This window comes from Phocoena sinus, chromosome 2 (assembly GCF_008692025.1).
Source record: "Phocoena sinus isolate mPhoSin1 chromosome 2, mPhoSin1.pri, whole genome shotgun sequence".
Classification (NCBI taxonomy): Eukaryota; Metazoa; Chordata; class Mammalia; order Artiodactyla; family Phocoenidae; genus Phocoena; species Phocoena sinus.
The window spans coordinates 55410559-55554737 of record NC_045764.1 but is presented as its reverse complement, the minus strand read 5'-3'; the positions used below and the strand labels follow the sequence as shown (position 1 = coordinate 55554737).

The 144179-nt window shown below is 37.0% G+C and overlaps 2 protein-coding genes, 1 long non-coding RNA gene, 1 other non-coding gene and 1 pseudogene across 7 annotated transcripts; 4 read left to right on the top strand and 1 right to left on the bottom strand.

Moving 5' to 3' along the window:
• Positions 1 to 84105: 84105 nt before the first annotated feature.
• On the bottom strand, positions 84106 to 94526 carry LOC116748552 (annotated as a pseudogene).
• An 8531-nt stretch (positions 94527 to 103057) lies between these two features.
• Positions 103058 to 116710, top strand: SNURF (SNRPN upstream reading frame). Of its 4 annotated transcripts, none has more exons than XR_004348586.1 (4): positions 103058 to 103181; positions 107660 to 107755; positions 110881 to 111045; positions 116642 to 116710. XR_004348586.1 is itself a non-coding variant. In XM_032623652.1 (4 exons), exons 1-3 carry the CDS (start codon positions 103168 to 103170, stop codon positions 110987 to 110989), a joined length of 219 nt encoding a protein of 72 aa, XP_032479543.1. In that variant the 5' UTR covers positions 103058 to 103167; the 3' UTR covers positions 110990 to 111009; positions 116565 to 116705. The 4 variants fall into 4 exon arrangements, 2 of the variants coding, with proteins under 2 accessions (XP_032479543.1, XP_032479542.1); XR_004348584.1 differs by having other exon boundaries at positions 116565 to 116692; XM_032623652.1 differs by having other exon boundaries at positions 110881 to 111009; positions 116565 to 116705.
• Positions 116572 to 122456, top strand: SNRPN (small nuclear ribonucleoprotein polypeptide N). Its single transcript, XM_032623650.1, has 7 exons — positions 116572 to 116710; positions 117995 to 118146; positions 120397 to 120508; positions 120961 to 121113; positions 121554 to 121692; positions 122046 to 122171; positions 122277 to 122456. The coding sequence occupies exons 1-7, from the start codon at positions 116708 to 116710 to the stop codon at positions 122312 to 122314; spliced, it is 723 nt and encodes a 240-aa protein (XP_032479541.1). The 5' UTR covers positions 116572 to 116707; the 3' UTR covers positions 122315 to 122456.
• Positions 122457 to 125647: 3191 nt separating this feature from the next.
• LOC116749105 lies at positions 125648 to 140897 on the top strand. The gene is made up of 5 exons (XR_004348506.1): positions 125648 to 126334; positions 128953 to 136604; positions 137210 to 137324; positions 137881 to 138032; positions 139744 to 140897. It is a non-coding gene; the product is annotated as an uncharacterized LOC116749105 (long non-coding RNA).
• On the top strand, positions 125844 to 125917 carry LOC116750273. The gene has a single exon (XR_004348969.1). It is a non-coding gene; the product is annotated as a small nucleolar RNA SNORD107 (small nucleolar RNA).
• Positions 140898 to 144179: the final 3282 nt, after the last annotated feature.

Here is a 144179-nt window from a genome sequence, read left to right as displayed (position 1 = left end):
CTGAAAACTTGCCAAACAAAAAGAAGGAAACTTACATCCAGGTACAAAAAGAACAGTGGGTGCCAAACAAGAAAAGTCCAAACAAACACACACCAAGACATATTATGATTAAGACAGTAAAAGTTAAAGACAAAGAGAGGATTCTAAAGGCAGCACGAGTAAAACAAAGTGTTAATTACAAGGGAACCCACATAAGGCTATCGGATGATTTCTCTGAAGAAACTTTGCAGGCCAGAAGGCAGTGACATAATGTATTCTAAGTCCAGAAAGGGAAAAACTTGGAACCTAAGATAATCTACCCAGGAAGATTGTCATTTAGAATAGAAGGAGAGATAATTTCTCAGACAAGCAAAAACTAAAAATAAATAGCAATACTAAACCTACCGTAAAATAAATATTGAAAGTTTTCTCTGCATGGAAAACAAGCAAGAATCTATCGAAAAGAAACAGTTACAATAAGAAATGCAAATATATAAAAGGATTGAAGTTCACTTAAATAAGCTAGTATATAGGGTAAAAATAATCCAAAAGATTTTTTTGTAAAAAAAAATAAAACTACAATTAATGACAAAAAGATAAACATGAAGAAGTGAACAAGCAACTACAAAATCAATGGAAAACAAGGTTTAAAATGGCAATAAATACATATCTATCAATAATTACATGTCAATGGAATAAATGCTCCAGTCAAAGACTGGATTAAAAAACAAGAGCCTAAAATATGCTGCCTACAAAAGACCTACTTTAAGGTAAATTACACACATAGATTGAAAGTGAGGGGATGGAAAAAGATATTTCATGCAAACAGAAATGACAAGAAAGCAGGGGTAGCAATACTTATATGAGACAAAATAGATTTTAAAACAAAGGCCATAAAGAAAGATAAAGAAGGACACTATATATAATAGAAGGATCAATACAAGGAGAGGATACTACACTTGTTAATATTTATGCACCCAATATAGGAGCACCTTAATATATAAAACAAATACTAACAGAAAGAGAGATATTGACAATAATACAATAATAGTAGGAGAATTTAACACCCCACTGACATTTATGAACAGATCATCTAGACAGAAATTCAATACTGTAATGCAATAGAGGTCCAAAATGATGCAATAGACCAGTTGGACTTAATTTCTGTTTACATGACATTACATCCAGAAAAACAGATACACATTATTTTCAAGCATGCAGGAAACATTCTCTAGGATAGATCACATACTAGGTCGGAAACAAGCCTCAACGAATTTAAGAAATATAAATCATTTCAAGTATTCTTTCTGACCTCAAATGGTATACAGAAATCAACCAAGAAAGAAAAGAAGGGAAAAGAATGAACACGTTGACACTAAACAAAATGTTACTAAAAAAAACAGTGGATCAACAATGAAATCAAAGAAGAAATTTTAAAATACCTTGACACAAACAGCAATGAAAACACAACCTTGTGAAATCTATGAGATGCAGCTAAAGCAGTCCTTAGAGGAAGTTCATATTGGTACAGGCCTTCTTCAGAAAATATGAAAAATCTAAAATAAATACCCTAACCTACCACTTAAAAGAATTAGAAAAATAAGAACAAACAAAACCCACAGTCAGCAGAAGGAAAGAAATAATAAAAATCAGAAAGGAAATAAATAAAATAGAGATAAAAAACAGAAAATATCAACAAAACCAAGAGTTGTTTTGTTGCAAATATTTAAAAAATTGACAAACCAATAGCAAGTTTAATCAAGAAGAAAAGAGAGAGGATCCAAATAAGGAAAATAGGAAAGAGGTGAAATAACAACCGATTCTGCAGAAATACAAAATAAAGAGAATACTGTGAAAAATTATATGCCCACAAATCAGACAACCCAGAAGCAATGGTCATTTCTAAAAACATTCATCCAACCAAAATTGAATCAAGAAGAAATGGATAATTTAAACAGACAAATCAGTAGAAGTGAAATACACTCTGCAAGAAAAAAGTTCTGCAAACAAAAGTCCAGGAGCAGATGATTTCACCAGGGAATTAATTCTACCAAACATACAAAGAACTTATACCTATCCTTCTCAAAATCTTCCAGAAAAGTGAAAAGGAAGGAACACTCCAAAAGTCACTCTTTGATGCCAACATCACCCTGATACCAAAAACCAGACAAAGACTACAAAAAATAAAGGGAAAAAGAAATTACATGCCAATATCTTTGATGAATATAGATACAAAAATTTCAACAAAATATTAGCAAACTGAATTCAACAACACATAAAAACGGTGCTACACCACAATCAAGTTGGATTCACCCCAGGTTCATAAGGATGGTTCAACATATGCATATCAATCAATATGATACACCACATCAAAAAAGAAAAGACAAATTTACATGATAATCTCAATAAATGCAGAAAAAGTATTTGATAAAATTCAACATCCATTCATAATAAAAACTCTTACCAACGTGTGTATAGAGGGAGCATATCTCAACATCATAAAAGCTATTTATGATATATCCCAGCCAACATAATAAATGGTGAAAAATTAAAAGCCTTCCCACTAAATTCAGGGACAGGACAAGAATGATCACTCTCACCATTTCCATTCAGCATAGTACTGGAAGTCCTAGCCATGTCAATCACACAAGAAAAAGAAATAAAATCTATCCAAATTGGAAAGAAGAGGTAAAATTGTCATCATATGCAGATGACATGATACTCTATACAGAAAACCCTAAAGACTCCACACAAAAACTATTAGAACTGATAAAGGAATTCAGCAAGGTAGTAGGACACAAGATTAATATATAGTAATAAGTGGCATTTCTTTACAATAACAATGAAATATTAGAAAGAGAAAGTAAAAAAAAATCCTGTTTAAAATTGCATAAAACAAATAGAATATATAGAAATAATCCTAACCAAGGAGACAAAAGACTTATACACTGAGAACTATAAAACATTCATAAAGGAAATCAAAGATCATTCAAGGAAATGGAAAGATATCCCATGCTCTTGGATTGGAAAAATTAATATAATTGAAATGGCAATTCTGCCCAAAGCAATCAACAGATTTAATGTGATCCTTATCAAATTACCTATGACATTTTTCACAGAACTAGAACAAATAATACTAAAATTTATATAAAACCATAAAAAACCCAGATTTGCCAAAGCAATCCTGAGGAAAAAGAACAAAGCAGGAGGAAAAACCTTCCTGGACTTCAGATAATACTACAAAGCTACAGTAATCAAAACAACATGGTATTGGAAGAAAAACAGACATATTGATCAATGGAACAGAATAGAGTCCAAAAACAAACCCAGATACCTGTGGACAGCTAATCTTCAATAAAGGAGGCAAGAATAAACAATAGAGAGAAGAATCTTTTCACCAAGTGGTGTTGGGAAAGCTAGACAGCCCCATGTAAATCAATGAAATTAGAACACTCCTTCACACCATCTACACAAATAAACTCAAAATGGCTTAAAAACTTAAATATAAGACCTGAGGCCCATAAAAGTCCTGGAAAAGAACAAAAGCAAACCATTCTCTAACATAAATTGTACCAATGGTTTCTTAGGTCAGTCTTTCAAGGCAATAGAAATAAAAGCAAAATTAACAAATGGGACCTAATCAAACTTATAAGCTTTTGCACAGCAAAGGACACCATAAACAAAATGAAAAGGCAACCTAAGGAATGGAAGAAAATATTGAAAACAATGTGACCAACAAGGGTTTACTTCCCAAAATATGCAAAAAACCCATACAACTCAATAACTAAAAATCAAACCAATTGAAAAAATGGGCAGAAGACCTAAATAGACATTTCTCCAAAAAAAGACATACAGAGAGCCACTAATCACATGAAAAGACACTCAACATCACTAATTATTAGAGAAATACAAATCAATACTACAGTGAGGTATCACTTCACACCTGTCAGAATGGCCGTCATTAAAAAGTCTACAAATAACAAATGCTGGAGGGGGTGTGGAGAAAAGGGAACCCTCCTACACTTTGGTGAGATTGTAAATTGATGCAGCCACTATGAAAAACAGTATAGAGGTTTCTTAAAAAAATTAAAATAGGGTTACCAAATGATCCACCAATCTCACTCCTAGGCATATATCCAGAGAAAACTCTAATGTGAAAAGATACATGCAGCCCAATGTTCATAGCAGCACTATTTACAATATGCAAGACATGAAAGCAACCTAAATGTCCATTGACAGATGAATGGAGAAAGAAGATTTATATTTGTATATATACATATAAAGTGGAATACTACTCAGCCATAAAAGAGAATAAAATAATGCCATTTGCAGCAATATAGATGGACCTAGAGATTATCATACTAAGTGAAGTAGGTCAGAAAGAGAAAAATAAATATCATGTAATATCACTTATATGTAGAATCTAAAATATGATACAAATGAACATATTTACAAAACAGAAACAGTCTCACAGATGTAGAAAACAAACTTATGGTTACCAAAGGGGAAAGTGGGTTGGGGAAGAATAAATTAGAAGATAGGGATTAGCAGATATAAATTACTATATATAAAATAGATAGGGACTTCCCCAGTGGCTAAGAATCCACCTGCCAATGCAGGAGACACGGGTTCAAGCCCTGGTCCCAGAAGATCCTGCATGCTGTGGAGCAACTAAACCTGTGTGCCACAACTATGAAGCCTGCATGCCACAACTACTAAAGCCCACACTCCTAGAACCCATGCTCCACAACAAGTCACCACAATGAGAAGCCCATGCACCACAATGAAGAGTAGCTCCTGCTTGCCACACCTAGAGAAAGCCCATGCACAGCGACAAAGACCCAGCACAGCCAAAAATAAAATATAAAATAAAATAAAATAGATAAGCAACAAGGTCTCACTATATTGCACAGAGAACTATATTCAATATCCTGTAATAAAACATAATAAGAAAGAATATGAAAAAGATTATATATATTCAGTCACATATATACATATATGTAACTGAATCACTTTGCTGTTCACCAGAAACTAACATCACATTGTAAATCAACTATACTCCAAAAAAAAAAAAAAAAGGATCCACAATGCAATGTGTTGGGAGGCAGACTTAGGATATATTCAAGTCCCATACTCCCAGGTGAGTGACCCACAAACAGGAGAATAAGTACAATTGCAGAGGTTCTCCCAAAGGAGTGAGAGGCCAAATCCCCACTTCAGGCTCCCCAGATAAAAGGTCCTGCACTGAGAAGATGAGCCCTCAGAGCTCTGAAGGCCAACAGGGCTTATTTTTGGGGAGGTCAGAGGGCTGGGGGAAATAGAGACTTCACTATTAAAGGGTACACACAAAATCTCACATGCTCCAGAACCCAGGGCAGAAGCAGTAATTTGATAAAAGCCTGTGTCAGACCTATCTGTTAATCTTGGAGAGTGTTCCAGAGTAGCAGGAGGAAACTGCAGTTCATCTTGGGGACATAGACAAAAGTGGTAGCACTTTGGGGGAGCTCCTTCTACCATGTGGACACTGGTTCTGGCAAGTGCCATTTTGGATTCCTACCCCTAGTTAATTAGCCTCAGGACCCAGCCCCACCCTAGCCCAATGGTCTGCAGGCTCCAGTGGGGGCCTGGGATGCCTCAGGCCAAGCAACTAACTGGGTGTGGACACAGTCCCTCCCACTAGCAGACAGCCTTCCTTAAAAGCCCCTGGGGCCATAGTTGCCTCTGGAAATGACCTTACCTGCCAGAATGCCAATGACATGACCCCACACACAGTGCTGACTTCTAGACCCAAGACCCTGTGAGACACAGTTCCACCCCCAGTAGGCCCTGGGACCAGCTGGGCCTCATCCCACTCACCAGTGTCCTTTCTCTAGCCTCAGGCCAGGTCCATCACCCAGCATGGAGAAATCAGCTGCCAGAAAACCCCAGCTTCAAGTATGTAGACATGGCCCACTCACCAATAAGTCAGGCCCTGCCCTGGAAAGAGCAGGACCATGACCTCACCCACTATCAGGCCAAAACAAACTTCAAGACACCCTGGGCACCATACCCAACTGTGTCGAGAACTGACACCAACCACCAGTGAACTGATACTAGCTCTGGGACCCCTGAGCAGAGCAACCAGATCCCAGGATATAACTCTGCCTATCAGTAGGCTGTACTAGCCCTATTGCCTGACTTCAGCCACCAGTGGGTAGGCAATAACCCCAGTGTCTCCTGGATGCTGACTTTGCCCACCAGCAACCCAGCACTAGCCCAGGGGCTCCCTGGGATTCTGCAGTTGTCTGCCTACTGACTCAGTGCTGACAGCCAGTAGCCAGCATCCTCTGCACAAGGCAGAGACTAGCAACCAACTGGACTGGGGACCAATAAACCTATCAGACTGCCTACATAGTCAGCCCACCACAACAGAAAGACCCATGCAGCACTTATAGGGAAAATCCCTAGAGTATATAGCTCAGATGATGATAGGGAACATGCTGCTGGGACAAACTGAACATCTCCTACTAAAGACCACTTCTCCAAAGTTAGGAAATGTAACGAACCCACCAGATAAATAAAAGTAAAAACATCAGCTTAGGCAAAATAAGGTGACAGAGAACATGTTCCAAATGAAGGAACAAGATAAAACCCCAGAAAAAGAACAAAGTTAAGTGGAGATAGGCTATCTAACTGAGAAAAAGTTCAGGGTAATAATCATAAAGATGATCAAAGAACTTGGGGGAAGAATTGATAGACAGAGTGAGAGGTTAGAAGTTTTAACAAAGAGTTAGAAAACAAAGAACAACTAAAGATGAAGAATACAATAACTGAAATGAAAAATACTCTAGAAGGAATCAATAACAGACTAAATGATACAGAGGAACAGATCAGCAAGCTGGAAGACAGAGTAGTGGAAATCACTGCTGCTGAACAGAAAAAAGAAAAAAGAATGAAAGGAAATGACTGTTTAAGGGACGTCTGGACAAAATTAAGTAGTCATATTCGCATTTTTTTGTACTGAGCTTTTTATTGTTTTCTTCCTCCCTTTTAATTATTCAAGCAATGCAAGAATAGATTCTTTATGTAAAAAGTTAAAAGAAATTCCAACAATAGGAAAAAAAGCAAAGGTCCTGAATTCTTTTATCTTTTTAATTCCTTCTCCAGAACTGCCACTGCAGTTGTTTTGTTGTATATTTCTCTAGACCTTTTCCTTTATTTTACAAAAACAAAACAAACACATAAATGCACATACAATCTTAAATATACTGATAGCTTATTTCCTTCTGGCCTGCAGAGTCTCTGCTGAAACTCTCACTGCTGTGGCCTCTCCTGTTGCAGAGCACAGGCTCTGGATGTGCAGGCTCAGTGGCCATGGCTCACGGGCCCAGCCGCTCCGTGGCATGTGGGATCTTCCCAGACCGGGGCATGAACCCATACCCCCTGCATCAGCAGGCGAACTCTAAATCACTGTGCCACCAGGGAAGCCCGCCCTTTCTGCTTTTGATATCCTCTCATTATCCTTGATTTTTGCTATTTTAATTACAATGTGTCTTGGTGTGTTTCTGTTTAGCTTAATCCTGTAAGGGACTCTGCATTTCCTGGACTTGGGTGACTATTTTCTTTCCTAAGTTAGGGAAGTTTTCAGTAATCATACTTACATTTTAAAAGTCTCAGAAAGAGAAGCAAGAAAGGATGAGAACATATTTGAAGACACAAATAACTGAAAACTCCCCTAACTTAAGAACAGAAATAGTCACCCAAGTCCAGGAAATGCAGAGACCCCCTTACGGGATTAAACTAAAGAGAAACACACAAACACATTGTAATTAAAATGGCAAAACTTAAGGATAATGAGAGGATATCAAAAGCAGAAAAGGAAAAGCAACAAATAACACACAAGGGAACTTCCATAAGCCTATCAGCTGACTTTTCAACAGAGACTCTGCAAGCCAGAAGGGAGTAACACAATATATTCAGAGTGATGAAAGGGAAAAGCCTACAACCAATAATACTCTACACAGCAAGGCACTCATTCAGATCTGATGGAGAGATCAAAGCTTTACAGATAAGCCAAACTAAAATAGTTCAGCATCAACAAACCAGATTTACAAGAAATGATGAAGGAACTTCTCTAAGTGAAAAAGAAAAGGCTACAATTAGAAACATAAACATCATGAAATTAAAGGTAAACATAGAGTAAAGGTAGGAAATCATCCAAGCAAAAAGCTAGTAGGAAGGTTAAAAGACAGAAGTAGTAAAATCATCTATATCCACAATAAGCAGTTAAGGAATACACAAATTAATTAGATGTAAAGTATGATATTAAAAAGAGTAATCATGAGGGGAGGGGAATACAAATGCAGGGTTGTTAAAATGCACTTGAAATTAAGAGATCAGCAAGTTAAAACATCATATAGGTAGATAAATAGATATAGATAGATGATAGATAGATAGGTGCTATATAGATAGATAGATATTAGATAGATAGGTGATAGGTAGATAGATAGATGATAGATAGATTGCTATATATAAGCATCATAGTAACTATATATCAAAAATCTTTAATAGGAACACACACAAAAATGAGAAAGAAATCCAAACATAAGACTAAAGATATTCATTAAATCACAAGAGAGGAGAACAAAAGAAGAATAAAGGGAAAAAAGACCTACAAAAACAACCCCCAACTAATTAACAAAATGGCAATAAGAACATACACATCAATAATTAACTGTAAATGGACTAAAGGTTCCAATAAAAAGACATAGAGTTGTTGAATGGATACAAAAACAAGACGTGTATGTATGCTGCCTGCAAGAGACTCACTTCAGAGTTAAAAAAAAAGAGAGACTAAAATTGAGAGGATAGAAAAACTTTTCCATGAAAATGAAAATCAAAAACAGCCAGTGGAGCAATACTTATATGAGACAAAATCAACTGTAAAATAAAGAGTATTACAAGAGACAAGGAATGACATTACATAATAATCAAGGGATAAAAGGAAACCATAAACAAGATGAAAAGACAACCCTCAGAGTGGGAGAAAATATTTGCAAATGAAGCAACTGACAAAGCATTAACCTCCAAAATTTACAAGCAGCTCAATATCAAAAAAACAAACAACACAATTCAAAAATGGACAGAAGACCTAAATAGACACTTCTCCAAAGAAGATATACAGATTGCCAACAAACACATGAAAGAATGTTCAACATCATTAATCATTAGAGAAAAGCAAATCAAAACTACAATGAGATATCATCTCACACTGGTCAGAATGGCCATTGTCAAAAACTCTATAAACAATAAATGTTAGAGAGGCTGTGGAGAAAATGGTACACTCTTGCACTGTTGGTGGGAATGTAATTTGATACAGCCACTATGGAGAATAGCATGGAGGTTCCTTAAAAAACTAAAAATAGAACTATGACCCAGCAATCCCACTACTGGGCATATACCCTGAGAAAACTATAACTCAAAAAGAGTCATGTACCATAATGTTCATTGCAGCTCTATTTACAATAGCAAGAACATGGAAGCAACCTAAGTATCTATCGACAGATGAATGGATAAAGAAGACATGGCACATATATACAATGGAATATTACTCAGCCATAAAAAAAATGGAATTGAGTTATTTGTAGTGAGGTGGATGGACTTGGAGTCTGTCATACAGAGTGAAGTAAGTCAGAAAGAGAACAAATACTGTTTGCTAACATATATATATGGAATCTAAAGACAAAACAAAACAAAAAGGTCATGAAGAACCTAGGGGCAAGATGGGAATAAAGACGCAGACCTACTAGAGAATGGACTTGAGGACATGGAGAGGGGGAAGGGTAAGCTGGGACAAAGTGAGAGAGTGGCATGGACATATACACACTATGAAATGTAAAATAGATAGCTTTTGGGAAGCAGCTGCATAACACAGGGAGATCAGCTTGGTGCTTTGTGACCACCTAGAGGGGTGGGATAGGGAGGGTGGGAGGGAGGGAAATACAAGAGGGAAGAGATATAGGGATATATGTATATGTATAACTGATTCACTTTGTTATAAAGTAGAAAGTAACACACCACTGTAAAGTAACTATACTCCAATAAAGATGTTAAAAAAATAATCAAGGGGTCAATCCAAGAAGATATAAGAATCATAAATCCATATGCATCCAACATAGAAGTACTAACTACATAAAGAAAATATTAACAAACATAAAGGGAGAAATTGAAAGTACCACAATAATAATAGGGGATTTTAACACCCCATTTATATAACTGGACAGATCATTCAGACAGAAAATCAATAAGCGAGCACTAGCCTTAAATGGCACATTAGACCAGAGGATTTAATAAATACATATATAGAACATCCCATCTGAAAGTAGATTACACATTCTATTTAAGTGCACATGGAGCATTCTGCAGGGTAGACCACATGCTAGGCCACAAAACAGGCCTCAATAAATTTGAGATAATTGAAATCATGCCAAACATCTTTTCCAACCACAAGACTATGAGACTATAAATCAACTATTAGGAAGAAAACTGCAAAATAAAAAACCAACAAACAGGTGGAGACTAAACTATATGCTACTAACAACCAATGGATCACTGAATAAATCAAAAAAATACCTGGACAGGGCTTCTCTGGTGGCGCAGTGGTTGAGAGTCTGCCTGCCGATGCAGGGGACATGGGTTCGTGCCCCGGTCCGGGAAGATCCCACATGCCGCGAAGCGGCTGGGCTCGTGAGCCATGGCCGCTGAGCCTGCGCGTCCGGAGCCTGTGCTCCTGAACGGGATAGGCCACAAGAGTGAGAGGCCTGCGTACCGCAAAAAAAAATAAAATAAAAAAAATTTTTAAAAATACCTGGACAATAACACAAACACAATGATCCAAAATCTTTGGGAGGTAGCAAGAACAGTTCTAAAAGGGAAGTTTATGGTGAAACAGAATTACCTCAGGAAACAAGAAAAATATCAAGTAAACAACCTAATCTTAAACCTAAAAGAGCTAGAAAAAGAACAAACAAAGCCAAAAGTTAATGGACGAAAATAAGTAATAATCAGAACAGAAATAAATGAAATAGACACTTAAAAAAAAAGTAGAAAATATCAATTAACCTAAAAGATGGTTCTTTGAAAAGGTAAATAAAACTGATAAACTTTTAGCCAGACTCATCAAGAAAAAAGGGGAGAGGGCCCAAATTAATAAAATCAGAAAAGAAAAAGGAGAAATTACAACCAACATCACAAAAATCCAAAGGACAATAAAGACTACTACAAACAATTATATTCCCATAAAATGGACAAATTCCTGAAAACTTACAGTGTCCTAAGACTAAACCAGGAAGAAATAGAAAATAAGAACACACCAACTACATTAATGGAATTGAATCAGTAATTAAAAAAAAAAAAAACTCCCAACAAACAATATTCCAGAACCAGGTAACTTCACAGGTGAATTCTACCAAACATTTAGAGAAGAGTTAATACCTGTCCTTCTCAAACTATTCCAAAAATTTGCAGAGGAAGAAACACTTATGAACTCATTCTATGAGGCTGTCATCACCCTGATACCAAACCAGAAAAAAAAGATATCAAACAAAAAAAGAAATTACAGACCAGTATTACTAATGAATATAGACGCAAAAATCCTCAGCAAAATACTAGCAAACTGAATCCAACAACACATCAAAAGGATCATACACCATGATCTAATGGGATTTATTCCAGGGATATAAGGACTTTTCAATATCCACACATCAATCAATGTGATACACTACATTAACAAATTGAATAAAAACCATATGATTGTCTCAATAGATGCAGGAAAACTTTTGACAAAATTCAACACTCATTTATGACAAAAACTCTCCAGAAAGTGGGCATAGATGGAACATACTTCAACATAATAAAGGCCATATGTGACAAATCCACAGCTAACATACTTAATGATGAAAAAGTGAAAGCATTTCCTCTAAGATCAGGAACAAGACAAGGTTGCCCATTCCTGCCAATTTTATTTAAGATAGTATTGGAAGTCCTAGGCACAGTAATCAGACAGGAAAAGTAAATAAAAGGAATCCGAGTTGGAAAGGAAGAAGTTGAAATGTCACCATTTGCCAATATCATGACACTCTACATAGAAAATCCTGAAGATGACACCAAAAATTAATAGAGCTCATGAAGGAATTCAGTAAAGTTGCAGGATACAAAATCAATACACATTGTTAGTTCTATACACTAACAATGAACTATCAGAAAGATCAATCAAGGAAACTACCCCACTTAAAATTGCATCAAAATGAATAAAATACCTAGGAATAAAATACCAAGGAAGCAAAAGACTTATATTCAGAAAACTATAAGACACTGTTGAAAGAAATTGAAGATAACACAAATGGAAAGGTATGCCATGTTCATGGATTGGAAGAATTAATATTGTTAAAATGACCATATTACTCAAGGCAATCTATAAATTCAATGCAACCTCTATCAATATATCAAGGGCATTTTTTTCACAGAACTTGAACTGGTAATCCTAAAATTATATGAAAACACAAACATGCCAAATAGCAAAAACAATCTTGAGAGAGAACAGAGTTAGAAGAATCACACTCCCTAACTTCGGACTATATTACAAAGTTACAGTAATAAAAACAGTATGGTATTTAACAAAATATTGTAAACAAACTACACTTAAAACAAATAAAATAAAATAACTGGGCTTCCCTGGTGGCTCAGTGGTTGAGAGTCCACCTGCCGATGCAGGGGACACGGGTCCGGGCCCCGGTCCAGGAAGATCCCACATGCCATGGAGTGGCTAGGTCCATGAGCCATGGCCACTGAGCCTGCATGTCTGGAGCCTGTGCTCTGCAACAGGAGAGGCCACAACAGTGAGAGGCCCGCATACCACACACCCACAAAAAAAGTATGGTACTGGCACAAAAATAACATGTAGATCACTGGAACAGAATAGAGGGCCCAGAAATAAACCCACACACCTATGATCAATTAATCTATGTCAAGGATGCAAGAATATACAGTGGGGGAAAGACAGCCTCTTCAATAAGGGGTGCTGGGAATTGGACAGCTACATGTAAAAGAATGAAATCAGAAGATTCTCTAACTTCATATATAAAAATTAACTCAAGATGTATTAAAGACATAAACGTAAGATCAGAAACCCTAAAATTCCAAGAAGAAAACATACACACAATACCTTTTAACATAAGTCATAGCATTATTAGCACTGTTTTTAGACCTGTCTCCTAAAACAAAGGAAATAAAAGCAAAACCAAATAAATGGAACATAATTAAACTTAAAAGTTTTTGCACAGCAAAGGAAACCATCAACAAAATGAAAAGTTAACCTACTTAATTGGAGAAAACTTTTACAAATGATATGACCAATAAAGAGTTAATATCCAAAATATATAAACAGTACACACAAATCAACATTTTTTAAAAACTCAGTTAAAACTTAAGCAGGGGCTTCCCTGGTGGTGCAGTGGTTGAGAGTCCACCTGCCGATGCAGGGGACATAGGTTCATGCCCCGGTCCAGGAAGATCCCATGTGCCATGGAGCAACTGGGTCCGTGAGCCATGGTCGCAGAGCCTGCGTGTCCAGAGCCTGTGCTCCACAATAGGAGAGGTCACAAGAGTGAGAGACCACGTACTGCAAAAAAAAACAAAACAAAACAAAAAAAAACTTAGGCAGAAGATGTAAATAGACATTTTTCCAAAGACATTCAGATTGCCAACAGGAAGATAAAAACATGCTGAACATTACTAATTATCAGAGAAATGCAAATCAAAAACACCATGAGTTATCACCTCACTCCAGTCAGAATGTCTATCTTAAAAATGTCGACAGATCATAAATACTAGAGAGGTTGTGGATAAAAGAGAATGCTCTTACACTGTTGGTAGGAATGCAGATTGGTGCTGCCACTGTCCAAAACAATATAGAGGCTTCTCACAAAACTAAAAATAGAACTATATGACACAGCAATTCCACTCCTTACTATATATCTGAAAAACATACCAATCCATAAAGAGACATGAACCCCAATGCTCATAGCAGCATTATTTACAATAGCCAAGATAAGGAAGCAACCTAAGTGTCTAGCAAGAGATGACTGGATAAAGGAGATGAGATATGTTTATACACACACACACACACACACACACACACAGTGGAATACTACTCAGCCATAACATAGAATGAAATTTTGTGACTTGCAACAACATTGATGGATTGCAGGGTATTATGCTAAGTGAAATAAGTCAGACAGAGAAAGTCAAATACTGTGTAATATCACTTACATGTGGAATCAAAAAAGTACAACAAACAAGTGAATGTTACAAAAAAGAAACAGACTCATAGATATAGACAATAGATAGTGGTTACCATTGGGGAGAAGGAAGAGGGGAGGGTCAAGATAGGCATAGGGGATTAAGTGTTACAAAATACTATGTATAAAATTAATAAGCTACAAGGATATATTTACAGCACAGTGAAATACAGCCAATATTTTATTATACTGTAAATGGAATAAAATCTTTAAAAATTGTGAACCACTATGTTGTACACCCAAAATTTGAATAATATTGTACATCAATTATACCTCAATTTAAAAATATTTTCTAAAAAAATACTAAACAAATTCCTCACAAAATATTCAAAAAAATAGAGGATGAAATATTGCCAAATTCAGTCTATGAGGCCACCTACCATGATACCAAAATCAGACAAAGATACTACAAAAAAAGAAATTACAGGCCAATACATCTGATGAATATTGATGCAAAAATACTCAACAAAATATTAGGAAACCAAATTTAACAGTTTATAAAAGGAATATACATCATGATTAAGTGGGATGGTCCAATATTTGCAAATCGATCAATATGATACTTTAACAAATGAAAGGATAAAAATTAAATGATCATCTTAATAGATATAGAAAAAGCTTTTGATAAAATTAAATATCCATTAATGGTTTAAAAAAAAAAAAACTCTTCAAGTTGGTATAGAGGGAACACATCCCAACATTATAAAGGCCATTTACAACAAACCAACAGCCAACATCATATTCAGTGGTAAAAAGCTGAAATTCTTCCCACTAAAATTGAGAACAGATGAGAGTGACCACACTCACCACTTCAATTTAACATAGTGTTTGAAATCTAGCCACAGCCATCAGACTAGAAAAAGAAATAAAAGGCATGCAAATAGTTAGGGAAGAAATAAAATAGTCATTATTTGCTGATGAAATGTTATGATATATAGAAAACTCTAAATTCTCCACCAAAAAACAAAATCTATTAGACCTAGAAAATGAATTCAGTATTGGTGCAGGATATAAGATTACAAGCATATAAAAATCTGTTGCTTTTCTATATGATAATGAAATATCAGAAAGAGAAAGAAAACAATCCTGCTTAATACTGCATCAAAAAATAAAATACCTAGGAATAAATTTGAAGAGGTGAAAGACCTATACTCTGAAAATGACAAAACACTGATGAAGAAAATTGATGATGATACAAAGAAATGGAAAGATATCCTGCACTCTTGGATTGGAAGAATATTGTTAAAAGGACCATACTACCCAAAATAATCTCTAGATTTAATGCAAACCCTATAAAATATCTATGACATTTTTCAAAGAACGTGAACAAATAATCCTAAAATTTATATGAAAGCACAAAAGATCCTAAATTGCCAGAGCATCTTAGAGAAAAAGAAAAAAGAATGAAGCTGGAGGTATCAAGCTCTCTAACTTCAGACTATATTGTACTACAAAGCTACAGTAATCAAAACAGCATGGTACCAGCGGAAAAACAGACTTACAGAACAATGAAAAAGAATAGACTCCAGAAATAAATCTACACACTTATGGTCAATTAATCTACAACAAAGTGGTTAAGAATATACAAAGGAAAAGTTATTCTCTTCAATAAGTGGTGTTGGGAAAACTGGACAGCTACATGTAAAAAAATGAGATTAGAACATTTCTTCTCTTCACACCATATATAAAAATAAACTCAAAATGGAGTAAGGACATAAATATAAGACCTGAAACAATAAAACTCTGAGAAGACAACATAGGCAGGATAATCTTTGAAATAAATCATAGCAATAGTTTTTGGATAAGTCTCCTAAGGCAAAAGAAATTAAAGCAAAAATATTTCAATGGAACCTAATTAAACTTAAAAGCTTTTGTACACCGAAGGAAACCACCCACGAAATGAAAACACAACCTATTGAAAGGGAGAAAATATATGCAAATGATGTGACCAATAAAGGGTTAATATCCAAAATATATATATAGTACATACAACTCAATATCAAAACAACAGACAACAGGATATTTAAATGGCAGAAGACCTGAATAGACATTTTTCCAAAGAAGACAAACAGCCAACAGGTACATGAAGAAATGGTACATTACTAGTCATCAGAGAAATGCAAACCAAACCTCACACCTGTAAAATGGCTACTATCAAAATGTCTACAAATAACAAATGTTGATGAGGATGTGGAGAAAAAGGAACCCTAGTACACTGTTGGTGGGAATATAAATTAGTGTAGCCACTGTAGAAAACAGTATGGAGTTTAAAAAGTACTAAAAATAGATCTACTATATTATCCAGCAATTCCACTTCTGGTTATATGATAAAGAAAACTAAAACATTAATTTGAAAAGATACATACACCCCAATGTTTATAGCAGCATTATGGACAATAGATAAGATATGGAAGCAAACTAAGTGGCCATCGACAGATGAATGGATAAAGAAGATGTGATATATATATATATACACACACACAAAGGAATATTATTCAGCCCTTAAAAAAGAATGAGGATCTTGGGAGATGCAGGCACCTAGCACAGGAGACCTGGGATGAGAAATGGGATGAAATGGCACGTGGACAAGGATGGTGCTGAGTGGCATTGAGGTGACTGCAGTGGTGCAACAGTGAGAAGTGGTTGAGGTGAGCAGGTTTTTTGAAGTTCCAGCTAGCAAGGCTTCTGACATTTTTGCCTGGTTTTGGTGCTCTGGCCTGATGTCAGTCTTGAGCCTGAGGTGGGAGAGCCAATTTCAGGACATTGGACCACCAGAGACCTCCAGGCCCCATGTAATATCAGTCAGTGAGAGATCTCCCAGAGATCTCTGTCTCAATGATAAGACCCAGCTCTACCCAACTGCCAGCAAGCTCCAGTGCTGGACACCCCATACCAAACAACTAGCAAGAAAGGAACACAACCCCACCCATTAGCAGAGAGGCTGCCTAAAATCATAATAAGTTCACACCCCTAAACACACCACCAGACGCAACCCTGTCCACTGAAAAGACAAAATCCAGCATCACGCACCACAATACAGGCATCAGTCCACAACACCAGGAAGCCTAAACAACCCACTGAACCAACCTTAGCCACTGGGGGCAGACAACAGTAATAAGAGGAACTACAAACATACAGCCTGTGAAAAGGAGACCCCAACACAGTAAGTTAAACAAAATGAGAAGACAAAGAAATATGCAGCAGATGAAGGAGTAAGGTAAAAACCCACCAGACCAAACATATGTAGAGGAAATGGGCAGACTACCTGAAAAAGAATTCAGAGTAATAATAGTGAAGAAGATGGAATATCTCGGAAAGGTAATGGAGAAAATAGAGGAAACGTTTAACAAGAACCTAGAAGAACTAAAGAGCAAACACACAATGATGAACAACACAATAAATGAAATTAAAATTTCTCTAGAAGGAATCAATAGAAGAATAACTGAGGGAGAAGAATGCACAAGTGACCTGGAAGATAAAAGAGTGGAAATAACTACTGCAGATCATAATAAAGAAAAAAGAATGAAACGAGTTGAGGACAGTCTCAGAGACACCTGGGGTAACATTAAACACACCAACATTCAAACTATAGGGGTCCCAGAAGAAAAGGAGAATAAAAAGGGTCTAAGAAAATATTTGAAGAGCTTATAGTTGAAAACTCCCCTAACATGGGAAAGAAATAGTCAATCAAGTCCAGGAAGTGCAGAGAGCCCCATACAAGGAAAATCCAAGGAGAAACACACCAAGACACATATTAATCAAACTATCAAAAATTATATATAAAGAAGCAATATTAAAAGCAGCAAGGGAAAAGCAAAACAATAAAATACAAGGGAAATTCCCAAAAGCTTAACAGCTGATCTTTCAGAAGAAACTCTGCAAGCCAGAAGGGAGTGGCAAGACATATTTAAAGTGATGAAAGGGAAAAACCTACAACCAAGATTCCTCTACACAACAAGGATCTCATTCAGATTTGATGGAGAAATTAAAATCTTTACAGACAAGCAAAAGATAAGAGAATTCAGCATCACAAAACCAGCTTTAAAACAAGGAACTTCTCTAGGCAGGAAATACAAGAGAAGGAAAAGACCCACAAAAACATACCCCAAACAATTAAGAAAATGGTAATAGGAACATGCATATCAATAATTACCTTAAATGTAAATGGATTAAATGCCCCAACCAAAAGACATAGACTGGCTGAATGAATACAAAAACAAGAACTGTATATATACTGTCTACAAGAGACCCATTACAGACCAGACTGAAAGTGAGAGGATGGAAAAAGTATTTCATGCAAATGCAAGTCAAAAGAAAGCTGGAGTAGCAATTCTCATATCAGACAAAATAGACTTTAAAATAAAGACTATTACAAGAGACAAAGAAGGACACTACATAATGATCAAGGGATGAATCCAAGAAGAAGATATAACACTTGTAAATATGTATGCACCCCACATAGAAGCACCTCAATACATAAGGCAAACACTAACAGCCATAACAGGGGAAATCGACAGTAACATAATAATAGTAGGGGACTTTAACACCTCACTTTCACCAATGGACAGATCAACCAAAATGAAAATAAATAAGGAAACACTAGCTTTAAATGATGCATTAAACAAGATGGATTTAATTGATATTTAAAGGACATTCCATCCAAAAACAACAGAATACACTTTCTTCTCAACTGCTAATGGAACATTCTCCAAGACAGATCATATTCTGGGTCACATATCCATTCTTGGTAAATTTAAGAAAATTGAAATTGTATCAAGTATCTTTTCCAACCACAACGCTATGAGACCAGATATCAATTACATGAAATAAAACTGTAAAAAATACAAACACATGGAGGCTAAACAATACTAAATAACCAAGAGATCACTGAAGAAATCAAAGAGGAAAGCAAAAAGTACCTAGAAACAAATGACAATGAAAACACGATGACCCAAACCTATGGGATACAGTAAAAGCAGCTCCAAGATGGAATTTTAAAGAAATACAATCCTATCTCAAGAAACAAGAAATATCTTGAATAAACCACCTAACCTTACACCTAAAGAAATAAAAGAAATAAGAGCAAAAAACACCAAAGTTAGCAGAATGAAAGAAATCATAAAGATCAGATCAGAAGTAAATGAAAAAGAAATGAAGGAAATAATAGCAAAGATCAATAAAACTAAAAGCTGGCTGTTTGAGAAGATAAACAAAATTGATAAACCATTAGCCAGACTCATCAAGAAAAAAAAGGGAGAAGATGCAAATCAACAAAATTAGAAATGAAAAAGAAGTGAAAACTGACCCGCCAGAAATACAAAGGATCATGAAAGAGTACTACAAGAAACTATATGCCAGGGCTTCCCTGGTGGTGCAGTGGTTGAGAGTCCACCTGCCGATGCAGGGGACACGGGTTCGTGCCCCAGTCCAGGAAGATCCCACATGCCGTGGAGCAGCTGGGCCCGTGAGCCATGGCTGCTGAGCCTGTGCATCTGGAGCCTGTGCTCTGCAATGGGAGAGGCCACAACAGTGAGAGGCCCGCTTACCACAAAAAAAAATTAAAAAAAAAAAAAAATTAAAAAAGAAACTATATGCCAATAGAATGGACAACATGGAAGAAATGGACAAATTCTTCAAAAAGCACAACATTCCAAGACAGAAATAGAAAGAAATACAAAATGTAAACAGACCAATCACAAGCACCGAAATTGAAACTGTGATTAAAAATCTTCCAATAAACAAAAGCCCAGGACCAGATGGCTTTAGGGACGAATTGCATCAAATATTTAGAGAAGAGCTAACAACTATCCTCAAAGTCTTCCAAAATATAGTGGATGGAGGAATACTGCCAAACTCATTCTATAAGACCATCATCACACTGATACCAAAACCAGATAAAGATGTCACAAAGAGGGGCTTCCCTGGTGGTACAGTGGTTGAGAGTCTGCCTGCCGATGCAGGGGACACGGTTCGTGCCCCGGTCTGGGAAGATCCCACATGCCGCGGAGCAGCTGGGCCGCTGAGCCTGTGCGTCCGGAGCCTGTGCTCCACAGTGGGAGAGGCCCCAGCAGTGAGAGGCCCGCGTACCGCAAAAAAAAAAAAAAAAAAAAAAAAAAAGATGTCACAAAGAAAGAAAACTACAGGCCAATATCACTGATGAACATAGATGTAAAATTCTCAACAAAATACCAGCAAACAGAATCCAACAGCACACTAAAAGGATCATACAACATGATCAAGTGTGATTTATACCAGGAATGCAAGGATTCTTCAATATATGCAAGTCAATCAATGTGATACACCATATTAACAAATTGAAGGATAAAAACAATATGATCATCTCAATAGATGCAGAAAAATCTGTTGACAAATTACAACACGGATTTATGATAAAATACTCCAGACAGTAGGCATAGAGGGAACCTACCTCAACACAATAAAGGCTATATATGACAAACCCACAGCCAACATCATTGTCGAGGGTGAAAAACTGAAACCATTTCCTCTAAGATTTGGAACAAGACAAGGTTGCTCACTCTCACCACTATTATTCAACATTGTTTTGGAAGTTTTAGCTGCAGCAATCACAGAAGAAAAAGAAATAAAAGGAATCCAAATTGGAACGAGAAGTAAAGTGTCAATGTTTTCAGATGACATGATACTATACATAGCGAATCCTAGAGATGCTAACAGAAAACTACTAGAGCTAATAAATGAATTTGGTAAAGTAGCAGGATACAAAATTAATACACAGAAATCTCTTACATTCCTATACACTAATTATGAAAACCTGAAGAGAAATTAAGGAAACACTCCCATTTAACATTGCAAGAAAAAGAAAAAATATCTAGGAATAAACCTACCTAAGGAGACAAAAGACCTGTATGCAGAAAACTATAAGACACTGATGAAAGAAATTAAAGATGATACAAACAGATGGAGAGATATACCATGTTCTTGGATTGGAAGAATCAACAGTGTGAAAATGACTATACTACCCAAAGCACTACTAATGGCATTTGTCACAGACCTAGAACAAAAAATACACAATTTGTATGGAAAACTCAAAAGACCCTGAATAGCCAAAGCAATCTTGAGAAAGCAAAACGGAGCTGGAGGAATCAGGCTCTCTGACTTCGGACTATACTACAAAGCTACAGTAATCAAGACAGTATGGCACTGGCCCCAAAACAGAAATATACATCAATGGAAGAGGATAGAAAGCCCAGAGATAAACCAATGCACATATGGTCACCTTATCTTTCATAAAGGAAGCAAGAATATAAGATGGTGAAAAGACAGCCTCCTTAATAAACTGTGCTGGGAAAACTGGACAGCTACATGAAAAGAAAGAAATTAGAACACTTCTTAACACCATACACACACGAAAAAACTCAAAATGGATTAAAGACCTAAATGTAAGGCCAGACACTATAAAACTCTTAGAGGAAAACATAGGCAGAACACTCTATGACATAAATCACAGCAAGATCCTTTTTGACCTACCTCCTAGGGAAATGGAAATAAATACAAAAATAAACAAATGGGACCTAATGAAACTTAAAAGGTTTTGCACAGCAAAGGAAACCATAAACAAGATGAAAAGACAACCCTCAGAATGGGAGAAAATATTTGCAAATGAAGCAACTGACAAAGGATTAATCTCCAAGATATACAAGCAGCTCAATACCTAAAATCCAAAAAACCCAATTCAAAAATGGTCAGAAGACCTAAATATACATTTCTCCAAAGAAGATATACAGATTGCCAACAAACCCATGAACGGATGCTCAACATCACTAATCATTAGAGAAATGCAAATCAAAACTACAATGAGATATCATCTCACACCGGTCAGAATGGCCATCATCAAAAAATCTACAAACAATAAATGCTGGAGAGGGTGTGGAGAAAAGGGGACTCTCTTGCACTGTTGGTGGGAACGTAAATTGATACAGCCACTATGGAGAACTCTATGGAGGTTCCTTAGAGAACTAAAAATAGAACTACCATATGACCCAGCAATCCCACTACTGGGCATATACCCTGAGAAAACCATAATTCAAAAGAATCATCTACCACAACGTTCATTGCAGCATTATTTACAATAGCCAGGATGTGGAAGCAACCTAAGTGTCCAGTGACAGATAAATGGATAAAGAAGATGTGGCACATATATACAATGAAGTTTTAGTCAGCCATAAAAAGAAACGAAATTGAGCTATTTGTAGTGAGGGAGGTGGACCTAGAGACTGTCATACTGAGTGAAGTAAGTCAGAAAGAGAAAAACAAACACTATATGCTAACACATATATATGGAATCTAAAAAAAAAAAAAGTTCTGATGAACCTAGTGGCAAGACAGGAATAAAGATGCAGATGTAGAGAATGGACTTGAGGACACAGGGAGAGGAAAGGGTAAGCTGGGACAAATGGAGAGAGTAGCACTGACATATATACACTACCAAATGTAAAATAGATAGCTAGTGGGAAGCAGCCGTATAGCACAGGGAGTTCAGCTCAGAGCTTTGTGACCACCCAGAGGGGTAGGATAAGGAGGGTGGGAGGAAGATGCAAGAGGGAGTGTATATGGGGATATATGTATACATATAGCTGATTCACTTTGTTATAGATCAGAAACTAATACAACATTGTAAAGCAATTTTTCTCCAATAAAGGTGTTAAAAAAAATGAATGAAATTCTGCCATTTGCAATAACATGGATGGATCTACAGTTTACTATGCTAAGTGAGATAAGTCAGACAGAGAGAGACAATTACTCTATGCTATCACTTATATGCGAGTCTAAAAAATAAATGAATGAATATAACAAAACATGAACAGACTCAGAGATATAGAGAACAATCTAGTGGTTACCAGTGGAGTGAGGGAAGATGTTAGTGGCAAGATATTTGTATGGGATTAAGAGATGAAAACTACTATGTTTAAAATAAATAAGCAACAAGGATATATTGTGAAACAGAGGGAAATATCTGAATCATGGAGTCTTAAAACTGCTTTTTCCTGTCTTCCAGGGAAGACACCATAACAGATCATTCATGTGCAACCTTCAGGCTCGCTGCTATGTGGGTCACTCACATTACCATTACCACAGACATTCAAATTACAAAATAGAATATCGATTGAATTCCTTGACTCCATCATCTAAAGATGCTTTGAGCCCAACATCTGCTATGTGGGTCACTCACATTACCATTACCACAGACATTCAAATTACAAAATAGAATATCAGTTGAATTCCTTGACTCCATCATCTAAAGATGCTTTGAGCCCAACATCTAGAAATCTGAAATGATTGCCCTCTGGAATCAGAAACTGAGTTAACTATAAATCTTTATTTTTGTTTTATTTTCATAGTATCTCCACATCATTAAATACCTGAAAATATCCACTACAGCCAAATCTCAACAGATGATTAACCAGATCCTTAATGAACAAAGTTGAACCCAAAAAGAGTTGAACTTAAAATGTTCAAAGGAAAGAAAGAAAAAATCTCTTGTCTTTTCTTGAACTTGAGGTGGTAAAATGACAAAGATTCTTTGATTGGCCTAACTTTAATCAGGCCCCTGAACCTACTCCGAGGCACATGTGTGCACTTTCTAGTAATATCTTCAGCAAGAAAGCTTCGAAGTGAGCTCAGCAATAGTTCCTCATCCTCCATATCTGATTGCCCTAAATATCTAATCAGAATTTTTCTCCTCCTTCCACCAGGTGATGAATGATCTGCCTGGCCTCTCTTCGCAACAATCCAGTTAGATTGGTTTAGCCAGAATGTTCTTTATCCTTACTGTTTCCTTTTAGCAATTTTATAAAAAGTGGCCTCTACCAGGCTCCTTGACTATATATTCATATTTGCAAATTGTTCATTCATATTTGAAACTGGTTCTATACTGAAGTCTCCTTCCGCCATTACAATAGTTTTTAATAAACCTACTTTTTCTGCTTTAATGACTGTTGAGCTACATTTTTTCTCTAACAGTAGTCAGAGTGAATCACTCCAGATAGCACAGTAAATTCCCTCTTTACCAGTTGATTCAGAGACATGAGGAGAAAAATGTGGCCATTTGGCAGTCTTAACTTCCATTTCAGGGAAATCATTGTTTTGTCTACTGGTGGAAGCACTTGTTCCTCTGGAACTAAGACTTCTAGGTCAACAGAGCATGAGATTAGAGGAAAAGGAAGGAAAAAGTTGCTTGTAGGTTAGTAGAAGTAGGAGGTAATCATGTCATTCCCGTTGCCAACCTTCATTTCTGGACCCATGAATCCAGGGTACCAGAGTAACACCACCATATGTTGAATGTAATTCAGAGCATATACAACCTCTTGGAGAGCCCTGCTACAGCATTCCAACACATTGCCACCCAGCTGGCACTGAAACTGAGTCTTCAAAAGGCCCTGTCTCTGTTCTATCAAGTCAGCTGCTTTAGATGGTGGGGATCATGGTAGGATACTGAATTTAATGAACATGGACCCATTGCCACACTCCCTTTGCTGTGAAGTGAGTTTTTTAATCTAAAGTAATGATTTGTGGAATACTATAGTAGTGAATAAGACATTCTTTAATCTACAAAATGTAGTTTTGGCAGTAACGTTGCATGCAGGGAAAGAAATTTCATACCAAGTATAAGAGTCAGTTCCAGTAAGGACAAAACAACCACCTTCCTATATGGAAGCAGCCCAGTGTAATCAATCTACCCCCAGGTAGCTGGTTAAACACCCCAGGGAATAGTGCCATATCAGGGACATAATGTTGATGTCCCCTACTGGCAGACTGGACACTTGGCCTTGGTAAATAGAAGTCCAAGTGGCTGAACCTATGCATGACTTCCATCCCTGCCACTACGGCCTCTTTCTTTATTAACCTGCTGGGAAGTAACAGGGTGGTGAGGGAAAGAGGCTACTGGTATCCACTGTTGTGTCATCCTATCCACTTGATTATTAAAATCTTCCTCTGATGATGTCACACGTTAGTGAGCATTCACATAGGAAACAAAATCTTCATGTTCTTTCCCCATTGAGAGAGAACTATCCATATACATCTTCATCAAATTTCATTGTCACCAATTTTCCTATTAATTTCCTTTTAAGTTCTTGGCAATAGCACCAAAGCATTGGCCATAGCCCATGTAGTGGTACATAATTATACATTACTAATTTCTCCCTTTTAGTAACGTGAACATCCAGGTGCACTCTCCAAAGTTCTTCTCACTGGGAGGACTTCCCTCTACCACTATCCTTCAGGGATATCTCAAGAAGGGCTGTAGTCCTGCAAACTGTCTACTTTCAGGTGGTGCTTGCAATGGAAGAGAACAATCTGTTATCTAGGCTCACCTCATTTCTTCTTCTGTCAACTGAATTCAGGGAGCTGCTAGTGTAGGGTAGCTTTTTTTTTAGGACTTAGTAGGTCTGATAACACCCAATACATGATAAGCAGTCCAGTCCCATGGAAACTTGATGGCCCATGGTCAAGCATTCACTCTCTGGTAAGAATCAGTAGCAAGCCAAGAGCTGTTCTCTAAAGGAGAGTAGGTATCTGAGGATGACAGCAGTACCTTGCGCCAAAATCCTAAACACCTATGCTGATATTCACCTGAAGGCATTGCCAAAGTCTCTGTATAACATCCCTATCTGCCAGTGAAGCTTCAAGAACCATTGGGACTGCTGGAATATATGGCCAAAAGTTGTAGAGGTGTTTTCACAGCTGCCTAGACCTTTTGAAGAGTCTTCTCTTCCTCCAGGTCACACTCAAAACAGCAGCTTTTTGGGTCACTCAAAAAATGGGCCAGTGTAACACACCCAAATGAAAAATATATTACCTCTAAAATCGAAAGAGAACCACCAGGCAATGTTCCACTTTCTTGGTTGTAAAAGAGGCCAGATGCAACAACTTATTCTTCACCTTGAATTAGATATTTGGGCATGTCCTACACACTGGACCCCTGGATATTTCACTGAGGTAGAATACCCCTGAATTGTCTCATATTTATTACCCACCATCTGCCATATTAGCCCATCTCACAGTACATGATACCTTTCTTTCTCAGTCAATGCCCCACCTCAACAGTAAACATCCTAGTAGAATTAGAATTCAGCTTGCACTAAATTTTGGCAGTTCCAGTTTTATTTTCAGCAATTTCAGCCCTGAAAGGTGATAAGTCTGTCTCTTAGGGCACACCTCAAAGCTCTTAGGTCATTTATACAACCCTGAAGCTGAGAATTTTAATCCCTAATCTCATTATTTTCTTCTACTACTTTGTCCAGCAACATAAGGAGAAAACAACCAACATCATTATATTCCATAGTATTTCAAAAAATGTTTGAGAGTATTATATATAGAGTTACTTAACTCCATCCTTCTTATAAGTTGCTGATTAAGAATATCCAATGTAGCTATTTTGTGTATCTCTAAAAATGTTTCTAAACATGAACCACCAATGCTCTATTTACTGTTGGAAATAGAGTCATCAGAGTCCTTTAATCTAGTGAGATTACAGAGTCAATTCCAACATCCTTAAATTTCTTTTCAACTAGAACAACTTTTGGTACCAAAAATTATATAAGTCAAGGTACACCAGAAAAACAAAACAGATAGGATAGGTAGGTAGGTAGACAAAAGGACATTTATTATTTGTAGATGTTCAGGCACTTATGGAGATTGAGAAGCTGCACAAACTGTCACCTGCAACCTGGAGAACCAGGAAAACCAGGAAAGTAACTCAGTTGAAGCTCAAAATCTGATAACCAGATAGCCCATGGAATAACTGCTAGTCCCAACCAAAGGCCTGAGAACCAGGGACCCATGGTGTAAGTCCCAGAAACAAAAGACCCAAGAGCCAGGAAAAGATGAACTTCTCAGCTCAAGAAGAAATGAGGGATTTGACCTTTCTTCTCCTTTTTGTTCTATTGTGGCCTTCAACAGATTTGATAATGTCTGCCACATTAGTAAGAGTAGATCTGTTTACTCCACTGAAACAAATATCAATCTCTTCCAGAAACATCATCACATACACACCCAGAAATAATGTTTTAACACCTGTTTGAGCTTTTTATTAGCCAGGACAAGTTGACACAGAAAATTAACTATAACAAGGCCATCCATGACAACTTGATAACTATAAGCCTTGCGTTAATCCATAGGTAATTCCAAATAAAGAAAATTACTAGGACAGAATCTATTTAACATGATACAACTTCCTGCATGCACACACACACACACACACACACACACATACCACTTCCCCAGAATAGGAGGTAAAATCTTCAAATAATGTTTACTCTTCTTCTACATATCCCATAACAAATAGTGTAATGTAAAATTAACAATAGTTAAATATATGATATAAAGTCAATACATCTCATATTGCATGAAAACAAAATAAGTGAGCATTAAAAAAGATATTTAATATATGTATATATACACAGAAACATATTTATAACAAAATAGGGAGAAAATACAATTATAGTCCATTTTTATAAGTGGTCACAAGTTCAAAGCTGGATTTATAATTACCTTCTGCTACTAAGTATTCTGTATTTCCTTTGCATCAGAAAGCACTGAGATACTGTTGGGGTGGTTTAAACCTTCATTCATGATGGGTCTGGGTTACTACTAGTTCTGCTCTGATTGGGATGTTGTAGTTTCCCATTAACCTTAATGGAAATTGTAATACTAAGAAACACCTAACGGAGAGTTTGTATTCCAGACATACTCTTCATCACCTTCTTTATGGAATAGTTTCCCAATCCCCCTTTGGAATTCACAAAAATTCTTTGCTTGACCAAACTCTAGTCAAGCTCTTGAACCTTCCCCTAGGCCCATCTGTGCACTTTCCTGTAAAATCCTTAGCATTAACCCTGATAACTCAGTTTTGCAAGATGTTTCATCCTTCATGTCTGATCACCCTCCATATCACCCTCTCATCTTCACCATTCACAAAGTGACCTCCGATCCACCTTGCCTGTCTTCAGCAAGAATCCTGTTAGGTTGGTTTAGCCATTTCCCCCTTTACTCTTGATGTTTCCTCTTATATTATTTCATACGACTCCTACCAGTCCTCAGCTGTAAATTCTGACTCACCAATGCTGTATTTGGAATAGAGCCTGGTTCTATACTGAGGTCTTGTCCCCTATTGCAATAGTCCTGAATAAATTCTGTTTTTACCAATTTAACTACTCCCTACCTATGGATTGTCTGTGACATTTATGGTGTTACTACTCACATGAGATAAAATTCATCACTGGTCCCTTGGACTCCACACTGAGGACCTTAATAAGTACCTTTGAAGGCTTTGTCTTTACTATTGACTGATTGGTTGGTGATCCATTGGATTCCTAAACCATTGCTCCAAATAAATATCCTTTGAAGATAGTAAGAACAGATTTTCAATTCTTAAGATTTTGAATATACTCTAGAATCTGTTAGAGTCCCAGACAAACAGGCAGGTTTAGAGTATCAAATTTCTCTGTTCATAAGCATAATGTTACCATTAACTAAGAACATGGGAGTTCCTCAGTGTACTTAAAACCTTCTTCTTGAACCCTTTACTTTCCTTTTTGTTGTCATGATTTTACTAACGATAACTGGAACTTCAATAGCCCCTTTGGGAAACTTTGATCTTCCCAAACTGGTTACTCTAAAACTTCTCTCTTCCCATCACAGTTGTTCACTCTTCCCCCTTTTACAGCTTTAGATCTTTCCTCCAGTTTCATTTAATCCTTTGATATGTCCCCCTTCTTCAATCCCCCTACCTTCTCCTTCTGTCCACCATGTGAGACACTTCCACTTTAGCTCCTTACCTCCTTAAAGTCACTTAAATTTTAGGCCACCTACTCTTCATCAAGGGCTCTGAAGGGAATAAAGGAACTCCAAGAGCAATGAACCAAAGATAATAACTGAACAAAGGGCTATTTGCAAACAGAACTGGTTGTTTCATCCACTCAGTGGGTTTTGGACATATCTAGACAGTTGCTAGATATATCCTCAGTCACTGGGCCAAAATGGAGTCTACAGCCTCCACTAGATTACATACTAGGACAAAAGAAAATCTTAAAAGTCTCCCCCAGAAATATTGATAAATAGTTAACCTTAAATTATCACACTTTCCAGAATCACAATTCAGATAAAACTATAAAGTGGAGATAAACCAGCGAATTTTATGACAATTTTTACTGACCCATGGCTAAAATTTTAGGATAAAAGCTATAAGACATTGTTTTCATGTGTCTGTATGTTCACATAGGTTTATGTATGCATGTATTACCAATTTATTTCATAAAATCACTTTGGCAAGATCTGTACAGATTGGCTTAGAGATATGTAAGTGTTTCTATAATTAAGTATTCCTAAAACTATCAGAAATATAGAAATAAATCCAATTATTTAAAGTTTTATAATCTGAGACCATCTTTGGTAAATAAAGCTAGTTTTTTTAACTTGTTGGTAAAATTAAAACAGGCACATCTTCAGAGTTGCCAGAATTAAATATAAGGCAGACATATATTTCTTTCTACCTAGGTTTATCTGTCAAACAAGCTTAGGTTATCTCTCCTAGGTGGTAATAACTATAAAACTATAAATCCAACTTAAAAATGTACAATAAATTGAATCGCTGGATGCATGTCAAGAACAGGATTTTTAAAAGAAAAAAACAAAGTGAGAGGCACCATATGTTTAATTTTTAAAGTTATGGGTTTCTGTGATTCTGGGGGTGGAGGGGTACATGCTATACTTGCCGACTTGAAAAATAACTTGGGATGATGACTAGACTCAAATATTTCTATGATCAATTTAACTATAATTTTAAGAACAAGTGATTTGAGTATATGTAAGTGGGATAAAAGTTTATAAAGTATCTTTAAACAATAAATGTTTTATTATAGGTCTACAAAAAATAGTTCTGCAGGCGTTTTAGTAACTTGAAACTTTATGTACTAAACTAAGATAAATAATAGATATCCAATGAATATCTAGATCATTCCCAAATTTAAAAAATTGAAGCACAAATTGCTGAACAATATTTTTCTTTCCTTAAAAATTAGTCATTTTAATAATGAAAACGTGGATTAATAATATTATACATAAGATCTCAGGTTTGGTTTGATATCTTCATAACACTTGCTACAATTGTAACTAACTAACTGCATATAATTAATTTAATGTTTTAATTCTCAGATAGACTATTAAACCTCAAAGGCAGGGCTCATGACTCCTAATCTCACCTGAAGTGCCTGACACAGTGGTTGGCTCAAAAAATCCCTGTTGAATGAATGAATGGCTTACTCATCTAGTCTCATGGTTCCTAAACCTTCTTTTTAATTGTTGAATACTTTATTCAAATTAAACAAGATAAAAAAATGTGCTGTTCTGCTTTGAGGGGGCTTAGGGGCTTGGACTCCAGCCAGCTGCACCTTTTCCTTGCCACATACTGTGCTTCTTCAGGCACCAAGTGGAGGCATTAGGCCTCCTTATAAAATCCTTTGTGAACCACTGAACCAGTCTAACTGCTTGGATTCTTTTCTGTAATATCCCTACCAATTAATCACCTAACGGAAGCTTGAATCGTCTAACTCTGGGGAACTCACTCTGTTCTAAGACTGCCTGTTTCCTTGTTGGACTGCCTCTAGATTAAGATTCTTTATTAAATTAAACTGAAATCTTTTCTTTAGTCCTTAGGACTATCATCTGGGAACGACGAGAACAAGTCTATTTTCTTCCACATTTCAAATTTCTGAGGTCACTATTATAGTCTTCTTTTTTTTTTTTTACATCTTTATTGGAGTGTAATTGCTTTACAATGGTGTGTTAGTTTCTGCTTTATAACAAAGTGAATCAGTTATACATATACATATGTTCCCATATATCTTCCCTCTTACATCTCCCTCCTTCCCACCCTCCCTATTCCACCCCTCTAGGTGGTCACAAAGCACCAAGCTAATCTCCCTGTGCCATGCCACTGCTTCGCACTAGCTATCTATTTTACGTTTGGTAGCGTATATATGTCCATGCCACTCTCACACTTTGTCATAGCTTACCCTTCTCCCTCCCCATAACAACAAGTCCATTCCCTAGTAGGTATGTGTCTTTATTCCCATCTTACGACTAGGTTCTTCGTGACAATTTTTTTTCTTAGATTCCATATATATGTGTGAGCATATGGTATTTGTCTTTCTCTTTCTGACTAACTTCACTCTGTATGACAAACTCTAGGTCCATCCACCTCACTACAAATAACTCAATTTCATTTCTTCTATGGCTGAGTAATACTCCACTGTATATATGTGCCACATCTTCTTTATCCATTCATCCAATGATGGACACTTAGGTTGCTTCCATGTCCTGGCTATTGTAAATAGAGCTGCAATGAACATTTTGGTAATGACTCTTTTTGAGTTATGGTTTTCTCAGGGTATATGCCCAGTAGTGGGATTGCTGGGTCATATGGTAGTTCTATTTGTAGATTTATAAGGAACCTCCATACTGTTCTCCATAGTGGCTGAACCAATTCACATTCTCACCAGCAGTGCAAGACTGTTCCTTTTTCTCCACACCCTCTCCAGCATTTATTGTTTCTAGATTTTTTGATGATGGCCATTCTGACTGGTGTGTGATGATATCTCATTGTAGTTTTGATTTGCATTTCTCTAATGATTAATGATGTTGAGCATTCTTTCATGTGTTTGTTGGCAATCTGTATATCTTCTTTGGAGAAATGTCTATTTAGGTCTTCTGACCATTTTTGGATTAGATTGTTTGTTTTTTGTTTATTGATCTGCATGAGCTGCTTGTAAATTTTGGAGATTAATCCTTTGCCAGTTGCTTCATTTGCAAACATTTTCTCCCATTCTGAGAGTTGTCTTTTGCTCTTGTTTATGCTTTCCTTTGCTGTGCAAAAGCTTTGGAGTTTCATTAGGTCCCATTTGTTTATTTTTGTTTTTATTTCCATTTCTCTAGGAGGTGGGTCAAAAAGGATCTTGCTGTGATTGATGTCATAGAGTTTTCTGCCTATGTTTTCTTCTAAGAGTTTGATAGTTTCTGGCCTTACATTTAGGTCTTTAATCCATTTTTAGCTTCCTTTTGTGTATGGTGTTAGGGAGAGTTCTAATCTCATACGTTTACATATACCTGTCCAGTTTTCCCAGCACCACTTATAGAAGAGGCTGTCCTTTGTCCAGTGTACATTCCTGCCTCCTTTATCAAAGATAAGGTGACTATATGTGTGTGGGTTTATCTCAGGGCTTTCTATCCTGTTCCATTGATCTATATATCTGTTTTTGTGTCACTACCATACTGTCTTGATTACTGTACCTTTGTAGTATAGTCTGAAGTCAGGGAGCCTGATTCCTCCAGCTCAATTTCTCGTTCTCAAGATTGTTTTGGTTATTCGGGGTCTTTTGTGTTTCTATACAAATTGTGAAATTTTTTGTTCTAGTTCTGTGAAAAATGCCAGTGGTAGTTTGATAGGGATTGCATTGAATCTATAGATTGCTTTGGGTAGTAGAGTCATTTTCACAATGTTGATTCTTCCAATCCAAGAAAATGGTATATCTCTCCATCTATTTGTATCATCTGTAATTTATTTCATCAGTGTCTTATAATTTTCTGCATATAGGTCTTTTGTCTCCTTAGGTAGGTTTATTCCTAGATATTTTATTCTTTTTGTTGCAATGGTAAATGGGAGTGTTTTCTTAATTTCACTTTCAGATGTTTCATCATTAGTGTATAGGAATGTAAGAGATTTTTGTGCATTAATTTTGTATCTGCTTACTTTACCAAATTAATTGATTAGCTCTAGTAGTTTTCTGGTAGCATCTTTAGGATTCTCTATGTATAGTATCATGTCATCTGCAAACAGTGACAGTTTTACTTCTTGTTTTCCGATTTGGATTCCTTTTATTTCCTTTTCCTCTCTGATTGCTGTGGTTAAAACTTCCAAAACTATGTTGAATAAGAGTGGTGAGAGTGGGCAACCTTGCCTTGTTCCTGATCTTAGAGGAAATGATTTCAGTTTTTCACCATTGAGGATGATGTTGGCTGTGGGTTTGTCATATATGGCCTTTATTATGTTGAGGAAAGTTCCCTCTATGCCTACTTTCTGCAGGGTTTTTATAATAAATAGATGTTGAATTTTGTCAAAAGCTTTCTCTGCATCTATTGAGATGATCATATGGTTTTTATCCTTCAATTTGTTAATATGGTGCATCACGTTGATTGATTTGTGTATATCGAAGAATCCTTGCATTCCTGGAATAAACCCCACTTGATCATGGTGTATGATCCTTTTAATGTGCTGTTGGATTCTGCTTGCTAGTATTTTGTTGAGGATTTTTGAATCTATGTTCATCAGTGATACTGGCCTGTAGTTTTGTTTCTTTGTGACATCCTTGTGTGTTTTTGGTATCAGTGTGATGGTGGCCTTGTAGAATGAGTTTGGGAGTGTTCCTCTCTCTGTTATATTTTGGAAGAGTTTGAGAAGGATAGGTGTTAGCTCTTCTCTAAATGTTTGATAGAATTCGTCTGTGAAGCCATCTGGTCCTGGGCTTTTGTTTGTTGGAAGATTTTTAATCACAGTTTCAATTTCAGTGCTTGTGATTAGTCTGTTCATCTTTTCTATTTCTTCCTGATTCAGTCTTGGCAGCTTGTGCATTTCTAAGAATTTGTCCATTTTTTCCAGGTTGTCCATTTCTTTGGCATAGAGTTGCTTGTAGTAGTCTCTAATGATCTTTTTTATTTCTGCAGTGTCAGTTGTTATTTCTTCTTTTTCGTTTCTAATTCTATTGATTTCAGTCTTCTCCCTTTTTTTCTTGATGAGTCTGGCTAATGTTTTATCAATTTTGTTTATCTTCTCAAAGAACCAGTTTTTAGTTTTATTGATCTTTGCTATCGTTTCCTTCATTTCTTTTTCATTTACTTCTGATCTGATTTTTATGATTTCTTTCCTTCTGCTAACTCTGGGTGTTTTTTTTTGTTGTTTTTCTTTCTCTAATTGCTTTAGGTGCAAGGTTAGGTTGTTTATTCGAGATGTTTCCTGTTTCTTAAGGTAGGATTGTATTGCTATAAAATTCCCTCTTAGAACTACTTTTGCTGCATTCCATAGGTTTTAGGTCCTCGTGTCTCCATTGTCATTTGTTTCTAGGTATTTTTTGATATCCTCTTTGATTTCTTCAGTGATCACTTCGTTATTAAGTAGTGTATTGTTTAGCCTCCATGTGCTTGTATTTTTTACAGATCTTTTCCTGTAATTGATATCTAGTCTCAGAGCATTGTGGTTGGAAAAGATACTTGATACAATTTCAATTTTCTTAAATTTACCAAGGCTTGACTTGTGACCCAAGATATGATCTATCTTGGAGAGTGTTCCATGAGCACTTGAGAAAAATGTGTATTCTGGTGTTTTTTGATGGAATGTCCTAGAAATATCAATTAAGTGCATCTTTTTTAATGTATCATTTAAAGCTTGTGTTTCCTTATTTATTTTCATTTTGGATGATCTGTCCATTGGTGAAAGTGAGGTGTTAAAGTCCCCTACTATGAATGTGTTACTGTCGACTTCCCCTTTTATAGCTGTTAGTATTTGCCTTATGTATTGAGGTGCTCCTATGCTGGGTGCATAAATATTTACAATTGTTATATCTTCTTCTTGGATTGATCCTTTGATCATTATGTAGTGTCCTTCTTTGTCTCTTCTAATAGTCTTTATTTTAAAGTCTATTTTGTCTGATATGAGAATTGCTAGTCCAGCTTTCTTTTGGTTTCCATTTGCATGGAATATTTTTTCCATCCCCTCACTTTCAGTCTGTATGTGTCCCTAGGTCTGAAGTGTGTCTCCTGTAGACTGCATATATATGGGTCTTGTTTTTGTATCCATTCAGACAGTCTGTGTCTCTTGGTGGGAGCCTTTAATCCATTTACTTTTAAGGTAATTATTGGTATGTATGTTCCTATTCCCATTTTCTTAATTGTTTTGGGTTTGTTATTGTAGGTCATTTCCTTCTCTTGTGTTTCTTGCCTAGAGAAGTTCCTTTAGTGTTTGTTGTAAAGCTGGTTTGGTGGTGCTGAACTCTCTCAGCTTTTGCTTGTCTGTAAAGTGTTTGATTTCTCCATCAAATCTGAATGAGATCCTTGCTGGGTAGAGTCATCTTGGTTGTAGGTTTTTATCCTTCATCACTTTAAATATGTCCTGTCAGTCCCTTCTGGCTTGCAGTTTCTGCTGAAAGATCAGCTGTTAATTTTATGTGGATTTCCTTGTGTGTTATTTGTTGTTTTTCCCTTGCTGCTTTTAATGTTTTCTTTGTACTTAATTTTTGACAGTTTGATTAATATGTGTCTTGGTGTGTTTCTCCTTGGATTTATCCTGTATGGGACTCTCTGTGCTTCCTGGACTTGATTGACTATTTCCTTTCCTATATTAGGGAAGTTTTCAAGTATAATCTCTTCAAATATTTTCTCATTCCTTTTCTTTTTTTTTTTTTTTTTTTTTTTCGGTACGCGGGCCATTCACTGTTCTGGCCTCTCGTGTTGCGGAGCATGGGCTCCGGACACACAGGCTCAGCGGCCATGGCTCACGGGCCCAGCCGCTCCACGGCATGTGGGATCTTCCCGGACCGGGGCCCGAACCCATGTCCCCTGCATCGGCAGGCAGACTCTCAACCACTGCGCCACCAGGGAAGCCCTCTCATTCCCTTTCTATTTCTCTTCCTCTTCTGGGACCCCTATAATTCGAATGTTGGTGCATTTAATGTTGTCCCAGAGGTCTCTGAGACTGTCCTCAGTTCTTTTCATTCCTTTTTCTTTATTCTGCTCTTCAGTAGTCATTTCCACTATTTTATCTTCCAGGTCGCTTATCCGTTCTTCTGCCTCAGTTATTCTGCTATTGATCCCCTCTAGAGTATTTTAAATTTCATTTATTGTGTTGTTAATCGCTGCTTGTTTCCTCTTTAGTTCTTCTAGGTCCTTGTTAAATGTTTCTTGCATTCACTCTAGTCTATTTCCAGGATTTTGGATCATCTTTACTGTCATTATTCTGAATTCTTTTTCAGGTAGACTGCCTATTTCCACTTCATTTCTTAGGTCTGGTGGGTTTTTATCTTGCTCCTCATCTTCTGTGTGTTTTTCTATCTTCTATTTTGTTTATCTTACTGTGTTTGGGGTCTCCTTTTTGCATGCTGCAGGTTCGTATCTCCCTTTGTTTTTGGTGTCTGTCCCCGGTGGCTGAAGTTGCTTCAGTGGGTTGTGTAGGCTTCCTGGTGGAGGGGACTATTGCCTGTGTTCTGGTGGATGAGGCTGGATCTTGTCTTTCTGATGGTCAGGTCCATGTCTTGTGGTATGTTTGGGGTGTCTGTGGCCTTATTATGATTTTAGGCAGCCTCTCTGCTAATGGGTGGGGTTGTGTTCCTTTCTTGCTACCTCTTTGGCATAGGGTGTCCATCTCTGTGGCTTGCTGGTCATTGAGTGAAGCTGGGTGTTGGTGTTGAGATGGAGATCTCTGGGAGATTTTCGCCGTTTGATATTACGTGGAGCTGGGAGGTACCTTGTGGACCAGTGTCCTAAAGTTGGCTCTCCCACCTCAGAGGCACACCACTGACTCCTGGCTGCAGCACCAAGAGCATTTCATCCACACAGTGACAAACTGGCTCCAACTGCCGGCCCTGGCCTGACCTAAGTGGATCGCCGCTGTCGGCATGCCACAACCTGGCAGCCTCATGGCAGGCCCTGAACAATAATTTGATGTACTTTTGGAATAACTTTTTATACCATATGGAGAAGGTAAATATATTTGACCTGTTAATAAACATGAGAAATTATATTATGAAAATGCATATACAGAAAAAAATTCTCAACAAAATATTAGTAAACTGAATCCAACAACACATAAAACATTCATACACCATAATCAAGTTGGATTTATACCATCACAAGAATGGTTCAACATAGGCAAACCAATCAATGTGATATACCACATCAACAAATAAAAGGCAAAAAATTACATGAACATCTCAATAAATGCAGAAAAAGCATTTGATAAAATTCAACATCCATTCATGTTAAAAACCCTTCAGAAAGTGGGTATAGAGGGAACATATCTCAACATAATAAAATCTATTTATGACAAACCCACAGCCAATATAACACTCAATGGTGAAAAGCTGAAAGACTTCCCACAAATATCTGGAACAAGACAAGGATGCCCACTCTCACCACTTCTATTCAACATAGTACTGGATGTCCTAGCCATACCAAACAGACAAGAATAAGAAATACAATATATCTTAATTGGAAATCAGAGGTAAAGCTGTCATTTTATGCACATGACATGATACTATGTGTGAAAACCCTAAAGACTCCACACAGAAACAACCAGAACTGATAAACAAATTTAGCAAGGTACCAGGATACAAGATTAACATACAGAAATCAGATTCATTTCTTTACATCAACAATGAAATATCAGAAATAGAAACTGAAAAAAAAAATCCTTTCTAAAATCTAATCCAAAAGAATGAAACAGTTAGGAATAAACCTGACCAAGGATGTGAAAGACTTATTTGCTGAGAACTATATTACATTGATAAAGGAAATTAAAGAGGATTCAAAGAAATAGAAAGATATCCCATCCTCTTGGATTGTAAGAATTAATATTGTTGGGACTTCCCTGGTAGCACAGTGGTTAAGAATATGCCTGCCAATGCAGGGGACACGGGTTCGAGCCCTGGCCTAGGAAGATCTCACATGCTGAGGAGCAACTAAGCCTGTGCAACACAACTACTGAACCTGCGCTCTAGAGCCCATGAGCCACAACTACTGAGCCCACGTGCCACAACTACTGAAGCCCGCATGCCTAGAGCCCATGCTCCACAACAAAGAAAAGCCACCACAATGAGAAGCCCATGCACCGCAACAAAGAGTAGCTCCCACTCACCACAATTAGAGAAGAGCCTGCACTCAGCAATGAAGACCCAATGCAGCCAAAAATAAATACATAAATTTATTTTTAAAAAAGAATTAATATTGTTAAAATGGCCAAAACAATCTATAGATTTAATGTGAGCTCTATCAAATTACCCTTGATATTTTTAACAAAACTAGAACAAATAATCCTAAAATTTATATGGAACCATAAGGGACCCAGAATTGCCAAAGCAATCCTGAGGGAAAAAACAAAACAAAACAAAAAACAAAGCAGGAGGTATAACCCTCCCAGACTTCAGACAATACTGCAAAACTACAGTAATCAAACCAGCGTTGTATTGACACAAAAACAGATATATGGATCAATGGAACAGAATAGAGAGCCCAGAAATAAACCCACACACCTATGGTCACTTAATTTTTGACAAAGGAGGCAAGAATATACAATGGAGAAAACACAGTCTCTTCAGCAAGTGGTGTTGGGAAACCTGGACAGCTGCAAGTTAATCAATGAAGATAGAACACTCCTTCACACCATACACAAAAATAAACTCAAAATGTCTTAAAGACTTAAATATAAGATATGACACCGTAAAATCCTAAAACAGAACAAATGCAAACATTCTCTGACATAAATTGTACCAATGTTTATTTAGGTCAGTCTTCCAAGGCAATAGAAATAAAAGCAAAAATAAACAAATGGGACCTAATCAAACTCATAAGCTTTTGCACAGCAAAGGAAACCATAAGCAAAATGAAAAGACAACCTATGGACTGGGAGAAAATATTTGTAAAGGATGAGACTGAGAAGGGCTTAACTTCCAAAATATGTAAACAACTCAGTAACAAAAAGTCAAACAACACAATTGAAAAATGGACAGAAGACCTAAATAGACATTACTCCAAAGAAGACATACAGATGGCCAACAGGCACATGAAAAGATGCTCAGTATTGCTAATTATTAGAGAAATGTAAGTCAAAGCCACAATGAGGTATCACCTCACACCAGTCAAAATGGCCATCAATAAAATGTCTATGAATAATAAATGCTGGAGAGGGAGTAGAGAAAATAGAACCCTCCTACACTGTTAGTGAAATTGTAAGTTGGTGCAGCACTATGGAAAAATGTATGGAGGTTCCTTAAAAGAAATAAAAATAGAGTTACCATATGATCTACCAATCTCACTCCTAGGCATATATCCAGAGAAAACTCTAATTCAAAAAGATACATGCCTCTCAATGTTCATAGCAGCACTATTTACAATAGCCAAGACATGCAAGCAAAGTAAATGTCCATCGACAGATGAATGGATAAAGAAGATGTTTAGATAGATGATAGATAGATAGATAGATAGATAGATGATAGATGGATAAATAGATAGATATAATGGAATGCTACTCACCATACAAAAAGAATGAAATAATATCATTTGCAGCAATATGGACCTAGAGATTGTCATACTAACTGAAGTAAGTCATACAGACAAATATATGCTATCACTCATATGTAAAATCTAAAATATGACATAAATGAACTTATTTACAAAAGAGAAACAAACAGAAACAGACTCACAGACATAGAAAACAAGCTTATGGTTACCAAATGTAAAAGGGGGTAGGGGAGGAATAAATTAAGAGTTTGGGATTTACAGATACAAACTACTATATGTAAAATAGATGAACAACAAGGTCCTACTGTATAGCACAAGGAACTATATTCAATATCTTGTAATAACCTATAATGGAAAAAATATGAAAAGTATATATATATACGCAAAATTAACATATAATATATACATATATATTATATATGTGAACCACCTCCCTGTATACCAGAAACTAACACAACATTGTAAATCAACTATACTTCAATTTAAAAATGCATATACATATAGAAAAATATAAAATGATGTATTCATAAATCTGCTACAGAATGATAGTATATGACAGCTTAAAGTTGGTTACATCTTACATTTCTCTATAAAAATAAAGGTGTCTAGTGGTTACAAGTTCTAATCAATATATGTAATGACACACTGTGACTAATAAAGTTAAAGAAAAAAACCTGTGTGCAAGCAATGAAAGATGTGTTTTTGATAAGAAAATGGATAACAAATATCTTTGTTAGGGACAATAAGACAGTCATTTTGATATAGAGTAGAAAACTGGTTGTTCAAGATTGAGAAAGATAAGGAAGTAGGAAAAAAGTGAGTGGACACTTTTAAAATTTTGTACAAAATTTGTGAGAAGGGAATTTTGGAAATTGCTGCCTTAGGTAAATAATTAGTCAAAGTTTAGTAACAGTAGACTTATTTTGAAAACAAATTCATCTGACTTTGGTTCTGTCAAATAAAAAAATGTGGTGATTATAGAGAGAAAAATTATGTCTCAATGAAAAACTCTACTGTACCCTTATGAGTTCAGGCCTACATATTTCACCAGTCTTTGATAAACCTGAATTCCTCTAGTATTATCCAATCTCTGGCTACAAGTCACCAAATTAATATTTCCATTTGCTTAAACTGACTTGGAATCAGTGAAAAATAAAGGGGTGGGATAGGGAGGATGGGAGGGAGGTTCAAGAGGAAGGGGATATGGAGATATTTGTATACTTACAGTTGATTCACTTTGTTGTACAACAGAAACTAACACAACAGTGTAAAGCAATTATACTCCAATAAAGATTTTTTAAAGTAAAAAAAAAAAAACTGCCCATTTCCCAATCCCTGCAAGTTGAATCTGCACAACTTGATATAAACTTCATGGAAATATCTACAACAGATAACAAATGGGCACCCTTTGTGCAAGCTTCTGTGTGAGCCGCTCAAAATTTCACCAGAACACCTATGCCATCACCACAGACACTCAAAGTGTAAACCAGTAATATCATGTATTGTTTCTGCTGTCCTCACTCCACCATGTAATGATGATTTGATGCCCAAATCTAGACATCTTCTCCACTGGTTGCCCTCTAGAATCAGAAAATTAATTTTAACTTTTATTCTTGGGTTTAATTTTCATAGAGACTCCCCTAATTAAATGCCTGACATCTAGCACCAAATAGCATATCCTCCTCTGTCAAGTCTCAACAGATGATTCAGCTGGTCCTTAATGAACAAAGAAAACCAAACAAGAAGTGGGCTTATATTGTTTAAGGAAAGAAGAATATCCTCTCTTTCCTTTGAACAACAGAAGGCTGACAAAGTTTCTTTCTTGACCAAACTTTATCACACTCTTGACCTTCTCCTAGGCCCACCTGTGTACCCCCTTGTAAATCCTTAGGAAGAACCCTACTAAGTCATGTAGAAGAAATATACCATCCTCTTTTCTGATTACCCTTGGTATGTGGTGGAGCTTCTCACCCTACACCATCCACCAGGTGTTGTCTGATAAGGCTGGCTTGTCTTCAGCTAGAATCCTGTTAGGTTGTTTTTGCCAAAATCCCCTTATACTTGTTGTTTCATCTTATTAGTCTTTCATTCACTGACCACCATCAGGCTACTCAGCTATAAATACACAATTGCCTGTGATGTATTCAGATTCAGATTTGAGCCCGCTTCTATACTGAGGTTTTTTTCCCCCTCTTGCAATAGTTCTGGAAAACAACTGTTTTTTCTACTTTTAACACATCTGCAAGTAGATTGGGCACAAGGAGTGATGAATGGAATCCCATGATGCTGAGCCCATGGATAACTTCATCCTGCCACCATGGTCATTTTGTTGATCTCATTGAGCAGTTAGAGAATTGGCTAGGAAAGAAACTGAACAGCATTCACACATGTCTTCCTAACCATGTGATTACTGAAATCATCTACTGAGGTGGCCTTAGTTATCATTCACATGGAACACAAATATTTTCATGTATATTTACATATTGAGAGAGGTTTATCCATATATTTTTTCCCCAAAGTTTATTGTTACCAATTTTCCAATCATGTTTCTTTCAAACCATTGGTAACAACACGTGAATCAACATATAATCAAATATCTGGTCATTTAGGTCAACAAACAGGTACATTGCTCAAAGTTCTGCCCATTAGGAGAATTTCCATTCACCATTGTCCCTCTAGGATATCCCAGAGAGTGGCTCTAGTGCTGCAGCTGTTCAGATTTAGGTTGTGCCTATATATTGTGCAGAACCATCTATAAACTAGGTTTTAGATATTTTCTATTTCTCTGTTAACTAGTAGAGAGAACTCCCCATTATGGACTATGTGTAGGCTGAGAATGATAAGGCAATATAGCAGGGATAGGGACCATATTTACTCGTGACAATGTTTCATGTAACTTATTTGTGTTTTCTTTGTGGGCCTGGACACACACCACCCATTTGATGATGGAGATTTGCTGTCTAGGGCCAACTTTATGACTTGGTGGGTCAGATAACATTCAGTCATAATAGGGAGCATAGGTCACATGGGAACTTAGTGGCCTATTGTCAAGTATTTAGTCTTATAAATCCAGTAGCAAGCCTGGAGCTGTTTCTCAAAAGTGAGTAGGTATCTTTGCATGATAGCAATACTTAGCTCAAAATCCTCAATGCTTGTGATGCCATTCACTTATAGGGGATGCCAAAGTCCCAAACAGCATCTCTATTTACCAGTAAAACTTTATGAACCATTGAGTGTACTGGAATATATAGCCAGCATTCTGGAATGTTTGCAGAGCCTTCTCTGGTTCTTGGCCTCATTCAACACTAGCGGTTTTGGAGGGCACTAGATAAATGGGATATAGTAACACCCTTAGATAAAAAATATTTTTTCTCCAAAATCCAAAGAAGCTCACCAGGCATTAAGCCTGTTTCTTAACTGCATGAGGACCAGAAGCAACAACTTATCCTTAACCTTAAAAGGGATGTCTGAACATACCCCAACCCAGACCACAGGACCCTAGAAATTTCACTGAGGTAGAAGACCTTTGAATTTTAACCAGATTAATCGACACCCTCTGCCACATAAATCTCTTACCAATATGTCTCGAGTAGTTATTATTCTTGCTCACTAGGTCTAATCAGCATAACAATCAGTGTAATGGACCAGTGTAATATCTTGTGTAAGGGAAGGGCAATCAAGATCCCTTCAAACTAAATCATGACATAGTGCTGGAGGCTTGAGATACCCCTGAAGTAAGAAAATGGAGTTGTATTGCTTGCCTTGCCATCTGAGAGAAGTAAGCTATAAGTGGGCCTTCTGGACATTTATGGAGAAAAAGACATTTGCTAGATCAATAACTGCATATCAAGTACCAGGTGACATGTAAATTTACTCAAGCACTGGTACAGCAGTTACAGTTAGAGTAACTACTAGGTCAAGCTTGCAAAAACCCACTATCATTCTCCAAGATGCATTTGTCTTTTGCACACCTAAATAGAAGCATTGATGGGGATGTGGTAGGAACAATACCCCTGCATCTCGCAAGTCCTTCCATGATGACATGAATATCTGCAATACTTCCAGGAATTAATATTGCTTTGGATTTACTATTATCTTAGGTAGAGGAAGTTTTAATGTCTTTCATGTTGCCTTCCTCACCATAATAACCCTCATTCTGCAGGTCAAGAAGCCAATGAAAATATTATGCCATTTGCTAATTATCTCTATTCCAATTATGAATTCTAAAACTGGGAATATAACAACAAGATCAGTCTGGTGACCACAGGGACCACTGTAAGATCATCTTAAGCTAAAAACCAGAGATCATCTGACATTCAAAAGCTCCCACTTTGAATGGAGGGCCACAGTAACATTTTGGGTTTCCTAGAAACTATGTCAGTTCAGTTCAGTGTACATGAAAGTTCTGATTATTTTCTTTCTGTCATTGCATATACCTCCACCAAATACTGTAGGTCCCTTTGGGGAAATCTAGAGAAAGATTAACATGATAAACTTTTGGTACTGTACTAGGGTCTTTCCTCAAGAGACATGAACTCTCCTTAATTGAAGCAATATCTGGGTCTGTAAACTGAGTCAATTCTGGGAATTGATTAATTGGCCCTGACTCTCATTTTTATGATTCAAGTTAGACTATAGTTCACTTGCCCTACATATCAAGGAAGAATTTAGTAGGCTTTCCATTTCTTTCACTTCTAGGAATATTATGTATAACTAGGCCATAAGTCTGTGCAATTCAGAATATTCTTATTACTGCTTTGACCCTGAAACTAAGCCTACTTTGCCTCAGTAGATAAGCAAAGCCACCTTATCACTGCCACCAAAGGATCCAACTACTCCTGTCACATTTAGATTTTCCAGTTGAGTGGCTGTGGTTCTCATTCTAAGTTCTGGCCTAAAGAGAAGAACATCATGGACTCTTCAAAGATATTGGAACTCCACTCACTAATTTATTTCACAAAGTATTGGTGAAAGATGTGTCTTCTACATCTTCCCATTGTGAATTAGTAAGTCTTAAATCCCAAATCCACTTTAACATTCTAATGTTCCTAAGCTTTGGAAAATCTCCCTTTTTATTAAACCAAGGGAAATTGGACATATCTGTTTAACTTAAGGTGGCCCATTTTTTGATCCATCTTTCAGCCAACCAATCCCCCAAAATAATATATCCCTTCTTATCTTTCTGAGATGCAATATTAAATGCTTAGTGGTTCCACAGCAATAAATTTGGTCTAATTCAACTTTATGGAACTTCTGCTATTATTCAACAGCTTTAATATCCTTTCCCACACACATTCCCCCAAATTCTGATTGTATAAATTTTAAAACTCAAGCAGTTATTTTGAAGTGTAATGCAACTCCTCATAGTCTCACTTTGTACCACATCTTTGGGGGCCTCGAATCTAGTCATAGGTGGCAACTGTCTCAGAGGAGACCATTACTTTTTTCTCAGGCAATGTAAGGTCAACCCCCTCAGATTGAGGTGGAAAAGCTGATACCACCGTGAGTTAGGAGTGTGCTATCATTTGGGTGAGGATACAACTATAACTGAGGTTGACAAGGCCACTTTTGCTGGGGTTAAAGAAACCACTTCTATGGGCAAAGAAGACTCATAATAATTTAAGGACTACATGTCCCTGGCTTCATCAGGGTCTTCCCACAAGTACCCATCCGATTTGCAGGATCCCATTCTTTTTGAGTCAATGTCCTCACTCTAAGAGTAGATACCCTTTGAGCCTGGGATTTCAATGTGCCAAATTCAGCCAATTGAAATTTAATTTTCAGCAATTTCAGCCCTGCCTGGAGATGAGTCTGCCTTGGGCACACCTGGAATTTCTTAGGATATTTATGCAATGTTTGAGATGAGAATTTCGAATTCCTTAGCTCATCATTTTCTTTGACCATCATTTTTTTTGACCAACTCCATTAGAAGGAACCAACCGTTTATATCCTTTAGTTTTCAAAAATATGTTAGAAATTATCATATATAGAGTTACCTAACTCCTTGCTTCTTATAACTCGTCCATTAGAAGTAGACTCTGTAGATATTTTGCATATATCTATGAACAATTTTACACCCTGGACTATCAGTGCTGTGTTTACTACTGGAAATAGTCAATAGCATCTTTAAATCTAATCAGATTCCAGGAGCCAAGTAAGTAATTTTGAAAACTAATACTTAAAATTTTGTTACTCTAGGGCCACTCTCCTTACCAAAGTCCATATTATGCAGATTTATCCCCAAAACAGAATCAATAGGGTATATACATATATAGAGGAAGAGAGAGAAAGAGAGAGAGAGAGAGAGATCCATAGACATATGTAAGAGGAGATTTAATATAGGAATTGCTCAGACATTATGGAGGTGCAGAAGTCCCATAATCTGTCATCTGCAAGCTGGAGAAACAGAAAATCCAGGGGAATAATTCAGTCCAGCACTGAAGGCATAAAAAAAGAGAACACTTGTGTAAGTCCCAGAGCCCAAAGACCCAAGAAAGTAGAGTACTGATATGCTAGGGTAATAAAAGATGTACATGGAGCTCCAGAAAAAAGATAGGAATTTGCCCTTCCTTTGATTTTTTATTCTATTCAGGCTCTCTATTTGGATTGGATGATATTTGCTCACATTAACAATGGAGGATCCCTTACTCAGTCTAATGACTCAAATGCCAATCCCTTTCAGAATAAAGTCTCACAGACACACCCAGAAATAATATTTTACCAGCTACTTGAACTTCTCTTAAGAAAGTCAAGTTGACACATAAAATTATCCATCACATTTCACCCCTTGTCAACTTGACCCTATACATATAGCCTTAAACCATATTAATCTCCAAAAAAAGTAAATAATGAGGTCACAATTCTATCTAACATAATCCAACTATGCTGCATACAATAAAAAATGCACTAACTCCTTCTCCAGATGAGAAGGGGAAGTCCTTAATGAATGTGTACTCTTTTTCCTGCACCAAATAATATGATGTAAAGTTAACAATATTTAAATGCTATGATATATAGTTAATATATCTAGTGTTACCTGATAAGGCAATAGAAGAAGATAGAAAATAAAGATATTTGCTTAATATATGTTTATACACACACACATATTCTTAAGAAAATAAGAGAAATATTGATGGCAACAGTATATATACATACACATGTACACACAAAGGTATTCATAACAAAATAAGGAGGACATACTCATGACAATTACAGTCCTCACTTCTCTAACTGCTCGTTAGGTCAAATTTGGTATGTATACCTGCCAACTTTTGATGGGAAGACCCAAACATACATTACTGAAAGGTCTGGGTAATTACTACCGTTGCTTGAATCAGGTTGTTTTCATTTCTCATTGATCTTAAACATAGGTTATAGTAATCCTGAGAGACATCTTAAGGGGTATTGCATACTCCAGATGTACTCTTTCTTTCCTTCATTGAGTTAGTTAGCTAAATTCCCTCTGGTAGGGACAAAGATTTTTTGCTTCACCAAAAGTTAGGCAAGTTCCTGAACATTCTTCTAGAACCATCTGTGCACATCCTCACAAAATCCTTAGCAAGAACTCTGCTAAGACTGTGTAGCAGGAGTGTCTCTTCATATATGTCTGATCTTTTTTTAATATCTAATCAGGTTTCTCATCTTCTACCCTCTACCGGTCTACGGGTGATGTCTGATCAGACTGGCCTACCTTAAGGAAGAATTCTGTTAGGTCAGTTTAGCCATAATCCTCCTCACCCTTGATGTTTTCTCTTGGTAATTTTCCATCTATTGATCCCCATCAGGCTCCTTGGCTGTAAATTCCCACCTGGCCTTCCTGTATTTGGGATTGAGCTCAATTCTATACTTAGGTATTTTTCTCCCATTGCAATAGTCCTGAATAAAATCTGTTTTACCAAAGTAATTGCTTTCTATTTCTACTTTATATTTGATACTACCGTGATGCAACTTTGATAGGATCAGTTTATCATTTGAGCCTCAGACACTCATCCAGGACCCTACGTGCACACCTTTGAAGTCTTTTCTTCATTCCTAACTGATTTATCAGGTATCCATTAGTGAGTTTGTCCCCTAAATCAATGATCCAGACCAATTTCCCTTGTAGCTGGTAGGAACAGATTTTGAATCTTAAGATTTTGATTAAACTCTAGAAGCTAGTTTAGAGTCCCAGACAAATATGCTGGGTTATAGTTCAAGGTTTTTCTCTTTGTAAGAAACTGGGTTAGTGTCCCATGCAAGCAGAAGCTGGTTTAGGGTTCTAAATTACACTGTTCATAAGTTATGAACTTAGGAACTTATCAGTGACTGGAAGCCCCCTTCTTGAACCCCTGCTGTTAATGCCCTTTGCCAATTGTGTCTGTTTCCTCTCTTGTTGGCATGATTTTACTAAGGATAATTTGGAACTTTAATGGCCTCTTTGGGAAAAACAATGTCTTTGCAAACTGGCTCCTTAAAAAGCTCCCTTCCCATCACAGCTGTTTCTACTTTCTCCTTTTACTGCTTTAGTTCTTTCCTCCAGTTTCCTGAATCCTTTGCTACATCCCCCTTCAAACCCTTCAAACCCTTACCTCCTCCATCCCTCTGTGAATCCTGCCAGGTTTTCTCATCCTACCTCAGCTCCTCAGCTCCCTACAAGTCACTTGAATGTTAGGCCTCCTACCCTCCATTGAGGGTTCTTAAGGGACTTAGGAACCCCACAAGCAACCACCTGAGGCTGAATAAAGAACAAGAAGCTATTTGGAAACAGAACAAGAATTTTTGTCCACTCAGTTGGGTTTTGGAGACATCCAGACAGCTGCTAGATATCTACTTAGTCACTGTTCCGAAATTTACTCCATAGACTTTATTAGGTTATATATCAGGGAAAAAGAAAATCTTAAAAGTCTCCCCCACAAATAGTGGTAAACATGTAGTCTTAACCTGTCTCATTTGCCGCAAAAACAATTCAGATAAAAATATAAAGTTGAGATAAGCCAGTGACATTATATAATTATGTTTTATTGACTCAAGGCTGAAATTTTAGAATGAAAGCTCTGAGATGTCTCTTTGCATCTGTCTGTATGTTTATGTATGTATGTGTTCCTGCATGAATGCATGTGTGTTATATATACCTGACATTCTTCTACTTCTGGATATAACCAAATTAACTTATAAAATCTCTTAAGAGAATTGTATTAAAATTGGCTTAGAGATAAATGAGTGCTTCTACAAATTAAGTATTTCTTAAAAAATCTCAGCTAGGGCTTCCCTGGTGGTGCAGTGTTTGAGAGTCCCACTGCCAATGCAGGGGACACGGGTTCATGCCCCAGTCCAGAAGGATCCCACATGCCACGGAGCGGCTGGGCCCGTGAGCCGTGGCTGCTGAGCCTGCATGTCTGGAGCCTGTGCTCCGCAACAGGAGAGGCCACAGCAGTGAGAGGCCCGCGTACCGCAAAAAAAAAAAAAAAAAAAAAAAATAAAACAGAAAAACCAAAACTCAGCTATATAGAAACTAATCCAACTTTTTAGGTTCACATGATTTAGGATACTCTTTGACAAATAAAACTAGTTTTTTAAAAAATTGACAAATAAAACTAGTTTTTTAAAAAATTTAAAATAGTTGTTAAAATAAAAACTGGCCTATCTTCAGAGTTGTCAGCATTAAATATGACATGCAATATTTTTGTACCTGAGTTTAGATGTTATCTACCTTATGTTTAGAAAACACACACAGTCAAACAAGTGTGTTATCTACACTACATGTTTAAGATTATAAAACTATAAATCCAAACTAATAGCAAAATTTACAATAAAAATGAATTTTTGGTACCCATCAAGTGTGCTAGTAAATTTTTACAAAAGAAAAGTAGAAAGGAAGAACCATATGTTAAACTTATTAGTTTCTCTGCTCTGAGATTCTTTTTTATTGTTACCTAATTTGTAAACAAGAAAAACAACTTAGAATGATGACTACATTTGTTTGTTTAGCTTATGAAATTTTCATGATCAATTCAAACATAATTGATAAGCACAAATGATTTAAATAGATGTAAGTGAGCTAACATTTCAGTAATTGTGTTTTATAATATAATTCCCTTTTATACTCTTCCATTGGCATTTAATTTTTGTAACCACAGTTTTATTGAGATATAATTGCTATGTATTGTATTAGCTTAAGGTGTACTTACAAAATGATCATAAATATATGTGACTACCACAAAAAGTTTAGTTAACATCCATCTCCTCACATAGTTAAAAAGTTTTCTTTCTTATGATGGGAATTTTAGTTCTATATGGTTAATTATAGATATAGATAGATGATAGAAGATAGATAGATAGATGATAGATAGATAAACTATAGTCACCATGCTCTATATTATATTCCCAGAACTTATTTATCTCATAATTAAAAGTTTGCACCTTTGACCACCTTCACCCATTTCCTTCATCCCCTCTCTCCCACCTCTGGCAACTACAAATCTGCTCTCTGTATCTAAGAGCTTGGCTCTTTTAGATAATACATTTAAGTGAGTATTTCTCTGTGTGTTTGTGTTTTCTGTGTGTTTCTCTGTGTGACTTATTTCATTAAAATAATGCCCTCAAGTTTCATCTATGTTGTCACAAATGGGAGGATTTACTACTTCTTTATGGCTTAATAATATGCATATATTAATAATATATAAAATTTATAAACAACCTAAGTTGTTTCCATGTCTTGTACATTCCATGTACTTCAATGGAAGTGGAGTTATCTCTTCAAGATACTGATATTGTTTCCTTCAGGTAGATACCCAGAAATAAGATTGCTAGATCATATGGTAGTTATATTTGTAATTTCCTGAGGAATTTCCATTCTGTTTTCCAAGGTGGCTGCACTAATTTATAGTCCCACCAACTGTACACATATGTCCCCTTTTAACACATGCTCTTCAACAGGTCTTATCTCTTATTTGTTTGATAGCAGCCATTTTAACAGGTGTGAGGCAATATCTCATTGTTTTGATTTACATTTCCCTGATGATTAGTGATGTTGAGACCTTTTTATGTCCCTTTTGATAATTTGTATATGTTCTTTGGAAATAGCCTATTGAGTTCCTCTGACCTTTTTAAAATCAGATTGTTTGATTTTTTGCTATTGAGTTGTATGAGTTCTTTATATCATTTGGATATTAATCCTTTATCAGATATATGACTTGCAAATATCTTCTCCCATTCTTCACATTGCCCTTTCACTTTGTGAATGGTTTGTCTTCTGTGCAAAATGTTTTAGTTTGATGTAGTCCCACTTCACCCACTTCATTACTTGTGCTTTTTTTCCCTTTGCTTTTGATTCAATATTAAAAATCATTTCCAAGGCAGGTGTCATGAACATTACTCATGAAGTTTTCTACTAGGAGTTTTATGGCTTCAGATCTTACATTCAAATCAAGTCAATTTATAAAATTTATAAACATACTTATCAATCATTGTGATTTGTAGTATCTTATTTTTATAACATGCTTTATAATAATTATGTTTTATAATATGTCTACTTAAAAATAGTTTCACTAAGCTTGTTGGTAACTTGAAATCTTAAAGCTTGTACTAAGACAAAAAGTGTGTAATCATTGAATAAATAGATGGTATCCAAATAAGATAAAATATTAAAACATTAATTGCTGAACATAAGTTTATCTGCACTTGTCATCTTGTACTATATGCTATAGAGGAGCTTAACATATTTGGATCTATTTTCGTTTCTGGTTTTGTTTTTGAAGTATAGTTGAGTTATATTTTTATTGAAGTATAGTTGAGTTACAATGTTGTGCTAATTTCTGCTGTACAGCAAAGTGATTCAGTTCTACACATATATACATTCTTTTTAAAATTCTTTTCCATTATAGTTTATCCCAGGAGACTGGATATAGTTCCCTATGCTATAGAGTAGGACCTTGTTGTTTATCCATTTTAAATGTAATGGTTTGCATATAGTAACTCCAAACTCTCAGCTCATCCCTCTTCCTCCCACCCTCCAATTTGGCAACCACAAGTATGTTCTCTATGCCTGTGATTTCTGTTTCTGATTTGTAGATAGGTTCATTTGTGACATATTTTAGATTCCACATATAAGTGAAATCATATGGTATTGTTTTTCTCTTTCTGACTTACTTCTCACTTAGTATGGTAATCTCTAGTTGCATCCATGTTGCTGCAAATGGCATTATTTCATTCTTTTTTATGGCTGAGTAGTACTCTATCGTATATATGTACCACTACTTCTTTATCCATTCATCTGTCAATGGACATTTAGGTTGTTTCCATGTCTTGTCTATTTTGAATAGTGGTGCTATGAACATGGGGGTGCATGTATATTTTTGAATTATAGCTTTGTCCAGGTGTATGCCCAGGAGTGGGATTTCTGGATCATATGGTAATTCTATTTTTAGTTTTTTGAGGAACTTCCATACTGTTTTCCATAGTGGCTGCACCAACTTACATTCCCGTCAACAGTGTGTAAATGCTCCCTTTTCTCCACACCCTCTCCAACATTTATAGTGTGTAGACTTTTTAATGATGGACAATCTGACTGATGTGAGGTGGACCTCACTGTAGGTTTGATTTACATTTCTCTAATAATTAGCAACATTGAGCATCTTTTTATGTGCCTCTTGGCCATCTGTATTTCTTCTTTGGGGGAATGTCTATTTAGGTCTTCTGCACATTTTTGGATTGGGTGGTTTGTCTTTTTGTCATTGAGTTCTATGACCTGTTTATAAATTTTGGAAATTAAGCCATTGTCAGTTGCATCATTTGCAAATATCTTCCAGTCCATGGGTTGTCTTTTCATTTTGTTTATGGTTTCCTTTGCTGTGCAAAAGCTTGTAAGTTTGATTAGGTTCCATTTGTTTATTTTTATTTTTATTGCATCGGGAGACTGACCTAAGAAAACATTGGTATGATTTATGTCAGAAAATATTTTGCCTATGTTCTCTTCCAGCAGTTTTATGGTGTCATGTCTTAGGTTTAAGTCTTTATATGCTCCATTAATTAGATTCATTTAGCATGTTAAGCAGGAAATATTAACAAATAAGTAGTGATGATAAACTTTTTTAGGCTATATATCTGGGAAGATATATATTACTAATATAGGTATTTCAAATTTTTATGAAGTTCATAGAAATGTGTCAATACCATTGTTGTCCAGCTATTATGCTTAAATGTTGAATGCCAAAGAAATAATTAATTTTCTTGTCCATGAACTCTCATCAGAAGTTTAACCTTGGCCTTTATAAGTCATTTGCTATTCTCATTTTTTGCTTCAATTCCTCTGTTTACAATCAGCTATGGGCATAAATGATTATGATAGCATAACTGTAATAACTTTGAGACCATGACTCTGGACTGAGTAAGAATTTCCAGAAGTAATAAAGAAGATATTGTATTCAGAAACTAGTAATCTAAGATCTATTAGAACAAGAATTAATTACATGGGACTTAATGAACTGATAAGGATGATTATACTTTTTAATAATTTTGAATAAACATTGCTTTTTTTAAAAAGTTTTTCATGTATAAGGAAAATTTTTCCTCTTAAGCTATGTAACTTACTGCAATTTGGTAAAGTAGAACTTTGTGAACAAACATGAAACAATTGCTTTTTTCTCCCTAACTCCTCCAGAATTTGAAAACTCTTAATGAGTATTCCTATTTTTATGGCAATATAGTTATTTGCCTAAGTTCAGTAAGACTCTGTTATCCCTATGAAAGGACCCAACTTGAAACTTTGGTTATATTACCAAGGCTTTGAATGGCAAATCAAATTTGAGAATAAAGTGCATGGAATGAGACATGACCATACAGCTTTTTTTTTTTTTTTTATGCGTTACGCGGGCCTCTCACCGTTGTGGCCTCTCCCGTTGCGGAGCACAGGCTCCAGACGCGCAGGCTCAGCGGCCATGGCTCACGGGCCCAGCCGCTCCGCGGCATGTGGGATCTTCCCGGACCGGGGCACGAACCCGCGTCCCCTGCATCGGCAGGCGGCCTCTCAACCACTGCGCCACCAGGGAAGCCCGACCATACAGCTTTAAGGAACCTAGGTTGACTTTAAGGAGCCAATGCTTATTACCACCCACTTGAAAAAAAAAAAAACCACAAAAAAGAAAAAACAGCCTTAACCTTTCACATAGGTTCTCTACCTTAAAAGTCAGTATAAATGTCACTTCCTGGCAGGATCAGAAATCTCAGGATAATTTTTGGACCCCTAAAAGAGAGAAATTCATGTAAATCTATAGGTATTGCATGAAAAATCTGATGCCAAGTTTCTGACTTGGTTTCTTAGCCTTGAGAGACTGAAAAATCCAGTCTGAGATTCCTTATGAAAAGTTCCAACAAAACAAACACAATTAACCTGTGTGGTTAGTCACCATCTTTGCTACCCTTATGTAAACAATCACGCTAAGTTAAATGAGTCTGGACTTATTTTGAAAAAGAAAAAGCCTTACTTTAATTATCTTTGATTGAATAGTGATAACTATAGAGAAAAAAAATTATGTTTCAATGGAAAATTATAATGTACCCTCGTGGGTTCCATGTTGCACACTTTACCAGTCCTCGACAAATCTTAAGTCATCTAGCTTCCTCCAGTATCTGACAACAGCTCTCCAAATTAATGTTTCCATGTTTTCTCCTTTCTGACTTGGAATCATTGAGAACTAAAACTTCCATTTTCTCAAAGTCCTTGAAGCTGAAGCTCAATGACTTGATGTAGATGTCAAGAATATCACCACAACAGATTTTACATATATAGGCAAACTTCCCACTTGTTGCTGTGTGGGCCACTCAGAAAGTTCACCTGGACACCTGATATAATCACCACACACAATCAAACTGCAAACAAGGAAATCCATTATATTGATACTATTGTACACACCACCATCTAAACATCCTTGAACTCAGCATTGAGAAATATCAACAAGCTGCCCTCTAGAATCAGAAACTGGGTTTTAAATGTCAATCTTTGTGCTTTTTTTTTTTTTTCGTAGAAACCTCCTATTACTAAATGTCTGACAGCTTGCACCACACAGCATACCCACTACTACCAAGTCTCAACAAATGATTAGGCTGGTCCTTAAATGAACAAAAGGCAACTAAACAAGAAATGGACTTATATTGTTCAAAGGAAAGAAGAATGTTTTTCTTTCCTTCTTAAAATAGGGGGAACTGACAAAGATTCTTTGCTTAGCCAAACTTTAGTCAGGCTCCTGAACGTCCTCATGGTTCCATCCGTATACTTCTTTCAGCAAGAACCCTGCTAATTCATATAGCAGAAGTCCCACATCCTTTATATCTTCTCACCCTCAGTATCTAATCAGGTTTCTCATTCTCCACCATCCTCCAGGTGATTTCTGGTCAGCCTGGCCTGGCTTCAGCAATAATCCTGTTAGATTTATTTAGGCAAAACTTTCTAACAGTTGTTTTATATTAGTAATTATTAATCCACTGACTTCCTCAGGATCTTTGGCTATAAATAACTACTTGCCCATACTGTATTCAGAATTGACACTGGTACAACACTGGACTATTTTAACCTGTTACAGTAGTCTTGAATGAAACTGTTCTACCACTTTAACTATTTTCCAGCTACGGATTTTCTCTGACAGTAGTCACAATCACCCTAACCTGCATCCAAACTCCCTGCCTTACAACTTGATTCAGAGGCATGAGGAGCTCCGTGTGGCCAGGTTTCAGTCTTAAACTTCATTCAGGGGAATTGTTGTTTTATCTCCTGGTAGAAGCATTTCTTCCTCTAGAACTAAGGCCTCTAGACCAGCAAAGCATAAAAACACGGGAACAGGAAGCAAAAATGGTGTCATTCCCATTTTCACCACTTGATACCTAAAACTATGAATCCTTGATATAAAAGAAACAGCACCATATATCAGAAGTTTATTCAGAAAATATACAGCTTCCTGGAGAACCTCGTTACAGCACTGCAAGTAGCAGTGCCAACTAACTATTACCACCTAACTACCTCTGTACCTGAGTCTTTTAAAGGCCCTTACCATTCCATCAAGCCAGCTGCTTCAAAAGTGTAGGAAATATAGTGTGACCAGTGAATCCCATGAACATAAGCTCATTTTCATACTTCTTTTGCTGTGCTTTTCTTCACCTGAAGCAATGCTATGTAGAATACATTGGCAGTGGATAAAGCATTCTGCAAGTACACAGATGGTTGTTTTGGCAGAAACATTGTATGAGAGAAAGGAAAATTCATATCTAGATTAAATGTTTATTCCAGTAAGGACAAAAAACTGCCCCTTCCATGATGGAAGTAGACTAATATAATCAACCAGCCACCAAGGTAGCTGGCAAAACACCCAGTAGAGTGGCTCTACATGAGAGACTCAGTGTTGCTATCCAATGCTGACAGATTGACACTCAGACTTGCTGAATAGAATTCCATATTTCTAGCCCACGCATAGCCTCCATCCCTGCCATCATGCCCTCTTTGTTCACAAGCTCTTTGGGAAATGACAGGGGTGGCTGGGAAAACAGGCTAACTGGTATCCACAAAATTTGTCATCCTGTTCACTTAATTATTGAAATCTTCCTCTGTGAGGTTACACTTTGGTGGGCATCACATGGGACCCACTCTTTTTTGGCCCAGTGCAAGACACGTCCATATATTTCTTCCCCAAATTTTATTGTCAACAATTTTCCAAACATGGTCATTTCAAGTCCTTGACCACTGATCCAAAACATTGGCCAGAGCCCATGAATCAGCATATAATCACATGTCTGACCACTTCTCTTTCCTGTAAAGTGAATAACTACATGCACTGACCCAAATTCTCCCCATTGGGAGGGTTTCCCTTACCCACTGTCTGTCACAGATGTCCCACAGATAAGCTGTAGTGCTACAGCTGTCCACTTTCTGGTGGTACCGCCATATCATGCAAAAATGTCTGTAAACCAGGTCTGCATCTTTCCTTTCTCTGTCAATAGATAAATTGTATGGAGCTTTCCATAAAGCTACAGGTAAATGCTGAGAGAGGGTGGGTATTATATAGCAGTAGGGACAAAGAACATTTGGGCTACAACTTCCTGTAACTTACTTGTACCTTCAGTGCCTGCCCAGGTCTGATCATGTATGTATTACTTTCATTTGATAATGCAGTAATCCTGTGCATGACCAACTTTATGACTTCCTGAGTCAGATGACACCCAGGTCATGATGAACAGCTGAGGCTGCATGGTAACTTGATGGCTCATGGTTACATTTTTTTCTTTTTTAATTTTACTTTATTTATTTATTTTTGGCTATGTTAGGTCTTCATTGCTGCACGCAGGCTTTCTCTAGTTGTGGCAAGTGGAGGCTATTCTTCATTGCGGTGCATGGGCTTCTCATTGTGGTGGCATCTCTTGTTGCAGAGCATGAGCTCTAGGCACATGTTCTTCAGTAGTTGTGGCACGTGGGCTCCATAGTTGTGACTCACAGACTCTAGAGCGCAGGCTCAGTAGTTGTGGAGCATGGGCTTAGTTGCTTCACAGCATGTGGAATCTTCCTGGACCAGGGATTGAACCTGTGTCCCTTGCATTGGCAGGCAGGTTCTTATCTACTGCACCACCAGGGAAGGCCCTGTGGTTAAGTATTCATTCTCTGAAACCAAAGGAAAGACGTTGGAGCAAATCACAGCCCATTTTGAGGGGCAATGACAACCGCTGGTCCTAAAAGTCTGCCCCTCCCAGGTGGGCCAGCTTTGGGATTCAGAGGGATTAGAGTCAGCCTGTGATGCCAAGCTGGGCCTCAGTCTTAGCTCAGATCCCTTCCTGCCCCCAGGTTCCTGGGGAGCAAGGATCTAGGACTATAGCCCTTGGAGCCTTAGCCTCCAGGATCCCTCCTTCCTACCCAGCTCTCTACAATCCAGTGAACCATGGGTATAAATTTTGCCAGCCTCTGGATCCAGTTCCTGCTGCTGTTCTGTAACTCAGGAGGAGGGAACATCTCAGAGAGGCTTCAAAGCCCTATAGTCAGTCCTCCATGCACTGTCTCCAACATGATACTAAAGCAACAAAGGAGGGGGACTCGGTTCCTCATTTTTTGACTGGAGATGCTTTTGGAGCCTGGGTGATGGCTCATGTCACTCATGTGACATAACCTTTGTTTGCCAAATAAAGATTTGACTCAGAGGGAAAAAAAAAAAAGACCAAGAGTTGTGAGAGTTGTTACTCAAAAGGACAGTAGTTATTTGTGGATGATAGTAAAGGCTTCCTCCAAAATCCTAATATCTGCACTGTGATTCACCTACGGATCTGCCAAAGGCCCCAAACAGAATCTCTATCTGCCAATAAAACTTCCAGAACTATTAGGTCTGCTGGAATATATGGTCCAAATCACAGAGCAGCTTGCACAGCAGCCTAGAACTGTTATAGAACCTCTCTTGTCCTGGACCCCACACAAAACTAGCAGCTTTTCAGTTCACTTGAAAAATGAGCCAAAGTAGTAACCTCAGCTGAGGAATAAGCTGCCTCCTAAATCCAGAGGAGCCCACTAGGCACTGTGCCTCCCTCTTGGTTGTTGGAGGGGCCAGATGTCACATCTTATACTTTATCTTGAAAGGGATACCTGACATGCTCAACACCACTGACCCCTAAATATTTCATCAAATTAGAAGGCCCCGATATTTTAGTCATATTTGTTCTGCACCCTTTGACACTCAAAAGTATATCAAGTCTAGTATAGTACTATTCCCACTCACTCTGTCTAATCAGCATAATATTATCATTGTAATGGAACAGTGGGATATCTTGTGGAAAGGAAAGGAAATCAAGATCTCTACAAACTAAACTGGGATATAAGGATGGAGAGTTGATAAATCCATGAGGTAGGACAGTGAAGGTGTATTTTTGGCCTTACTGGTTGAAAGAAAATGACTTTTGACTGGCCTTTGGATAGATATGGAGGAAAAGTTATTTGCCAGATCAGTAGCTGCATGGAGGTACTAGGGGATGTGTGAATTTGCTCAAGCAATAAAACCATATCTGGTATAGAAGCTGCAGTTGGAGTTGTCTGTAGGTTAAGCTTGTGATAATCCACTGTCATTCTCCAAGTTCCATCTGTCTTTTGCACAACCAAATAAAGAAGTGAATGGGGATGTGGTGGGGATCACCACTCCTGCATCTTTCAAGTCCTTCATGGTGGCACAAATCTCTGCAATTTATCTAGGCATGTTGTATTGCTTTTGATTTACTGTTTTCCTAGGTATAAGCAGTTCTAATCACTTTATTTAGCCTTTCCCATCATAATAGCCCCAACTTCTCAGGTCAGGGAACCAATGTGGTGATTTTCCCTACTGCTAAGTATGTCTATTACAATTATGCATTCTAGAACTAGGGAAATAACCACATGATGGGTCTGGGAACCCACTGTGAGATGGACCTGAACTAAAATTTCATTGGTCACTTGACTCTCAAAAGCCCCAACCCTGAGTGCAGTGCCACAGTGACATTTTGGGTCTCCCAGTAACAATGTCAGTTCAGAGCCAGTGACCTGTAGTCCCTGAATTGTTTAATTATTTGCTTTCCTCCAGTACACAGTTACCCTGATAAAAGGGTATCAGTTCCTTTGGGGAAGGCTGGCAGTAAGATTTTAAGAATACTCTTTAAGTTTTGGTAGTGTCAGGGTCTTTCCTCAGGTGGATCTGGTCTCCCTTTCATTCAAGGGATTCTGGATCTGTAAACTGGTTCAAGTTTGGAGACTGGTTAAGCGTTGACTTTATATTTTTTGTGATTCAAGTTACACCATTGTTTGACTTAGACCATTACTGCTTAGACAGATCAAGTAAAGATTTGGTGGGTTTGCTGTCTTTTATACTTAATGTAACAACAGGATTAACTAGCCAATACCATAGGTCTGTGCCAGATTATTCTGATTGCTGCTTTGACTTTGCTGTTTTCTATAGAGTAACTTCGTATTTGCTTTTGACTTTGTATAGAGGAACTATACCTAACTAGAGTTTAATGGTTGGGCAAAGCCCCTTGGATCTGATTACTCCTATCACATTTAGATTTTCCAGTTGAGTGTCTGCAGTTCCAAAAGCAAGGTCTAGTCCACAGAGAAGAACAATCATGGTGCTCATCACGGATGCTAGCATTCTACACACAAATATATTTCTCAATGTATTGTTGAAAGGTATGTCTTCTGAACCCTCCCAGAGTGGTGAGTAGAACTTAAACAAAAAATCCACTCTATCATTCCAATCTCCCTAAGCTTTGAATCCTTTTATCTACATTGAACCAAAGGAGATCTGGCATTTAAATTTCACTCATAGTGGGCCATCTTTTGATCCACGCTTCAGCCAATTATACCCGCAAACTGTTAGAGCCCTTTCTAAGGATCTAAGATGCAACAATAAATGCAGGATCTCTGCTTAGTTGGCCCAAATCAATAAATCTGGTCTGACCCAACTTTATCCTACATTGTTAACAAGTCCCACAATTATTCCATAGTTTTCTGCTTGTATAAATTAGAAAACTCAAGGATTTGCTTTGGATTGTAGCACACCTTCTCAAGGGTTATGTTTTGATCCTCATCTTTAAGGACCTGCTGGGACTTGAGTCTAGTCATAGGCAGCAAGCCTCAGGGAAGACCATTATGGTTTTCTGTGACATTGCAGGGTTAATCCCCTTAGACTGAGGTAGAGAGGCTGATTCCTCTGTGCACAGGGATGCTGTCACCCACTTGGAGTGGGCATGCTGCTGCCACTGAGGTTGGGGAGACCACTTACACTGGCAACAAAAACTCATCAGAACTTAGGGGCTCAATGCCCCTAGCTTCATCACGGTCTTTCCACACACCCTCATGCCACATTACATGATTCCATTCTTTCCCAATCAATTCCTTCACTTTAATAGAAGACACCCATTGAGCATGGTAGTTCCACTTGTCTTGAAATTCAGCCAATTACAGTTCATTTTCAGCAGTTTCATCCTTGCCAGGAATAAAGCTCTCTGACAGGGCACACTGACAAGCTTTTAAGTCAAATGCAATGCTTGAGTTTAGAATTTGAATCCCTGAGCTTATCCTTTTATTTGTCCAAAGATATTAGGAGAAATCAATGTCATCATATTCCTTAGATTTCCAAAGTGTTTGAAAGTGTCATATAGAGTTACTTAGTTCCTTGCTTCTGTAAGTGGCTAATTAGGATTATCCAATGTAAATATTTGTATATCACTATAAACTGTTCAGACCATGAATTATCAATGTTCTGTTTACTACTGAAAACAATTATTAGTGTCTTTAAATCTACTCATAATTAGAGAGCCACTTCTAGAATCCCAGAACCAATTTAGAAAACACTTTCCCAAAATTCTCTTCCTCTAGAACAACTCTCCATACCAAAGTCTATATTAGTCAAGTTTCTCCACAGAAATAGAAGCAAGTGTATATATATAAAGAGATCTACATAACAGGAGATTTATTACGTGTTTAGCTCAGGAGTTTATGGAGGCCAAGTTGTCCCATAATCTTCCATCTGCAAGATGTAGAACCAAGAAAGCCAGTGGTTGAATTCAGTTCTAGCTCAAAGGCTGGATAATCAAGAGTTGTGATCTGAAGGCAGGAAAAGATGGAAGCTCCAGCTCAGGAAATGCTGCCCTTCCTTGGTCTTTTTATTCTAGTCAGGCCCTGAGGGGATTGGATGATGCCTGACCACACTGTTGAAGGGAGATATCTTTATCAGACTACCTAATCAAATGCTAATCTCTTAAAGCAACACCCTCCAGACATACTTAAATATAATATTTTACCAGCTATCTGGGCATTTCTTAGCCCTGTCAAATCAACACATAAAGTTAAACATCACCCTTATTCTATTTAATTTTATTCTAATTCCATTTAATTAAATATCCAAACATTTTGACATTTTTAGAGGACTTTCCAAAATAAAATTATAAATAAAATCTTCTTTACCTTGAACTGACGTTGAGATTTCCCATAGGGCCCATGGAAGAACCCAAAGGATTTGTTCTCTCACCTTATAATAAGAGAGATATTAAACTAATTAGATTTATTTGATATATCAAGTTGCATGGGAAGCATTGTCAAAAAAGAGAGACAACCTTTCCTAGGTTACATTTGTATGCATAAGTTATTATTTCTGAAATTGTATAAAATTCCTATAAATTTGTCAGTGCTCTCACTATGATATTTCCTTATATAATGTTATCAATCATAATTTTAAGTATTTAAAATATTATATATCACAAAACAATATTGTGTTATTTGGAATTGTGTTATTTGGAAATGGACCCTTATCAGATATTTAACTATGGCTACTTCAAGTCTTTTGTCATTCACAGAAAGTGTTGTTTTACTCTGATGCTTTCCTAACATCTGGTAGAATCAACTAGCTACAGGTTAGAGTACTTTAACAAAAAGAAACTGTCTTGGAAACCAAAGGAAAAGAACTATGTCAAGCATGCTGGTATACAGGCTTCGGATATCATTATTTAAATAAAGTTGATATCATACCAATGGGCTAAGTCAGAATTTCCGAAACTCTAATATTAAAAAGCTGATATGTTCATAAAGCTGCTAACCTAATGTCAAGTAAAACAAAATTAATTACATGAGACCTGGTAAGCTGATAAAAGTTAATTATACTTATTATGGTTTTTGTTTGAAATACCCCTGACTCTTTAGGTGTAAGAAAACCCTTTTTCCTTTTCTCTTAAGCTATCTATGACTCATAACAATGTAGTAAATTATATTTTTGTAAACAAAATTGAAACATTTATTTGCTCTCCCTGCCTGATTCCTCCAAAAATCAGAAACTATTAAGCATTCTTATTTTCATAGCGATATAGTTATTTTCATAGATTCAGGAAGAATCTGTCCTCCTTGTGATAGGACACAGTTGGAAACAATGGTTTTATTGCCAAGGCTTTGACTAAAATGTCATGTTTTAAAATGATGCACAAAATCAGACATGACCAGACGGTTTTAAAGAATTAAGTTTGACTTTATGAAGCCGATGACTATAAAGCCCGCTCAAGATATATGGCTTGGTACTTGGCATGCAGGCTTCCTATCTTTACAAATGAGTTGGGGAGGTTACTTCCTGGCAGGTCCTGGAAACGTAGGGTATTTTGGAGACCTCAAGCAGAAAGAATTCACTCAAATCCATAGGTACTGCCAATGAAATCTGATTGACAGTTATTAGCTTGGCTCCCCAGCTTTGAGAGGCCTTTAGAAGTCCAATATGAGTTTCCTTATAAAAAGTTCCACAAAATAAATTTAAAAGGTCTCTATAGTTAATTACCTTTTTCACTTTCTCAATGAACTTATGTAAATAAGCCAAATTTAATGAGGCAAAAGTTATTTTGTAATCAAGAATAACCTTACTTTGATTATATCTGATTAAAATGAGTGATGGAGACAAATCTTATGATTTTTTTTCATAGTTACATTTATTTTGTGGTGGGAACGTTTAAGATCTACTCTCTCGGTAAATTTCAAGAATACAATACAATATTGCTGACTATAGTCACCATGATGTACATTAGATACCCAGAAATTATTTATCTTATAACTGAAAGTTTGTACCCTTTGACCAACATTTCCCCAATTTCCCCACTTCCCAGCGCCTGGCAACTACCAATCTACTGTCTGTTCCTCAGTCAACTTTTTTAGATTCAAGATATAAGCGAGATTATACAGTATTTGTCTTTCGGTGTCTGGCTTATTTCAAGCATAATTAATGTCTTACAGAATTATCCATGCTATTGCAAATCAAGGCATTTTCTTCTTTATTTACATTTAAATTTAAAAAGTATAAACCCAGACTTCCCTGGTGGCGCAGTGGTTGAGAGTCCGCCTGCCGATGCAGGGGACACGGGTTCGTGCCCTGGTCCGGGAGGATCCTGCATGCAGCGGAGCGGCTGGGCCCGTGGTCCATGGCCGCTGAGCCTGCGCGTTCGGAGCCTGTTCTCCACAACGGGAGAGGCCACAACGGTGAGAGGCCCGCGCACCGCAAAAAAAAAAAAAAAAAAAAAAAAGTATAAACCACCCTTTGGGATAATAAGATCCTAGTCCTATTTATTTTATTTGAGGTTTTATTACCTTCCTGTAAATAGAACAGAATTCTGCCATCTTACACATTTTGTCAGCATTTATCAAATCCTCAGTCCTTCTAGTTTCCTTCAACATCTGGCTACAACTCTCCAAATGAATGTTTCCAACTTTTCTACCTCCCTCCAGGCTTGGCATCACTGAGAACTGAAACCTGACTGCCAAGATCATTATTGTGACTCAGGTGATCTTGTAGCTGTTCTTTCCTCCCAGGATATGAAAAAGTTCTGCAAGCAGAAGCTGAGCATCTTGATATAACTTCAAATAACTCATCACCACAACAAATCATGTGTTGGTAACCTCTGCGCCTGAAACTGCTGCTATATGCATGGACCATTCAAAAGTCCACTTGAAGTCCTGCATTTTCCATGCTCTGTTCCAGAAAACAACCAACCATGACTGTGTCACTGATATTTATGCCATCACCACAAATGTTCAAACTATAAGCCAAGAAATCCATCATATTACCATTGCTGTCCTCACTCCAGCATCTAAAGATGCTTAGAGCTCAATGTCTAAAAATCTCAACCAGCTGCCTTCTGGACTCAAATACTGGGTTTATAATCTGCTCCAAACATTAATCTCTTTTTCCCCTTTCTGTGTTCATATAGATGCTCCCATTAAATGTCTGACCACACACACCATCCAGCAAATATCTTTTGCTTCCAAGTATAAACATATGGTTCAACTTGTCCTTAATAAAAAAGAGGTGATTGAAAGAGAAATAGGCTTATACTGTTCAGAAGAAAGAAGAATGTATCTTCTTCTACCCAGGCTCCTCTGAAATCTATTCTTTACTAAGTCTGAACGTTGGCCTATAAAAACTTGAACAAATAATAATATAGTTTCTAACAGCTTACGGTAGCATTCTTATGAGGACTTAAACTCTTTTAAGGTGCCTGCCTGAGAAAACCCAAGGCTACCAAGAGAATTTTCTGTTTCTTCCAGCCTATACCTGAAGGTAGGCCCCCTGCCTCCCCATCTCCCTGTCTCTGTGGGAAGGTAAGAGTGCCAGTTAACAAACTCAGATGGGTTTCACATGGACCAATCCCTTCCTACTTTTTGTAATTTTTCACTTTCCTGACTCTGCTGAGCCCCTTCTCATGCCCCTCCCTATTCCCTCATTTTCCCTTTTTTTTTTCTTTTTTTTTGGCCATGCTGTGTGTCTTGCCAGATCTTAGTTCCCCCACCAGGGGTTGAACGGCAGTGAAAGCACCAAGTCTTAACCACTGGACCAGCAGGGAATTCCTTCATTTTCCTTTTAAAATGTCCAGTCACTTCTGAGCAAATCCAAGTGGAGTTCAGCGCACACTTGATTCTTTTCCTTATAACAATAGTGTGTTTCTGACTAAAATCTGTCCTCACCTTTTTACTAGCATCCAACCTTGTTTATCTTTGACATATCTTGCTACCTTGCCACAGGCACCTATCGGAGTGTTACTGTTTTATGTATCAATTTCACATTTTTTTAACTTTTTAATTGAAGTATAGTTGATATACAATATTATATAAGTTACAGGTGAACAATATAGTGGTTAAGGTTATATTTCATTTACAGTTATTATAAAATATTAGCTATATTCCTCATGCTATACAATATATCCTTGCAGTCTATTTTATATATGTTTGTACCTCTTAATCCCTATCCCTATACTGTCCCTCTCCCCCTTTAATTGTTTACTTTAATTGTTGCCTTGTTTGACCGTATCTGCAAACATGCTCTCAAAGGGTGACGCAAATTTGTCACCACTCTTCACTTATCTGTAAATGACCACAAAAGTGCCACAGTATTGAGTTGGGGGTTACAAATAAATTGTGGGAGTAGGTGGATTTGCAAATACTGAATCCACAAATAATGAGGATCAACTGTCTCAAAACAATATGAGGTGTGAACATTAGTTTTTGAAGTAGCATAATGGGTAAGTTAATTCTTAAAAGGTGAATACTACATAACCATACAAAATCTATGGGATGCAGCCAAAGCAATTCTTAGAGCAAAGTTCATAGCAATACAGGCCTTCTTTAAGAAACAAGAAAAATTTCAAATAGACAAACTAACCCACCACCTAAAAGAATTAGAAAAACAAGAACAAACAAAACCTAAAGTCAGCAGAAGGAAGGAGATAATAAAGATCAGAGAGGAAATTTTAAAAATAGAGATTAAAAAACATTGGAGGGACTTCCTTGGTGGTGCAGTGGTTAAGACTCCACACTCCCAATCCAGGGGGCCCGGGTTAGATTCCTAGTCAGGGAACTAGATCCCACGTGCATGCTGCAACTATGAGTTCTTATGCCACAACTAAGGAGCTGGTGAGCTGCTACTAAGGAGACTGCAAGATGCAAAAACGGAGCACACATGCCGCAACTAAGGAGCCAGTGAGCCACAACTAAGAGCTGGCACAACCAAATAAATAAATAAATAAATAAATAACAATAGAAAAAAATCAATAAAACCAAGAGCTCATTCTTTGAAAGGGTAAAATAAATTGACAAACCTCTGGCCAGTCTCACCAAGAAGAAAAGAGAGAAGACCCAAATAAACAAAATAAGAAAGGAAAGAGGAGAAATCACAACTGATACCGTAAAACTACAAAAAAATAATAATAATAAGAGAATACTATGAACAATTATATGCCAACAAATTCAACAACCTAGAAGAAAAGGACAACTTTATAGAAACATACAGCCCACCAAAATTGAATCAAGAAGAAATAGATAACTTGAACAGACCGGTCACTAGAAAGTGAACTAGAATATGTATTAGAAAAAAAAAAAAGAAAACTCTCTACAAACAAGAGTCCAGGAACATGTGGCTTCACTGGGGAATTCTACCAAACATACAAAGAAGAAGTTATACCAATCCTTCGCAAACTCTTCCAAAATACTGAAGAGGAAGGAATACTTCCAAAACATTCTATGAAGCCACCATCACCCTGTTACTGAAACCAAAGACACTAACAAAAAAGAAAATTACAGGCTAATATCTTTGATGAATATAGATGCAAAAATTCTCAAAAAATATTAGCAATCCTAATCCAAGAACACATGAAAAAGACCACACACCACAACCAAGTTGGATTCATCCTAGGGTCACAAGGATGGTCCAACATAGGCATATCAATCAATGTGATACACCACATCAATGAAAGAAAAGACATGATGATCTCAATAGATGCAGAAAAAGCATTTGACAAAATTCAACATCCATTCATGATAAAAACCCTTACAAAAGTGGGTATAGAGGGAACATATTTCAACCTAATAAAACCTATTTAGAGAAACCCACAGGCAATATAATACTCAATGGTGAAAAGCTGAAAGCCTTCCCACAAAAATCTGGAATAAGATAAGGATGCCCACTCTCACCACTTCTCTTTAACATAGTTTTCACAGTCCTACAATAAGAGAAGAAAAAGAAATAAAAGATATCCAAATTGGAAAGAAGAGGTAAAATTGTCACTATATGCAGATGACATGATACTATATATAGAAAACTCTAAAGACTCCACACAAAAACTACTAGAACTGATAAACGAATTCAGCACGGTAGGAGGATACAAGATTAACATAAATAAATCACCTGCATTTCTTGAACTAATAATGAAATATCAGAAAGGGAATGTAAAAATCAACACCTTTTAAAATTGCATCCATAAAAATAAAATACTTAGGAATAAACCTCACCAAGGAAGTGAAAGAATTATATGCTGAGAACTACAAAACGTTAACCCTGGGAGGCATAACCCTCTCAGACTTCAGACAATACTACAAAGCTACAGTAATAAAACAGCATATAGACAGACATATAGATCAATGGAACAGAATAGAGAACACAGAAATAAACCAACATACCTATGGATAATTAATCTTTGACAAAGGAGGCATGAATATACAATGGGGAAAAAACAGTCTCTTCAGCAAGTGGTGTTGGGAAAGTTGGACAGCCACATGTAAATCAGTGAAATTAGAGCACATCTTCACACAATACACAAAAATAAACTCAAAATGGCTTATAGACCTAAATATAAGACATAACACCATAAAACTCCTAGAAGAGAACATAGGCAAAACATACTCTGACATAAATCGTACCAATGTTTTCTCAGGTCAGTCTCCCAAGGTTATAGAAATAAAACCAAAAGTAAACAAATGGGACCTAATCAAACTTATAAGCTTCTGTACAGCAAAGGAAACCATAAACAAAATGAAAAGACAATCCATGGACTGGGGGAAAATATTTGCAAATGATGTGACCAACAAGGGCTTAATTTCCAAAATATACAAACAGCTCATACAACTCATTAACAAAAAAACAAACAACCCAATATAAAAATGGGCAGAAAACCTAAATACACATTTCTCCAAAGACATAGAGATAGCCAATATGAACATGAAAAGATGCTCAATATTGCTAATTATTGGAGAAATGCATATCAAAACTACAATGAGGTACCACCTCACACCAGTCAGAATGGCCATAATTAAAAAGTCTACAAATAATACATGTTGATGAGGGTGCGGAGAAAAGGGAAAGGGAACCCTCTTACACTGTTGGTGGGAATGTAAATTGGTGCAGCCACTATGGAAAACAGTAGGGAGGTTTCTTAAAAAAAAATAAAAATACAGTTACCATATGATCTATCAATCTCACTCCTAGCCATATAGTCAGAGAAAACTCTAATTCAAAAAGATACCTGCACCCCAATGTTCATAGCAGCACTATTTACATTATCCAAGACATGGAAGCAACCTAAATGTCCATCACATCAACAGATGAATGGATAAAGAAGATCGTGTGTGTGTGTGTGTGTGTGTGTGTGTGTGTGTGTGTGTGTAATGGAATATTACTCAGCCATAAAAAAGAATGAAGGGCTTCCCTGGTGGCGCAATGGTTGAGAGTCCGCCTGCCGATGCAGGGGACACGAGTTCGTGCCCCGGTCTGGGAAGATCCCACATGCTGCAGAGCAGCTGGGCCCGTGAGCCATGGCCGCTGAGCCTGCGCGTCCGGAGCCTGTGCTCCACAACCCGAGAGGCCACAACAGTGAGAGGCCCGCGTACCGCAAAAAAAAAAAAAAAAAAAAAAGAATGAAATAATGCAATTTGCAGCAACATGGGTGGACCTAGAGATTATCACACTAAGCAAAGTAGCTCAGAAAGAGAAAGACAAATACTATACGACGTCATTTATATGTGGAATCTAAAACACTACACAAATCAACATAGCTATGAAACAGAAACAGACTCACAGACCTAGAGAACAGACTTGTGATTGCCAATGGGGAAGGGGGGTTGGGGAGGGAAGGATTGGGAGTTTGGGATTAGCAGATGCAAACTAATATATATAGGATAGATAAAAAATAAGGTCCTACTGTACAGCATAGGGAACTATATTCAATACCCTGTGATGAACCATAATTGGAAAAGAATATGAAGAATAATATATATGTATATATATGTATAACTAAGTCACTTTGCTGTACAGCAGAAATTACACAACATTGTAAATCAACTATACTTCAATAATTTTTTAAAGGTGAATACAGATTTTTAGTATACAGAGTAAGGAAAGGAAAGAACATGCAATTGGAGAGGAAAATTTGCAAGTGTAATGAGGCCAGGAGGAGCATGGCACACAGACAAATTCCAAAAGGATCAAAATGCTCTGTTCATAGAGTTGTTAATGAAGGTTTGGAGGAGGAGATGAGACCAAACAGGTAAGATAAACTGATGTCATTTTACCTTGATGCAGTTAGGGAAAACTGAGAAATCATTATGTAGGAAAAGGTCTAATAACATTTTTTAACTTTAGGGTGGCGTTACTTAAACGCTAAATTGTGTCTAATTGGGAAAAGGGAAGATGGGTATAAGGAAATATTTGCATGTGTACAAACAAAATTTAAATGGCAACCATGTGGCATGTACTTTGTTATATTTAGTGGATGAACAGGTGAATGAAAAATACAGCTTTCCTCCTGTCATCAATAGAGTGGAACTCAAATAAATGAATAGGCAATTAAATTGTGGGTAGTGACAGGGTTCAGGACACACTACCCCAAAATACAGTACTCTGGTATATTGAGTATTTTAAGCTGAAGTAATTTGAGAAAGGAAAGTTTCTGGGAGGATTCTCTGACCTTCTTCCCTGAAGGAGGTGATAAGATGGCTCAAGTGAAATATCTATTTAAGTCTTCCGCCCATTTTTGGATTGGGTTGTTTGTTTTTTTGTTATTGAGCTGCATGAGCTGCTTATAAATCTTGGAGATTTAACCTTTGTCAGTTGCTTTATTTGCAAATATTTTCTCCCATTCTGAGAGTTGTCTTTTGCTCTTGTTTATGCTTTCCTTTGCTGTGCAAAAGCTTTGAAGTTTCATTAGGTCCCACTTGTTTATTTTTGTTTTTATTTCCATTTCTCTAGGAGGTGGGTCAAAAAGGATCTTGCTGTGATTGATGTCATAGAGTGTTCTGCCTATGTTTTCCTCTAAGAGTTTGATAGCGTCTGGCCTTACATTTAGGTCTTTAATCCATTTTGAGCTTATTTTTGTGTATGGTGTTAAGGAGTGTTCTAATTTCATACTTTTAAATGTAGCTGTCCAGTTTTCCCAGCACCACTTATTGAAGAGGCTGTCTTTACTCCACTGTATATTCTTGCCTCCTTTATCAAAGATAAGGTGACCATATGTGCATGGGTTTATCACTGGGCTTTCTATCCTGTTCCATTGATCTATATTTCTGTTTTTGTGCCATACCATACTGTCTTATCAGTTAGTTCAGTTAGTTCTACAGTAAAGCTTTTTAGTATAGTTTGAAGTCAGGGAGCCTGATTCCTCCAGCTCCATTTTTCATTCTCAAGATTGCTTTGGCTATTCAGGGCCTTTTGGGTTTCCACAAAAATTTTGAAATTTTTTGTTTTAGTTCTGTGAAAAATGCCAGTGATAGTTTGATAGAGATTGAATTGAAGCTGTAGATTGCTTTGGGTAGTAGAGTCATTTTCACAATGTTGATTCTTCCAATCCAAGAACAAGAGTCAGTTTTATGGTACCTCGTTTTTGAATTAAGTGTTAATTTGAAATTCTTATTTCTGAACTATCTGCAGGATACCGGATAGTGGGAAACAAGAGACTATGTGTCCACTGTCCCAAAGCTTAAAGGGCAGGGGCTGTGGTCTCTCCATCTATTTGTATCATCTTTAATTTCTTTCATCAGTGTCTTATAATTTTCTGCATACAGGTCTTTTGTCTCCTTAGGTAGGTTTATTCCTAGATATTTTATTCTTTTTGTTGCAATGGTAAATGGGAGTGTTTTCTTAACACATGAAAGAATACTCAACATCATTAATCATTAGAGAAATGCAAATCAAAACTACAATGAGATATCATTTCACACCAGTCAGAATGGCCATCATCAAAAAATCTAGAAACAGTAAATGCTGGAGAGGGTGTGGAGAAAAGGAAATAGTCCTGCACTGTTGGTGGGCATGTAAATTGATACAGCCACTATGGAGAACAGTATGGAGGTTCCTTAAAAAACTACAAATAGAACTACCATACGACCCAGCAATCGCACTACTGGGCATATACCCTGAGGAAACCATAATTCAAAAAGATTCATGTACCAAAATGTTCATTGCAGCTCTATTTACAATAGCCAGGACATGGAAGCAACCTAAGTGTTCATCAACAGATGAATGGATAAAGAAGATGTGGCACATATATACAATGGAATATTACTCAGCCATAAAAAGAAACGAAATTGAGATATTTGTAGTGAGGTGGATGGACCTAGAGTCTGTCATACAGAGTGAAGTAAGTCAGAAAGAGAAAAACAAATACCATATGCTAACACATATGTATGGAATCTAAGAAAAAAAAAAAAGGTCATGAAGAGCCTAGGGGTAAGACGGGAATAAAGACACAGACCTACTAGAGAATGGACTTGAGGATATGGGGAGGGGCAAGGGTAAGCTGTGACAAAGTGAGAGAGTGGCATGGACATATATACACTACCAAACGTAAAATAGATAGCTAGTGGGAAGCATAGATAGCTAGTGGGAAGCAGCCGCATAGCACAGGGAGATCAGGTCTGTGCTTTGTGACCACCTAGAGGGGTGGGATAGGGAGGGTGGGAGGGAGGGAGACACAAGAAGGAAGAGATATGGGAACATATGTATATGTATAACTGATTCACTTTGTTATAAAGCAGAAACTAACATGCCATTGTAAAGCAATTATACTCCAATAAAGATGTTTAAAAAAATAAGAAAAAAAGAAGGGTCAAGTGAGAGGTTCCCTCCCCACACCTGGAGGAAAGGAACATTCTTATCTCTGAAGAAGGAGGAACACCAAGAGGAATGAATAGGCCTTGATAAATTTCCAATTGTTTACTACACTTAGCTCATATCCTTTAGTCCTATCACATTTTCCCATGATTTTCCATTCTTCATCAAACCGCCTGTAAAAACACTCAGGTTTAACCATTTCTATGCATCCTCATTTCCTTATGAAGGCTCCTGTATCATGTAAAACAAATTAATTTGTATACTTTTGTCTTGTTAATCAGTCTTTTGTTACAGAGACCCTGCTGAGAAACTAGCAGGGTAGAAGGAAAAAGATTTTTTTCCCTCCCCTTCAGTAGGAATGCTGTGATTTGGATTGTGCACAGCACTGGAGGATTTCAAAGGGTGTATGGGCATGCAGTCTAGATTTAAGTGGTATGGGAAGGCTTCCTAGAAGAAGAGACATATGACAAGAGACATAAAGGATAATTAGTAGAAACTTAAGGAAAGTAGAACAGGGAAGACAAAAATGGGATTCCTGTTCAAGGTAGGTAACAGGCTATAAAAAATGACAAAATATTTGAGGTACTGTAGGTAGAGCATATTTCATCTACCTGACAAGTTGAATACATATGCTGGGGCTAGATTTTGAGAATGACACTTCAATTAATTGATTTTATGTTGTTTTTTTCTTATGCATTCATTAGCTACATTTGACATCTTCCTAGTAGGAATGCCACTGGTGTGAATGTAAATTGAAATATTTTGGTTTCTTGGTGTCTCAAATGTTGTTAAAGCAAACCCTTGGTTTTAGAGAAAGAGTCTGTGCAGACAAAGAGGTAGAGGGTTTGACAGAGGAAAAAAAAATCCTAAGGGCCAAGGGAGAGGTCACAAGGAATTATGGTCTATAGCTTGCACCATTCTCTTCATTCACTTAGACTTTCCTGTGCAGGATCCCAAATTAGTTCGTGAATATCCCATGTACTACAAGTTACTTCAGTGCCTTCATCATTTCAGAAATGGAAACTTCACTTGGTTTATAGGATTCAGGGCTGCAGTGCCGTCTGGCAGCAATAAAATTAGAGGCCAAAGTCAGCCTCATTGAAAAGCTCACAGAGGGTTATCAGTAGCTGCTGGGGATAATGCTGAGTCATGGTGGAAGGCATAAAGTCTCAGAATGCTGAAAGAAGAAAAAGTCAAAACAAGGAAAAGATGGGCACAAGAACCAAAAATAACTGTTCATTTGAGCAAGAATCTTTCTTCTTTTTAATTTTTATTTTAAAACTGAAGAAAAAACACAATTCAGAATTAATCACAGTAAAAAATTCAGGGAAGCCTGGCTCCATATCCATTTATTAATGCCACTTTCTATAGTTAACTGTTGTTAACATTATTGTGAACCCTATTAGGCTGACTGATTTCATTTACAAACATGGGCATACAGGAGTGTGCTTCCATGGACACACATACATAGTTCATATTTTATTATAAAACCTGTGCAGTTGTGTTTGTCCTGTGTTAAATTCATCCTTCCATAAGTGTGTGTATGTATGCATGTCATTTTCCACAAAAGTTGCAAGATGGTTCATAAGATGAATGTAATTTCATAGCCTAAATCCTTGGTAGATTGTTTTTAAAAAAGGTTTCCAACCTGACTGAGAAAAAAAAAATGACTTTATTTTCACCTTGCTGGAGGTTCTCTAAGTGAATTATATTCTCATGATTGTTTTTCTTCTTTTGCTAATTTTTCATCGGAAGGGGTCTAGTTACTAAATTTGAATTCTTCTATTCTTTCTAACAACTGAAGTTTTGTTAGCATTTTATTTTTCCAGGCTTTTCTCTATCCACTTTTTCTCTATAGCTCTTTGAAAACTTTGTAATAGAGTCCAAATTATCAGATTTCCTATCATGCTTGAAAAGGTACTCTTAAGTCTGAAGTTAAGATACTTTCTTTGTATTGAAATTGTAACATTTGATTTAACTTTGCCATTTTATGCTCTTAGAAATGTCTTGAGTATTTTCCCCCAAGCCAACCAATTAGGTTTATTATGCTGAGACTTAGTTAAGATTTTAATTGAAATCTGTTCATTTTAAGCCAATTTGCACAGCATCTGAAAACTTAAAAAAGGACAAAATCTTCTTGAAGTCTGTGGTTTTCTTTCAGTATGTTGGTACATAATAAGTTTTAATTTACAATGCTTTTTTGGAAGAGTCAGTTTTATGGTACCTCGCTTTTGAATTAAGTGTTAATTTGAAATTCTTATTTCTGAACCATCTGCAGGATATCGGATAGTGGGAAACCAGAGACTATGTGGCCACTGTCCCAAAGCCTAAAGGTCAGGGGCTGTGGTCTCCGTTCCATCAACGATCCCACCTGGCACTGCTGCCAGCAAGAAAAGCACAACTTGTCTGCAAGCTGGGTCACTCGGCACCTGAGAAGGTCCAGGGACTGGCCAGGAGGACTGCGTCCCGCAAGGTACCATCCCGGGAATAAACTCGAGCTGGGGGGCAGAGCCAGGTGAGACTTCCCTCAGCCTCCCGGCCTCTGTCTTCCAAGCTTCTGTAGGATCCTTCAGTTTGGGGAATTTCCATCAGTGATCACCAATAGTGCTTGCCTAACTCCCCTACTGGTTCTCTCCTGGGAGGAAGGAGGAGGGGAATTCTTGTGTTGTGAATTTAGAATTTTAGCATATAATCAGCCTTTACTTAGAAAAATAAAGTGCTATTTTTATATCCATATACTTTTATTTCATAATTATGGTCTGTAAAAAGTCGCTTATAAACTTATTTGTAATATTGTTTTCATTTCTCTTTTATCTAATTTAACTGGTCTGCATTTTCAATGGGAATACCACTTTAACAAAGCTAAATTTTAGGTTTTGTCTTGCATTCTTGGGTATTTCCTTTTTAAAAAATTCCATAAACTAACTCAAGAACATTTGCCTGGATGGGAAAAAATTTCAGCTGAGTTTCAAGATTTATGTGAAAAATGTGAATTTTGATAATTAAAAATGTTCTTTGACATGTTTTGTGTGTTTTGTCAACTTTTGAAATAAATAAGTCAGAGTTCTTTCCAAAGTAACTACTGATCTTCGTTTATCTTCACCCCTACTGTATGCATCACCACTCCCTTTCCTTCCTCTCTCACCAGCTTGCAGTGGAGCACATTTTGCTGCCTCAACATCATTGCCCAATGGACACGTTTCTCCACTGCTGTTCTCCTTCCAGCTTCATTGCATTTTACAAAAATATGGCAGAAACTTTAATATGTCGCATTCCACTACATAAATAAGTCAATACTTCAAACTACTACAAAAATTATGAATTCCTTATTTCCTTAATGTTAATTATTTGGAGGTTGACCTTAAAATTTTTTTAAGTAATGATTGAAAACATTAGGACTACTGGAAAATTAAGGGGGAAGCAAGGAAAAATTCCAATGCAGTAAAACTACTAGTGTCATAGTTAGGAATGATCTTCAAATATTTCCAGTCCTCTTTTTTTTTTAATAATCAGAGACATGTTGGCTGTATGTATGTATTTTTTTCGCCATGTAGACTTTATTTTAAGGAGTGCTAATGTTACAAATTGAAAGAATAACCAATTCAAAAATTAGGAAATGAAAGTCCACCTCAGCCTTCTAAGTTGTACAGGTAAACCTTGCAGCATCTGAATTTTGGTTTCCTTCTGCTCAGATCTACACTTAAGAGATGCCCTCATTGAATGTTTCTGTGTATGCTTCATTGTATACATGTGTATTATACAGTTCATTCAGTGGCAACAGTGTTAAATTAGCTGGTAGCAGAATGTATTTGTTCAGGAATATGCCAAGTTTGTAATATAACTAAAGAGAGGAAAATTTCCTTATATGTTGCCTTTTTTGTTGGGGGGTGTCAATGATTCAACTCCTTCTGAATCAAACACTTCTTAAAGGGGCATATGTTTTACAGTGGTGTTATGCTGTATTAATTCTTTAAAACTTGTATTTTTGGACCCTTCTGAGGGGAAATTACTCATTACTTGATGAACTTAAGTCATTAGTAATTCTGAAAAAAACACTTTTCTGGCCAATGTAGCCTGCTTAGAAAACTAAAACCATTAGAAATGTTTCACTTGAAGATACGCGCTTACTAAGCCCTTCCCGTGCCAGTCTTTACCAGCAAGACCAACCAGCACCGCAGCCCAGAGGAAATACGTTATTACCCGGCGCGGCTGGCTTGCCCGCGGGGCACTCTGGGAAGGTGACGTACCTAATGGAGTGAGGGGTGACCGCGGGGATGTGTCTTGTCTGTGTCTGCACGGTGTGGCGCGGGATGTCGCTGCAGTAGGTGTCGCTGCACTTCTCTGTCTTCATTTCCACTGCCCAGGGAAACCAACACGTTTCATAATTGGGTTTTTTGTTCCTTCGTTATTATGTTCAGGATTTAGTTTTTTAAAACATGGACTCGCACCTACACACTTAGAAATGTACCCTAGGGCTTCCCTGGTGGCGCAGTGGTTGAGAGTCTGCCTGCCGATTCAGGGGACACAGGTTCGTGCCCCGGTCCGGGAAGGTCCCACATGCCGCGGAGCGGCTGGCCCCGTCCGGAGCCTGTGCTCCGCAACGGGAGAGGCCACAGCAGTGAGAGGCCCGCGTACCGCAAAAAAAAAAAAAAAAAAAGAAATGTACCCTATATAATACAGATTTTGAAAGACCTCATTTCCCCTTTTTATCTCTTATTTTCTTCCTTTAGTTTTGACATTACAAAATGTGGTTTAAAGAGAGCTTTGGATTTTATACAGAACGATATGAAAATATTTTGCATTGATTCTATGGCTATAGAAATCATCTGTGGACAAATGTGTGTGCCTTCCTTTTAAAATATTATTTTGTGCTCTTTTTAATATATGAAAAAATGTTTTAAATGTATTTCGGTAAACTTGATGGTTGAGTTCATTCTTTTGTTTTTTTTATTTTAATGAGACTCCTTTTATTTAAAAGAAAAAGAAGTATTCAGAGTTTTCTTCTGATTCTACCAGGCACTTTTCTAAGGAAGTATTCCTGCATACATACAGCAGAGACAAGGGCTTCTTAAAGAAAATTGCTACAGTATCATTTGCTTTACCTTTAAAGCTCATACAGGTTTTGCAGATCAGTATATAGTTTGTTTCACTTTCCTGTGTGTGTGTGTGTGTGTGTGTGTGTGTGTGTGTGTGTGTGTGACAGAGAGAGAGAGAGAGAGAGAGAGAGAGAATGGAGGAAATTGAACTTCTATAGTTTCCTCCTATCTGTATCTCCCCTTTCCAATGAACACAAAGCACATTTTTACATAATTTCAGATTTATACACTTGTATTTTGAATGAACTGATAGATTTTCTCTTTGTAGTTCTCAACTTCAGTAAAATTAAGCTGAATTTCCTCTGGATGTTTTGCTGCCCCTTTTTCCAGTCATGGGTGGTACTTTCTCTTATGTAAGTAGAAATCTTACATATCTCTAGCCTCTCACTGATTACCCTCCACTTGCATGCACACCCTGTCTAGTCCACCACCTCCTCTGTTTGTTATGGATGCTTAGAAAACTTTTCTTAATCTTAGAAACATTTTTCATATTGCTAAAGCAATCATCATTTCACTTAAAATTTAATCACACAGTTTAGCCCTTTCCTCATTTTTAGATATTTGCTTTTTTTTTTTTTTTTTTCCTGTGGTTCTGCTTGAGTCTTCTGTATCTCTGGCAAGGGAGTGATTTCCCCACTTGAGTGTGCATCAGCATCAACTAAGAGCTTGTTAAAACAGAGTGCAAACCCCCACCCAGGTTTTTCTAATTCACTTGGTCTGGTTTGGGGCCTGAGGATTCATATTTCTAACAAGTGCCAGGGTTGATCTGAGGCCCACACTTTGAGAGAATAGTTCAAACAGTGGGACTGGGGTTCACTAACGGGGTGGAGAAAAATCACTAAAGTGCACCAAGTCTGAGAGTGCAGAGCTGAAGCCCAGTTTAATATTGGACTCAGCATGTAAGCCAGTTTCTTTTTGCTTGTCCTTGTATTTTGAAGAAACTTTGTGCTTAACATACCTCCCAGTATTACTGTTATGACAACACGTGTGAAAATATACTTTATTTTTGTATAGGTGTTCTGCCTTTACAAATATCAGTGTCTACCCCTAGAAGACCCAAATATCTCAGTTTTTGTGGTTGAGTAGTGTAATATCCTGTAAATATATCCTAAGCAGGTTTGTTTTCAGCACTAATGGAAAACACCAGTGTCAGTTTTTGTAGTTGTTGTCAGCAGTTGTATGTTTGCTGAGTATTTATGACCTGAAATAATATATTTCTTCTTAGAAGACATTTTTTTACATAAGGATGCCTTTTTTTTTTTTTTTTTTTTTTTTTGGGTACGTGGGCCTCTCACTGCTGTGGCCTCTCCCATTGTGGAGCACAGGCTCCGGATGCGCAGGCTCAGCGGCCATGGCTCACGGGCCCAGCCGCTCCGCGGCATGTGGGATCTCCCGGACCGGGGCACGAACCCGTGTCCCCTGCATCGGCAGGCGGACTCTCAACCACTGCGCCACCAGGGAAGCCCCAAGGATGCCTTTTTTAAACAAAAGAATAAATTATGGCATTTCTATTGAAAATAAATGAGTATGCTTTACATACTCAAACTTTCTTAAGGCAAAGGGGGGAGGGGTTTTAGTCATAAACTCAACTCTGGAGGCAAAGGATTTGTTCAAGATCCCCCAGCAGTTTAGTTAAAATTAGGAGTCTATCTAATCTGTCTCCCTGGCAAGTAAGCCCTTAAGCAATATGCTAGACCTTTGTTACTCAAAGTGAGGTTTGTGAACCAACAGCATTGGCATCACCTGGGATCTTGTTAGAATGCAGCTCTCAGCTCCCACCCCAGGCTTACAGAATCACAACTCACAGGGTAACAAGCTCTCTGGTGAATCCTATGCTCACCAGACTTAAACTGCCTCCCAAATCTCAAGTCCCAGAAACAGAGTTAAGCCCAGAGAGCATTTGGATAGCTAATGCTTTGTAGTTATGTTCTAAGTCAGCTGCTGTTTAAGATTTGGTTTGGAGAGTTACCCAGGTGTGGGACCCTTTCAAATAGACAGGGATGTAAAGCCCTAGAGGTATAGTATCTTCTCTTTCTACCTCAGGACACCTTCCAACTGACAGGGCAGAGACATCCCATGATTTGCCTGGTGGGGACACTCACAAATTCTGGGAGTGGTGTAAATCCAAAGACGGTTACGATATCCCAACTGTGCAAGGCTCTTCTGACAGGATCACCTTCATGCATGACTGGATCTGACCCAAAGCCGATGGAGCCGGAACTAGCACTGCAAGTTGTATTTGTGAAGGATTCTGAAGCACCCAGGTTTAAGAAAATTGACATCAAGCAGGTGAACCGAGTTTGACCTGAGGCTTACTCAGGAATCAGTAAGGAAACAGGTGCATGCTTTAATATGCTTGAAAAACACATGTCCTGAAGGCGTTGTAGACCCTCCCCGAGAATGTTGCTGCAGAATAAGCTGGGAATCATTTTCTGTTTGCACTCAAGAAGAGACTTCCTTCTATCAGTCTAAGGAGAGCCCGACTGATTATTCAGGTAAGCAACAGTGATGCAGAATCCTAAAGCATGGGGTTTAATTGTAATACAGATGACGTGCAGGATCAGTTTTTCCAAGTCATCCTGTAGTTAAGGGGCTCCAGCCAGAGAGATGAGCTGAACTCCTAGGGAAGTGAGTAGCCCAGGGCTTGGTAAAAGACATGTATGTTCAGCCCTGGGCCTGTGATCATGTCAGAACTCAGAACCTGCTTCCATTTTCTGGTCAAGCGACCAAGGCTGATAAGAAGGTGGGCACAGCCATCCAGACCAACTCACAGTGGTCCTCCTTGGCACATTAAAACCGTTGTACTTTTGAGCAGAACCTAGGATTATTGGGGTTTGAGTACAACAGAGGATGTGAATGGAACCAGTACCAGCCAACATCTATTGAGTACTTGCTCTATATTGGTCACTTGTTCTTGCTCTCCATGGAATATTCCATTTTACAGATGATAAAAATGTCATACAGGGAATTCCCTGGCGGTCCAGTGGTTGGGACTCCATGCTTCCACTGCAGGGGGCCTGGGTTCAATCCCTGGTTGGGGAACTAAGATCCCACAAGCCACCCAGTGCGGCCAAAAAAAAAAAAAAAAAAGTCATACAAAGAGGCTAAGTGCCTTATTCAGGCCTACACACAAGTGAAGAAATAGAAGATGCATGGCTCTCCTAAAACTACTGGGTATCCCTTCCCAATCTTGACCTCCTCTTCCAATAGAGATAAATCCTCCATGCTGTTCTTTATAATTTTATCCCTTGTGATTACATATTTAAGCTATAGGAATACAGTTGATATAGTTTTGCCTGCTCTTAACTGTATATATTTTGTCTTTTTTCACTTAATATTATGTTTTCAGTATTCATCCATTTACTTGTAACTACAGTTGTTCGTTTTCATCTCCAGATAGTATTCTATCATTATCCATCTGTATTTATCACCACTATATCTATATCTCATACCACTATATACGTATAGATGTGTATATATACGTATATACTTATGAATATTTGTGTGTACATAGTAATGTTAAAATATGTATATATGTATGAATGATACCATTATATCTATATCCCACAGTAGATGTGCGCATTCTATACCTGACTATTGTTTAAGTCACATGAAGTCTGCAGTTTTCACCAACACTGCTGCCATGAATATCTAAGTATGTGTATCCTTAGACCCTAGCACTTAAACGTAAGAGTAGACCAGACACGTTCACTTAGCAATGTGAAAACTGACAAATGATGATTGTTAATAGATACCTATATGTCCAGCAGGAGGTTTTGGTGAGGATTGAGGCCTCTGGTTTAGTTATGGTGATTTTCTGGCTACTTAAATACAAATTCCATTAGTTCCATCTATCTCTTTATTAGACTGTGAAAACAATAATGGCAAAATCCATATGATTATTTTCTTTGTTGACTTAAACAGGATTGTGTGTGTGAAATACTGAAGTTATTCAGGATTGAGGCAGGAAAAGCTAAAATTTCAACCTCTTTTTTCTTTTCATCTGTGCCTCCGAGCATATGGTACAGATGTTAGTTATTTGTCTATAAAGGGCTCTTGGGGGAAAGACAGTTTCCAGTGTTTTATGTAAATCACAGAAGAAGTATCTGTATGCCTACAGATTTTGTAATTCTTCGATTCTCCAAATTAGCATTGCTAGCTCCCCTTGTGTACCTTCCACACTCTACTGGCTGCACACCTCCTTTTCTCTGCTACCATTTCTGCAAATGTACTCTATGAAGCTTTCAATATTGTACTCTTGGAGTCTTCCTTTCTGTATTAATTTTTCCAAATCATTTAGAAGGACATTTGAGAGAGGAGTGGGGCTAGAAACTGTAATCCATGTGAAAGTAATGGTGCCTCAGCATGATAAACCAAATGTGGCAAAATATTTAAAATTAGTGAATCTGGGTAAAGAGTAAATGAGAATTCTTTTTAATATTCTTGCAATTTCCATGTGTTTAAGATTGTTTCAAGATGAAAGTTAAATAATAGCATGGGTATACCCATTTGTTTAAAATTTAAAAAGATAAAATTTATGTAAACTTATATATGAGTAAAATTCCTCCAGGAGTATACACAGACACTGTTAACACAGGTGTTGATGTAAGTCTTGGTGTGGCAGTCTGGTAAAGGAACAGGGATCTAAGTATCATTCAAACTAACATACTTCTGAAAGAAGGGGCTATTCATAATCATTCCAGGATAACGGTTGTAAACTGAGCCTTTACGAGGCAGATAGAGATATATGGTCAACAGAGGTTAAAAGCAGACTTACCACTGTATGTCGTTTTGTTCATTTGATGTTTTAAAAAAATATTTATTTATTTACTTTGGCTGCAATGGGTCTTGTTGTGGCATGCGGACTTCTTAGTTGCTCATGCATGAGGGATCTAGTTCCCCAACCAGGGATTGAACCTGGGCCCCCTGCATTGGGAGCATGGAGTCTTACCCACTGGACCACCAGGGAAGTCTCACATTTGATCTTTTTAAACTATGTGAACATATTAGCTATTTAAATACATAAAAATAACATAATTAGATAAGGAACCACTTAAATATTCATAAAAATAATAAGCATCAGGAACTGGCCGAATTATTGGAATATCCTTAGAGTTAAGAGAATTAGGTAGATCTATCTGTTCTATGAGTACTCAAAAAGTATAAATCTAAATATCTATACTTGTTTCAGAACCTAACGTTTTCTCAAAATAGAAAAACTTTTTATACAATACAAATACTTTTATACTTACATAACTAATACATACATATTCTACGTATTTTAAATTTTTTAAACAAATGGGTGTCGGTGCTCACTTGGGCAACACATGTATTAAATACATGGGTATACTCTAACCGTACTATTTTTATTTTACTTTTATTTGGAAACAACCTTAAAATTATAGAAATTACAAGAATATTATTAAGAACTCTAATTTACCCTTTACCCAGATTCACTAATTTTAAATATTTTGCCACATTTTGTTTGTAATGTCCCCCTTTCCCACTATGTGTAAACTTTTTTGTTTGTTCTGGCCAATTTGAGAGACTGTTGCAGACATCATGCCACGTATGCATATATACTTCCTAAGAACAGGGATGTACATTTAGATACCCACAGTACAGTTATTAATTCAGGAACTTTAACATTTATGCAACTCTTTAATCTACAGTCTATATTCCAGTTTCTTCAGCTATCCCAATAATTTTCTTTATAGCATTTTTTTTTTCTGTTACAAATCTAGTTCAGGACTATAGATCCAATCAAGCTGCCATGGCTTTTTTAAAAATTTTATTATTTATTTATTTATTTATTTTTATTTTTTTTATGCCATGGCTTTTTAAGATTATTTTTAATCTGGAATGGTTCCTTAGCCTTCTTTGATTTTCATGTGGTTATTATTTTTGAAGCATACAAGCCAGGTATTTTATAGAATGCCCTCTGTGTAGGTCTGTCTGAAATGTCTTCAAGACTGTGTCATCTTAGCAGAGAAATATGCCAAGGAATCTTTGAAGGAAGAGATGAATCAGATGGTCATAACATGTAACAGTTACTTCATTTACTTCTGTTTTAAATTTCTAATACAGTTCCATGTAACTGTTTAGCCCTTTGGATTATTACATACCCACTGACTAATTTTCATTAAATTTTTGCCTTGTAATGATTAAAAAAAAAAAAAGTTGCCAAGCTTTATTTAGGTTGCAATCATGATGCCTTTTTGGTTTGCAAGAAACAATTTTTTACTATCATAGTCCAAAATGATGTTTTATAACTACATCATTCCTTCAGTATTTTGTAGTTGACATTCTATAAGAAAGGACTTTTCTCCCCCATCCTCCCATCTTGCCCCCCACTCATTTCTTACAATGTGGAAAGGTATTTAGAAGCTAAAGTCTCAGTGCTACTAATAGATTATTGCTTTTAGGTCCTTTCAGATATATAGACATAGCTATGTATATAACTATATATAGTATATATAACTATATGTAGTTGTATATAAGTATATATAGACATATAAAACTCTGTATGGGGTTGTGTATTTTTTTCAAGTGTTTATAATGTGTTCAATCCCAATTTAGTCACACAGGATTTTTCCTTGCCTTCTTCTATTCCCTATTTGTATCACTTCCTTCCACATTGACAACCCTCTCTCCCAATGTTGTCTTCTCTCCTCCTCTTTCTCCCCTTCCTTTCCTCTTCTCCATTCCCCTTCCCTCCCATTGGTTGTCAGGCTGGAGGAGCACAATGCAGGCATCAAAGATTTAATATCAAACTTTAGAAAATGTCACAGAAAATGAAAACAGGCTTCTGGAAAGTGAGAAGGGCTTGATCCAAGAGGAAGAGGAATAATTGTAGGCACTCAGAGCCTCGAGTGACCTTGGCTCAGCGGCAGCTGCAGGGACCCTGTACCACCCTCGTATTTGTCTGAGCCTTCCGTGGCAGAAGAAGCCTCAGACCCTGCGCTGAGTCCCAGCCAACCTTCCTTGATGCTGCCACACAGTTTCCTATGAAAGTCATATTGACATTTTCTTCCAAGCTATGTCCAACATTTCTTTTTCTGTTGGATAGTGAACACGAGGTCTGGGTTCAAGCAGTGATTCTTCTGTCAGTATCAGACTCTGCAACAGGAGAAAAATCATATTTTTCAAGTAAAGTTAAGTAAACAAATTTCAAGTTTGCCTAAAGAAGAGAATGAAAAACCTACTTCTTTAAGATTGAACTTTGGGATTCTGAGTAAGGAGGTCTCTGAGTAAATGTTGAAAAGTGATTTCTTGGTTTTTAAAGTTTCCTTGGTGGAATGGACAATTATATTGCTTTATGAAAGAGAGGGAAGGATATTTTATGCATAAATATTTTTCTTTTATTCTGCCCATGTCCTTAGTTTAAATTCTTAGAAGATAGATTACTATCTTCATAAATCTATGAATCTATGTCCTGTTATAGCTATACATTATTGGAACTGAGTTTTAACAATTTTAAAAGCTGTTTTGTAATTGAAAGTACATTGCTACAAGCTAATTTTTTAAAGTTTATTTTTAGTTATTTTAATTACAATTGCATAGTCTTTGATTACCAGGAACTTCACAATTAGTTTTGCTTCCACTTTTTTGCTTAGTTTTTAAATTAATTAATTAATTTATCTGTCTGTCTATCTATTGGCTGTGCCACGTGGCTTGTGGGATCTTAGTTCCCCGACTGGGGATTGAACCCAGGCCCCTGTGGTGAAAGCACTGAGTCCTAACCACTGGACTGCCAGGGAATTCCCTGTTTTTGTTTTTAAATTAAAGTGTTTTATTTACAGAAAAGTCACAGAAAAGGATTACAGAAAAGTCCAGAAAAGGATTAATACAATTTTATGAACACAATTTTGTTGGTAATAATTAACAGAATCAAGAGTAGTTTAATATATAATATCATTTGGTATATAATACACATTAAAATAGTTTTCGTTTTATGAAAGTTTATAAGTTTATCCATTAGTTTTCATGCTAACTCTATCCATTAGTATTTTATATTCCTTTTTTTAAACAAATCTAAAACTAAGGCAGTATACATGAAACAGATTTGATAAATATTTTAAAATCTTGCTATCTTCTGTATCAGATACTACTTTAATTTTAGAACCATCTTCAAATAAAATAGTCTGTCCATTATAATTCCTAAATGAATGAGTTAAGCATCAAATGGACATCATAATATGTAGAAGAAACTGTCATAAAATTTTAATGGAAAATATTGCATTAGCAATATCATAAATTAACAAAGAATTTTTAAAGAGTATTGCATGAAGTAAGGTACATTAAATGTTTTGTAATGATTAGGTCTAGAATATTTTTTACTTGCATTCTTGTTCATATAGTTTAAAACACTAAAACACTGACTTGAATGAAAGAGGACTATATTAAAATGAATAAGATTGCAGCATATGCCATTTTAAGAATAAAAGAAAGATGGACTAAGTGCTTTGATTTTATGTTCTCCATTCAAGTAGTCTTCAGTGTTTCTGTTATCTTTGAATAACAAAAAGGATTCTTTAAGTACTGTGTGGGAAAAAAAGACCACCTTTTTACTCATAGAAGAATCTAATCTTATTTGGATTGAATCTTCTAGATGTCTCAAGGCAATTCCTTTAAGTAATAGCAGTTCATTATAAGGTGGCCAAAAGTAATCACTAATTTTGACATATGGATCATGTGGGACATCAAAAAATCTATTTATATGAATCTCTAACATTTCATGTAATGCTATTAGTTATGCAGTTGATTTTTTAATGTTTTTCTTTTTTCCTCTATATTTTTGTTATTTTAAAATTTCTTTTTAATTTATTTTCAAAAAAATTTTTGAAGTATATTTGCTGTATAAAACTGTATGTTACAGGTGTACAATATAGTGATTCACAGTTTTTAAATGTTATGCCTTATTTATGGTTATAAAATATTGGCTATATTCCCTGTGTTGTGCAATATATCCTTGTAGCTTATTTTATCAATAATAGTTTGTGCCTCTTAATCTGATACCCCTATATTGCCCCTCTGCCCTTCATTCTCCCCACTGGTAACCACTAGTTTGTTCTCTATAGCTGTGAGTCTGCTGCATTTTTGTTGTTGTTATATTCACTAACTTATTGTATTTTTAGGTTCCACATATAAGTGATATCATACGGTATTTGTCTTTCTCTGACTAGTTTCACTTATCATAATACCTTCCAAGTCTATCCATGTTGCTGCAAATGGCAAATTTTTGTTCTTGTCCATGTATATATATATGAAGCAAAATATATGTTCCATATATACATACAATGGAATGTTACTCAGCCTCTTTATCCATTCATTTGTTGATGGACACTTAGGTTGCTTCTATATCTTGACTGTCTTAAGTAATGCTGCTATGAACATTGCGGTGCATGTATCTTTTTTAATTAGTGTTTTTGTTTTTTATGGATATATACCCTGGAGTGGAATTGCTGGGACATATGTTAGCACTATTTTTAGTTTTTTTTGAGAAACCTCCAAACTGTTTTTCACAGTGGCTGTACCAATTTACATTCAAACTGGCATTGTATGAGGGTTCTCTTTTTCAAGTCCTGGCTAACATTTATTATTTGTGGATTGTTTTTTTTTTTTTTTTTTTTTTTTTTTTTTTTGGCTGCACCACACGGCATGCAGGATGGTTCCCCAACAAGGGGATTGAACCCAGACCACTGCAGTGAAAGTCCCAAATCCTATCCACTAGGCCACCAGGGAACTCCCTTATTTGTGCTATTTTTGATGACAGCCATTCTGACAGATATGAGGTGATACCTCATTGTACTTTTGACTTGCATTTCCCTAATGATTAGCCATGTTCCCTAATGATTAGCCATGTCTTTTCACGTGCCTGTTGGCCATCTGTATGTCCTCTTTGGAAAAATGTCTATTCAGGTCTTCTGCCCATTTTTTAATCAGAAGGAGAAATTAAGGAAGCAATCCCATTTACCATCACATCAAAAAGAATAAAATACCTAAAACTAAGCCTACCTAAGGGATCAAAATACCTGTACTTGGAAAACTATAAGACACTGATGAAAGAAATTGAAGACAACACAAACAGATGGAAAGATATACTGTGTGATTGGAGTGGAAGAATCAATATTGTTAAAATGACCATATTACCCAAGGAAATCTACAGATTCAATGAAATCTCTATCAAAATACCATGGGTGGGACTTCCCTGGTGGTCCAGCAGTTAAGACTCTGTGCTTTCAATGCAGGGGGCCCAGGTTCGATCCCTGGTCAGGGAACTAGATCCCACATGCCACAATTAAAGGCCTGCATGCTGCAACTAAAATGATCCTGCATGCTACAACTAAGAATCCAGCACGCCACAGTGAAGACACTTCCTGCTGCAACTAAGGGGTGGCACAGTGGTTGAGAGTCCGCCTGCTGATGCAGGGGACATGGGTTTGTGTCCCTGTCCAGGAAGATCCCACATGCTGCGGAGCAGCTGTGCCTGTGAGCCATGGCCGCTGAGCCTGAGCATCCAGAGCCTGTGCTCCACAACGGGAGAGGCCACACAGTGAGAGGCCCATGTACCGCAAAAAAAAAAAAAAAAAAAAAAAAAAAATGCCATGGATAATTTTCGCAGAACTAGAACAAATAATTTCAAAATTTATATGGAAATGCAAAAGGCCCCAAATAGCCAAAACAATCTTGAGAAAGGACACTTTTGGAAGAATCAGGCTCCCTGACTTCAGGCTATACACAAAGCTATGGTAATCAAAACGGTATGGTACTGGCATAAAAACAGACACACAGGTCAATGGAACAGAATAGAAAGCCCAGAACTAAACCCAGGTGCTTATGCTCCATTAATCTACAACAAAGGAGGCGAGAATAGACAATGTTTTTCTTTTTCAATTTTCTATCAGTTACAGGAAAATGGTCTCAAAACTCACCCAAGGTAATCAAGAGTTTCTCCTTAAATTCTTTTTTTTAAACATCTTTATTGAAGTATAATTGCTTTACAATGTTGTGTTAGTTTCTGCTGTATAATAAAGTGAATCAGCTATATATATACATATATCCCCATATCCCCTCCCTCTTGTGTCTCCCTCCCACCCTTCCTATCCCACCCCTCTAAGTGGTCACAAAGCACTGAGCTGATCTCCCTGTGCTATGCGGCTGCTTCCCACTAGCTATCTATTTTACATTTGGTAGTGTTTATATGTCAGTGCTACTCTCTCACTTCATCCCAGCTTACCTCCCCATGTCCTCAAGTCCATTCTCTACATCTGCATCTTTATTCCTGTCCTGCCCCTAGGTTCATCAGAACCTTTTTTTTTTTTAAAGATTCTATATGTATGTGTTAGCATACAGTATCTTTTTTCTCTTTCTGACTTACTTCACTCTGTATGACAGACTCTAGGTCCATCCTCCTCACTATAAATATCTCAGTTTCGTTTCTTTTTATGGCTGAGTAATATTCCATTGTATATATATGCCACATCTTCTTTACCCATTCATCTGTCGATGGACACTTAGGTTGCTTCCATGTCCTGGCTACTGTAAATAGTGCTGCAGTGAACATTGTGATACATGACTCATTTTGAATTATGGTTTTCTCAGGGTATATGCCCAGTAGTGGGATTGCTGGGTCATATGATAGTTCTATTTGTAGTTTTTTAAGGAACCTCCATACTGTTCTCCATAGTGGCTCTATCAATTTACATTCCAACAAACAGTGAGAGAGGGTTCCCTTGTCTCCACACCCTTAATTCTTTTATATTAAGCATTTTTGTTTTCAGCTTATTAAAGGTTCTCAATTCAGAAAAAGATGTCACTATGTGATGTTTCATTGTTTACTATATTAAGAGATTCCAGTATCTGTTGCTGTTCATTCAGCCACTATTTTTTCTTTATCTTTTCATTCTTTGACATTACCATTCTAGACAGTACCATTTGTAGTTCATGTCTTAATTTTTGGAACTCTTCTTTTCCTAATGTTACCAGAACATCTTCATTCAGTGGGATTAATTTAGGAGTTTCTTTCTGCCATTGACTAATTCCAGTGGTGGTTAAACATTTCACTGACATAATTAATGATAACTGAGCATTTGAATCAGTGAATGTCTCAGTTCCAGCAAGCAATGTCTTATTCTGACATTCTTCCACATCATTTCATATTTCTTCACCTTCTTTGGTAAGTTCTTCTTCAGCATCTCTAGTGTCTTCCACATCTGTAGTACACTCTGTATCTTGCTGATTCAGTGACTTGCACTTATAATTTTCTTAGCCTTATGATAATTTAAAAAGTTTTGGGACCTTGGGCAATCCCTTAAACCAGTGGTCCTCAACATTTTGGCACCAGGGACTGGTTTCATGGAAGACAGTTTTTCCACAGACCAGGGTGGTGGGGAGGATGGTTCAGGCGGTAATGTGAGAGATGGGGAGCAGCAGATGAAGCTTCGCTGGCTCACCCGCCACTCTCGTCCTGCTGTGTGGCCCAGTTCCTAACACGCCGCGGACCGGTACCAGTCCACAGCCCAGGGATTGGGGACCCCTACCTTATACTATCTGTGCATGAGTTTCCTTATCACTCTATTCAGAGAATGTGCTAGAGAATAAAGGAGTACTTGAAGGGAAGCCGTCAAGTTAATCAGTTTCCTCAGTTCCCTACCACTTTGTCTTTCCCTCCTAACAGGTGGGTTTTTGGAGCTGTCATTGGTGCAGGAGCTAGATAAGAGTGGCACTTGAGGCCTGGCTGGACTTTGGGCAATTCCCAATTCCAGCACGTGGGAAGTTTTCCCCCACACCACCAAGCAATTCTCTAGGTGTCCTGCAATTCAACTCAATTCTGACATTATCTATCCAGTGATAGCATCAGATTCCACAGGTTAAGGACTCAGTCTCACAAGACTGCCCCGTTCTGCTTCAGATATCAATCACAAGTTTAGGTTGTCACCTGTGTCTCTGATCAACTGGCTAAAAATCAGAGGTTCCTACGATCCCCTCCTTGGGTTCAATTAATTTGCTAAAATGGCTCACAAGACTTAGAAAACCAATTTACTCACTAGATTATCAGTTTATTACAAAGGATATTAAAAGTTAGGAATCAGCAGCAATAGGAACAGATACGTAGAGTAAGGTCCTGAACAAAGGAACTTCTGTCCCCATGGAGTTTGGGTCCAGCACTGTGGCGAATGGAAGTGTTCTAGTTCACAAACCTAGAAGTTTTAGAAACCCCATCCTTTTGTTTTTTTATGGAGTCTTCATTATATAGGCATGGTTGATTAAATCATTGGCCACTGGAGATTGATTTTAATTTCAGCCCCTCTCCCCTCCTCAGAGGTCTGGGGATGGGACTGAAAGTTCCAGCTCTCTTATCAATTGGTTATCTTGGCAACCAAGCCAGCCCTCACCCTTTCCGACCTTCCAAAGTCACCGTATTAACATAATACGGTGTATTTTGTATTAACATAACAAAAGATACCTTTTTCAATCTCAGCACCAGAAATTCCAAGGGTTTTAGGAGCTCTGTGCCAGAAAGGGGGACCAAATATATATTTCTTATTCTAAGTTGCAGTATCACAGGTATCCAGCTCCTAAGTGTTGCAGGAAAGAAAGTGGGGCCGGAGAGAATGGTAACATCCCAGGTCACATCCAAGTCCCTGGGATAGCCACCGAGTGTGGGTTCTTGGCTTCACACAGGAAAGAATTCAAGAGCGAGCCATAGTAAGGTGAAAGAAGGTTTATTTAGGGAGATACATACTCCATAGAGTGTGGGCCATCTCAGAAGGGGAGAGGCACTAGGATACAGGGTTGTCAGTTTTTACAGGGGTGGGTAATTTCATAGACTAATGAATGGGAGGATTATTCCAACTATTTTGGGGAAGGGGTGGGGATTTCTAGGAATTGGGCTACCACCTGCGTTTTGGACTTTTATAGTCATTGGCCTCAGAACTGTCTTGGTGCCTGTGGGTGTGTCCTTTAGCTGATATATTACAATGAGCATATACTGAGACTCAAGGTCTAGTGGAAGTCAATCATCCACCATCTTTGACCTAGTTGGTTCTAACCAGTTTATGTCATGTCCCCAATGGCTATCATTCTTTTAAAGGTTGTGCCTTGCCCCCTTCCTATCTTACCAGCAGTAAGGGGTCTCTCCTTCAGGGCTGGGGCTCCATATCCTGTGAAATGCCAGGCAGCCCCAGTGGCAAGTTGCCACCATTATGGCACTCTCCTCAGCCCATCACTTACCACCACAGAGCCACTGCTTCTGTTTTTTAGTTTTGCCTGTTGGCCCTCCTCTACTAAGCCCCTGTTTATACTAGCAATGATGCCAGATACACTAAATGGTTTCTAGCTTATTTCAGTCTTCTTTGTTAATTATACTGTGCCTCCCAGCAGTGAGAGTCATTGATTCCGTAATGTTGATTGAATGTTTACTCTTTGTCAGCCCATTTGTGGAATTGTTGACAAAACAGCTATGACTCTTGTGGGGAGCTAGTTTGGAAAAGAGACAGGGCAAACAATCAGACAACTTGCTGTCTACAAGAGGACAATGAGCTAAGTGCCTGGTGTTTAGGAGCCTAGTGGAGGGTGATCAGGAAGAGATTCTTAGGAAAGTCAATAATTGGGTTGGGGCTCAGGGGTAAGCCCATGGTTTGGAAATAGAGGGATTTGATGGAAGTTCACAGACAAGGAAACTGAACACATCAGAGGCATTACCAAAAAGCAAAAGACCTGCCTCACAAACATATGGAGAGAGAAGGGAGAGCAAAAGTTTGGGATTTAACATGTATATGGGTCCCATAGAGTAGAGGGAACATGGCATTCATTGAAGGATTTTTATCAGTGTTGTTCTCTGGTGAGATATGGATAAGTCTACAGGATAATTGGAGAAACAGAAAGAATGGGATCATAGAGATACATTTGGGACTGATTCAAACTGTATTCATTTATACTGAGGGTCAGCAAAGTACAACCTGTAGTCAAATCCACACCTCTGCCTTGTATGTATAAGGCTTGTGAAATAAAATTGGTTTTTATATTTTTAAGTAGTTGAGAAAAATCAGAGTACTATTTCTTCAAATTTCAGTGTCCATAGTAAAGTTTTATTGGAATACAGTCGTGCAAATTTGTTTACACATTGTCTATGGCTGCTTTCGCACTACAACAGCAAAGTTGAGTAGTTGCTACAGAGACCTATATCTCTTAAGGCTTAAAATATTTACAGCTCTTTACAGAAAAGGATTACTAACCTGTAATTTACAGAATTAAACTATTTTTGTTGAATGCCCATGTCAAGGCAGGCTATCAGTTATTCATGTATATGTTGTAGGGGATCACAAGTTAAGAATACAAGAGCTTCCATTTTGGTGGAAGTTAAATTTTACTTAATAGGTGGGTTTATTTGAAATCTAGATAGAAATACTGGCATATGGAATGTGAATTATGTTATGGCATCTCTGCCTCTGAAAACCTCCTGAGAGACTTCCTGAAGGTAATGCTGTCCAAACTGAGACAAGGATGGAGAGAGGTTAGAGGCCAGAGGCCAGAGTCTGAGCTGAAATTCGGATGTGAAAGGACCATGGAGGAATGGGGAGTGTTTCTGTTACCAGGTTCGTCGACTGAACCCACGCTGGGGTCCTAGCCTGGCTGAGACCCCTTGTCTCAGCCAGGGAGGTTCTTTTTCTGATCAGATCCATGCAGTCAATAATGAAACTGATGCTGAGACTGGAACAGCAGTGGCCAAAGAATGGAGAAGCAGGAACCTAGTTCACAACTCAACTTCTCAACCCAATTCAGGCAGAGACACCAAATATATAGGAGAGTCGAAATAAAAGGGAGGGTTTTGGAAAGAGTGGGAGGGATATTCATGAGTTATCTGAGACAGATGAGTGGTTTGGACCCAAAACTGATGCAACTCTCCTTTTTAGTCCTTGTGTGGAATTTTCTGGTTGTTGTCGTGGCAATCATCAGCTGTTCTGGTGGTGGTGGGTGTGTCATTTAGCTAATGTGTTACTGTGAGTGTATAATGAGGCTCAAGGTCTACTGGAGGTTGAATCTTCTGCCATCTTGGGCCTAGTTGGTTCCAAACAGTTCTTGTCATTTTTTGTCTATGCAGCTTCCTCCTGAAACTTAGATTAAGTGTAATTGGTTTCCATTTGAGAGAGTGGCAGGGGTATGATTCTTGGGCCACAACCTTGGTAACATTTCTTGTCTTGTTTGTGAAGTGGAAAGCATTTTTGGAGCAGGGTAGGGAAGGGAGAGGAGACATTGAAGGATCCCAAGGAGAATGATCCATGCCAAGTCCTCTAGATTGGAGATCGCTTTGCTCTAAATATGTCATTTCTAGCATGCGTGACCTATTTGGAGTAAACACAATCAAGGGAGGTTCTAAACAGGAGAGCTTTCAGTGCAATGGTATCTGAAAAGTTGCCCTCAAATAAGGTTAGGTATTAGAAAGCTCTTCCTGCTTTTGAGAAAAGTGAACTTTGGGTGTTCACTCTTTGGGACTATGGCAGAGAAGTATTATAAATTGTGTGGCTTATATTCTTTCTCCTTTTTGCACTCTTCCTGCTCCTTCCCACTGAAGATTCCCATGAGTGGCCTCTGAATTGTGTAATTAATGAACCTCTTGCTGAAATATACACTTACTTATATTCCATGATTTTGTGTAAAACTTGTCTTTAAGAATCAGGGACAGCTTAACATGCCCTTTGGCATCAAGATCTGGGAGGCCAAGTTTGGTGTCTTATAAACTTTCAGGGAACCCAGATTCCTGATATCTGGTAAGAAGGGTGGTACTGAAATGTGAAGGTGTTGGGAATCAGAGTCTCAGTGGAGGGGAGACAGATTTTGATCATAGTGCACGTTTGGACCAACGGACTAATGATGGTTGGGGCCAGGGTAGTGGGGACCAAAGAAATATTTTACTTATTTTAAATTATCAACAGAATTTATTGTTGATACAAATGTTAATTAAATATATTTTACCAATAACTTATAAAGCAATTGATAGAACCAAAACAATTTCCCTCTAAAGGTATAATACTGACTTTTTTGTATTTTTAAAAAATTTGCATCTGGTCTTGCTTTTCATGAATCTAATAATTTGCTTACTCATCATAATGCTAGGCACTATTATTTTTTATTGTGGTAAAATTCATGTTACATAAAATTTACCATTTAAATGTACAGCTCAGTGGCATTGTGTGTCACCTTGTTCTGCAATCATCAACCATACATCTCCAGAACTCTTGCAAAACTGAAATGGTACCCACTAAACACAATTCCCCATTACTCCCTATTCCCAGCCCCTAGCAATGACCATTCTGCTTTCTGTCTCTATGAATCTGACTACTCTAGGTATCTCATATAAGTAGAATCATACAATATTTGTTCTTTGCTGTCTGGCATATTTCACTCACATAATGGCCTGACATTTCATCCATGTTGTAGCTATGTGTCACAATTTTCTTCCTTTCCAAGGTTGAATAATATTCCCTGGTATGTATATACCACATGTACATACCACATATGGTATTTCTGTTTTCTTTTGTTTTTTTCCCCCAGAAATAACATAGAGATGAATCCATAACAGATGCACCATTTTACCTTCCCAAGGGCAAGGCACAAGAGTTCCAGTTTCTCTACATCCTTGCCAACACTTTTTTTTTTTTTTTTTTTTTTTTTTTTTGCGGTACGCGGGCCTCTCACTGCTGCGGCCTCTCCCGTTGCGGAGCACAGGCTCCGGACGCGCAGGCTCAGCGGCCATGGCTCACGGGCCCAGCCACTCTGTGGCATGTGGGATCTTCCTGGACCGGGGCACGAACCCGCGTCCCCTGCATCGTCAGGCTGACTCCCAACCACTGTGCCACCAGGGAAGCCCATTTTTATTATTATTATTTTTAATACAATAGTTATCCTAATGGGTGTAAAGTGGTATCTTGTATACTGATTTTTACTGATTGGTATATCTTCTTTGGAGAAATGTCTGTTCATGTTATTTCCCCATTTCTTAATCAGGTTGCTTTGTTGAGTTGTAGGAGTTCTTTATATACTTTGGATATCAGTTTATAAGATTGCAAATATTTTCTTCTGTGGGTTGCTTTTTTCACTCTGTTGATTTGGTACACAGAAGTTTTTAATTTTGATATACTCAAGTTAATTTATTTTTCTTTTGTTTCCTGTGCTTTTGGTGTCATATTCAAGAAATTGTTGTCAAATCTAATATTACAAAGCATTTCTCAATGCTTTCTAAGAGATTTATAGTTTTAGCTTCTAAGTTTAGGTCTTTGATCCATTATGAGTTAATTTTTGTGTATGATGTAAGGTAAGGGCCCAACTTCATTTTTTTTGTTTTTGCATGTGGCTTTCCAATTTTCCCTGCACCATGTGTTGAAAAGACTGTTCTTTTCCTATTGAATGGACTTTACACCCTTGTTGAAATAATTTGACCTATATGCAAAGGTTTATTTCTTGGCTCTCTATTCCATTGGTCTATATAGTTTGCATTCTTCTTTAAAAATATTTTTTAGGCTTTACATTTCAAAAGCAGCATTCCTAGTACAGCATATAGGAATAAATACAGCGGGAAAGATTTTTTCAAGTTTTATTCAGAAATAATTGCCAGACATCTCTTTATAAGTTTAAGATGTTATACCATGATGGTTTCATTTACATATATTGTGAAACGAAGATTTAAAAAAATATTTATTTATTTATTTGGCTGCTCTGGGTCTTAGTTGCAGCATGTGGGATATTTGTTGCGGCATGCGGGATCTTAGTTGCAGCATGCGGGATCTAGCTCCCTGATCAGGGATGAACCTGGACCCTCTGCATTGGGAGCATGGAGTGTTAACTACTGGACCACCAGAGAAGTCTATGAAAGGAAGATTGTTAATTACACTATTCTGACTAGGAATCCCTGACAACTTGTGTGATGTAAGTCAGGTGACTAACATAGAGATCAGCAAACTTTTTCTCTAAAGGGCCAATTTTTTGGAGAGACAGAGATTTATTTTAAGAAATTGACTCATGTGATTGTGGAGGCTGGCAAATCCAAAATCTGCAGGGTAAACTAGCAGGTTGGAGACCCAGGGAAGGGTTGATGTTACAGCTTGAGTCCAAAGGCCATCTGCTGGCAGAATTCTGTCTTTCTTAGGGTACCTCAGTCTGCTTTTGCTTAAGACCTTCAGCTGATTTAATGAGACTTATTTACATTATGGGGAATAATCAGCTTTACTCTAAGTCTACTGATTTAAATGTTAATCCCATCTGAAGAATATTTTCACAGCAACATACAGGTAGTGTATGTATACAGGTAGTGATTGACCAAATATCTGGGTACTGTGTCCTAGTCAATTTGACACATAAAATTACCCACACAGTCAGATAGTAAATATTTTTGGCTTTGTGGACAAAATAGTTTCTGCTGTGTAGGGGAGGAAAAAGCTTTCCTCAGTCTTCCCCCTGGCTAGGTCTGAAAATTAAACTGAAAAAGGCATGCAAATTTATTTATGACTTAAAAAAATTTTTTTGGCAGCACCGCAGGGCTTGCGGGATCCTAGTGCCCTGACCCGGGATGGAACCCCGGATCCTCGGCGGTGAAAGCATGGAGTCCTAACTACTGGACTGCTAGGGAATTCCCCATGCAAATTTATTTAATGTGAGTTTTGTGTGACACGGGAGACTTCATTTCTAAGGAAATTAATACCTGTAGAAACAGACCTTGAGTATTTTTATGCTAGGTTTAATGAGGAATAGGCAGTTGTATAGAAGTATAAGTCAGAGAGGATGAGGTTAGTGTAGAAAACTGGGGAAAATTTATTAAAACCTGTTTGTTCTGATTCTTCTTGGCATCCTTTTGTCTTTGGAAATAAGGATGATCCTTCCCCCAGGGTATAGGGAGGGCACATCTCACATGAGGCTTTTATGACTTGTTTCAGAGGAAGAGGGTTGGGAAAAGATCAAAGTGACCTTCCTGCTTCTGCCATTTTCTCAAACACCTTGAGTTTAAAATATTCAATATGCCAAGGTGCCGTATGTTGGGGTAGTATGCCCTTAACCCCATCGGTTGTTACTACTCAACTGTGCAGCTGTAGCCATAGCTAATATGTAAACAAATGTACAAAGCTGCTGGGGGATAATAGAAAAAAATATGTATCAGTCTCTGCTCCCAGTTCCTGGCATAGACCTCCTAAAACCTTTTAAATTTCCTAAGTAATAAGAACACTAGGAGCATCTCTTTTTCTAATATTTGGTCTTTGACCTCATCCTTGTCACAGGGCTCCTAAATCTCTTGTAAGTTCCTACATGATAAGAACACTTGGAGCATCTTCTATTCTAATGAGGTGACTCTGGGTGGGCTCCTGGGTGGCTCCTGGTCACCAGAAAGACAAAGCCATGCTTAGAAGCTTGGAATTGTTCAGACCCACCCTGCACATCTCCTTAATAATTGACCATGCCTACGTGAGGAAGCTACCATAAAAATCCCCAAAGTACAGTGTTCCAAGAGCTTCTAGGTTGGTGAACATATCAATGTACTGGGAGGGTAATGCACCCCAGGTTCATGGGACAAAACCTCCTATGCTTGGGACCCTCCCAGACCTCACCGTAAGTATCTCTTCATCAGGCTATTCAGCTGTATCATTTATCATATCCTCTAATAAACCATGAAATGTAAGTAAAATTTTCCCTAAGTTCTGTGAGTTGCTCTAGCAAATTAATTGAACCTGAAGTGGGAGGAGGTTATAGGAACCTCCAATTTGTAGCCAAGGCAGACAGAAGCGTCAACTGGAAAAAAAAAAAAGCACAACCTAAAAGTTGAGAATTATGTTTTATTCAGCAGATTTTCTGAGGACTTAAGCCCAGAAGACAGCCCCTCAGATAGTTCTGAAGGACTGTTCCCCAGAGGTAAAGGAGGAGCCAGGATATATAGAAATTTTTGCAAAAAACAAACAAAAACTCTCCCCAAACCAGGTAGTGGGAACATTAAAAGATTACTGTTAATTAAAGAAAAAACAGCTATCTCAAGTTAATGAATTTAACACTTTTCTTTGGGAAGATGCAAGAGTCTGGGCTCATTGAAATCATTCTTTTGATATGCACCTTAACCATCTAGGGGATGGCATCCTGTTTTTCTCCATCCTGAATCCCCTCAGGGTACACAGTTGGGGGCGGCTGCTGTGGCTGATGGCTTCATGGTGGCAACATCCTTTGTTTACTAATATGGCAGTCTACATTCTCTGTCCACAGAAGTTATGGGTAACCTGGGGACATGTTCCTTGCATTTGGAATCTGATGTGGGGTGGGAGCAGTCTTGTGGGACTGAACTGTGAGATCTGACCTGTGGGATCACACTATATCGAGGTGGTTAGTGTTAGAATTGAGTTAAATTGTAAGACACCCAGCTGGCATAATGGATAACTGCTTGTTGTAGAGAAAACCCCACACACATTTGGTGACAAAAGTGTCAGAAGTGAAGTATTGTATGTGAGTCTGGTAATTGTGTAAGGCTAAAGGAGAAACACACAGGAGTTAGGGACCTGGATTTATCCCTACTCAGGGAAAGCCTGGGTTTTTCTTTTTTTAAATAAATAAATAAATTTATTTATTTATTTTTGGCTGCATTGGGTCTTTGTTGCTGCACGCGGGCTTTCTCTAGTTGCGGCGAGCAGGGGCTACTCTTCGTAGCGGTGCACAGATTTATTGTGGTGGCTTCTCTTGTTGTGGAGCACGGGCTCTAGGCGCGCGGGCTTCAGTAGTTGTGGCACACCGGCTCAGTAGTCGTGGTTCGCGGGCTCTAGAGCGCAGGCTTGGTAGCTGTGGCACAGGGGCTTAGTTGCTCTGCGGCATATGGGATCTTCCTGTACCAGGGCTCGAACCCGTGTCTCCTGCATTGCCAGGTGATTTTTTTTTTTTTTTTTTTTTTTTTTTGCCAGGCAATTCTTAACCACTGTGCCACCAGGGAATCCCATGCCTGGGTTTTTCTATTCAGGCATGTTCTGCATGCACTTTATTCCTGGATACTGAAATTTGAACTTCATATAATTTTCATGTGTCACAAAATAGTCTTTCTTTTGATTCCCTCCCAACTGTTTAAAAAATGCATAGGCTGTAGGTGGGATTTGATGTAGTTATCTGACAGTCTGGAGAATTCTTGTCCCAAAGCCTGGAGACACAGTGAGAATGTGTGCAAAATCTGTGGGTGGAAGAGTGTCTTTTTATTGCTTGTGTCCTGTTTGACCATTTTCTAGAGGAGTAGGTACTTTCTTCCTCTGTTCAGTCTCTCCCTGAGTTGGTTCTGGGATTTTCCAAGAAGGCTGCTAATAGGATAATCTTCCTCCTGCACTTCCCAGGGTCAGGGAGGGATCCTGCAGCAAAGATTTCTCTCTCCTATTCAGCTTTCTTGTGAACCAATTGTGCATGTAGTGAAAGACTGCCACCCAGTGCCTTAAGCAAGGAGCCTAAGGGGGCAGTTTTTGGGCTTTTGTGCTGTTTTCTCTTTTCGCCCAGCTCTCTGCTTGGGCTTGAGGTTCATATATGTGGATTTGTCACATCCTTTGTGGAATAAAAATTATAGGGAAGAGAGCCATTACCCCTACGAGACAGTCATTACAGCACACAGTAGTGGTTAAGAGCAGAGGCACAGGAACCAGGGTGCTGGGCTTGACTCTGGGTTCAACCACCTGTGAACTGTGTGACTTTTGAGTGTGGTTCTTCACTGCTCTGGGTCTGCTTATTAATCTGTAAAAGGGTTGGAGATTGGAAATAACTTATATGGTTGTTATTTGGACTAGTGTTAAAGTACTTCATAATGACTGGGCATCCTTGCACTTTTTTTCTTTGAGGTTCTCTTTTCCTTATTGATTTCTATAAGTTCTTAATGTAGTGGGTAGATAATTAATTCATTATCTAAGTATATAGCAAATGAGTTCTCTTGTCTTTTTTCTTTTAACTTTGTTTATTGTGTCTTTTGCCAGACAAGTTTCCTTGAACAACTTTTTCTGTACCCTTTACTTTTTATTTCATACAGTTCATAAATTTGAATTACAGAAAAAAATCTTTTAAATTAGAATTAGAGAATTTTTCAGTGGGATGTCTCCCTTCTACTCTTGTCTGTACGCCTTCTTCTCCTTTATAGGCGGCCATGTTAGGATATTTTTGTATATCATTTTCTGATCAGTTTTATTACCTTAATCAATGTTAATTTCAGAGTAGTTTTATATTTACATAATTATTTTAAAGGTAGTACAGAGAGTTCCCTTGTACCTCATACATATATTCCCCTATTATCAATGTCTTTCTTACATTAGTATTGTACATTTGTTACAATAATGAACCGATATTGGTACATTATTATTAACAGAAGTTCATACTTTATTCATGTCCTCAGTTTCTCCATAATGTCCAGGATCTCATTCAGGATAATACATTTAGTACTTCTGTCTCAAGGCTCTTCTTGGTTGTGACAAGACTCAGAAAGTTTCTCAGCCTTTGTTTTTGATGCCCTTGACAGTTATGGGGATTACTAGTCAGGTATTTTGTAGAATGTCCCTCAATCGGGATTAAAAAAAAATTGATTTATAATGCACAAACCAGAAAACGTACTTTTTAAAAATTGCACAATTCAGTGCTTTTTAATATATTCCCAATGTTTTACAACCATCCCTACTATTAATTCCAGAACATTTCATCATTCTGTAAAGAAGCATTGTAACCATTAGCAGTCAATCTCCATTTGCCCTTCTCGCATTTCCTGACAATCGCTAATCAGCTTTCTGACTCTATGGATTTGTCTATTTTGAACAATTCATTTAATGGGCTCATAAAAAATATGGCCTTTCACTTAGCATATTCAGGGTTCATCCATTTTGTAGTGTGAATCAATACTTCATTCCTTTTAATGGACAAACGCTATTCCATTGTACATTTATGCCATACCACATATTTTGTTTATCCATTCATCAGTTGATAGACATTTCGGTGTTTCCACTTTTGACTGTTATAGCATGGTTGCTATGAAAATTCATTTACAAGTTTTTGCACAGATGTATGCATTTATTTTGGGTTATATACTTAGGAGTAGAACTGTGGGGGGTCATAGGGTAACTTTATGGTTAAATTTTTAGGTACTCCCAAACTCTTTTCCTGAACTACACTACTTTACATTCCTATGAGCAGTGTTAAAAGGTTCCAGTTTCTCCATATCCTCCTTAACATGTGTTATTGTCTTTTTGATTATAGCCCTCCTAGTGAGTGTGAAGTAGTATTTCAACGAGCTATTCATTTGCATTTCGCTAAAGACTGATGATGCTGAGCATCTTTTCATGTGCTGATTGGCCATTTGTTTGCCAGTTTTGGGTGAATTATCTAATTCAAATCCTTTGCCCATTAAAATTTTGTTTTGTCTTTTTAGTGTTGAATTGTAAGTCTTCTTTTATCAGCTAGTATATGATTTGCAAATATTTGTTTTACTATTATGCTGGTTGTCTTTTCGTTTTCTTTTTTTTTTTTTTATGCGTTACGCGGGCCTCTCACTGTTGTGGCCTCTCCCGTTGCGGAGGACAGGCTCCGGACGCGCAGGCTCAGCGGCCATGGCTCACGGGCCCAGCCGCTCCGCGGCATGTGGGATCCTCCCAGACCGGGGCACGAACCCGTGTCCCCTGCATCGGCAGGCGGACTCTCAACCACTGCGCCACCAGGGAAGCCCTCGTTTTCTTAATAGTGATCTTTGAAGCAAAAACTTTAATGTACTTGGGATGAAGTCCAATTTATCTTTTTTGTGTGTGGTTGCTTGTAAATTTGATGTCATATCTAAGAAAGCATTGCTTAAGTCAAGGTCACACAAATTTACATTTATGTTTCCTCTAAGAGATTTACATTTTACTCTTACATTTAAGTCTTTGATCCATTTTGAGTTAATTTTTGAATACGGTGTAATGTAGTTCAGATTGATTTTTGCAGACTTCAGCTTCAGTTGTACACAGAATAGTTTTAGTCCAGATTTTATGTTCTTTAAGCTCATATCTTTGAGTGTTTGAACTGGGATGTCTCGACTTTTTTTTTTTTTTTTACAAAAAGGAATGGTTGGGAGACATCAGGTTCTAGCTGCACAGTCCTTATAGCTTGCTGGGAAGTTTCCTTTTCTGTATATTCATTACCAAATTGCAGGATATGCTCACCAGGCCTATAAACTGATTTAAAATATCCGCTTTCAATAAATGAGTGAGCCAAAATGGCTGCTGTCTCTAGATCGTCTGTAAGGTCAGGGATCCTGTCATGCCTTCCCCGGCATCCAAAGGCAGCTTCTGAATACTATAGAGCAATCAAGAAATTAGTAGAGTAGTCAGACTTGTCAGAAAGAGCAGGCTAGAAAAGGGTGAAGAAGAGTCAGGAAACTGACAGTCAAGTACATTAGATCTTAGAGTGAAGTTTAATTTTGTTTTACCTTAATAATAATTTTTAATTGTGAAAGTAATTAATGGTCACTGTAAAAATATAAACATGGTGAAAGTTAAAAAACAAAACCAAAAAAAAATCTAAACTGTCACAACCAAGAGGAGTTTTAAAGAAACATGACTACTGAACATAATATTTATGTTACCTTTCAACAGGAAAAGGACACCCTTTCAACAGGAAAAGGACACTGGGGAAAAACCTAAGGAAATCTGAAAAAGGTACGGACTTTATAATGTTCACAAAAAATAAATACTCAATTCCCACTCCCCTGGGTGGAAGTACCACTGTAACATTTAGTGCGACTCTGAGAGCCATTAACTGCAGGCTGGTGGTGGCTCCTGGATTCCCCCCACCCCTAAGGCCCCCGTGCTTTGATCACCTGGGGTCCGGAAGATACCATCCCCCAGTTTTTCCTGTCAGGTAGGGCGCCGGGGCACCTGCAGGGCTGCGGCACCGCTACTGCGGCAAACAGACGCGCATGCGTGCCCAAGGCCCGGTGGTGCGGGGGTTGCCGCGCACGCGCAGGCAAAGCCGGCGTATTTCTTGGTGCCGCCCCGGCAAAGGCCGCGTAGAGTGGAGCTGCTGCCGGAGATGCCTAACGTTGTGTTCTGAGGAGCGGCCAGCGGCGCGATGGAGCGGGCCAGGTCAGCCGTGTGGTGTCTTCCCTCAGAGGCAGCATGGGAAACATTTTTGTTTGCATGATGTCCCAGGCTTCCAGAACTAGAAGTGTTTCAGTATTTACTGGGGATCTGGGCCCTCAAGTTCTTTGTCCGGAGGCCGGATAGGGCACCTTCTGGAGGCTTGGGGCTGGGCTGACCCTCCTCGGGGGTATTCTCTCCGCGTCTTGTCAGGTCTTGGCGTGTCTGCACCATCCTGTCGCGTCCCCTCAGACCCTCTCTAGGGTGGCCCTTTGTCCTTGAGGTCCAAGGCCGTGACTGCGGGTGGCGAGGGTACATCGCGGTGGCCACTGTGGTGTGTTAAGTGGGGGAGGGTACAAAGGGTGGGGTCATTGGGGCCGCAGTACTGGCCAGGGGGCAGCAGGTGCTGTGTCCGCGGAGGCACTGGTGTGTGGCAGTAGTGGGAGGGGGTGGTTGGGGTGGTTCCTGTGGCACTGATATGAAGGGGGCGGCAGGAGTGTGGCGGGGTGGCCTGTGTTGCCACGGTGTGTGGGGACGGCGGGGTGACAGCGATGACGGGGGCCTCAGGGTGGCGGTGGGGCCGTGACAGGGCTGGGGGTCTCGCGGACTCGCGGAGCTGCTCTCTGGGCAGTGGTAGAGGCGGTTAAGGGGGAGGGGCAGGGGCGGGGGCGGGCAGTTGGAGGAGGCCATTCGTTTGAAGAAAAGAAAACGTTCAATTTTCTGTGACTAGTGGTGCTCTTAGAATTTGAATACTGTGGCGAAACTCCTACCCTGCGCCTCAGCTGAAGGGGTGGCTGCAGAAATGTCCGGTCCTTATATACTTAAGTCCTTTATATTTCTCACATTTGTGGGTTTGGTGTAAGATGAGGGATATGATGTCCACAGCCTGTTTAGTGCATCCTGCGGGGGACCTGCCAGGTTCTGGGATGTGACACGTAGGGGTGTCTCTCGTTCGCATAGGTTTTCCCTGCGTTTGGAATGAGAATTTCTAAGGCCAGCCCGGGAGTGTGCGGGGGTCGGTGTCGCGTCATTGCCATTGTGCAGCTCCGCGAAGATGGCTGCTGCCGCAGCTGTATGGGTCTGCGCAGGCGCGAGGGGTGTGTGTGTGTGTGTGTGTGGGGGGGGGGGGGTGGGTGTTGCCCCTCCCCCCAGTGCCGCAGTGTGGGAGGGGCAGCTGTGCCACTTCTGCCTGGCAGGGGTGTCAGCCGCACCCTCTGCAAAGCGACGTCCTAGGTAGAGGAGGCGGGCCTGGGTGGGCGGCTGCCGCGTCCTAATGCCGCAGTTAGGGAAGGTGTGGGTTTAGGGTGCGCAGGCGCAGCAGTGACGACACCACTTCCCCCCTGCGGTGGGGCATGCTTCGGGGGAAGGGGTTTGCGCAGTCTTTGCTGTGTGGGGTGGCCAGCCACCTCCTTCATCTGTGTGCCCAATCCCTGTTTTCTTCCCTACTGTGCTGCAGTGGGGGTAGGGGGAGGGGAGGAAGGAGACAGGTTTGCTCAGCCACTGCCTGGCGTTCCACCATTTCCTTGCAGTGCCGCAGTGGAGTGGGGAAGGTGGGGAGATCAGAGATTTATACAGGGGGCAATTTGTACATTCTTTGCCTGCCTGGAATGGCAGGGCAGCCGCACTGTGCCCCTGGTTTTCTGTTACGCTTAAGGGCCTGGAGGCCAAGAGAGGTGAGGGCATTCCGGGATTTACTGTGCTACTTCAGACAGCCCCCATCACCGGTGCAGGAGCTTTTCCATTTTTGTAGATTCTCCCTAGGTTGTATTGTGAACAGTCTTAATTGTTCGCCACATTCAGGTGGCTTCAGTATCCCTTTAGACAACTCCCGTTCCTATAACCTCTGATTTCAACTTTCCAGGTTATATAATTCCACAACTGCATCTCTTTTAAGTGTCTGTCGTATTTCTTAATCGCTGGATATTCCATTGGTGATGTCATCTTTATAGATACTTTCCTTAAATCAGGGGGTCGCAGCTCCTCCAGAGCTCCTAGGAACTGAGGGCTGAGTTGTGCTTGTTCAAGGAGAACTGGAGAGAGAAAAGTAGAATGTGGGTGTATGTGGGATTAGTGAATTCTTGCCCTTAATCGAATTTTTAAATTAATGGTTTCGTTCCATCATTTTTGAAGTTGGAGCGGCTGTGAATATTTGCTGAGAAAGGATAATTAACAAAGTAACTATTACTGTATTATGTATTTCACTACTTTGACTTTTGGGGGGATATTTTTAAGGACTTTCTTTGCAGGATTTTGGTATGCTTGCCTTTTTTTTTTTTCTCGTGCATCATAAACAGTACGCCTGGTTGTGTGCTGAGTTAGAATGTAATTAAGGAAAATACAAATTCAGAAGCCTGGGAAGCTTTGTTCTGGAATTATTTTTCAGTAGTTTGAAAAATAGCAGGAGTCTGGTATTTTGCGATACTTATATGATTTGCACCTATTTTTTTCTGCTTGTAGGAAGATAGTGCTTCAAATATGAACTTCTGATCATTTGGCCCTTTGCAAGATGAGTGTGCATCATTCCTGGTCCGCCATTTTGTAGCCTTGCCCTCGGGCTCAGGACCTCAATATGGCGGACCCTGTGGAAAGAGGTGAAGTTTGAAGGTCTCTCTCCTGCCTTGTGAATATTTGGTATAGTACCACGGCTTTTTGAGAATGGGGAGGGAGTGTGAACACTTTCTGAAGTTTAGAGCAAGGACACTTAGTCGAAGGACTGTGTGTTGTTTTCTAAAGCAAGGTACGTTGAGCAAGAGTTGTTGATGGTTAAGGCCGCATCCTTCACTAATAAAGGTTTGGCAGAGAAGTTTATTTTCTGGTTCCTGAATGCTGGGTGGCTCAGAATTCTTGATGATTCTATAGCGTTTTTTTTGGAGGCACTGGTCGTCTTATGTTTGTTGGAAGATCACAGACTGGGATTACCTCACATTATCTTTGTGTTTTTTTATTTCTCATTCTTGAGGTCCTAGTCATTGAGTTTATAATTGAGTTTTTTTTGAGGGGAGAGGTGTAAGGCATCCTAAATATTTGATAGAATATTAGGCCGTTAGGAAAAATATTGTGTGATCTCATCACATTTTCTTTTCAGTGCATTTCCAGATTAGTATTTTTTTAATGAAAGTGATTTTGGAGCAAAAAATTAACATTATGTACATATAACGTTTTATTTCCTTAAGTGCCCATTTTCTGAAATGTTCACTTTTGATGAAATCCTATTTATGGATTTCTTTCTCATTAGGTACTTTAGGTGTTGTCACATTGTCTAATCAAAGGTCAAGGAGATTAGCAAAGTATATTCAGTACTTTTACCATTTAAAAATCTGATATGTGATTTCTTAAAAAATGGTCTTTTCTACTGCCTGATTAGAACATTGAAGTTTTTGAAGCAAGAAAACAATTTGGGGTTATTGGTAAGCTATTTTGGTTACTTTGCATAATCTAAACATGAATTCTAAAAGCACAGGTTTAGGGAATTATCTTTTGGTATGTGTCCTTTGAATTCTGCCTTTGATATATTACATTGCATGACTTGTGTAAAATGCCTTTCTCTCCTTTCTGATTTGACATTTTAGAATTTCAATTTCATGAGTGGTTCCTGTAGTTTCTAATCTGGTTGACCCAAGTAGATTTCATGTTCAGATCCTTTGAGCAGACATTTTGTGCGCTGTTCTGAAGATTATAATGTCAGTGGCTGTTTCTTTTTTTTATACAGTTTTAAAATTTCTTATTTTGCAAATCCTAAGAAGCATTTGCACAAGAGGTTGCTTAGACATTTTGAAATTTAAATTTTATTCTTTATTCCACTATACAAAATGATCTATCATAGTAAAATATTTTTCAAACCATTTTTAGAATCAACGTTATTTTTCAGGGATATGTAGGTATGGCTAGTATGCCTGTATATAAATGTATCTCTGTAAGTGTATAGTTTTATATCTGTATATGAAGGGAGAAAGTGGTTTTAGGATAGACTAGGATACGATAGGTTTTAGGATAGATTTTGACTATTGGTGGATAAAGATATTCTAAGATTTCAATTTTACTTTTTTTTCTTTTCAGTTTTACTGAGATATAATTGACATACATCACTCTACCATATTTTAATTAGATTTAATTAGGTTAATTAGATGGAGTTTAAAAACTCCATCATACTAAATATAGTTCTAAATATAATCTTTATTTATTTATTTGGCTGCCTTGGGTCTTAGTTGCGGCACATGGGATCTTCATTGTGGCATGCGGCGTCTTTTGTCACAGCGCTCAGGCTCTCTAGTTGTGGCGTGGGCTCAGTAGTTGTGGTGAATGGGCTTAGTTGCCCTGTGGCATGTGGGATCTTAGTTCCCCGACCAGGGATTGAACCCATGTCCCCTGCATTGGAAGGCAAATTCTTAACCCCTGGACCACCAGGGAAGTCCCTATAATCTTTAAAGAAATGGTTATTTCAAAAATTGATGAAGTGGATAAAACAAATCCTCTTTCTGCTTCAGGGACCGTTTACACCTGAGACGGACCACAGAACAGCACGTACCAGAGGTAGAAGTCCAAGTCAAACGGAGAAGAACAGCCTCACTGAGCAACCAGGAGTGAGTACAGTCAGCGTTGAGAACCAATTTAGGGCATTTTCAAATTGGAACAAAGTATCCTGTGATCAGGGGCTTGAAATGAATTTAATTAATGAAAGAAGCTTGTGCATGTTATATCGATATAGCAAAAAAGCAGTTAAATCATCCTTAACCATGCCATCCTAACTTAACTCAACTTTTGTTAAAATTTTAGTAATAAGTATTTCCCTTTTTTCCATATATGTGTGGGTGAGTGGTATCTTGATAAAATTCTACATCCTTCAACATATTTATATTAAAATTATTTCTGCTGTATTTATATTGTTACTAAGTCACTTTTTCTGTGCTTGCAAAATGTTCTGTGCTTTGAAGACATGTTAATTTATGTATTCATGCTTTCTTTGCAATATTTAGAATTTTATTTTTAGTTAGTACATTTACCCAGTTAAAAACTTGTATACATTTTTTCCCTTTATTTAGGATATGCATACGTATTTCTAGAAGGGACATTTCAATTAAAAATATATTAACATTTCTAATGACATGGTATATATTAAGTCTACAGTTATGTGCATTTTGTCATTACCACAAATCTTGACAGTATCTGTGGGTAACATCATTTTTCTTTCCTAAAGCTGTTATTTTTCAAAATTATAAGTATTAGTAATATATGAATATAATCTCTTCTTAAAACACATAATTTTGAGATAAAAAGTGAGTGCCTCCTTCAGTATACCACTACTCCATTCCCCTTCTCTCTCCAGATATAATCCTCAGGTACTTCGATCTCTATTGTTTCAAACTTTTTCCTGTGCATTCATGCGTACACACATAGGGTGAGGGGAGGCATCTTTGTGATTTGTTTGTTTACATACATGAGATTTATTCTGTAACAATGTGCCTTGGGGATCTTTCCATGTCAGTGCATATAAATCTACCTTATTTTACAAATTGCAGAGTATGGGTGTTGTAATAACATAGTTACATTTATCATTAGCTTACTGATGGATATTTAGGTTGCTTGCTTTTCTTAGTTATTACAATGAAGGTAAGAGCAGTCAATCTGAAAATTAATATTGCAGTTGTCCCTTGAATAACAAGGGAGTTGGGGCGCAACCCCCCACATAGGCAGAAATCCCCATATATCTTTTGAGTTCCCCTGAATTTAACTGCTAATAGCCTGCTGTTGACCAGAAGCCTTACTGATAACATAAACAGTTGATTAACACATATTTTTATGTTAAATGTATATCTACATATATTTTATGCATTCATGACATACCTAACTTTTTCTTTTTTCGATACTTTTATCCTCTGTGGTTTGTCTGCAAGTTTTTTCAAATTGTCACAAATCTCCAAAAACTTTTCCAATATATTTATTGGAAAAAAACTCAACATATAAGTAGACCCATGCAATTCAAACCCATGTTCAAGGGTTAGCTGTAGTTATTAATATTTATTTGTATTTTATTTCACTTCAAATGTAAAGCTTTTTACAGAAATTGTAAAAAGTAGATAACATTTTGCGTCTTATTTTTGTTATTTGTTCATTTTATATGTGGAAAAACTTCAGTATATTTGCACGTTTAAAATTATTGGTGAGGCGAAAGATTTCTCCATTTTCCCATGTTTATTTTACTTATTCTTCATAGTTCATTATTCTTTGTTACATTTTCGTTTTGGAAATTACTTTGAAAAGGAATATTTAAGAGTGAATAGTTTATAGTTTGTCCTTTATTATAGGCATTTGCCTATTTTCTTTTATATAGTAATGTAATTTTTCCCCTTCAGTCTCTTGTAACTTCAGAGTTTTTAAAAGTGCCATTTTTTCCTCCCCAGAGTCTCTAGAAATATCTTGAGGTAGTTTAGAGATGGGTGGAGGGGATTTCTTGGGGGAGGATCTTTGTTAGTGGGTGAAGGTTCGATCATATTTGTTATATTTTATTAGAGCCTTTATCCAGTGCAGCATCAATGTGGACCAGTATAACAGATTATGGTATCCTAATCTTGTAAAAGACTGCTTTAGGTGGCATTAGTTTGTCAGTATCTATGGAAATATTTTGTTGCTTTTGAAGAAGAAATAACTTCATTTTCCTGATGTGTTATGTATATTATGTAAAAATACTAGAGGGTGCTGCACTAGGGGAAGAATCTGAGGGGAGTTTTGAGTTAGGAAAATAGTGTAATTTCCCCAGCCACCTTTATCCACTTTGTGAGTGGATTATAGGAACAGGTAAGCAGTATTGATATTCTCTAAGCCCAGCTTTAATCCTGAGTCATCTAGTTAGCATTAACTTTGGTGTGATCCCAGAGGCCCACCATGAATAACAAAGATACTGCTATCACTTGTTAAACTCAAAGGATTAGAGGTTACCTCCAGCCTAATTCTTTATTACATAACAGAATGTTAAAAATGTTATTTAAAAACTACAGAAAATAGCGGAAGACCTTTTATCATAGTCCCATTTTCAAATCCAGCTGCTGTTGAATATTTTCATATATATATACTTATCAACAAGGGCAGAAATGGCTGGTGATTTTTTTTTTTCGTGCTTGTATTATTAGCCAGCAACTGTGTAACCTCCTGCATCTCTTATCCTCAGGATCAGATTCACAGCCAGATGACTGATAGGTAGGAATATATTGAGCGTTTTTTTCCAGAATTCTCTGATGACTAATAGATGGTTGTTTACGTAGTTTAAGGGCTTATATAGCCTGGGCCCTGGAAGTTCTTTGTTTCAGGTAATGACTTCTTGTCAGCATGAATGACAGCCTTAATGTCTCACTGGAAATGCCTTAACAAATGCCCACCTCCCTCCTTGGGGGTTAAAGAATTGTTTCCAGATTGGAAAGTAAGTGATGGATATTAAACTGATGGTACTTTCACAGGGCATTTTAAACAAAAAGACCTTTTTTTTTTTTTTTTTTTTAAGTTCCTTGCTAGTATCCCCGAAGAGGGTAAGTATCCCTCAGTCCCAGTAACTCTGTGTGGAGTCTCCAGTTTTATACTTTCTTCATAAGGTAATGGCATGCTGTGACCCTAAATGAGGATCTCCTTAAATGTAAGGGTCTCTGTGTTTTCTTTCACATTGTTATCTATATAGGAAAATGTCTTTTCATTTATGTGTATTGTGTTCTTGTCATAGGTGTCACCTGTATCCAAGGCGATCTCAGCAGCAGCAGCAAGTACCTGTGGTGGATTTCCAGGCGGAACTGAGACAGGCATTCTTAGCTGAGACACCAAGAGGTGGTTAAAGAAGTATTGGAACACCCAGGTAGCTGATTCCAAGAGAGAAAACAAAACAAAACAGGTTAGAGCTGATGCAGTTATGATCAAGAATAAAGAAATAATTAAAGGGTAGGGTGTTTGGAGGTCATTTAATTATTTGGGATATGTCCAAAGAAGTTTTTTTTCTTAAAGGCTTCATACAAATAAACACATAGCAGAAAGTTTAAAAAAGTAAAAGCAGGGTCTTAATGCTTTTACCCTGATACTCGTCATGTATTACTTTTCAGACATTGTATAGTCCTTGCTTTTTTAGGTAGTTTTTTTTTTTTTTTTTTTTTTTTTGGTGGTACGTGGGCCTCTCAGCGGCCATGGCTCACGGGCCTAGCTGCTCTGCGGCGTGTGGGATCTTCCCGGACCGGGGCACGAACCCATGTCCCCTGCATCGGCAGGTGGACTCTTCAACCACTGCGCCACCAGGGAAGCCCTAGGTAGTTTTATTCATATTTAACTTGTACTGATTTTCACCTTAACATATGAAAAATATTTCATTATAAATAGCTGCTGAATATCCTGCTAATATGTTTTATAATTTCTTTTTGTGAGAGACTTCATTTTTTTTCTGCTGGTAGTTTGAAATAAAGCTTCAGTGAATTGCTTTGCATAAAACTTTAGATAGGATCATTTCCTTGGATATGCAGATGTAAAAATAAATTGAGTCAAGGAATTTGAAATTAAGGTACATTTTCTGAATTGTATTATGAATTATTACATTAGTCTGTTGTCATGAAAAAATATAGTGCCAGTTACACTTTCATCTTCATTGTTTATGTTAATTATATATAATTTGTTTCTATTGAATTATAAATACATATCGTATCCATTAGCAAATGAGAAGCTAAGTATTTCCCATGCTTATTTACTAATTTTTTTGTTTTATCTTTTTCTTACCTTTTTTTTACCAATGTGTTTGAATCAGCTGACAATGTAATAAAGCTATTAATCTATGATTTTTCAATGTTACGTAGGTTTATTTACAGTGTGTCTTGTGTTGGTTGCTTAGAGTTTTAGGAAAACGCTATTAATTTTGATTTAATACTTTATTTTTCCTTCCCGACTTTTAAAAAATTAAGATCTCAATCCAAAGGGTTTAATAAATACTTTTTAGAAACTACTAGAGGAAAGGGGTTTATAGATGAGTTTTCTTCTAGATTTTCTTTATTTCTATTTTGAAATATAACCCCTCAACTCAAATTAATTAGGCCTGTTCATGGCCATCATTTCAAATTTTAAAGCAAAGGGAAAACCCTCCCCAGCTGAATCCTTTACCCAGCATTCTCCAGTAATTGATTGGATTTGATTGCAAGACAGTGGAATTGATTTCAGGGGGGTAGAATCTGATCATTGTCCTCAGCTGTTCCCCAGAGTAAGGGCGTTTTTGAATAAGTAAGTGTGCATAATTGACTATTTTTAACCAAGAATTTTTTGGCTTCTCAGTGCAGTTTATATACTCTTGTAAGTTCCCGAGTAAAGTATTATTTAAATTATACATTATGATCTGTAAGTAGGGCCATCCAGTTTTCTGAGTTTCAAGTGCTCGTTTTATCTAAACAGTACTAGGTACTAGGATTGTTACAGAGCAGGAGTTGGTAAAGTATCTGGCCCATTTATTGCCTGTTTTTGTAAATTTATTGACACACAGCCATGTCTATTTACGTATGGCCTGTGGCTGTTATTGGCAGTACAGTGGCAGATGGGAGTATTTGTGACACATTGAATGGCAGGCAAAGCCTACAATATTTATTATATTTCCCTTTAAAAGAAAAAGTTGGCTAATCTCTCTCAGAGAACCACTTTCAAAGATGAAAACACTAAGATGGGGCCAGTGGGGGAGTGGTGATAATATACAGTGTGGTGAAGGGAAAGGGGTTGTAGAAGGAGAGTATATGAAATAAATATTCCAGGGTAGAGAACCAGATGAATTTCTGGGATAAGGGTCAGGTCTAAGACTAGTGCTAAAGTCTACTATACTTGTAAATGGGTAAAGGCATTTTAACAATTGATATGGTTTTTTTTTTCATTATAAAAATCTCAATCATATGAGTGATAGCCAAGAAAAATGGGAAAGTAAACCACAGACTTTAAATACCCATGTTTCAACCGCAGCAGCATGAGGTTGAATTTTCTTTCATTTTGCCCTTTTGCTTTTCTTTTGAAAATGTAGTTAATTGTAATCATGCTTTTAAACTATTCCACTTATATGTATATCATTAATACTCCTTCATTTTATTACATAGTCCTCACAGTTATCATTTGTAATGAATAAATGATGGTCCATTCATGATTTACTTTTCCTTTGTACCTGTGTTTTTTTCCCTAGTTTGCTATGCTGTTATGAATATTAGTGCTATATTTTTAAGATATATTTGGTATTTTTAATTTATTAGGGTAAGGATCCAATTTTGGGCTTAGGGTATAAATACTAGTATGATTCTTAAATGTTTTGTTATGTTGCTTTCTAACAGCATCATAAGCAGTGTTGATTTGCCATCAAGAATACTTCCTGGAGTGATAATTTCTCAGTACCACCTTTGTTGTCTTTTTTTTTTCCCTTTGATAAATAAACAGTTTCAAAAAGGGAAACATTGTTTTCCTCTGGTTTAAATGGCATTGCTTTGTGGATTAATAGTTTCCACTTATTTGTGTTTTCTCATGTTAGACTTTTTGCATTTTTTTTTTCTGTGAAGGGTCTGTTATTTAACCAAGAGAATGAACACTAATACATTACCATTATTCTGTGACTTCTCATTTCTTACATGTTGCTTGGCCAAGTCTGACCATCATATCCTTTGATTTAAGGAAGCTTTACATATTTACGTAGTTTAATCATTTCAAACTCCACACCTTTCAAAAGTTTGAGAACTTCCTCCTCTGAGAAATCCCAGGATATTTTTGATCAGGCTCTCTGGGCCATTTATTTGCTTATGTGCACTTTCATCAGGAGATTTACCGTAACTGCTAATTCCTTAATGCAGTGTGACATTGCTGCTCTTATCTTCTTCCTCATAAAGCATTTTGTTCTCCTTTACTGTGGAGATACATTTGATCATTCTACAAAGTGATATATCTCCTTTCCCTTACAAGGGTTCATGATTATGGTGTGCTAAATTTAGGGACGAGAGATAAGTGTTCCTAAATTTCAAGTCCCTCTTATTAAGGGAAGCCTTTCTTAACCTCCCTAGTCAGTCAACCCCTATTCTGAGTGAAATGTATATCCTATTATGCAAATTATTTTATACATATTACATCCCCAGTTCTGAGGTCTCCAGTTCTTTAGTCCATGACTCAAATCACCAGATGCATTTTTATACTTGATAACTGGGTAACAAGATAGTGGGTATGGGAGGGGTTTGGAACCTCAAACAGGTTAGATGGACAGACACATGCCTAACTGGCCTTCCTTTTTTGTTCTGATCCACTATACCAGGAAATCTTGTTTGCATTTGTTCATCTCTTAATAGCTAAACTCTATGAACTAGGGCTGATGACGTATGTGTTTACTGAAAGGCCAAGCGGGATAGAACATTTGAAACAGGTCGGATTGGGAAATCTCAACTCTAAAATCTGTTTGGTACTTGAAGGTAAAAGCCCTGTCTCTGAATTTTAAACTTTTACTGGAGAGGTGACTACAAATTCCCACCTTAAATGCACATTTGATACTGGTTTCCATTATATTAATCTTTACATCTGAAACTTTTTTGTGATTACATTTCTTTCCTTTAAATGAAGTTTTGAAAAGCTACATCCAGCTACATCTTTTTTTTCCCCTAATAATCACTGTCTTGTGGCTCATTGTCTGGTAGCATGTCTCCATTGTTGGTAAGGGAGTGAGCTCCAGTAGTAGTGTCTTGTTGAACGTTTAGCTGTGTTATTTTTCTTTGAGGGCACCAATGGCAGTGTAAAAAGTAATCTTACTATGAACTTTGACCATTATTTGAAAGTCCAGACAGTTTACTTTTTAAAAACAGCTTTCTTGGTGTATAGTTTCTATACCATAGAATTTATCCAGTTATAAACAAGTGCTTTTTAGTAAATTTACAGAATTTTGCAGTCACTGCCACATATACTCTTAGTATTTTCCATTACCCAAGTAAGATCCCCTCGTGCTCATTTAATTCATTCCCCATTTCCACCCCTAGTTCAGATAACCACTTGATTTACTTCCTGTCTCCATAGGTTGATGAAGATCTTAAATCTTAGATATGTTATCATAAAAGTGGAAGTTGCTAGTGATTCAAACATATACGAAGTATTCCTGAATTTATAGTCTGCTTTATAGAGAATCCTGTCAGAATTCAGAACATCTGAATTATAGGCCTTAAACTTCTCATGTGAATTTGGATTAGAAACTACATTTATTGGAAGGAGGATTGACTTTCAGGAAAAGCTGCACAAAGGATGCATGGTGGTTTACATGTGGAGAACAAAGCTTGGGAGATACTCTGAGTAATGATCAGTTTATTTTATTAGAAAACCTGATACCCTCCAAGTTCTCATAAAAATGTATTGAACTGCCATCAAATTTTGGTAATTATAGCGAAACACCCCCTCTGCATTTTACCATCCTTACTGAATTATTTATTTTATATCATTATGATCTCTTCTAATCTAGTGTTATATTTCCACATGTATAATGGTATCCTCACCATTCTTTTACTTTATTGTTTTGATGTTGCCATAGTTCATAACCACTATTTAAATGACTTCATTTTCACATCCTAAAATAGATTTTAAATGTACTTAAGCAGTTTACTGTTTGCAAATTTTCTCTATTGAATATAGAGACATAGTGGAGACAACAATTTGTGTGTTTCCTTTTAAATGAGTATAATTAGCAGTTTGAGACCCTTTACCAGTTTTGGCTAGGTTTGGTTCTCATACTTATTCAAAGCATTTTCTTAAGTATATTGGGGGGAAATGAGAGTGTTGTTCTAATGCCTGTTTCTTTGATTACTAAGAAAGTTGACCGTATATCCGTGTAAACATTTAGTAGTTTTATGTCCCCTTTTAACAAAGGACACCTTAAGCAGATATATGATAATATATTAGCTTCTTGGTGAAGGGAGATTTCCTAGCTTATTTTGAAGGGACTTTGGCTTGGGGAAAGGGAACACTGAGGTAGAAAACATTTAGGTAGTTCAGCGAAGGAGCAAAAGTTTGGACTAACTCAGATGGAGAAACTTAGAGATACCAAAATGTTGAAGTTGAGATGACTTGGTGTTAATTTGTGACCAGAGAATGAAACACTACCTTAAATGAGGATGGAAAGAAAAAATAATGCATTTTGGGAATGGAAAATGAAGCTTATTTTTGAAACGTTTAAAAATTTCTGTGTAAAATTAAATTTAACCACCTGTTAACTCTGGGTGTGTACAATGTGGAAGTTAAGGTGACGGAATAGTGAAATTTGGTGTTTACTTGGTGGGTATGAGAGTATGAGGGGATGCTTTTGAATGTCTTTTATAGTGCTTTTCATACAAAATTGTCTACCTGTTTTAAAACATGGTAGATTGCAGTGCAGCTAGATCATGCTTTCCTCTGCAGGCTCCATCTACTATTCGAAGCTTCCGCCCCAGCTTGCATTGTTTGTAGGAGAACGTGCGTCATACCTTTATCTGTAGCCTTCCCTTAGGTCTTAAGGATCCTGAAACTTGCCTGTGGACGTTGGATTTGGTGGAACAGCAATCATGGTAAGATGTATATTAGGGCAGAGGGGTGAGAAGCTAATGTAAATGCCCTATATAATAGATTTCCAGAGTGTGGGGTGTTTGGGGGTTCTTAATATGGAATTAATCTATAGAGATGATGCTTCATTTCATGGAATAACAACTGGTGAAGACCTATGTCTGTTGTCCTGTTACAGTGGTATAATGGTTTGGGAAACATCTTAAGAGGAATCTTGCATTGTGAGGAAATACAAAAGAGAGTTTTTGGTCATAATTACAGTGGTAAGGGACCGTCCTGCAGATGGGGGACTCTGAGGTCAGATTTCAATATATAACAAGACTACTTTAAAAATGGAGGGTCCAACAAAACCACAGCCAGGGGAAAGGCCTTGGCAGAATCAGCAGGGAAAGAAAAATGGAGGGGTTTGGGGCTTTGAGGCTTGCTTGGTACAAAGGAAGGCTGTCTGTAGAGAGAAATACAGCATCCTAATCCATTTTGTGTTTCTGTTTAAGTTTAGCTAATCAAGAACATATATTCTTAACTGGAAAGATATCCAAAGGGACTGAAAATTAGTTTTTGAGGAATGGGAAGAATGTTAGATTTGACAGTGGTTTGTGGTCTTCAAAAGGGCCACAGTATGTAGATACAGTATTTCTGCATATTAAAGTTTCATTGGAGTGGGCAATAAGGATGAAAATCTTTTAAAAAGGTGCCTTAGCGGGACAAAATTGAAAGAAAAAGAGTTTGAGGAACACTGATCAAAGTTCTGAATTATATGGGATGTGGGGTGTGGTGGAACTAGGACAGAGATCTTTACAAGGGAACTGAAAAATGATACATCGTATTTGCAGTGGGTCGATGGGAGTTGCAAAGATTTGATGGAGTTAGGAGTTTCCCACCATTTCGCTAGGTGTCTAGAGGAAAAGAAATAGCTAACAGCGTAAAGTATTCTGTATGAGGATGGAGCTTGGGATTAGAATTGGGGAAAGGACAGGGATTAAAATGATGGAATACTAGAAGGGAGAGCTGGGTTTGGGAGTCTCTATTGGGGAGGAAATATATTTAGAGTACTGGAAAACTGCATAGGGAGGGATTCTGAGAAGCAGAGCGTTCCATAGGGGAGTATAAATGGTCCTGGGTCCAAATTTGGTCTAGTATCTTAAAGGTATGGAGAAAAGAAATGGAGGCATGATATTTTTGTTAAGAAAGCCAGGTTTGGATTGGTATAGGAGTGGGGAAGAAACAGGAAAGGGTTAGAAAGTAGCTGCAGACAAGCTGATGACTAACTCTTCTCTTACTCCTTCCAGACTGTGGGAAAGAGCAGCAAGATGCTGCAGCACATTGACTATAGGATGAGATGTATCTTGCAAGATGGCCGGATCTTCATTGGCACCTTTAAGGCCTTTGACAAACATATGAACTTGATCCTCTGTGATTGTGATGAGTTCAGGAAGATCAAGTAAGGCCATTTGGGTTTGGGCAGTGGGATACTGAGGGAGAAGCTGAACAGTAGGGAGGGTAACTGAAGGAGGTAGGGTAAAGGCAGGACTGGTCTCTTGTCTAATGTCCTGGCCTCATCTATGAATTGGATGAATCTCCCAGTATTGAGTCAGCTGTATCCACACTATTTTAATTTTGGAAATACAATTATGAACTAAACTGAGAATAAGACTGTATGGTATGATGAAAAGAATAAGTTATATTTATTTAGAAAATTGAGAAATGATCAGTAACATTAATCTGCAACATTCCTTCAGATTGAGGGAATCTTAAGAATAACAATTACTCTTCATGGTTGAGGAGTTGAGATGTGAATAGAATAATTCAGGCTGTGTCTAGCAATTGTTTGGCCAGCCTCTTTGCATGCCCCTTGTTTTGTCTGAATCCTCATGGTCAGTGTTGATTTGGTCTCAATCCCTAATCCCCTTGCTTATTTATCTTTGTGATTTGCCCATGCTGTTACTTCAGAAATAATGTCTGTACGTGCCTTACCATAGGAGGTCACCCTCTTTGCACCTGTGATTGGGGAGCTTCCTTTAACAAGAAGAGCATGCCACTTGCTAGATCCCAGGGACATTCTACTTCCATTCAGTTGACTTTTCATTCAGAGTATTTGGGTCAGTGATTGTAATATCTCCAGATGTTCAAGATGGCTTTGTTTCACGCTCTTGGCAGAATTTACAAGGCATCACCCTTGACCATTGGCTTTATTTCTTCTGTTTCCACAGTTAACGATATACTGTCCAAAAATTTAATTTGACTACTTCATTTAGGGATTTCAGATATGAAGAGAAAGGTGATGATGACCTTTGCCTGACTGCTATAAGTCTGTTCTTCTCAAATCTGAATAGAATTAGTAACATATTCCTGTCCTTCCCTTTTTATTCATTCTTAGTCGTCTTCCTGCATACAAAGTTGGATCATTTCAGAAATTTTAGGATGGTGAATGCTTCAATGTTAATTTTTTGTTTAAATAATCTGCCTTTTCACTGAAAAGAATTTTTAAAAATACAGTGTTGATGAATACTACAGACATTTGATGAATGCTTTAGGTATATTCTTAATTTCTGTTTCACTCTTCAGTAAGTTACAGGGATAATCTCACCTAAATAATGCATTACCTGTAGTATGTGGTATAAGCCTCATGCATGTATGATTTTTGCTGCTGACAGATGAAGAAATTAGAATCACAGAGGTTAGAAGAAAGTTTTCAAAAAAATTTCCCATGGTTATATAGTATGTGGTAAGTCCAGGAATAAACAGGTGTCTGTTATTAAAAACTTTTTGGTATGCCGTCATTGCCTCTTGCTGTTCCCATCTCTTATTTCAGTTGTCTGTCGTCAATATTTACTAATTTAGTTAAAAAATGATTTAAATCCCATCTTAACATGAAAACTTGAGGTTTCAGTTTTGCCTGTCTTTAAAGTCTTAGCCAGTGGCGATCATTTTATAATGTATAGAAATATTGAATTACTGTGTTGTGCATCAGAAACTAACATAGTGTTGTAGGTCAATTATACTTCAAGAACAAACTCATAGAAAAAGAGATCAGATTTGTGGCTACCAGAGTAGGGGATGGGGGAGGATGAAAGTGGTCAAAAGGTACAAACTTCCAGTTTTAAGATAATTAGGTACAAGGGATGTAATGTACGACATGATGATTATGATTAACACTGTTGTATGTTATATATGAAAGTTGTTATGAGAGTAAATCCTAAGAGTTTTCATCACAAGGAAAAACATTTTTTCTTTTTTATCTATAAGACGTGTTGGATGTCCACTAAACGTATTGTGGTAATCATTTCATGATGTATGTAAGTCATTATGCTGTACACCTTAAACTTACACAGTGCTGTATGTCAATTATATTGCAGTAAAACTGAAAGAAAAAAGTAAAATTCCAAGTTTTGCAATCAGTACTATTAAAAAAACAGTCCTAGCTGCGTTACTTGCATCTGTGTTTCACAAAGAAGTAATTAGTTTTGCTGTAGTATAACATTGAGGGAACATTCTGGAAGATTGAAGTATGATAGGAAAAGAGCCATTCACCCTTATATATCAGTTGAGTCTAGTTTTGTTTGTCATAACTCATTAACTGTTTGAGTATGAGCATCTGAGCATTAATTATTGTCTTCATTGATACTTATCTATAAAAATGTTAGTGAGTGACCCATAACTTATCATACTAAAATTTTCTTCTGATTTACAGGCCAAAGAATGCTAAGCAGCCAGAGCGTGAAGAAAAGCGGGTTTTGGGTCTGGTGTTGCTGCGTGGGGAGAACTTGGTTTCCATGACTGTGGAGGGACCACCCCCCAAAGATGTAAGGAAGATGTAGGACAGGACAGAACATTAATGTGGAAGGACATCACGTTATTTGAAATATTTGCTAAATCAGGGTACAGCAGAGGCACAGTATAGTGTGCCTTTGTCAAGTAACACGTGCCTGGCACTTGATGTAAGTTCTTGCTTGTCTATTCTGGGAGATTAAGGGTTTTCTGATGGGTTAGTCCACCTGCTGGCTGCAACCTAGGTAAGGGTAGGAGTTGGTGATTTATTTCCTCTTGGTAGGGTCGTGAAAATATATGGACTCACAATTTGACAAATGTACAATTTAATCTGTAGGATGCCTTCTGTGATGCTATTTTGAATACAGAACTAATATGAGATAGGTAATAATGGGAAAATGGTGGGAAAGGGGTAGTTTTTTAGGAATAAGATTATTGATAACTTTCATAAATCATTTGATTTCAAGCTATAACTTCTTTGTTTCAGACTGGCATTGCTCGGGTACCACTTGCTGGAGCTGCAGGAGGCCCTGGGGTTGGTAGGGCAGCTGGCAGAGGTGTTCCAGCTGGTGTTCCAATTCCCCAGGCTCCTGCTGGATTAGCAGGCCCTGTCCGAGGGGTTGGGGGGCCATCCCAACAGGTGAGGAACCACAAGTTTTTATATTATTGGGAGAAAGTGCCTAGAACCTGAGGCTGAGGAGATTGAAAAATCTGAGTGTATGTACTATACTATGTAAGCAGCGTATACTGTAGAGGGAAGAAAGGTACAGATGTACATTAGGAAGGCAGTAGATTAAAGCCACCATGATAACAGTAACTCACCACTGTTGGTGAGTGAAGAGGAATATGGATGGATAAACCGGAGTTGAGAAAATGCAAAAGGGCTGATTAGGTTAAAAGGGGGCATGTTCAGTTTAAAGGAGAATGTAATAGTGTGCCAAGATTTTTTAAAATGAGAATAAGAGAAGTGCAGAATTGCCTTAATTTTTTAATAGTCCGTGATCAACTGCTTATTTTCTGTATTTGAATGATGCAAGGAAGTGCCTTACCTTTACTGTCTTTCTAACCATTCCTTCTCAGGTAATGACCCCACAGGGAAGAGGCACTGTCGCAGCTGCTGCAGTTGCTGCTACTGCGAGCATTGCTGGAGCCCCAACTCAGTATCCACCAGGGCGTGGGACTGCACCTACACCTGTTGGTCGAGCAACTCCACCTCCAGGTAAGGAATTGATGGACAAGAGCTAAAAGAATTTGATTCTTAGATATAGGTGTGGACCTGTGAAAAAATTGTATCATCTTGAGGAGTGATGATGAAAAATAAGAAGATACTGAATTAAGGCCCAGCCTAACTCCTAACTAGGAACTTGGAATATGTTTTCCACTTTTGGACACTGATTTTAAATGAAAGGCTATGGACTCTTTTGAGTTGGGATGGCCAGCATGGCAGTGGTCAAGGAGAAATTGTTCAACTCTACTTAGCACCAGGCTTATTTCTTTAAATATTATCTTGTGTTTAATGCTCCCATCTTAGCTGATTTATGAGGCCTTTATTTCTGCCATTTTTCATTCTAGGAATTATGGCTCCTCCGCCTGGTATGAGACCACCCATGGGCCCACCAATTGGGCTTCCTCCTACTCGAGGGACGCCAATAGGCATGCCCCCTCCAGGAATGAGACCCCCTCCACCAGGAATAAGAGGTTAGTGGGTATTCATATTCTCAGTGGTGCTATCCAGGCCCCTGAATATTTATATGTTTTTCTATTATTTTATGATCTCATGGAATTTTGCTTTTTCTTTTCAAGGTCCACCTCCCCCAGGAATGCGTCCACCAAGACCCTAGGATACTATTGATCCTTCTTAGTCACTTTTTTTTCCTGCAATGTGTCTTGTGAAATGTGTGGAGTGTTTGTGAGCTTTTGTCTTCTCTGCTGCATTAATATTAGCTAATAAATGCATAAATTAAACTGTGAGCTACTGTTGTACATTTTTTTGCCTTTTGTTTTTATTTTTGAGGTCAGGGTGAAGACTGGGATTTTTCTGGTCTTGAAGTTATTTTGGATTAGGTAAATCCTGTTAACCAACTCATTTAAATAATTTTCTCTTTAATTCTTATGATAAAATGGTTGTGACACTTTTTTCAGCTTCATAACTTTGACTTTGTGCACTGACTGGTGTCAGGTAATAACCTTTACACGTAAGGATCCAGGGGGTTAAGTGGTTCATGTAAGATTCACACATAGCCCTCTCTACTTTACTATGCCATACATTCTTGAAGGAAAGTAGAGATGTGATGAAAGGCCTTGTAAGGCCATCTATAGAAGGAAACTGTGGTGTTGAATTAGACTTTGTTCATTCAATCAAAGCATTTGGAATAGGAGGGTACTCCTTTTGCTTGCAAGTTTACCTCAGTTGATGAGCTTTTTACTGTGGCCTGTGCCTGTGCAGTCAGAGAGATGACACTATCCTGGAGTAATCATCATTCCCTACTAGTGAGTATTTACTTACAAATTTTTAAATGAATGGCAGAGCGTGGGTCTTGGGAGCTGGGGAGACTGCATATTTGAGACAAGTTGTGTTACTTAAAGATAACTTACACTCTGAAATACAGTTGACACTTTTTTCTTTTTAATTTTACTTTTTGGCCGTGCCACGCAGCATGTAGGATCTTAGTTCCCTGACCAGGGATTGAACCAGCGCCCCCTGCATTGAAAGCATGGAGTCTTAACCACTGGACCGCCAGGGACAGTTGACACTCCTAAGTACAAATTATGATTATATCCAGCTGCATCAGTTAGTGATGTACGGGAAGTGTTCAGAGAAGTAGACGTTATCTTCCAGTTAAATAGTTAAGGAATGGCCAGATATCTAGATACAGTTAGAATTGGTTAGGGAACAATGAAATCACTTTTAAAAGGAAGAGGTAGGAGGTTTTAAGCTTTACGACTAAGGTTTCAACTAGACAATAAATGAGTCCTTATTGATTGTAGGAATTAGCTTGTAAAATAGCACAGATATTGGTAGTAACTCCTTAATAATTTAAGACTGGTTGACTGATTGTGTCTTCTCCTTCGATGTTTATCAGCAGAGGTTGTATTTGTGTTTCCTTTTCTAGCTTTTAAATCATAACCTTTCAAGTAATAGTCTCTGGAAGAAAAGGGGCCTTCAAAATGACTACAGTTGCTGGCACCAACTTTATGTGGTCTATCCCAAAGTAGTTTTTAAGATCAATGGCCACCGTGAGGTAAGGAACAAAAGAAGCCAAGCCTTCCTTCGTTTAGGAGATTTTTATAATACATATGTGATACTTTTTTCAGAGTTTGTGAATGTTACAAAGGAACTGTGGTTATCAGAGCCCCAGGCATCTGGATCACTGTAGACAAAACCAACCATTCTCTTAGGATAAAATTGACCCTGATATATATGACAGATACAACCTTCAGTTTTTAGAGCAAGCGTATGTAAAGAGCCTTATTTTCTGAGCGGTCTCCTCACTGGATCAACTTCAAATAATTTGTGGTACTCTTTTTCTGTTTTTGGAGGGAAGACATTCATCCTTGTATACATCTGCTGGCATGCATGGCCTTTAGATTTTGACATGGGTCACACGGCATATTTACAGCATATTTGAAGAAGACGTGTTCTCTAATATTCTTAACTAAAGATGGCCTCTTTTGCAAGTGAGAGGTGAGTGATGAGAGCTCTATATTCTGCAAGATGCTTATTTCTAATGGCTGTTTTTGTTTGGTGATAATAGTCTTCTCTGCCTAGAGCTTCCTTGAATTTTTTTTTAAGAGATCTTAATTGTGGAAAATACACTAAGAAAACTTGGGACACAGATATGCATGTAATTGCATGTTGGGTATAAGGTAAGTGTGGGTATTTTGTTATAGATTGCTAATTCAAAGCTTCTGCAGAGTTCCATTGGGGTCATGTACCAGTATACTCAGTTTGCAAACATTCATGGAAGTAAATACTTGATGTCCCTAAGAATTTTTCCTGCATTCCTGCATTTAAATGAATACATGTTTCATCTAAAACATGGTTGGACGACAACTTACTGATTTCCTGTTCACATTTATTAACTGACTCCATAAATATATACACATTGCATAGCAATACATATTTTCAGTGTGGTTTACAGTTTCAATTAGAATTCTGGGACGTTTTAAAACTGAAGTAAGAATTCTGGGATATAATAGTTATACTACCTTAAATAACCTTCATGTTTCTGAGTTATTTGTGGTATTCTGTGCTTATGTGATAGGTAAACTGGACTTGGTGTAAAAGCATGTCAGATGTGACATAGTTCCCTGCCTTCATAGACTCATTGTTACGTAATCATGTAATCCTGTCAAATTTTAAAATCCTGTAATTTTTTCCAACTTCATTGATATCTAAGTGATAAATAACATTGTATAATTTTAAGGTACGCAGCACGATGTCTTGTAATGTGTATATATAGTGAGAAGATTACCGCAGTAAGTTTAGTTAGCACGTCTGTTACCTTACATAGTTATCATTTCTTTTTTTGTGTGTGTGAGAATATTTAAGATCTACCATCTTAGCAGATTTTTAGTATACAATGTAATATTGTTAACTAGTCAACATGCTGTTCATTAGGTCCCTAGAACTTATTCATCTTATAATTGAAAGTTTATTGCCTTTGATCAACATCTCCCTATTTCCCCCACCCCCTAAGACCCTGGAAGCAATCACCATTCTATTCTTCAGATTTTTTAGATTCCACATTATAAGTGAGATCAGAAGTCTTTAATTTTTGTAAACAAAGCTGATGTTTTGTTTTATAGGTCTTTACTGGTAGAGGTAATTTATGGAATTATGTGAAAATGGTAGTACTTGTCTAGAATTCTCAAAATCTTACAAAGATCAGAAACACTTTATTGTATTAATTTCAAATAAAACTTTTACTGATTACAGCACATAGTCCGTTATAAGCCTCTACTGTATCATGAAATTTTCAGATACATGGTTTTCAGTTTATAATACATTGCCAGATTCTGTTGTACTCATCTTTGCATTCTAATTCCCTTGGGACTGGCCATAAATATAATAATTTTCAGTATTTGTATTTTCTTAAAATAAAGCAATGCATGTTATCTTTTTTTTTTTTTTTTTTTTTGTCTTGAACCTTTTTCAGTCATATGCAGTGCCAAAGGAAGAGAGAATCTGTTCACTGAATTTTCTGAAATGTCATTGTGGATTCTACCCAGTAGTGTTGCAACAAGGCTAAAAGTCGTATTAGCTGCCTTTAGGACAGAAACAAACCACTCCTTTTGTGGACCAAACCACAAGGTAAAATAACCTTGTTTAAAGAAAAAAGTAGGAGTGTATTGCAGAGGCCTTGACTAGGTTTATGATGACACAGGACCTTGTCTGAACATGATGATTTCAAAATTTGAGCTTAAAAGGACACTCTGAAATCCAGTCAATGTGCCTCAATAGACTTTTCAGAGGACATTATTCTTGGCAGAAAATGTTGGCTTGACATGTGAAAACTGAATAGCTAGAAATGGCAGGTGTAGTCGTACACTTCGCCAGTTTTTCAAACATCCCTTATTTTCTTTTCATAGATTTTTCTGAGCTAATTATTTTCTCTTTTTTCTTTTTTTTATATACACATATATGTGTGTGTGTGTTTGTGCCCACACACACTGTTCAAAGCAAAAATGGGAGCTCACCCTTGGATCTCAGAAGGCACACAGGTGGCGAGATGGAAACAAAGACATATAAAAAGGAAGCTGCCACCTCTTGGATCAGACATTGAATGACAGAGTTCTAGGTGTCTAAGCGTTGTCCAGAAAGAATATTTATGGGACACATATGAAACGCAATGAATGTGGTAAGTGCCCTTACAGGGATGTTGGTGTTTAAGGAATTTTTTTTTTTTCTTCAGTTGCTTGCAGTTGGTCAGTGCGTTCAGAGCCTATCACAGGGTAAATGTTTAAGAAATATGACATTACTGATTTTTTTAAATGTTATTAGATACTTTACAGTTACTTCTTTTAGTGAAATATCTGAAATTAGAATCTAGGGCTGTCTGATATCTAATTTCATACTCTTAATACTCCGTAGTCTCAGTAGGCAGTTTGACCCTTATCTGGGAATAGCTATTTAGTGTATTACCAGGATGTGTTTCAGAAAAGCTAAATACTTTGTCATGAAGTTTACAATGTATTTATAGGGATACATTTTAGTCACTTTCGTTGGAAAGTGGAAATAAAGTGCTGTTTCAGTTTAGTTATATGGTGAAGGCCTACTAGAAGAGCAGTATTTGAAATCCAGTTATGTTTGTTCTAGATGTGAATGTTAATATACAGCTTCAGGTGTTCACATGGCCAGTCCATCTTTGCCAGCAGTGAATAGGAGCAGTTAGTACAGGGGAGCTGCTGGGTTTTTGCTACAGGATTCTTCATTCAACTTCGCAAATGGTAGATGAAGAAACCTTGTTTCTATGACTTCTGTCCTTCAGTCATAAAAATGACCAATAAACAAAAATTTCTAGGAAGCCGTAGATGTTTTAACAAATATTTCTAAGAGTAGATATGATCTCAGTGAATAGTGTGTTGATTTCCTAGATGTGGTAACTTCTACCTATTACTTATACTTTTAGGGTAAGGTTTATCCAGTTTACATTCTGTTTTAGTCACTGAACTATGCATAACTTGAATTACTTTGCATTTAGGCATATGTATTTTATTTTAAGCATCCACTTCTGGGTCATTTTAAGTGGACCATAAACTGGCAATACCAATAGATTTCCACGTGTCCTGTTTTCTGGGGAAATTTCATCAAATATGTTATAGCTTAGCAGTAAATAAATACTCTGGCCATATTGGTTATTGAAATCTAGTACTGTTTTGTAATGATGGTTCTCTGTAGTGTTAGTGTTATAATGAACTGTCCACTTTACTTATGAAATCTGAAAATTAGTCACTTTAGTTGGGATTCTTCTAGGTTTGTAAGTGGTAAAGAATATAAAATATGAGTCAAAACAGAGTCACTCCCCATGCTATAGCAACTGAAGAATGAACCCAGACTTGAAACAAGGAGACTTCATTTCCATGGCTTGGACTGAATAACATAAGAAATCACAGAGGATTTTTAAAAATTGTGATATGATTACTATGAGAATAAGTTATTGCAGTGATACCAATTTTTCTTTTGTAGGATGGCAGAAAATTCAGGCATTATATTTTTCTAATTATCTTTTGCATAATGTGTAACCCTCTCTAGAGAACTTGGCTAGACACTGGATTTGAATTTTAGACAGGGTGTTTTCTCGACTAAAAGAGTGAATTATGGCCCTAAGTGATGTCAAAGTAACAATACAAATATTCCACCTCCCAAAATCGCTTAAGTCACACCGAAGAAGAAACTTTTATAAAAGCCTTGAGTTACTGAATAATATTTTTGTTTGTCTAAGATTATAACATGACAAGTTTTGGAAAAATGATTACAAGAATTTGCATAGATAGGAGAATGAAACATTAATGGTTCACTAGAGGAGTTGGTGTCATTATGACTGTTCTTTTTCCAAGGCCTATCATAAAAGTTGGCATCTAGTAGGTTTTCGATGGATAGTAAGTTTTGTTACATTGTTGTCTTAATTACTGGTAGAATCAACATGTGAATGAACAAGAGGTACAAGAAATTTGCCTTATAGTATAGGCAAAATTTGGCTTCCCATTTAACCTTTATTTTCTGATTTTTTTTTTTTTTTTGTAAGGGTTGAGTCAAGAAACAAGGAAGTTTATTGTGCCACAGCCTGGAAGCAGGGAATTGGGTGGTACTTTCTCCCCCGCCCCACTGCCTGCGCTGTGTGGCTTATGGGATCTTAGTTCCCAGACCAGGGATTGAAACCAGGCCCTCAGTAGTGAAAGTGTGGAGTCCTAATCACTGGACCGCCAGGGAATTCCCTGGATGGTACTGCCTTCAACTCACTTATGTGAGAGTGCCAAATTTTGATTTGGGGCTTTGCTGGAAAGAGAAATTGTTGTCTCTTCTTACAAGACACCTTTCCCTGTTTAGTCTAGCTCACTGGAGAATAAATCTTCATGTACAGAAACAAAAGGCATGTCTTTATTTGAATTTATTTCTAGAGCATACCTCTTAGAAATCAAGAGGTCATAGTTGTTGAGGCATATACAACAGAGTTTACTTATTAGTGGCTAACAGAGTACTTGACCACATAAAAGTATGTGAAAATTCATCTGTGATATTATTTAGGTTGGAAAAATATATTGATTATTTATTCTCTTGGGTTTTATAATGCACCTTAAACATTGTACTACAATTCATTGTAAAAGAAAAGACTTTGAATACTTGTTTTTGAAATGACAAACACATGTACAGATAATTCAAAGAAAGTAATGGCAAATAAATGGGAAATATCTCAAATTAATTCATAAATCCTTTTAAAATCATCGTGTAATATATATTTCACTATCAATTTTACAGAGATTTGAAACATGATGTCAACTAGAAGGTGATTGGCTATCATTCATGGACATGAATGGAGCCTAAGAAGGATGGACAAAGGATTTCATCCAGAAACTTAGAATCTTTTTTGTACAATAGATACTCCAATATATATGGCTGTTTTGGAGCTACCTTTCATATTGAAACTTCTAACTGGTCCCCTTACTTCTAGCTTCAGATTCTCTAATTGATCTGTCTGCCATAACAGTCTTTGGGAAAGATGACGAAACCACATCATGTCCTTCCTAAATCTGCAGTTGACATGTTTTAAAAGTGTTAGAAATAAGCAATAATCAGAGAAGAGGACAAAGATTATGTAAACTGATAATATTTAGAACATCTTTTGCCACTGTCAAAACTGGAAATTTTCCAGTTCTAGTGGCTGAACATTTGGATTCATAAAATTCAGACACTCCTTTCCTCTTACCCTTTGGTCCATAAGAATCTCAAGAAATTTGCACAGCAAGATACAATGTGATTGCAACCCAGGATGATTTTAGGGTAGTTTTGCAAACCGTTTTTCTGTTAACATAGATGAACAGATTTTTCTGGAGTATCCTGAGCAATTGTACTTATGAACTGCTACGGAAGTCTACACCTCACACCAATTTAAGGGGTTTTTGGCCAGGGCTCTCCTGTAGAGACATTTTCTAGATCTTTTAATCTGTATTGATTTGCCTGATCCAACAGCATCAGGACAGCATCTCTCATTCCAGGTTTCTCCCCAAGATTCAAGTGTGTGAAGGGTATCTACTGAATTGAAAATTATTTCAGCTGGGTAAAACTTGAAGTATTGGCTAGTCTGTACAAACTCAAGTGAACATAAGCTAACCCTGTAAGAATATGTGGATAGGAAGGGAAGGACAACAGATCTTGAGTTTAGCTGGAAGCTTCACCAGCTCTAAAATTACAGACAAAATAGAAATTTATACTGGCCTGTACTTCATCGTGGCTCTTGTATATTTGCATTTCATTGGCAGTCTTTGGATTGGTGGGGTGGAATATTTTCCTTGCCATGGAATATCAACTTGCCTTCAAAAGTTACCAGTAAAAAGCCCTGTATATGTGGCATTTGTATGAATACGTGATAAACCTTATTTTCCCCCACGGCATTTTAAAACAACTTGAAATCTAATCCTATTAACTAATTAACTAGATATATGTACCTTATGAATTTATTTAAATACTTAGAAAAATTGTGTTTGGGTAATGGTATTGAAATTAAAATACCCAGTGAATGATGAATATGTGTGAACTGTTCATTGAATGTTAGGAGATGAAGAGAATGAAATTCAACATGTAATAGTTTATTGTATTGTATTCTTTCTTTGTTTAATCTTTTGGAATCTAATACTCAAGTACAGAGGCCTACATTTATAAACAAATCTATTATTTTTAGATACTTTTTAAGATGAATGTTGTAATAATACAGCTTGTTTCCTAAGGAAGTTTCTAAAAACATGTTTGGTAAAATTGTCTTCTGGAAAAGACTTAAGAAAGGGATTCTGAGGACATTTTGTAAGCTATACACAATTCTGTATTATTTATGGATAGCAGAAAAGAGAAGGACATGGGAATGTTTAATATATCAATCATAAAAGCAAAGGAAGGCACTAATTACTATTTATATGCATTTTGAGAATACTGTGTATGAAATAACCAAATATAATTGCTTTGTGATATTTCTTAATGTATTGCAAATGCTAACAAAGAGTTTGCTAATATATGTAGAAGAATTATTTTTAATACATGATTATAGAAATAAGGATTGTTAGAATAACTCTGAATGATGTACGTTTGAAATCATTTGATTGGATTATTGTGGTGGGTTTTTTTGGGGAGGGGGATTGTTCTGTATACAGTTGTTACCTAAGAAATTTTATTAAGGGTGCTCTATCTGGTTGTAGATGTTACCCTGTAAATGATTTTTATGTTACAATTTGTATGGTATGAGATTGCCTTATCATGATGGAATTTTTGCACAGGAGAAGAGCCTCTATGAACACTTGTATGATCAGGGTTCAGTGGGTGTTTTTTATTGCTTTGTATATAATAGAAAGACTACTGTGCTGTACCATCCTATCAGGCATAGAGGTGGGTGACATTTTGGGCACTTCAGTTACTAGAATATAATGTTGGTTACTGAGGAATTTCTAGACCGCTTTGTATTAGGTAAATAAAAGCTGAATTTAGGAGATAGAGAATTAGGGGGTTTTGGAGGGTTGTGTGTTTATATGCATATGCACAGAGACAGTTCTTAAACAGCATCCAGGCTTTACTCCATGCTCAGATATGTTGGGCATCTACATATATTTTATGAATATTCTAATATTAAACACAGGTAGAATTTTTTTCGTTTTGCCAGTGGAATTGCCTATCAGTATTCACTTCTGGTAGAAATTGTTAAACAGTTTGTTATAAACAGTGTTATAATGTTTAACCTCTAATTTTCTTTTTCTTTTTTTAACCTCTAATTTTCTACATGTATAAACATCATTGTAAATACATACCAACCTAATAGGATAGAAATATTTTTGTTTGCCAAAAAAAAATGTTCCATTTAGCCTCTCATTGTGTTCATTGGATCACTAGACTCAATTTTTAGGTTGTGAGAAATACATTGTGTAGTATTTAATATAAATATATCATTGTTTTATGACAGGATTCATCATGGTGAAAACGTCACTGGACTGCCTTGATAGTTTTCAGATATATTTGTGTACAAATAGAACACAGCTCTTTGTATATCTTAAAGAAAGCTCCACATGTGGTAAAATAGCATAGGTTAAAAATGTTTTCATTTGTGAGTAGAATTTGACTTTTAATGAAAATAGTGAATTGTTGTTTTAAAGTACTTATTTCTAGTTGTATAGGCAATTTGTAAATTTTTATGGATGATGTTAGTGATGGTGTATCACACCTGAGTTCATTAAATAGTGGGCTGACCAAAGGAATGTTTTTGTATTATGTGAATATAATAGACACCATTATTGCATGTTTTTTAGGCATATTAGCTATAATTTTTGCATATTTTGTAAAATATTAACTATATAGAGTGAAAATTTTTGCTAATTGTCAGCTTATCTTAGCGAATAATTGGGCCGCTAAAGGGGTGTTTTTATAGATGGTTGTTAATAAAATAGTTAGAATGTATAATAGTTTTGCTTTAAACTTTTAGTCCTTGATTTATAGGGATTTCTTAACATATACATATGTATACATATACACACACATGAATACATGCACACATGTGTTTTATAAAACTAGTGATATTAAAAGTCATAGAATGGAATTATTTTTTGGCCTAAACAATTACCATTTGGCCTTGAGGGCAGATGATATAGGAAGTTTTAGTTTATAAACATTATTTAGTTGCTGGAGGATACTGTGAGGCTGCTAGATATGTGGTAAACAAATGTTGGTTTTGTTTTTTTTTTTAAATAACATCTGCCTAGGATTTGCTGAGTAGGCATATATTTTGTGAGTACCAAACTGATAGACAAAGGTGAAAACACTGTTTTGGTAAATTGAATTGCTAAACCATGTCTATTTGGGATATATTTGGTTGCTCCGGATTGTATTATTACTTTCTTTTCTGTATGGAAGATACATGTTATTTCATGAAATAATTTTGGATATATAATATCTGTCAATTTTGGAAATACCTTTTCACTTAAATGTTAAAGTTATAATCATTGATCATAGATAGAGTGAGCATCTTCATGAATTAGGCTTGACTTTTGAGGGTTTTTTGTTTTTATGTTCTTGAGGTTTTGTAATTAGACATTCTTTGTTTAAAGTGTAGAAATCATTGCCATTCATATTTTTAAGTACGTAAACTTGTACAGTTTTTCTTACTCCAATCAAATTTTGGAGTTTTAAATGTTGGGACAGAGCAGGGAAGCATTTGACTGCTGTGTGTTGAACAGACAAGCTCTTCTATAACAACTTCCTAGGTATTTAGAACTCCGTCTCCATACACACACATACACACAATTAATATATTAATGTTGAACTAATGGTGAAAAATATCTATTACCAATAGAAGTGTTACATGACCCCTATGTGTTTATACTTGGTCTGTATGGGAGGGGGGAATTATTAGGTAGTTGTGTGCATGTGATCAGATGTTTGTTTTTTATACCGTATAATTCAATAGATGTGCAGAAATTTCTGTCATAGTTTTGAACGTATATTTACCTAAAATTAATAGCACAAGCTTTTTTATTCTTGTAGAATGAAATGGTACTTAGCTGAGTGACATTTAGACTTCTGTGTATGTAATTACATTACAAACACATGTTCTTTCTAGATATAGACATTTCTGATATACATATAATTTTACCTCTTTGTGGGACATGTAGGTATAACTTATCTTCCCAGATGTGCTGAGGTTCATGATGAAATTCACTCTTCTAAAGAACATTTTATAGAAATGTTTCTGTTCATTTGTTACATGGCAATAACCAAGACAATTTTGTAAGTAAGGGACAAGAGAAATAATTTAGTTTTAAACATCTGGTATTTCTAGATGTACTGAGAGTCTCAAAAAGTATAATTTTGTAAAAACTTTCATTGTAAATGTGTTACTATTGATACTGTTGTCTTTTAAAATCAACATGGCAATGAAGTTGACAAACAGGCTCTTGGAGCTATGCAAAATTTATCATATTAGTTCGGTTGTTAAGAGGAAATGTTGACAAGATTATGCATTTACCCTGTTCTCATATAGAAGAAGAATTTGCCATTGTATCAAGTATGTATATTTAAAACTTACACCATGTAAATTCACTTGGTACTTCTGGATGTACCGAGATTCCTGATATAGTTCATTTATATTATTATTTTTTATTAAGACTTCTTATTAAGGGCAGTTTTAAGGTCATAGAAAAATTGAGGGGAAGGCACAGAGATTTCCCATATGTCCCCTGCCCCAACACGTGCATAATTCCTCCCCCATTATCAACCCAGCACGTGTATAATCCACGGCTATTATCACATTCCCCCATCAGAGTGGTACATTTGTTATAATTCATAAGCCCATATTGACACATCATAAGTCACCCAATGTCAGTAGTTTATATTATGGTTAACTCGTGGTGTTGTACATTCTTTGGGTTTAGGCAAGCATATAATGACGTATTCATTGTCATCATATTTTAATGGCCCTAGAAATCCTCTTTGCTCCAACTACTCATCCCTTCCCTTGTATTTCTTTTTTTTACTTTGTTTTCTTTTTTTTCCCTTAATATTCAAATTAATAAATGACTTGGTCAGATTTTATACTACCTCCTGGAACTATACACAGTTCTGTATGTGTTCCCTTGGTTGCATGACAATATTCAAGACAACTTTGTAAATAGGCAGATACCAGTTTTTAATTTTTATCATCTAGAATTTCTAGATGTATAGAGTCTCACAAAGTATAATTTTGTAAATAATTCACTGTAAAGTTTCATTGTTTTCTTATGTCTCAGCAGTGAAATTGATGGAACTGTGGATTTCTTGAGCTATATACATATTTCGGGATCTGTTGAGTTATGGGAAAGCAAAAGTTAAAAGGGTATTTTTAACTTTTGCATTCTCATCTAAAAGAAAATTTTGCATTTTAATCATTGTTTAGTGCTTGGATTTTTATACATTAAAAAAGCCAAGTCATAATTTGTAGTTGTGTTGCTGATAGAGCATTACGTATTTTAATCAGGAGATTTTATTCTCTTTGAATTATACAGTTTTGTGTTTAATTGGACTGCATGACAACATTCAAGACAACCTTGTAAATAACAGTAAATTTATCATTTAAAAATTAGTTTTTCTAGATGCATGGAATTTCACGAAGTACAAATTTGTAAATAGCTCATTGTAAAGTATCATGAGGTGGCTTCTATAAATGTTTTAGCAGTGTAATAGGTAACTAGTAATTGGCCTTTTAGGGCTTTGTAACATTTTGGTGTTTATGTAGTGGGTTTTGGGGGATAGGGGTACACAGATTGTCTCCATATCTTCAGATTTTTAGGTTCTCATGTTATAAGAAAAGATTAGATTGTATACTTTTAACAAGCAAAGAAAAATGCCCATGGGATTTATTTTCATCTTTAGGAAGAAAAAGGAAGACATGAGAAGGGAATTGTCATTTTAAACTGCAGGTATATTCATAGTTATATAACATTGCTGAAGTAATGGTTATTTTGCTATGCTATGTAAACCTACTGTTTGCAAATTTATATATGTATATGCATGCATATTATAAATGTATATACATGTACATATGTAAAATTAGTTTTAGGGGTATAGATATGATAGTGTTCTTTCTCATTTACTAGATTATAGCTTTACTTTTTTTTTAATGGAAATAGTATTTCAATTGTAAGCTTAAACGTGTAGAAGCCCACTTCATGTTATATCTAAATGAATGTTAATTTTTATATAAAATGTTTAAGCATTTTATATAATGCTTAAAAATGTTTAAGCATTTTATATAAAATACTGTGGATATGTTTTTTTAATGTTTACATATATACATCTGTATGAGAACAGAATTTCCATGATTATGAATATTTTATTTTTCTAAGAGCTTTTGAAAATTTTCTGGAGAGCAGTTAATTTGTATGTTATAATCAGTAACCAATGTCAAAAGTATTCTCAGTTGCCTATAATGTAAATAACGGAAATTTCTTAGAATCCTATCCATTATTATCAAAGTGTAATCAGTACACCTTTTTGAACAACAGTTTGGCAATGACAATTGAAATTTGAATGTGAAAAATTGTTGAAATGATATAATCTGTTGACGGAATTTTATATATTCCTACTCAAATCCATAAAGAAGAAAGTATGTTATAGATCAAGTATAACAAATAATTTGAATGTATGAAATACACATCATCAACAATTCTAATGATAGCTAATTCATATGGATATTATTCAAACATTGAAAAAGTATTCTGATATTGAAGGATGTTAAGTTGATTTTTTAAATTGTCATTTTTGTACAAATATCAACTAAGTGTGTGTGCTGAGGTGTGTCCATATGCCTCCGGTTTTTCTATTTGAAATATTAATGGTTACTGTTCCTTGGGAATGGGATTATTCAGACATGATAATGGAGTTAAGTAATGCTTACTCATTAGTGTTAACTACAATAGTGATTATTTTGGCATTCTTTTTGAACTTTTTGTACATGTGTAAGTTAAATACTAAAACATTGTTTATATATTTGTGTATTGCTACATGAAAATCTAAAATGCAAATGTGAATTATTGAATAGAAAGTTGTCTGGAAAAACATGGCAAAATTTTAACATTACTGTGTAAAAAGATCAGAAAAGAAGGGACTGCTGCCACTTTCTGCCTTTAAAACTTTAAAGGTATTTCAGAAGCAACATTTAAACAGCAGAGGAAATTTTAAAGATACAACCAATTTGTGCCTGTCTTCATCGTTACCTATTGACATCTCGGGAGTGTTGGGCTGTTGTATCCAGCTTTGTATTCCCAGTGACTGTTATGAATAGTTTTTGAGTGATCGTGAAGAGCGTGTGACTTAGATAATAGTGCTAGTGCGACAAGGAGTTTTACACAGTGAAACAGAGTATTGGACTATCCACGGAAAGAAGGGAGAAGATGGCATTTGAGGTAGGTGCTAAACAATTATATTTGGGCGCTTCCCTGGTGGTGCAGTGGTTGAGAGTCCGCCTGCCGATGCAGGGGACACGGGTTCATGCCCCGGTCCGGGAAGATCCCACATGCCGCGGAGCGGCTAGGCCCGTGAGCCATGGCCGCTGAGCCTGTGCATCCGGAGCTTGTGCTCCACAACGGGAGAGGCCACAACAGTGAGAGCTCACGTACAGCAAAAAGCAAAAACAATTATATTTGGGTTGACAAACACAAAGGGTAATTTTATAAGGCAGTGCCATATTTGTGGCATATTGTAAGGGGGAGGAATCTCTTGGGATAAACTCGAATTACTCTTAGTAATGGGCATAATTGGAGAACGGATTGTTTTCTTTTATGGTAGTTGAGTCTCTCAGAAGGATTTCAAATAGGTCTTTATGGCTTTTTAGATTATTCAGAATTGGCATGAAAAATGTTTCAGTAGTCTCAATGTTTGTGCTACAGGTACTCTGAAAAGGTGAAAAAGTAAGAAAAGTCTCTTTGGGCAGTCATATTTGCTAGTTTAATTATTTCCATTCACTATTCCTGTCAGTTCTAAAGTCAAATATTGTATACTTGCTTCTCAGGTGAACGTGATGAAAGAAAGGCATAACATGCAGATAACCTGAGAATGTCTGACATCATCAGGAACATTCTTCCTGTGAAGTTCCTTAATTTATAAATCTGAACTGTAAACCACAGGTAAGAAGGTTCTGGATCAAGAAATACTGTATTAGGATGAGATTTTGGCTAGGTTCAAGAAAATAACACTGGGGGCAGACTTTGTTCTTGAGTACCTTTGAGTTACAAACATTCCTGAGAATAAATAAACCAGTTATTTTAAAGTACAGTTTTATAAATATGGAATCCATGAATAATGTAGGTACGTATGCCTTCCTTCAATTAATTTACTTATGACGAAAGATGACAACTAATATTATAAAGGAAATGATCAATATTTTAATAATTATAAATTAGAGAATAGACCAACTATTTTTGCATGTGTAGTTTTGTGGTGTGAAAAAGAGAAGTTCATGGCAACCTAAAAAAGATACTGATATAGAAGAGTAGTAGTAATGAAGTCATGTTGAAGTTGGAGAGTTGAATCAGCTATAGGATTGATTAATGAGGAACTGTTACTAAGCCTTAACTGAAATTGTAACAAAGTTCAACATGAGCCTCCATTTACCTGCTACTTCAGTGTTTGGTCAGAATGCTATGTATTTTACCTTATAATGTTTCTTGTTTTTCCCTATAGGGAGATGATAGTTCCAAGAAAAGACACTTTTGCCATCTTTGTTTTTAATCTCAATAATTGGTACCATGAGACCTGTTGCAGTATTCTTCTTTTCAAGCATTCGTCACTCCCATCCATCCCTGGGCCCAGGAGAACCCCTTGGCGATGATTGTGTAAGGACACTTTGAGTTCTCATTTGATTCAGGGAGGGACACTTTGGTTAGACAGGAATTGATTATTCTGCTTTTCTTAAGCTTGATGGATTTTTGGTGGCAGCTAGTGGATATTGTTCAGGGTAACGTATGAGTAACAAATTATCCTAAAACTTAGTTATGGGTAATACATTATTGTGTTATTTCCATGGCTACTGTGAGTGAAAATTTCTGACAGTGCTAGAATGTCTGTGGGATCAATTGGGAAGGCCCAATCGAATAATTGAGAGTGATTCAGACCACTGGAGTCTTCTGGATACTTTTTCACTCACGTCTGGCACTGGTTTTAGATGACTTGGAAGGTTGGGCTTAGCTGAGGCTTTAAACTAGAGTACCTTCGCACAGCCGGGTTCCCATATGAATCATAAAAATAAGTGTAAGAAGAGAGCCTTGTAAAAGTGGCATGGCCTTTCTGAACTAGTTTCAGAAGTCATGTAGCATCTTTTATGCCATATTCTGTTGGCTAATGGTGCCATATGGCCAACCAAAGTTCCATAGCATGGTGGGATAGTGCCAAGGTGACTGCAGACCCAGACAGCTTGTAAAACCAGATGAAAGAAGGCACAGTAGGTAAGAGCTACAAATGTGGTGCTTCAGTAGTTTTTGTTTTGTTTTCTTTTTGGGGGGGTGGTCCTTGATTTTCAGAATTTCACTTCTCTCACACTCAGAATCCCTTGCAGATAATTTCCAACAAACGTCTTATTCATTGCCTGGCATAAAATAAAGTCTTACTGAATTGTTTAGTGATTTGGGGAGTAAATTAGGCAAAAGATAAGAAGTTAAAAGTTCATGGTTTTTGGATTAAGTCAGTTTGGGGAATGCAAAAGGGAAAAGGCCCAGGGTGCAATATGTTGATACCAAAAGGTACAATCTTAGAACTACAAAAGCTATGGAACTGTTAAAAAAAGAATGAGTGGGGACAATTGTTGATGAAATCAATAATGTTATAACACATACTGAATCCCTGCTCTTAACACACCAGGAGTTTTTCCCTTCATTTTTTACTATACCCCACAGGAAGGTTAATAATTCATGGGATGTGCTGTGAAGAGTGAATGCTGACAAATTCCTTAGACATTCTTTCTCATAGACCCTCATTGCCTACCTCCTGTCCATGGGATAACCTTGAAAGTGGAAGTTTTAATCATAAAATGTTTATTTTTTCCTCAGGATAAATCATAGCTAAATAGAAGATTAATGGTTTTTTGGGAGGTACCTACTCAGGAATTTTGATGGACCCTGGAATAATGAATGGGTCAGGAGCCAAATCTTTTCCTAAGTTCCGTTTTAGTCTCTATATCTTTAATATAGTTACTGTTTTTCTTGTCAAATGGACTAAGCTCCTTGGTTATTTTCATTGCAGTATTTAAGCATTGTTATATTTCTTGTACAGAAATGTATGTAGATTTCATGATATCATGAATGAGTGATCTGGAGATAGAAGAAACCACACATAGTAAAAAAGAAATACAGACAACATGAAGAGAAAGTTTGAAGGATCAGTCCATTTAGCAAGATGTAAGAAGAACTCCCAATATCCGGCTTTCTCATTGTTAGAAAATTCCAAAATGAATTTTGATCCACCTGTTATTTCTTCATAATAGAATAGCTGTTGCATCATGAAGTATGCTACTAAAGTTTTCCCATTTTTTTCCCCAATGTGTCCTCTCAGGTGATGTCTGAATAGGAAAAACTGATGCCATTGCTTCTGCCACCATCTTCAGTAAAACCAAAGACAGTCTTCATAATGTATAGAGATTCCTCATTGATATGTTGCAATGGACACTCCCTGTAGATCACAAAAACAGTCTGAGAAGGCTGAAGTTTCAAAGTGACCTAAAGGGTGATATTGGAGAGAACTGTAACCAGGCATGTTGACTGTTTTCATTGTTGCCATTGGACTAAATCTCAGGAGCTTGAATGATGGAGGCATTATTACACAGAGAAGCTCAGGATGGTATAATTTCAAGGCTTCATTACAGTGCTCCCATAAGTATTAGGTGCACATTTTTAAAATTTTCATTTATCACAGGGAAATTGAAAATTGACTCATAAAAAATCATCTTTTTCAAGATTTCAAAGGACATGGAAATTTGTGAAGTATAATATTTTACTTCTTAAATGCCTTTTTTCCTCTTCTAATTCTGCCGCCTCTGTCTGTGTTATCTACTATTAATGAAATTTTGTGCACATCCTTTTGGTTGTGTTATCTACTATTAATGAAATTTTGTGCACATCCTTTTGGGTGTATTGATAAATTAATATGCAAGTTATTTTTTGGGTGATCTATATACTAGCTACAGATTTTCTACACAGTAAACATGGTTTATATATAAATTGTAAATTTATCCAACTAATTTGTTGAAATAATTCCAGTGAATTGGAACTGCTAGGACTAAGGGTATCCAAAATTTATAGTTTTGAGTCCAAACTAGTTTTCCCTACAATACAGACAGGACCTCATCAATCTTGTTCCCCAGTGTTTATGTGGGTATATTTCCTAAAACTGTACCAATGTTACATTTTTAATCTTTGGTAATATGGTATTACAAAGAAATTGCTTTTCTTCTGTTACTGTTCAGCTCTGTCATCTTCATATATGCTTAATCCTTACTAGTCATTTGTGTTATTTCAGTTTCTTCTGTTTTTTTTTTCCATTCCATTGATATATCAATGTCTTTGTTACTGGTTTCTGAGAACTCATTTTTTATTAAGGATGTTAACCATTTGTCATGCAGTGCAAATGAAGTACCATATTTTATTGCTATCAATTTACTATGGTGTTTTGTATTTTGGTTGTGTATTAAAATATAATCATGTACTTTATGCCTTTTGAGTTTTGTGTTTTTCTTAAAAAAACACGTTTGTATTAGTATCACTTCTTGGTCTGTATTTTCTTTTTTGCATCAAATATTTTGTCATGTTATTTCTCTTTCCATTAATCATTACTGTAGTTTTAAAGCATTACATATACAAATTACTCACCTTAACCTAAGTAGTTACTACTTATTTTTAATTCTACCATAATCATATAGAACTTCTGACATATAATTGACTGCATTTCTATTTATTGGTTTGCCTTACCTTCTATTGATACTTTAAAATTACTGTTGAGTCTTATCTATTCCATTGAGTTCTATCTCATTTCTCTTCTCTTTCAGAATATTCCCTGTCTGTACTTGCATTTTTTTCTCTCAATTGACGCTTAAAATTACTTTGCAAGTTGGAAAAAATAATGCAGTTTTTATTTCATTTGCAACAAATTTAATAGATTAATTAGGAGAGAATAGATCTCTTTAAAATTGAGTCTTCCTATCAAACAGCAAGGTATGTCTTTCTATTTTTTTATCAAATTGTTATGTTGGGATACTGCTAGTTTAATTTTTTTAAGTTCATTCCCAAACATTTCATAGTTTTCTTAATGTAATGATGGGGATTGTACACCTAGCTTATTTTCATATTGATATAGGAAAGCCATTTGTATACTTTTTAAATGCAGTTTCATCGAAATTCCAAAATTATGTTTTTTTTTCACAATTTGTAAGTACTTATGGGTCATTTCAGGAATTTTCCTCTCTTTAATTAAGGATTTTTCACCAGATTTGGTAACAGGTTTAATAAAATGTCTCGTGTTTTACAGTTGATACATTTGCCATTATAATTACTGATTAGGCTAAAAATTGAATTTTTCTAAAAATGAACATTTTTTATCCAGTGAATATGTGAACTAAATTTTGTTTTTCGGTTACATTCTCCCCTATTATAGTCATTATAATTTTAATTGCACTTTCTGAAAAGATAATCCTAAAAAAAGAGCTTTATTTTGTTCTGTTTTTGTTGGAGTTTTATATTTGGTTTATTGGGTATATCAAAACTGTTATGACTATTTTTTTCATGAAGTAGACTGAAAACAAATACTAGCATTATTTCATTTTTAATTCTATTTTGATATAACCTTATACCTACAAAAATGTAGCAAAAGTAGTACATAGGTTTCTTTTGTTGTTGTTCATTTGGGTTTTTAATATTTCCCAGCTTCTTATATTAACATATTACCTATGCAGGATACAATTATCTAAAACAGGAGACTTCTATTGATGTACTACTATTAACTGATTGTTTTATACATCCAAAGTGAGATCCAACATTACATATAGTTGTCAAAGTCTCCTTTTCATGATTTTGACACTCAAAGAATCTACAAATATTTCAACTATGAATGTCTCTCAGTATAGGTTTGTTTGATTTTTTTCTTTGAGGTTATATACTTTTGGCAAGAATACTACAGAAATGTTGTAGTTCTCAGTTCATCACTAGGGATCACATAACGTTGACAGTGCCTTATGACTAGCAATGTTACTTTGCTTACTTGGTGTTGTAGTTAATAAGTATCTTTTGGGAAAGATACTGCAAGTACTGTTTCTTATCATACTTGCATATGCTAATTTTAGCATTTATTGAGGTTTCCTGTCAAATCATGATTTTAAAAAAATTCTGTCAATCCCACATTTTATTAATTGGAGTGGTCCAATTATTTGGAACTGTCCATTCTTCTCCAGTTTTTCAGTTATTCATTTCAATGTAGACTCATGGATATTTTCTTTATCCTATGATGGATATCCACTACATTACTCAGTTTTTTAAAAAAAATTTTAAGTTATCCCACATTTGGCCTCTGTGTCTTTTTAACGTGTCCCTATCCTTTCTCGAGCACTTACTTTCTGGCCATGTAACAGTGCCCAGGTTCATTTTGTTCTTATCTTGCTCTAGCCATTTCTCCTAGGATCCCTGGTTCCTTATGGGAAATAGTATTTGGGAAGCAAGATATGTATCAAAAGTTCAGTTTTCTTTTTATGGCTGAATAATATTCTATTCTGTGTATATACCACATTTTATATGTTGATGAACACTTGGGTGTTTCCAGTTTTTGACTTTGAATAATATGGCTAGTGGCTATCCACATTGAAGAGGGACACTATGAACATTGGTGTACAAATGTCTAAGTCTCTGTTTTCATATCCTTTGGGTATATACTTAGGAGTAAAATTGCTAGGAGTGATGGCAATTCCATGTTTAGTGTTTTGAGGAACTATCTTAGTTTTTGTTATGAAAAGTTTCAAAGACAAATGAGAGCAAAGTAAACTTTCATGTATGTAGGAACTAGATATTTTGCCATATTTTGAAAATTAAGAAATACAGTAATATTTCAGTCCTGAATTTGTATATGTACAGATCACATTTTTAAATAACTACAATGTTATAGCCCTAGTTCTATTAACTAGAACCCCTTAATATATTTTAAAATAAATCCTTATGTAAATTTGTTAGTTGTTCCAAAGATGTCTATGATAGTTGAAAGAAATCTGAATCCAAGCTGGGACCATACATTTTTATCTAGGCCATTTTTATATTAGTTTTGGCAAATTTATTATCAATATTCAACCTCGTTATTTTGATATGACATTTCCCTTGCTTTTTTATATGTGTGTTAAACACTTTTAAGATTTGATCTTTTGTAATTTATTTCATTTGGGAGGAATTTAATTTTCATGTTTGTTATATTCTTATATACACTATATTTTAGTGTACTGAATGCATTTTGGTGAGCTAATTGGTTTAGGTTATTTCTACCTTGAGATTTTCTCTCTCTCTATCTGTCTCTATCTCATTCTCTTTCCCACATACATATACTTGTATATATTTATAGACTATGTAAATACCTTTATAAATTATATATATATATACACATATAGATCATAACAGAAGTACAGCCCATATTTGTAGCTGTGTTAGGGGTGCTAGGAAAGATGCATATTCTCCAGTGTAGAGTTCTATAAGTGATTGTTACCATGGTTAACTGTAAACTTGTTAGAGATCTGTGTCTCTATCATTCTATTAGAGATCATTTTAGTCTTACTAAATTGACTTGCTGTTGATTTCCTGACCTTAATTTTCTTTTTGTTTCATTTCATGTAGAATATTTGATCATGCTTTCAATCTTCCATGAGCTCTTAGCTCATGGAATGTCTTAAAATATGTCCCAAATAGAATCTGATAATGCATCTTCCATTTTCCCATCTTCTCATTCAAGAAATAACAACTAAGATC

Bases quoted from the DNA above. Each gene is read 5' to 3' on its own strand.
- SNURF (XM_032623652.1), top strand. The intron at 107,756-110,880 runs GTGAGTACAGTC...TTCTTGTCATAG, and splicing joins GCCTCACTGAGCAACCAGGA to GTGTCACCTGTATCCAAGGC.
- SNRPN (XM_032623650.1), top strand. The intron at 120,509-120,960 runs GTAAGGAAGATG...TCTTTGTTTCAG, and splicing joins AGGGACCACCCCCCAAAGAT to ACTGGCATTGCTCGGGTACC. The intron at 121,693-122,045 runs GTAAGGAATTGA...TTTTCATTCTAG, and splicing joins TCGAGCAACTCCACCTCCAG to GAATTATGGCTCCTCCGCCT.